At 40.4% G+C, this 131,342-nt stretch overlaps 5 protein-coding genes across 17 annotated transcripts; 1 reads left to right on the top strand and 4 right to left on the bottom strand.

Annotated features, from left to right (window-relative positions):
- Window positions 1-25,154: 25,154 nt before the first annotated feature.
- On the bottom strand, window positions 25,155-64,092 carry opa1 (OPA1 mitochondrial dynamin like GTPase). Of its 4 annotated transcripts, XM_028587428.1 has the most exons (31): window positions 63,875-64,092; window positions 62,205-62,529; window positions 61,782-61,878; window positions 61,465-61,572; window positions 60,378-60,431; window positions 58,019-58,101; window positions 56,121-56,276; window positions 54,408-54,461; window positions 53,757-53,861; window positions 53,360-53,446; window positions 52,918-53,031; window positions 52,587-52,667; window positions 52,407-52,481; window positions 52,230-52,301; window positions 51,916-52,015; window positions 51,551-51,681; window positions 51,229-51,301; window positions 50,853-50,925; window positions 50,639-50,754; window positions 48,923-48,987; window positions 48,641-48,717; window positions 47,113-47,278; window positions 46,360-46,512; window positions 46,032-46,140; window positions 45,394-45,473; window positions 44,987-45,127; window positions 44,624-44,740; window positions 44,422-44,515; window positions 43,945-44,055; window positions 27,488-27,561; window positions 25,155-27,257 (listed from the first exon to the last, which is right to left on the bottom strand). In XM_028587428.1, exons 1-30 carry the CDS (start codon window positions 63,901-63,903, stop codon window positions 27,497-27,499), a joined length of 3,111 nt encoding a protein of 1,036 aa, XP_028443229.1. In that variant the 5' UTR covers window positions 63,904-64,092; the 3' UTR covers window positions 25,155-27,257; window positions 27,488-27,496. The 4 variants fall into 4 exon arrangements, with proteins under 4 accessions (XP_028443229.1, XP_028443233.1, XP_028443230.1 ...); XM_028587432.1 differs by lacking the exon at window positions 56,121-56,276; XM_028587429.1 differs by lacking the exon at window positions 60,378-60,431.
- A 4,757-nt stretch (window positions 64,093-68,849) lies between these two features.
- Window positions 68,850-105,747, bottom strand: atp13a3 (ATPase 13A3). Of its 4 annotated transcripts, XM_028587234.1 has the most exons (35): window positions 105,501-105,747; window positions 95,290-95,370; window positions 91,684-91,757; window positions 89,634-89,720; window positions 89,366-89,539; window positions 86,815-87,039; window positions 86,202-86,272; window positions 85,817-85,900; window positions 85,141-85,210; window positions 84,286-84,420; window positions 83,790-83,862; window positions 82,858-82,989; window positions 82,524-82,706; window positions 81,853-82,010; window positions 81,089-81,277; window positions 80,750-80,811; window positions 80,034-80,184; window positions 79,166-79,285; window positions 78,783-78,800; window positions 78,240-78,393; window positions 77,872-77,992; window positions 77,423-77,547; window positions 77,010-77,170; window positions 76,563-76,691; window positions 76,327-76,406; window positions 76,049-76,091; window positions 74,940-75,049; window positions 74,677-74,773; window positions 74,511-74,583; window positions 74,176-74,353; window positions 73,597-73,775; window positions 73,407-73,495; window positions 73,075-73,155; window positions 72,203-72,295; window positions 68,850-71,186 (listed from the first exon to the last, which is right to left on the bottom strand). In XM_028587234.1, the coding sequence occupies exons 4-35, from the start codon at window positions 89,682-89,684 to the stop codon at window positions 70,989-70,991; spliced, it is 3,807 nt and encodes a 1,268-aa protein (XP_028443035.1). In that variant the 5' UTR covers window positions 89,685-89,720; window positions 91,684-91,757; window positions 95,290-95,370; window positions 105,501-105,747; the 3' UTR covers window positions 68,850-70,988. The 4 variants fall into 4 exon arrangements, with proteins under 4 accessions (XP_028443035.1, XP_028443034.1, XP_028443037.1 ...); XM_028587233.1 differs by lacking the exon at window positions 91,684-91,757 and having other exon boundaries at window positions 105,501-105,746; XM_028587236.1 differs by lacking the exons at window positions 72,203-72,295; window positions 91,684-91,757.
- A 4,333-nt stretch (window positions 105,748-110,080) lies between these two features.
- On the bottom strand, window positions 110,081-118,283 carry tmem44 (transmembrane protein 44). Of its 5 annotated transcripts, none has more exons than XM_028587847.1 (10): window positions 118,076-118,283; window positions 117,414-117,540; window positions 117,242-117,332; window positions 116,835-116,989; window positions 116,441-116,527; window positions 116,155-116,325; window positions 115,774-115,935; window positions 115,409-115,477; window positions 115,173-115,292; window positions 110,081-110,360 (listed from the first exon to the last, which is right to left on the bottom strand). In XM_028587847.1, exons 2-10 carry the CDS (start codon window positions 117,459-117,461, stop codon window positions 110,160-110,162), a joined length of 1,104 nt encoding a protein of 367 aa, XP_028443648.1. In that variant the 5' UTR covers window positions 117,462-117,540; window positions 118,076-118,283; the 3' UTR covers window positions 110,081-110,159. The 5 variants fall into 5 exon arrangements, with proteins under 5 accessions (XP_028443648.1, XP_028443646.1, XP_028443647.1 ...); XM_028587845.1 differs by lacking the exon at window positions 118,076-118,283 and adding an exon at window positions 117,621-117,999; XM_028587846.1 differs by lacking the exon at window positions 118,076-118,283 and adding an exon at window positions 117,621-117,999 and having other exon boundaries at window positions 110,275-110,360; window positions 115,144-115,292.
- Window positions 118,284-118,892: 609 nt separating this feature from the next.
- Window positions 118,893-124,857, bottom strand: lsg1 (large 60S subunit nuclear export GTPase 1). 2 transcript variants are annotated; one of them, XM_028587322.1, is made up of 15 exons: window positions 124,773-124,857; window positions 124,509-124,630; window positions 123,843-123,969; window positions 123,193-123,313; window positions 123,011-123,097; window positions 122,736-122,822; window positions 122,568-122,628; window positions 122,040-122,216; window positions 121,463-121,825; window positions 121,263-121,364; window positions 121,026-121,169; window positions 120,622-120,745; window positions 120,374-120,453; window positions 119,674-119,856; window positions 118,893-119,562 (listed from the first exon to the last, which is right to left on the bottom strand). In XM_028587322.1, exons 2-15 carry the CDS (start codon window positions 124,605-124,607, stop codon window positions 119,383-119,385), a joined length of 1,935 nt encoding a protein of 644 aa, XP_028443123.1. In that variant the 5' UTR covers window positions 124,608-124,630; window positions 124,773-124,857; the 3' UTR covers window positions 118,893-119,382. The 2 variants fall into 2 exon arrangements, with proteins under 2 accessions (XP_028443123.1, XP_028443122.1); XM_028587321.1 differs by lacking the exon at window positions 124,773-124,857 and having other exon boundaries at window positions 124,509-124,762.
- Window positions 124,858-126,104: 1,247 nt separating this feature from the next.
- fam43a (family with sequence similarity 43 member A) lies at window positions 126,105-128,149 on the top strand. Of its 2 annotated transcripts, none has more exons than XM_028587838.1 (2): window positions 126,105-126,192; window positions 126,317-128,149. In XM_028587838.1, exon 2 carries the CDS (start codon window positions 126,353-126,355, stop codon window positions 127,391-127,393), a length of 1,041 nt encoding a protein of 346 aa, XP_028443639.1. In that variant the 5' UTR covers window positions 126,105-126,192; window positions 126,317-126,352; the 3' UTR covers window positions 127,394-128,149. The 2 variants fall into 2 exon arrangements, with proteins under 2 accessions (XP_028443639.1, XP_028443640.1); XM_028587839.1 differs by having other exon boundaries at window positions 126,133-126,192; window positions 126,320-128,149.
- Window positions 128,150-131,342: the final 3,193 nt, after the last annotated feature.

Here is a 131,342-nt window from a genome sequence, read left to right as displayed (position 1 = left end):
CACGCTGTCCCTGCCCTCAGACAAGAACTGAAACAAATGTTACAGGGCTGGCGCAGAAGGGAATCATCCGGCCGGTGTCACTGAATACATTTACCTACCTCAGAGCTCTTTCAGCCGCATGCTTTGTTTTAGCCCTGGAAGAAGGGAGGGCGTGAATGGAGGGGCGGGAGGAGGTGGGGACTCGGGGGATGTCATTCTGTGTGTGTGTGTGTGTGTGTGTGTGTGTGTGTGTGTGTGTGTGTGTGAAAAACGCAAGGAGGGAGAAAGGGAAGTGAACGAACGAAATGAACGAAAGAGACTCCAGGTTTCCACAGTGACCGACTGAGCTCTGAAAACACCACAGCATTTGTGAGGGATGGGAGGAGGTGTGTGTGAGTATGTGTGTGTGTGTGTGTGTGTGTGTGTGTGTGTGTGTGTGTGCATGTGCGTGTGTGTGTGTGTGTGTGTGTGTGTGTGTGTGTGTGTGTGTGTGTGTGTCCTCCCTCCATAAGGATGCCAGGAGGTCTTGTTGATTGTTGGGCTGTGTTTTGTTTTTCTTTTGGCCTCCCGCTCCCTTTTCTCTTCCTTTGTCTCTGCTATCCTTCCTGGGGTCTTTTTAGGCTAATTGGACCTGGAGAGCAGAGCAAACTCCAGACAAGACGTTCTCTAAGCTCCTCGACTCCAGTTTGGTCAAATAATTAACAGCAAGAGAGAAGCATTCGGTCAAAAGGAGTGGAAGTCACAAAGTCACATTGCAGGTCTGAGTGGCTTGCTGTTGTCTCTCTTAAAGTGTTTGACTTAAGTTTGAATTCCTCACAAATACAACAGAAAGGACCGGAGTGTTCCAGAAGATATCAGGAATGAGTATCAGCTGCACATTCAAAGCTTTGACTTGGTTTTACGAGGCTTCTAGATCTTAAATGGTTAAACAAAGATGCGATGTTTCCATTCCAAACCACTGTGCAGAAAGATCACTTGGTGGTTCAAAATGCAACCAGTGCCATTTGTAAAAATGTTTTTGGGTGTTCATAAAAGAGTGTGTGTTCCTTTTCAAGCGGTGGATATTATTAAAAATACACTTAATGCAAGTCTTGACTATGACTTGATACTTAAGTGTGCCTTCTTAATGAGAATAAAACAAATAATCCTAAATGTTTTTAAAATTTTTTAAGCATGTATATGTTCTAGGGCTGCAAAGAAGGATTATTACCATTAATTAATAATTATTTTCTCAATTAAACGATTAATCGTTTGGGTTCTAAATAGAAAATATTGAAGAAAGTTTCCTAAAGCCCAATTTGACATCTTCATGGTAATGTTTGTACCAACGGACAGTCTGAAATCAAACTATATTTTGCAATGATAAAAATGATAAAACTTTCGAAAAGCAGCAAATCCTGACAAATGACGAACTGGATCGAAAAATAATTAACGATTATTAAAAGAGTGGCCGATTAATTTTCTGTCGATTGACAAATCGTTTAAACCTTTCTTATATCTTCCTCATTCTGTAATAGTGTGTTTGGTAGGTTTGCAATTTTAAAAAAAATGTTCTGTATAGTGTGTACTACAGTACATTGAAATTCAAATAAAGAGAAGGAATTGTATCAGAAGTTATACACAAAATGTCCACTGAGTGTACACCTCCCTCAAATAAAAAACGTTAAAACTCAAACTCATCCTCTGCCTCGACAGAAAGTAATTAGTGTGTCATTTCTCCCACAATCCCTTCAGCTAATCTCCTCCAATCCACTGGGTTTGATTCAGTCATCTTTTCTCTCATATTCTAATCCATTTTGCCTTTGAGTTTTTGTGTGGGTCGCAGTGCACCGCCCCGCTCACAAAGAGCAGTTACTGAGCTATGACATTAAAGGTATTGTTGAGCAGGCCTCGGCCCAGCAGCCACCTTATATGGGCTCACTGTTCAAGGAAGTGCGTGTTTTCATCCTTGTTGTCATGGGGATGAACACACACGAGCACACAACCGCCTCCCCCTTCATCAGCCTCCCCTTTTACTGATTGTAGCTGACATAAATTCATTCTTTTGTGCGGGACATGCTGGCTCGTCTCCCACCATGTAGCAGCTTTCACCACCTGAACTTTAAAATACGAACCAGGAAACTCTGTGTTTGTCATATAAGGGTGGTGCGGGGTGAAATATGTTTTATGAAGGTATGGCCTGGGGATTAGAAGAAGGACTTATGTATAACTCAGGCTGTGCCACCGCAAACTGCCAGCACTATTCATCAGGGCTTTCAGGGGAGTCACAGAGAACAGATGAGAAACAGAGCTGACTGCAGCACAGGGTTAAACATGACCTCGGGAAATCACTGGCTGTAACTACACATACACATACTGTATATTATCTGTGAACTGTACATGGGAACATGTGTACATGGTGCAACATGTTCAAGCATTCAGGGAACACCCACACATGCGTGTGTGCAAATGAATGGGACATATAAGGATAGAAACATACAGTATACTTGTGCACATGTGCTATATGTGTATATAGTTACATACTTACATGATTGCACTGATAACCTTTGGATTTAGTAAGATTTACTCTACATATGTGGCTGGTGAGCTCAGTTGGTAGAGCGGGCGCACATATGCAGAGGTTTATTCCTCGACGCAGAAGGTCCAGGGTTCGACCTGTAACGGTTTTCCTGCATGTCTTCCCCCTCTCTCTCCCCTTTCATATCTCAGCTAAAACAAAAGAAGAAAAAAAAGATTTATTCTACATATAAACAGAGATGTATAGTAACAAAGTAGAACTACTTCACTACTCTACTTAAGTACTAAAAAGCTGTATCTGTACTCTAATGGAGTATTATTTTTTTCTCCTACTTCCACTTTTACTTGAGTACATATTTTCGATGAGTTTAATACTTTTACTCCGATAAATCTTTTATGTGCTGCATCGTTACTCATTACTGTTGTGAATTCCTCACGCTACGGAGACTGTGGAGGTTACAGTGTGTGTAGTTACGTCTACATTAGTTACGTACGCTAATTAGAGAATAGCGTATTAGAGTGTTTTTTTTTCATTACGGTCACCTGTTCAGAAGTCAGAGACGATGTAAGTTTTTACTCTTTCTATTTAGCTGTTGTTGCAGCAGATGAAGCTATTCCTGAGTTGTTTCAGTCTGCAATGAGTCCTGAATGTTAACCGTAATCTGTATTTTGCTAGCTTGCTAACTTTCCACTACATCACATATTTTATTTCAGTATTTGTTAATACGTGATTAATAACCCACTGTTATAGCAGATAATAATAGTTATTACAGCTGTGACATTAATGTACCTTTTGGTGTTTATTTAAGAAACTTCCTTCATATATCCAGCAATGTACAGCTTGTAAGCCTAAAATGCACCGTAAAAAGTTCAACTCCAGCAATATGATATTCAAAATTTGACTGCTTTCTTTAATAACTACATAACACAATACTTGTACTTTTACTTTTGGTACTTGAGTAGTAAATTTTAAAATAAACTACTTGTAATACTTAAGTACAAAAAGTGTTGAATACTTTAGTACTTCCACTTAAGTGGGGTGCTTAAAGAGCACTTCTACTTCTACTCAAGTCACTTTTTTGATAGAGCACTTGTACTTTTACTCAAGTATGGGTCTCCAGTACTTTATACACCTCTGCATGTAAACCTAATTTTCCTCTCTCAACATAAAGGTTTAATACAGTATAAATAAAGTATAAGTAAAGTATACTTTATATACAGTTACATAATCTTTCAGTTGGCAATAAAACAATTTATGAGTTTTACATTACACCAAGATGATATTTGAATTTAAACAAAAATCTGTGTTGCCCGCCACTGATGGGCTGAATAATATTTTCTGTCAACTTCAGGACTCCTACTTAGAGAAACCTGTAATGAAGCTGCAAACCAAGTGAGAGTTTTAGTGTCATACAGTCGGGGAAGAAGTACTAGGATCCCTTGAGTGAAATCGACAATACCAGAATGTAAATGCAGGACTTTTACTTGTTACATTTACAAGTAAAAGTCCTACTGTCATCATGCTGACTGGTCCCTTTCAGAGTGTTACATAATATACATGGTTTGAATATTATTACTGATACAATAATTTGTAGTAAAGTAAGTAAAGTTACTTCCAACTATTTGTTATGACATGTCCATCCCACTATAATTAGGAACTGTTTTCTAACTACAAAATACAGTAATTCTACACAAGGTAATACAGACACTTGCTCGCTGGCATTTTAACAGACACCCCTTGGCATCTGGTCTGTGGAAGTTTTTTTTATTGATTTGAGCACCAAATATGAAATTCTATTCACCTCCATTGCGCTTGGGGATTTTAAAGTTCTCAAAGGCAAACATTTTAAAACCTTTTCAAATAAAACCCAAACTATCTATCTGTAAGTGGGAAAACGTGATATTATATTTTGGTTAACAGACCTTTCATTGTTTGATGACATCACATAGAAAACCTTCCCAGTTTATGACTCTTTCCCACTCTGGGTTCTCTCCATCACTGTCTGTCTTTCAGACTGTCTCTAACCTGCCTGCCACTTTCTCAAACCAAGAGATATGTTTGCCATACATTCACCACGGCCAAAATAGGAATCCTATTGTTGCACAAGACACCTCCTTCAAATCTCCATGCTGGCTAATTGAGTTTGTCTATGAAGCGTTCATTCACTGTCAAATGTTTGACAGAGAAGAAAGCCAAGTCCTCCCTCGTCAATCTTTCCCGAAAGTCAACACTGGGCCAGACATGCACGCGCGCACACAGAAACACACACACTACAATACAGCGCCAAGGGGTCTGGGACATCCCGCAGACAGCATCCTGTTCCCACCAAATGGCTCTTGTGTCACAAAGGACAATTTGGCTTCTCTCAGGCCCGGCTACCTGCATGGGATCTGAATGCCTCCCTGACTGACTTGTAGCCTCAGGTTTTGTGTTTTGTTTTGGGAATGTCTCTCCCTTCTTCCCTCTCTCCTCCTCCCTGGCTCCCTCTCTTCTCTTTTTCCTCGTCTCAAGTGGTCTGCAGAGGGTGTCCTGGGAACCTGGCTGGCTGCCCCGCTGTCAACTTGCCCCCCACCACCACCACTACCACACACCCCCATCACAAAAGGACAGACCCCCTGAATTAGCCCTTATTAGCCCACTGTCTGACACCCAGACTGAACACTCACTGACATGCACACAATGACATATGAAGCACACATTAACACACGGGCACCCTGACAGGCAAATACACATGCAGACACAATACACATGCACACACACACACACAAACACACACACATAGTGTGGACATTGACAGAGTTTAACAAGCACTATGCCAGAGAAAGGGCAAGAGGCATGCGAAAGAGCAATTTGCCAATTTTCAACTGCACAAATAGAAAAGAACACACTAACACGTATACACACACACACACACACACACACAGTTGTATTTTTATGTTCAATGAATGCCACATAATTGGTGGCTTGTTAGCTAGCTTAGTCACTTAAAAATTATGATATTTATGTAATATTATTCAACACAAACACGTTACAAATTGTTTGTGTTAAATGTTTAAAATGGTGCTGCACCACACGCAGCAGTCAGAGCTGAAATCATCAACACGTTGTTGTCCATTGTAAATTTACAATGGACAACATTTGTTCTGCTGCTGTACTGTATGTCAGTATATACAGCACAGTGTGACTCAATAGCCTACATCCTCCTGTGTAATATAATAGTGCAATTGGGCTTGCTGATTTAAACTTAATCTGATACTGCAGTTGTTCAGCCGAGTCTCTTCTGTGAGTCTCTGCTGTGAGTCTAGTTTGTGTGTGTGTGTGTGTGTGTGTGTGTGTGTGTGTGTGTGTGTGTGTGTGTGTGTGTGTGTGTGTGTGTGTGTGTGTGTGTGTATGTGCGCGCGCATGCAGGGAACGTGGCGGCAGGCAGCAATTCCCCCTGAGGATCCTCGCTCATTACCCAGAGGTCACAGCCCACGCCTGGCCACTTCCTGCCTGACCTCCCTCCAGAGAGCAGAGCACGCTGGGCTGTGGATCACACGTGCTGGTCAAAAACAATCCTACTTCCTGTCCCAGTTTGGGTTAGAGTGAATAGAAAGAGAGACATAGAGAGGGAGAGAGAGACAGTCCTGGCTTCTATCTGCCACTTGCTGTGCTCACTTCCTTCATTCTCACGCTCTCTCTCTGTCTCTCGCTCTTATTCATTAGCCTCCTGACTATTCACCCCGGCCCAGCCGGACCAGCCTCAGTACTGGGAACAAAATACTCACTGGCCATCTTGTTCCAAACTTCCTCCCACACTCCTCTGTATAAAGACATGAGTCATATGGGCCTGAATCAATTTTGAATGAAGAGGTTTTTGGCACATTCTCAGCGCATTGAGTGTGATCTGAAGATAGTAAGTCGTTGTGCTGTTCTACATGGTTGGACCTAGGTAGCAACTTGTGCCATTAACAGTTTCTTATGATCTCAACCAAACATGAACCGAAAGGCTCAATGTTAACATTGTCGTTGTGAGCATGTTAGCATGCTGATGTTAGCATTTAGCTCAAAGCACTGACTTTTAGTCTTGTTTATTTGTTACTGTAAAAATGTAAATTGATGTTTGGTTTGTAGGTGACGGTTTAGAGGTGTGATTTAGAGGCAGAAAATCACTGTATATGAGGCACAGACACCAATTTCTCGACTGACAGAGGTCTTACCAAATTGGAATGATATAATTCACATTTTGGGTCACTTTCTGAACTGGAAAACCTCTCACTTTGATGCATAAAATACCCGCAGCATGCAATATTGTCCTCAGAAAACTCTATACACACTCACACAAACATTGCGCTGAGAGGTGTGAGCTGTGATCTGAGACAACAAACAGATAAAGAGGCCAACCAGTCTCATCCATCACCCTGAGAGATCACATCTGATCAGAGACCTGACCATACATGCTACCTCTCTAAAGGTCCTCAGGGGGATCTGTGTTAGTGTGTGAATGTTGATCTGTTTTTTCTACATGTAAATGTGTGCACCATCCAGTTTGTGTGTGAGTATGTGTGTGTGAAATGGTTGCATGTGTAATCTTAAAGGGAATAAAGGGAATTTTCTTAGAGTTAGTGCTGCATGGGTTTGCTGCTCCTCACAATCACGCCTTGGTGAATAGCAGAATTGGACTGAACATCAGGAATCTGATCAATATGATAAATTGGGGCGTCACTGCACTGTGCAACCTAATTACAGCTAATTGGGACTTTTCACACATATCTCCAGAGCAGAATGCCTTCCCTAATGAGTGCGGCTGCATCCCTCTCTGATTTGTGGGCAGCAGCAGGAGCCTGGCCTGGCTGACCTGCTCGTCCCCCGGTGGTCAGCGCTGAGCCGGACACAGCTCCCGGCTCAGCTCCAGTGAATAGCTGCTCATCCCCTGTTCTCTGCAGGAGACCTCGGTCTTCTGAGCTCCAGGTCTGACCCCACGGGAGGGGAGCGGGCCAGGGTCAGGTCCCAGAGTCAACAACCCTGGACCAGCCGCCGCATCAGCGCGCTGCCCTCCGACCACCAGCCTCTACTGCCCTGACCCCGCTCAGGCCTTGCTGGGCCCCTGTGGTGAGTCAGGGGGTCAGTCTCCTGGAGGGTCATTGTATGATGATAAAAGGGCTTGTGGTCATGCCAAGGAGCCATGAAAGCAAGGGGATAGCAGCACCCCTGCCACTGCAGTCTAATTTGGCAGGATGCTGGTACGTCAGCGACAGACGCTGGACCAACAATGGCTCGACACTGGTAAACAATAATGTTTGTGCAAGGTCTCTTTCTTAGGACCAATCCACTGCTCACACAGCCCATCTGGCATCAATAACATGTCCTGAGATGCTATTCAGCACATCGGTCTTCATTTTATCCAGCTTTTCAGCAAAGGTCCTCTCTGGATGCTCAATACCCAGTGTTGGCTTACGCTTATGAAGTGACAGATGCTATAGATCTAAAGTTCTGGAGGTAAAGTGAGCATATGTGAAATCTATCTGCTATTAAATTCAAGATTTCATGCATGTGAAAGCGTGAAAAGACACAGTTGATGAGACAAGATTATAGATTTAGAAGCAACATGTAAATGACTTGCCTATAAAGGACAAATCCAGTGCAACATCCACGTGTACTGAGTCGACCGTTCTCTGGGATTTGTTTTCATGCTAATCGAATGTGACCAGTTTTAGTGCAAACTGTCGTCGGGGCACGAGTAAAGTATAAAGAAATCGATATTTCTATGCCATGTATGACGAACGCTGTGTAACCAGTAACCAGTAACATAGCTCAAGCACGGCGTTCGTCGTCGTGACTGTTTTCTCAAGATGGCGACTGCCTGTATACATGAACGGTACTGTCTTTATAAACTATCTTTTTAATAAACTGTCTGTACACTTACAAAGTTCTCAATGTTTCGATTTACACGTAGGGACCCTCATTATGCTACTGTGGAAGTGTGGTGCTATTTTGAGCCTTGTTAGTGGTATAGAAATAGCGATTTCTTTTTACTTTACCCATGCCCCGACGACTAGCGTTATAAGCTAATTAGCAGTTTGCGCTAAAACTGGTCACATTTGATTAGCATGAAAACAAATCCCAGAGAACTGTTGAATCGGTACACGTCTTATTAACCCCTAGGTTCATTTTAGCACCGCATATGTCCTTTAAGGTAAAAGAAACAAGAGAACAAAGAGTAAAACATGATAAGAACAACAACAATTATATTGTTCACTATTCACATAAAATGAAAAAATGAATAGAGTGCGTCTTAGATTAACTTCTCTACTTCTGATTTGGCTGATGATTAGGCCTTTCTTACTCATCATAAGGAGAAGGAGTTTATTTACAAACAGTGTTGCCATCACAGTACATAGTTTTCATAGTAAATAACCATGGTCACAATTCTTACATAAAAATAAATTGAAGGAAAAAATACCATCGGCTGATACATTGTTACTGGATTATTTTAAACTCTCAAATATCAATATTGGTATTGGCCTTTAAAAATCCAGTATTGGTTGGATGCTAATAAGCAGACACAACAGGATCTTTCTTCATGGCTTTTCATGTTTTCTTCTACAGTCCTAGATGAACATGGTAGTTATTCTGTTTCGGTCTGTTTACATGCAGGTAATGTTTACCATTTTTAGCATCTTAGTTTAACTCTGAGCTATATGTTATATTTAATATCTCCAGATCAAAATGCGCGAGGTCCTCCATGCGATTGTAGGCTATCCAGAAGCTTTTTAATCCGGCCTGGAACTTCAGTGACTTTTCGGAGACCTTGCACAATAATTCCAATACAATAAATCCAACAATGAATGGGAATTTTCATCTTTTTTTGTTATTAAAAGCGATTGTTTACTATTAGCCACCGCCATCTCGGCTGCTGACCGGGAGCTTGCTCAGCCAATAGATAACCCTAACTGGATACAAGACTTTTATGCAGTGTGTGTATGTAGGCAGACAGACGCAGGCAGGTCAGATGCAGCTCTGGATGTGTAAATGAGTTTGATTTGGCTTCCTGATGTCTCATAGCAGACAGGAAATGCATTGGAGATGGCACAACTAACTTTTTGGATAAAAGCGTATGGACTTTTCAGGGGAAAAATCTAAATATTTTTATATTTGTGTTAGTTACGGTATTTATTTTTGTTTCCCCTGATTGCTAAGAACAATTTCCAAAAGCCAAAAGTCTACATTATTTTTCTCTGTGTGATTTCAATACATTTCTGTGAGATTAAATTTCCGTTTAGTTTTTTTCTTATATATTTATAGTAGGGCTGCACAATATGACCTAAAATCAAAATCACAATTAATTGCACATTTTACCGCAATAACGATAAATGAACAATAATTAATCAAGTTGTTCTAAATCATCTTTTCTGAATGTTTGTTTCTGAATGAAATGTTTCCAAACGACGGACACTGCGTTTTTGGGGGCACAAATTGCTCAATTAACTTGGACTCGGTGTTTGAGTTATCCTCCATTGTGCTTTCCATGCGGCTGACTGGTCCGGGCGAAATCACGTGACTACCCACGTGGTAGAATGTTTTTAAGGAGAAAGTAGGCCTATCAACAGGAATAAATTATCTAAATTATCATCATGGGAAAAATATGTCGATAATAGCTTCAGAATTTCGATGTTTTGGATTAATCGTCCAGCCCTAATTTATAGTCATATTACAATTTATCCTCGATATCCCTGCAACACACTGTACATATCCTGATAGCCCAGGTTGTCCTGAAAAAAAGGATGTCTATATTTTGTGCATAACAGGGTTGAGGTTAACAAGCATTAATACACAATGAAACCAGGCGAACCAAAGATTGGAAAAAAATGGCTTAGACCTCTAAGGGTATTAAGTGGGTGTTTGAATGCAGACATTTGCTAATCAGCACATAACACAAAGTACAGATGAAGGTGATGGGGATATCATCAGTTTTGCAGGTGTTTGTTGTGAAAACACAGTACTGGACACATTTGACATTTAGACAGAAAGTAAGGGGATCAACAAAGTGATTGAAATTCATCCTAAGGGGGACATTTATCTGTGTATCAAATTTGGCAAACATAGCAATCCATCCAACAGTTGTCAGGACATTTAACTCAAAACCACAAATGATGGTGGCGCTAGATGAAAAGTCAGGGTATCCTCAGAGTCATTAGGATTAATCCTGTGGGAAACATGAATGTCTGGACAAAAAATCATGACAATCCATCCTGCAGTTGTGGAGATATTTCAGTCTGAACCAAAGTGGTTCCCTAGAGTACACAACAAAACACACAACCAGTCCACAAATGGCCCCAGCCTTCCGCATGCACCTCTGGTTTTCAGGCTGAATTGAGAGGGGAAAAAAGTGAAGAGGTCAGGAGGTGAACTGATAACACACAAAGACAGGTTGTGCCTTGTTCCATAAGACACCCTCATGTCTGTCTCCCCCTCATCCATCCATCCATCCACCGAACCATACATCCATCTCTCTCTGTCGAGTGTGTGACTGAGCTCAGGCTTGGAGAGGAAGCCCCTGTCAAGATAGGGTCCTTATCACGACTAGGTCAGCCCCTCCTGTTCCCATCATCCATCAGACAGGCAGCCACCTGGACGACAGCTGACCCTCGCTACAACCTGATTGTACAGCCAGGCAGAGGGGACACACAGGAGTGGAAGAGATAAGATAGACAACAAGCCTGAGCACATTCTTGTAATTCAGCATTTTTTCCTTATGACATAGCAAGGGTTTGGGAGTCTATCATTTTTTTCCCCATCCAACAGGGCCAGGAAGCCAATTCTCTTCTGGAGTTCAAGTCAATCTGGCCAATTTAAGCCGCCCTGGACTGTATTTTCATGACCTGTGGAAGTGTGAGAAGCCATCAGACCCCCTTTAGAGACATATCCCTCTCCCTTACGCTACTCCTCTCATCCTCTTCACCTCCTCCTATTCTGTTTGTTTTGCTGGTATTAGTACCCTGGTGGACCGAATTATGGATCAACGGAGGAACATCCATCTCCATCTCGCTTAGCCTCCCGCTCATGCTAAAATAAGTGGCCAATTAACTTGGCGGCGACCGTTTGTGCTTGTCCCCTTCTGACTGTAGATTAATGACCGGCCGATGCTTTCCCTCCCCAGGCCCATTTATCAGAACCAGCAACTAGGTCACATGATGATTAAACGTCCGGGCCGCCACAGCCTCTAGGGGCCGAGGTCCCAGCACGACTGTAGGCAATTGGATTTAATTGCTTGCCTTTAGCTTGGCTGTGAGAGGAAAAAGAGACAAGTCCATTGGCAGGTCCTATTAGCCTATGAGGCGACAAGAGCTGAGGAGTCTGGGATGTCGCACGTCCTGTGAGTGTAGGTTTGAAGAGGACTTGTCGTCCACTTCATTAAAACATTCCCACTTAGGTGCAGTTGGACTTTCCTTAGACTCACTGCAGTGTCTCCCGTCTTATATCAAAGACTTGACAACATGTGATAAGTTGGTGCAGTAGTAGAGGAGGGTGACTTATTAAAGGGGAATTCAAGTATTGGACAACTTGTAGTTTTGGCCTTATTTTCTATTTATAATAATAATGCATTGTCTTGAGCATGTTTTGTAATGATTCTATACAATGTGCTTTTGTTTCAAATTATTACAGTAAAACACAACATCCATCAAGCTCATCTAAATTCCAATCCACATTCCCATACCTCTTGTATGTAAACTTTCAATCAGTTCAGCTTTGTCCCAAATGGAGCCCAAAACATTCATCACAAAATGTAAACACCCCGAGCTTGTCAACAGAGAATTTAGCACTCCTCAGTAACATGATTATCCTTATTAATAATGTGTCCTAAAGTGAGGCTTGTGTTACTTCAGTGGCCCTTGATGCTCCCACACCACTTCATCTCCCTGCCCACCTCATTGATCAGTATTAGTTTGGCTGAAAATGTGATTAGTGTGTGTAGGTTAGCGAGAGACACTTAATGAAATTATGCTCGCAGACGTAATAGAATTAACGTGTGGGTCAGTCTCTATGGTCTGAAGACATTAGCAGCTTTGAAAGTCGAAGTGAATCAGGAGTCTGACAACATCTTTTATCAGCCACTAATTGAGTCCTGAGTCAACAAATGGAGGCTGTATGGAGTGTGCGTGTGTGTGTGTGTGTGTGTGTGTGTGTGTGTGTGTGTGTGTGTGTGTGTGTGTGTGTGTGTGTGTGTGTGTGTGGTGGGATGAGAGACGGCATCCTGCAATACACCTTAAATCCTTTCATAAAATCTTAAATTACAAATTAAATGACAAGCATTAGTCCAGCAGCCAAACACGTCTCTCTTGAGAATGAGACCCTTTGTCTCAATGAGATTATCTGTATAAATAAAAGTTAAATAAAATTTTAAAAAGACAATCATGGGGTTATTGGCATTATCTGATTTTCTTTAGTTGTACTGTATCTGAATATAAGATAGTACTTGGAACGCTATTAAATAATTTGTTCTTCCCCAGTAAAAGCTATCTAAAGGAATTTGCTTAAAGATACTTAAAGAGACTTATTTTGGGCGCTGTTGGACAGCTAGCAGCATAAAATCGTTTTTTGGATTACAAATGAAAGGAGGAAGAAGGGAATGCCCCTTTGAATACATGAAGACATAAGGCTTATTTTATCTTAACATTGGTAATACGGTAGTTTTCAAAATTCAATTGGTCTTATATAATATAATATTAATATATTTTGACATTTTACATTCTTAATGATTAGCTGATGCTCCTATCTAAAGCCATGTCATCCTCTGGTGATCACATCAGAAGATGTCCATGACTGGATGCTCGCCATGCAGAGATGGCCAGAGTGAAGGAGGGTATCGATGGCGTTTGAAAGGCAACAGAGCACTGCAGCCAGTCTGACCCTGTCCTGCCCCGGCCTTTCAGCGCTGGGCCTTTCAGACATGGCTGGACAATACCGACTACTCTCCTGCCTTCAACTGGCTTCTGAGCCGATTAGGAACTGGACCTGCCACGGAGGGACAGAGCCATGGCCTGACACCACCCACATTCAACAACACCCCCCAGCCCTCCTTACTGGGCCTATGAAGGGGCTGCTAGGGGCCAAGGTCAGCGGACAAGCTGACCTCTGATCTCCCGCCATGTTTGGACACGTCCACACACAATGCAAGGTCCAAGGCAGATGATTATAATATGGAGGGGATGAAAGAGGGCAAGAGGGCTCCGGACTGTTGCAGGCAGTGTGTGTGTGTGTGTGTGTGTGTGTGTGTGTGTGTGTGTGTGTGTGTGTGTGTGTGTGTTTGTTGTTGGCATGGCGACTGGTCAGTGACTGTCGGACCACCGGACCTTCCCTGAACCCCCTCCCCTCCCCCAGATGTGCAGCTCTTGTCCCAGGTCTCTTTGTTAGGGGCCAGGAGGGAGGAATTACACCAGGGATGATCCCGTATTACTGGGCCTGCCTGCCTTTCAGGTTGGGCTTAGTTTTGTTTGCTGGATCTGGTCTTACCCTCCTCCCAGTGTTGCCAGCACTGAGCTGATCCCTTTGATGTCCTCATACACTGACCACCACATTGCAACAATTCACATCTTGTGGAGGAAATGTGTTGGATTTGGTGCAAAGGTAATTTGCAACACAGAGGAAGAAATAACTGAGGAATTCAGTCAGGTGAAAAAAATTGCACTTATGACATAAACATAGTTGGTTGGGGAAAAACTCAAGTTATTTCTATATATCATTTGCTACGTCACTTACAAAAAAACGGACACCTAAAATGACGTAAAGAGCCAAACATTTCATAGTGTGTTCTGTGGATAATTGTAATGTAGTTCTAAAGTAGCTCCAATGAAACTGAAGGCTCTGGCTCCCATTCTACTTTTAGAGACTCTAGGAACCACTAGTATATCTGCATTCTGCGAGCGTAGTGCTCTAGTGGGGCAATACGGTACTAGGAGCTCTTCTAGATATGATGGTGCTAGACCATTTAGAGTTTTGTAGGTCAGGAGGAGGATTTTAAATTCAATCCTGGATTTTACAGGAAGCCAGTGCAGAGAAGCTATAGAGAAGAATACAGGAGAAATATGATCTCTTTTCTTAGTTCTTGTCAGAACACACGCTACAGCGTTCTGGATCAGCTGGAGAGTCTTAAGGGACTTATTTGAGCAACCTCACAGTAGGGAATTGTAATAGTCCAGCCTGGAAGTAACATGAGAGAATATGTTTATGTTTTTTGTGATATCGTGACATATTATAGAGACCGATAAGGACAAGAAGAAAGTCCAAGAGGGATGATATTTTATTTTGAGTCTGACATTCCCCAGAAAACCATAGTAACCTATTTGTGCATTACAGATGTGTGATTTGTGATTGGGGCCAATAAACAGGCTTACATTTCGTTGTATTGATAATGGGACTATAATGTGTATGGGTTATTGTTTTCCTAAACCCAAACGTCTTGTTCTTCTTTTCCTAAACCCAACCCGTCCCGCTGTATACAGCTATGCAATTGTTGGTATTATTAGAAAAACCATCACGATAAAAACGAGATAAACGTGTTTGTGTACACAATTCAAATAGATTAAATTACGTGACCATTTCACAAACTGCCGTGAGACTGTGTTGGTATGTATGATGCCATCAGTCTATGAATCTTTCTTGGTCTACAGCACGTAATGCTGCATGTGTGTTCATTTTCTTTCTTGCTTGCTTTATCCCCTCTGATCTTGTGTCCCATGTTTGATTATTTCTTTAGATAATAAATGATAAAATGTAGCTCAGTATTTAATTTACTACATTTTGTTAGTCTATGCATCATTCCTTCTTACCGCTCTTCTTTCCTCCTTTCACACTTCCCTCCTCTTTTTCTTCAACCTTATCAAGGTATGTTTTAAGAGGTCCAAGACTTTCCAAGGTTTTATTTTTTGTTTCCCTCTATAAAACAATCACACTCAATGTGCGAATCAGATTGCGAAAATGAACATTAGTTCTGAAACACACACAGGAACTAAACAAACAGAGCTGCTCCTCGTCTCTACAGCTCCCCCTGTCTTGCCCATTTGGACTGTATTAACCTGCGACCCACAACTAACCCCTCACCTCCCAGCTGTGTGTGTGTGTGTGTGTGTGTGTGTGTGTGTGTGTGTGTGTGTGTGTTTTAGTGAGACGCCTTGTGCATGACCAGTGGTCCATACATTTTTAACTGTTCGGTGCTGTGCACACCCAGAGGGTATGTGTATGTTGCTATGTGTGTGTGTGCGTGTCATGGTGGAACAGGAATGTCCAGGGGTCTCGCTCTGACGCCCCTGTGTGTACTCATTCAGCACAGAGGTCGTGTGTCAGGGGTCAAAGGGTCTTTGGAGGGGTAGGGGTGGGGGGGAACTCAGGGGGTGAGAAGGGGGGGGGGTGAAGGTGCACATGCCCCCAAGAAAGGTAGACTATCTCAATTGGCCACTGGAGACATCAGGGAACGTGTGTGTGTGTGTGTGTGTGTGTGTGTCGCTGGTATTTATACGTATGTGAGTGTATATGTATGTGAATATAATTGTGTTGTATCTTTATGGATGTGATATGAGAGGATTATGATGATGATGATGATGATGATGATGATGATGGTGATGATGAGGGTAGAGAAGGCCTACAGGTGAACATCTGATGCAGTGCATATATTGTACTACAAAAGAAAGGAGGAGGAGAGGGTGATAAACCCAAAGACATGTGACGCTTGTTTTCTGAGACATGAGTTTTCTTTTTCATATTTTTTGTCTGCTTTGCTGGTTTCCAAATGCATCACTTATGGTCGGCCTTTTTCAATTGATCAGTTGTATTGCATACATTGTTAATTTAGTGGCCAGGTGGGTTACTGAGCCAAACATCAATGTCCTCTTGAAATTTGTGTTAGTGTGGCTACTGTTGTGGCAGTATGTCTTTCTTGTCTTGTTTTTTGTCACTGTGATTGGGCAACCAAACTAGTTTTTACTCTGGGGATTGACGAAGTTATCTAACCTTATCTAATATAAATCTAAAAAACAAAAGCAAACTTGGAGGTGAAACAGATGAACTTAGAAGAAAGATAATAAACATGATTATTTATAATAATAGAAAGAGGAATAAGAAACAGTTGTGAAGTTAATGAAGATAACACACTTTGTAGTGAATTCCTCGTAAAACATTGCTTATTTGGGAATATAAATCCAAATGAAAAAGCAAAAAAACAATATAAAAATACAGTGTAAGGTGATTAATTTAAACTATGCGTGGTTGTTAAAAGAGTGAACACGTGTTTGAGATTCTAAATCCTCAAAGAGAACTGAAAGTGTGTGAGAAATAAGAAAGACTAAACGTATACATTTCTTCTATACGTTCTTTATATCTTCTGTTTAGGAGAGCTGTTGGTCCGTGTGTGTCTCTCTGTCTGTGTGTGTATAGGCTGCCATGGTCCTGTTTGCTCAGGGACAGTCAGTCTTGTGCCCTGCGACCACATTATCCACCTATTAAAGTCCTGCCATTATTTACCTTCCTCCTCTTAAAGGGACACGCCATGTCTGCCTGATAAAAGGCTGCAGAGTGTCTGTTTCAATTGAGGCTGGAGAGACGACGACAACTACAGTCACTGAGTGTTGGCAGAGCAAACATTCCTAAGCACCCAGGATCTCACTCACACGCACACACACACACACACACACACACACACACACACACACACACACACACACACACACACAATGCAGAGGAAGGACACACACACAACTCTGAAAAACAATTTAAAGGAAACAATCTCATTGACACACAAAAACATGCCCAGCGCCTCGATGCACATAATGGAAATAGATTGATTAACTGATAATGGAGACCATAACTGTGTCCAAATTCCACACTACATAGTAATAGTATTTAGAATGTGTTGTTTACTAATTGTCACATATAGCATAGTTTCTTCAGATGGTAAACAAAAAATCAATGTACTCCGTAGTTTTATACTGACAGGAAATTATGTGGTAGATGCGCTGATGAATGCCACTGCCAAATTAACTTGATAAAGCAAATTTTTTTGTTTGTTGTTTGATTGATTTCAGCAATTTTTCTGGAGGTGTTGTTCACCATTCACAAATTGTTTTAAGTTTTTGCTGCTTTGTGTAGCTCTTCTATTTCCTTTGTACATTGCATTGTGGGACAATAAACATCACACATCTACAGCTCACTGACAAATAAAGTGCATTTAGCACACATCCTGACTTTTTAAAATATACTTTTATGCTTTTTTTTTCAGGGTGAAACACCTGAAAACATACTAAAAACCTGTTGAAATTAGAATGTAGTATGGATTTGGGACACAACATACATTTATTGTACAATGTGTGTGTGCACCGTCTACACACTTAAATTGGGTTGTACTAAAAGAGATTCATCTAAAATAAGGGTTAAACATAACTGGTCCTAAAACGATAAATCTAGATTTGACTTTGAACTTAATTTACAAACTTTCAAACTGATTTAACATTAGAAACTTTCAGTTGAAACTGTCACATACTTGGGTGAACCAGTGATGACTGAAAAAATAATATTATTATATAGACTAGTTTTTGGAACAATAGGGCTGTTGTTAATCCTAAAGGACTAAACTGAGGTTTAAAGAAAGGTTTAACATGAGCCTTGTTTACTTCAAAAAAAGTTTGAAATTTTGATGTAATAAAAGAATGGTAAAATAAACCACAACTTAATCTAGGTTTATAGTTCATTCTAGTTGGTGTAGCCAATTGGTGTGTATCACTTAAACACCCAGACACATGCACTTAAACCATGTGCACACACACACACACACACACACACACACACACACACACACACACACACACACACACACACACACACACACACACACACACACACACACACACACACACACACACAGGGGCCTGCCTTGGCCTGCTGTTGCTGTTGTCCAGTGGTGGTAAAGCTGTTCTCCAGCAACAGTCAAACAGCAGAGAAACCCTGACTGACTGGTTCAATATTTGCTGGTCCAGAGAGGAGGCGTGTGGAGGCTGCAGGGGGTCAGGAGGTCAGAGGGGCGAAGCGGTGGCCTTTCAGGCTGGGCACGACTGACCGGCAGGTGAACAAACAGAGATGCTGTAGCAAAGGAGGAACACAATGATGACATGATGATAGGGTGCCACAGAGATGGATTTCACTTTAAACGTTTTAAAGTTTAGTTTTAAAATATGTGAACAAAAAAAAAAAAAAAAAAAAACAGAAAAGCCCAAATGCATGACCAGTGTTAGTAGAACTTTATTAGGAATATTAGGAGACACCGAAAGATAGCGAAAAATTATAGTTTCAATATTCATTCAGCTATTCATTCACTTTCACTCCTCCATGTGTGTTACATCTTTACATCAGTAAATCAGAACAAGATGTTATGGAGGACATGCTACATGTTAATTTCCCCAAACGTCTCAGAGCTGTTCGTAATTCAGTTCAACATCTTCTTAAATCTCTTCTTATCTTATATTCAACTTTTTTTGTGCAAAGGTCATGTGAAAGAAAAACAGTTTTTGTGAAGCAAATGTGTAAGAATTCCTGACAGCACTAAATATGTAACGTGGCAATTCCCTTGTCTTAATCTGATGTGGTGTCAGGCAGAAAACACTGAACTATTCATTTAGATAAGCCTGTTTTACTGTTTAAGTCCAGAAACACATGTAAAACAGGCATGTTAGAAAATGCAAATCTAATTAAAAGTATAAGCTCAGTGAAAATCAGATCAGGACTTCCTGAAAAGAGACAAAAGCTCACAACTTGATCACTTTACCAGGCCTGTTGTTATTTCTGCTCTGCGTCAACACACGATGCTCCTAAAGTGACAGAGCCGCGCCTCAAACATTCACACTCAGGCTCACTGCGTGTTTGCTTTTGGTTTTAGCCCCTGCTAAGATACTATTGATAGCCAGTCAAGTAATGTCACCAGACCATTTTTGGTCCGGCCTCACTGTGGCACTTAGACGATGAAAGCCGGTCCTCAGCGTCTCCCATCCGGCAACAAGCAGCCCCCTGTCAGCGCCACTCTGCAGGAGTAGGCAGATCAGCCTGACTGACGTAAGTAGTGTGGACAGATACAATATCAGCCTGGCAACGCAGCCAGGGTCTGGCAACCCTTCTCTGTGTTTACCTAAAGGCTAAGGCAGCTGAGCCCAGACCTCACCTGCTGGCCTCACTGGTTGCCATGAATGTCCACATAATCCCACTAAATCCATGCAAACCTAGAGACGCTTCTTGTGCTAAAAACTCAGAATCCCCACTTACTAAGACCTCCACTCGATAAAGAAACAGTTTGTGCCACGATCAGTTTTTCCATGGCAACTTTGCATAACTCCATTCTGCAGCGGAAAGTTCCCACCGCTCTTTTGTTACACGCACATACACACAGACACACACACACATCCCTTTGCTTTCTTCACCCACTGTTTCAGCATTTTATCACTCAAGTCACACTTTACCCTTCATCTTGGGGACGCCGGTATGCCTTAAACCAAATTCCTCAAAGTGTTACAGTCTTTATGCCAGCGTGTAAACTGCAGGCTCAATTTGGTTACACTTTTCTTGCTTGTTTTAAGACACATTTCAGTGGAAGTATTTTTGAAAACATTGTTTTTTAACCAAAGTATAATCAAATCAGCTGTTTGGCTTTGGGTTTTTTTGTGCTTAGTTCTGCATGCTACCACTGATTTAACTGAGCTGGTGGGAGCGACAGAAATAATGCCTGTTGCAGGTGAATATTGTCACATTTGAGCATTCAAAATAAAGATTTCCTTCTCTTTGGTATGAGTCTTAAAGGAGAGGTTTCTTGAAGAAGCCACCTGATGGGACAACCAATATAGAAAGGATCCTGCACACTGTCTGTGTCTGAAGCTCAGAACTACAGCATTTTACTGACAAGCAGACATTATTTTAATTTGAGGAATATCCTCATCAGATTGAAACATCTCCTGTTTTGTCAATAAGTAGTTGTAATCTGCAGACATGTGTGTGGGATCCCTAGAGGTCATGTTTTTTGGAGACATACTGTATATTGGGATCCAATTTAGTAGACCAGGTAGGTACTGTATTTGGGGAATGGTTCATTCATGCATTGCATCTTGTGGAATTAGTAGGAAAATCTAGATCCACCATGAGGGATTTATTAATAGAGTTTTCCCCCTCCACAATTAGCTGATTCATGTATGACGTCCTGTGAGACGATGAGGTCATTTTATAGATTCTTTAAGGGTGGATGTCAGACTTGAATGGTGAGAACATTCAGTTGTCCTCTGCCTGGCCACCCCTGTAGAAAGACACACACACACACACGACCACCGCAGGATTCACACGGTCGAACCTCCTTCAATTTCTAAAATTGAAGCACTGAGTGCTACCATAATTTATAGCTCACACAGAATAAGAACAGAGCTCTCTGTATATGTGTGTGTGTGTGTGTTGGGGGTGTAACAAGAAGGGTCACTGACCTCTGTGACTTGGCTAAAATCCCCATGGGCCTAATTCAGCATTGGAATGGACCCCACAGCGCAATGGGAAGATGCCTCTAACATAATGAACACAAAGGCCAATTGTGACGCTATTCTCTGCAGGGCAGAAAGCAGCGGGCCCCGGGGACAGTAGAAGGTTTTGTTGGCTGAAACGGAGAAGGAAGCCTGTTGCTCCTACAAGCTTCTGATAAGATTCATCAGTGGTGATTCAACAGTGGCAGTTTGTCTCCCGGGGCGTAAAGTGTTAGATTTACATCCACTGTATTTCTGCACTTGTTGACTGGAGTGCTGATAAGTGACTCTCATAGGCCAAATTATTGTCTTTTATGTGTTTTGGTGTCTCCTTCAAATACTTCACATTCATGTCAGTATTTGTTATGGTCACAGGACCAAACTGGGCCATTCTGGGATGAAGTGCTCTTTTGCTCGGGTCATCATAGAGCTTCAGTGGTCTTATAAGACTAATAAATAATAAAAACAATAAGAAAATAACAGCATGGGTTTACTGTGCATGCATGCAAAAATAATAAGCTCCCGAAACTTAAATCTAAATTATCTAAAAAAATTAAAAAATTAAATATACGAAATATGCAACAATGCAAATTAAACTGAGGAAAAAATTGTTCTTATTTATGAAAACACTCAAAAACCCAGCTATTGTGCTTCAGCAAGTTAAACTGATTGGTGAATGATTAGCGTACAGAAATACGTGACATCACCTTTGTCCACCTGAGTCCCGCCCACAATAATATAGAAAATCTCTCCAAAACAGTTTGAACTGTCACAGAAAATATTGTGTATATATAGGACGCAAATATTTTAATGGCTTTTAACCAGGAATTTCTATCAAAATCTGAATTTAGAAACACTTGTTTACATTACTTTTAGAGCTTAATAGATTCAGATTTTCTGAAAGGTGGCATGTAACTCCACTTTCTCCAATATGTAGATATACATCTTTACCCTTCTTGCACTTGTACCTTGTGAGTTTTAATGATTTATTACACAATCTTTAAAGTGGACTTTTTAAACCATTATACGTTTGGTAAATGTCCACCTGCTTTAAAGCACATATGCAGTGCCAACTAGCCAACTTGTCAAAGTAAATTGACGGCCACTTAGACCTACGTGAATCTGGTTGCCAGAATCTCTGCCTCTCCCACAACACACGGCTCGATAACAGAGGGGGACAGAAAGACGAGAACAAAGCCAGTGTCGCCAACAAGAAGGCAAACAAATGCTAACACTGCTGCTACTGCCAAAAAACGCCCATCCTAACAATTTATTGCCCTTTTCAAAGACTTATTCAAAGTTTTCATCATATACCGACCCGCCACACCCCCTGCCAAAACTCCGAGAATGTGTCTGTGTGATGAGGTGGGGGATTAAAGAAACGAAGCAACAAGATCGGCCCTTTCTTTTTCTTAAGAAAGACTAGAAATGAAGCTTTGTGCACGTCCGCTGCTGTGGCACATTTGAACAGTCTGGCCCGGCTGCTTTTGTGTCACCAACATAATGGGGATTGAGCGAAAACACAAACTGAACCACTGTGCCGTTGTGGCACTGGCTATTAGTCAACGTGACGGCCTTTGCAGATGCTAATGGTGTATAGTGTGTCCCGGCCGGCCTCCCTCCTCCCAGAACGTGGCTATCTGATAGCACAAAGGCCTTCTGCTGGAGGTTGACTTTTCCCCCTTTCTTTTCTCGGCTGCTACAAAGTCATTAGGCTGTTTTCACTCCTTTTCTCTTGTTTTTGAGAAAACGGGAATATAATGGCCACACAGAAAATAGAAAGTTGACGTGAGGCAGTTATCTCTATGTGTAAAGCCTCAGGTGATTGTAGTGAGGATGAGGCCTGCCCCCTGTACATCCTCCCCTCCCACTCTGCTTCCCTTTGAGCAATGTGGAGATGAAGTAACAACCAGGCTCTTGTGAAAGAAGAGAGGATGCCCAGGAGTGGAGGACCTCTGGACTCAGACTTATTAATCAGTCAGGCAGGCCCTCAGCTGCCTGCCGCCTCTCCCTAGCTGCTGCCTCAGGCTGCAACGTGTCTTCAGCCTGCTCAGGGTTGAGATAACAGCCTGCGGAGTTAAATACTCCGAGGGTTTGGCCAGACCTGGAGCAGAGGCCTCATCACATCAGCAATCAGGTCACTGCATCCAGATGCAACCAACTGTAGGACAACAGCACACTTTGTATTAAAAAAACTGCACAACTCTCCAAGGATGAGAGGAAAACAATGCATCAAAGGTGATTGCCTAGAACTTGCCAGGTCTTTATATAACTAAACATCTATTGGATGGATTACCACAGAATTTTCTACACACACTCATTGAACCTAGAGGACGACTTGTGCAAGCAGCATCATCAGGTGCAGATTTTAAAATGTGTATTTTATAGTATATATAATACTTTAGTTTGATTTATTTAAGTATGTAAAATATTGTCATTCTGAGCATCTTAGCATTTATCTCAAGACACTGTTAAAGTTAGCATGCATGGGGTAGACGCTGGATCATATCCACCAAACGAGTCACCGCTTGAAACTGGAATACTGCGCAAGCGTCAGTGACGGACTGGGAACAAAAAACGGCCCTGGTGGAGAAATCCATGTCTATTTCTTCATCCTCCTCTTGCTCGTTTTGTTCTTCCTCTTCTTCACTGTCCTGTCTTTCTCCCTTGTGTGCTGGCTCAGATATAGCGCTAACATGCTAGCTGTATTAGCGCTAATGCTAGCTGAAGCTGCACTTGAGTTTAAAAAAAAAATCAGTAAGTTTGCAGCATTTTTCAACGTCAGCCAACAGTGCTCTCTTATATTTCTCTCTCTTTTTCTCAGCCCCCCCTTGTGTCGCTTGATGCCTCGATTCATTTTTTTGTCAACAACTTACAACCACCACGCTGACACAGACCATAGACACATAAAGACGCAGACGCTGTCTACTGGCTCTACTTGATTGTGTCTTGAAATTCCCAGAAGGCATTGCTTCATTTTAACTTTTGCAAACAAATATTCAAATAAAAGAAATGCAGGTAGATTTTTAGATTTCAAACCATGCACGTTTACGTTTTTGAACATCTGATCTGAATAAGTAATTTTGCTACAAAACAATACAGACTGATGTAAAAGACTATAGAGGGTAACCATAACTGTGATATTGAGAGACTCATATGTGGTATAAATACAAATCAGATTAGGTAATTAGTACGTGTGAAGGATTTGGATATATCTGGCTATCGTTTAGCAAAATAGCTTTGTTATTGATGCTTGAAAGGGGGCCGAAAAAATATTATATGGGCCGCAGTTTACAATTAAGCGGCCGTATGGCTGTGACAATCATGCGGCTCTCTGATTGGCCGGCCGGCCCAAACGGCCCATGAGGTTCCCCTCTGGCATCTACCCAAATGCCAGATTACCAGATTACCAGTCCGTCATTGGCGAGCGTCAACAATTAAATTAGCAGCTAGTTAGTTAGGTTAAAAGACTGGGTTTGGGTCACATCTTCTTGTATAATAAATTATTAAGTAGATTATTTCTGCGTTTGGCCTTTTTTTTTTTTCATCACGTCACATGGTAGCAGGGTTCAAATAACTGTGGGTTTACACCTGCGCAGAAAACCTGTGTTGTCATTCGCTGGGTATGATCTAGCATTTACCCTATCTTGGCGGTTGACTCTTAGTCTTGTTTTATTATGAGTTTTACTGTTAATTCTTAAACCTTGGAAACAATCTTACCACAACATGCATTTAGTTGTCATTTCATTTTTTATCTTTTCCAAGCATTAATGGTCCACGTTGGCTCAAAAATCGAAAGAAATGATTGATTCGTCAGATGTCAACTTTTTTCAAGGTCAAGAATGATCTTCGAACTTTGACTTTTAAGCAGACATGGAGAAGAAGTCTTTAACAGGCTTGGAAAAATTTTTTAAATTTGAAAACGTTTTCATAACTGGGCAAACTTCATCTGCTGGTAAAGATCATACACTACATGGTCAGAAGCTCCACAAGAGCTACTAAATGGACTTTGAGATGAAATTGTTGTCAACATTTTATTTGAGTTTCTCACTGGCTGGATGACAATGCACTCAACAGCAGGCCACTTCAAATGTGCAAACAGGTCTACCACTGACTGGTCAAACTGACACGGCCTGGAAAAAAAGTCATTTTTATTCACGTCAATTTTATTTTTTCCTTTTAAACACAAATTAAATAAATAAAGCACATCTGATGGGGTACACCATGCAAACATTACTTTCTACAACATTAAACAGTTTTTTGAACCAACTCACAGATTATCAGTTACACAAGTTGCTCACTCTGCATACACGTGCTGTACATGATAGTAGCTCCATGACTTTCCATTAACTTCACCTGTACAAAATGCATGGCCTATTATATATATATATATTTTTACACCCATATACACATGAATGAGTGGATAGGGTTAAAGCAGTGTCTCACCTCTCGTTAGGTCAAGCATCAGACAGTTTTTCAAGCTGTGACGAGTAATGTGGGTGATGGAAAGAGTCAGAATAGTCCAAATGATGGAGGTGGTTGTGAGATAAGGGGTTCTAGATGAGAATAAGGAGGAAGCACAAGATTGGGAGCCGTGTGGAAACATCCGGTGCTGGACGATGACTTGTAGAACAATCAGTGAGTTGACAAAAAGCATATACTTTCAGTTTAAAATGAACCCATCAGTATGTTAAATATTTTCCTTTTTTTCTTAACTTTGAGGACAATTCCTGTTCCCTTGGTTTTCGGGTGTTTGATCTCGTCCCTGAAGCAGCAAGAAGATCTTAATGACCATTCACAGACAGGAGAGGAAAAGTGAATAAGTAGAAGCACACCTGTGCTGTGTACATGTAGGAGACATAACTGTGCTGCCAAATAAACAGGACGTCAAACCTGGTGTAGACTGGAAATACATCATAAGATCCCACCTTCTCTTGTGTAAGTGGAGGCGTGTTAACTGACAGATAGTTTCATAGCTTTTGAATATCAAATGAAATATACCTCTAAAGAGAGTGCATTTTTATACAATTATGACATTTTTAACTGATGATGCAATGTGGCTATTGAGTAATGATGTCTTAAACCTAAGAAATAGGTATAACAATGTGATAATCAGTTAAAAAACTGCAGCACTAATTAATTTTATATGTCTAAACTATCTAGAAGCATTCTGAAGTTATGTTTAATTACAGTTTCAATCTATTGAGGGTGTCCTTATATTATTTTTTGGAAGTTGTATTATCTGTCAGTTGCAACATGGGGAGAGTATAGATTAAATGCTAACGTACAATGATGGAAATGCAAACATCCCAAACACAGAGACAGAAACAAAAGGCTGCACGACCAGGGCATTATGTGCATTTGGCAGACATATAAACATAGTATTGTCAAATAAACCCCATTAGATCAAAATAATAAGAAATATATCTATACATAATATTCTTTCCAGCACCTTCAGAGCTGATCGTATCCTGTTATTGAGTGGTGGTTGTGGTGTTACAATGGGGAGTGTTAATGGGAGGGAAGCTGAATATTGAAACAGGTAGTGGCTTTCTATTCTTCTTAGATTTAAGGGGACGACATCTGCTGGATCTAAACATGGTCTCATTTAGGGGTACGTGGACCTGTAGAGTATAGCTGCAGCTTGGAGGGATAACTTAAGTGCTTTGGATCTGAAGTGCAACTAAAAAGAACGGTTAAATGTTAAATAGAGACTAGTTCTTGTGTACCAGTTGGGTATCACGGTGTATTTTAGGAGCACCAGGTATGAAATTCAAGGTGGTTTCACCCATCGGCCAATAGTGTTTCCTTGTACAGAGATCAGTGAAGACACACTTCTAATCACATGTACACGGACACCATCAGCTGAAAAATAATTTTAAAAATGTACACGATCCTCATTTATTGAAAATGAGAGGTCAGATGTCTGTCAACACTGTGCACACTTCTCCACTCCTCCTGATCTGACTGTGTTTGGGCTTCTGTGCAGAAGTCCCCTCCCCCCTCTTGATGCAGGACAGTCGCAAGAGAAAAAGAAAACAAAAAAAATGGAAAACCAAAGAGAAAGCTTGAAAACGGTTTCCTCTTGTTCAGGTCCATCAGCGTCAAAGGGGGACATGAAGCCAAGCTGTGGGTATTAAAGTCAGGTGAGTGGTGTGGGCAGGGGGTGATGACGGCCATTTACAGATTTAGTGGTCTTTGTTCAGTGCATTTCTCGGTTGTAATCCGTACATTTACTTCCAATAGTTCTGTAAAGAAAAGGGGAAAAGACACAACAGATCACATTTACATACGGTACACGCTTACCCTTTTCCCATTGCCAGTACAGAGTTACTGTAGGATCTTGTTACGACAATTTAAACACTATTATTTAACAACCGTTTAATTCATAATCCAATAATAAGTGCTTTGATTTTGCTGCATTACTGATGATCACTTCGGTAAAGGTAACTGTTACTACATAGTAGTAGACAAATACCTGCTTCTCTTATTTTTCCTTGTGAAGAGCTTCGATGAAGGCTTCAAGTTTCTCCTGGATCTCACGAACTTTCTCTGCAGAAAAGCACACACAGTAGCCTGGTTAGTCAAACCCCTGATAAATACGCACAAAAAAACACTTCCAGAACAGAAGCAATGTTAATTAATTAGTCAACCAACAGAAAATTGGCAACAGCTGTGTTTAAGTCCTTTTTTTAAGAATAAAGATGCCAAGAATTCACTATTTCAGCTTAGTAAACATGATTTGTTGATCTTCTTTTTCTTCTACAATAGTAAACCGTACAGCTGAAACAATTAGTTATTTGATCAACAGAAAGAAGCAATCACTTTGGTAATTGAGTAATCTTTTAGTAATTTTTCAAATAGAAAAGCCAAACATTCTCTGGCTCCGGCTTCTCAGATGTAAGGATTTGCAGCTTTTTCGTTTAAATATCTTTTGGTTTTGGACCGTTGGTCGGACAAAACAAGATATTTGGAGGACATCAGCTTGGACTCTGGGAAATTGCAATGAGCTTTAAAAAAAAACAACAACTACTTTCTGATGTTTAATAGACTGAACAATAATGGATATACTGAGAAAATAATTGTTAGCTAAATCAACAATGAAAAGAATCATTGCTTGCAGCCCGAGTAAGCTGAATGTGTTTTGGACTGTTGGTCTGACAAGGCAAAACAACAAAGTGTCCTCATGGAAACAGTGATTTACATTTATTTTTTTACATTATATAAATCAAATGATTAATTGGTCATCAGTGACAGTGACAGCAAAACCTCAAGGCAGACCTTCACACATCTGATGATGAGGCTTGTGTACCCTTTCCCAGTTAGCATAGACCACATCAAAGCTCTCACCCTCCCCTCCTCATGGTATGTACCTCACGGGCACATTGCTAATGGACAGAGGGAGATACCATAACAACAACATTTCACATGAAAGGGGGGAATCTACTGGAAAAAAAAAACGGTGACTCCTTTTCATGCTTACACTCCTATTGACCGAAGACTGCAAAAGACGAGCAATCCCTCCACCCAACATGTACTGTCACACGAGATGAGCGAGCCATCTAAAGCGCTCTTAATCGCTGATTAAACAGTGGCTGAAGGAAGTCTGTGGGCCCACACGGAGGAAAAAGGAAGCCGTGGCTCCCAATGCCAGCTGCACCTCCAGGCCTGGCTTGCTCTCCAGCTTTCCTGTCACCCTTGCTAATCTGTCTGGATCTCCCCCAAGCACAAACTCAAACACCGGCTCCGAAGAACAAACTAGCACTGCTCCATCTTGATCAATCAGCCACACGAGATCCATAGGCGACCTATTGTTGATTATTTTCCTACGAGAAGGCCCAATGAAAACACAACTTTAAAAAGATTTTTTTTTTTTTTGGGGAGATAAATCATTGTGGTTTGGACCGCAGAGCAACAGTGTCCATTTCAGGTCGGCACAAAGGTGATAACTGTGTGCGTGCTTTGGAGTGAAACTAAATATCGTACTTGGGGGCTTGTGTGCAGCCCCCTTTTGAAGGGAGCACGGCTGCTGAGGTATCCTTTTCCTGATGGATGAAAAGCACACGGCTGTTAGGAGAGATGCAGGCACACCCCCACACACACACACAGTCAGGAATTCGGCAGAACTGAGAAAATGAACTGACAGCCAGAAAAGCTTGGCCCTAAAAGAGACAAAGACAAAACCACCCTAATGTCTTGAAACCAGCTAGAGCTGTACAGTCATGCCACCTCCACCTCTTTTCACCTTCCTACACACTCACCGCTGGCAGGTGGCAAGAAAAAAATCCCCGGCCTTTGATACTCTGTTAACACACTCAGGCAAAATGGCAGGGTGTTAGGGGGAGATTACAACACCTAATGGAGGCATTAAGAGGGCCTGTCAAGGGGCACGCTGACAAGTCACTGCAGCAGGTGTGGGGTTGAATGAAACATTACCCTGCGGTACGCCCTTCCAACACCCAGCACACCGCAGGGCACGGCTCAAAGGCAACTGACAGAGTTCAGCTGTGTGGGCTGCATGCTCTGACCACAGAACAACACAACTCCATCCAAGTCAATCAGAGCTGAATTACCAACATCTGTCCAACCTGAAGAAAAAGAGATGTGAGGTACAGGGGTGGAGTTTTGGTTGGTGTCAGGAAAGGAGGCTACTGACTGTCAGATCATCAAAACATGGAAATCCCCTGGCTCAAGCTTCAAAGCTTCCAAGTTGGTTAAGATGTGGTAGAGGTGCTCCGTGGAGCCTCAGTGCTTTACATGTAGACCGCTTAACATAGGTCAAACATTAAGGATCCTGCCAACTGTTGGGCAGAGACACTGAGAAACACAATATTTTATGCAACCCAAAATCACAAGTCACTCATTTGCCTCAGAAAGCTTTACACTCTGTACAACATTTGACACCCTTCATCCTCAGGCCACATTCAGGCTGACTTTAGTACTGCATGGAAAAAAAATGCAACTCGTACATTTAAATGCATTTTTTTATGTTCTAAGTCTCAACACCCACATCACCTCAATATAAATTTTAAAAAACTCGACAAAAAAACATTTGGAAAAAATAAATAATAGGAAGAATGCACAGGAAGACCAGCGAACAGAAGTTACAGGAGTGTAACAGGACAGTCAAGTGTAAAGTAAATATTACAGTAAGTGCAACTTCTAGGTTCCCTCAAGCACAAAACAAAACCTTCCGTGTCCCCCTGCAGGGTTCCCACACCTTTTTTTACATCAGATTCAAGGACTTTCCAGGCCCAATTCCCTCAAATTCAAGGACCCAACACAACATAGTTTGAGACATGGATTAAGATGAATAACTGTAAAGCTGAGAATGTTTACAATGAGAACCAGCAGGCTTTACAGGAGCTCACAGACAAATAAAAAGAGAGGATTAAATGTGTGAACACTTCTCAGTTATGCTGAGATACAGTGATGGCAGACTACGTGGTCTCTTGCACAGCAATACATTATATAGCCTATTTACTAAAGTTAAGTAAAAAATATATCAAAAGAACATAACATATATAAATTCTAGAGTTTTCAATAACTCATGTCTATTATAAAATCTTTCAAGGATTATTTTCAGTGATTCCAAGGACCCGTGGGAACCATGCCACTATGTTTCACAATGTTAGGAAAACAACCAGCCACCTATCCTAATATACATTTTAGTTTTACCTGTGCCTGGCTACTTGTGCAATTAGAGTAGTTCCACCATGACATTTTGGAGAGAAGAACGAGATCTAGATGAGAACAGCAAAACCCATCAATCATTCCCCTACTGCTGGATGCTTAATGATTTTAAAATGAGCCCTCAGCAGCTTTCAGGAGCCCAGGAGGCCACCGGTAAATGTGAATGGTGTCTTTCAGAAAAGCCAATATTCTGTGGATAAAAACTGTGAGAAACAGATATTTTTTTCCCCCACACCATCTGTTTGCCACCAAAAGACAGCAGCAAAGGGAAGAAAAGGGCACAACAAGGCTTTCTTTTCTCCGTACTGTGGAAATGCAACAAAAACACAGTGGACAGAGTCACCATTGCCTGTTCCTCACTGAGCAGTGGGAGTAGCGATCTAAAACTCCATTTAGGCTCCTGTTTACCTAAGAGATGAGCCCCAAAACACAGTCATTCAACCGCTCACCCCTTTATCTGGTCATGAATATTTCCATAATCCTCTGGCCTCTATCCCAGAGGCCCCTTCTTTAAGATGCTGGGTGTTGTGTGGGTTGGCGAGGATGGAGGGACTCTTGCCCATTGAGAGAAAGAGAGGGGAGCCTTTTCCCCCAAATTCCCTCTTTCAAGGCCTTCTCTCGGCTGATCGCCACATGAAATGATATCTCATTCACTCTCACTCTTTCGAGTCCCCTAAGCCTGCTACGGCCGAAGCGCTGGCAGAAGGAGGGCTGAGCCACAAAGCCTTTAATTGACCTGTAATTAGACTGTGAAACTGCGTGGCCCTGCTGGACAAGTAGCCAACACAGAGGAGAGAAAAAGATGAGAGGGAGAGGACAGGGAGGCCTGCAATTTACTGTGAGATAGAAAAAAACTAATCCTCTCACTATGGGAGATGGCCACTCTCCCACTCTCCTGTAAAGAAAGGGTGGCTGTTATGAAAAAGTGGCAACAGAAAGATATCAGCGTATAAAGTTTGGTGCCAAGGTTGAGGCTACTTTAGCATGCAGCTCTTAATGTTTTCTACTGACAACTGAGCAGCAATTCATAGCACTAGCCACTAGAGAGACTGGGACGGAGGGTTCGGTTCCTGTTCCACCCGGTCATCATTCATGAAGAAACTTTTTATATCTCATGACTGCCAGGGTCACAGTGTAGGTGGGGACACTGAACACGTTAACACTCTGCAGTTTCCTTCTTTGAAAGCTGATCTCTTAATGTAACAAACAGAAAAGCCTTTTTCCTCAGCATGCTGCTTGATTTGTCACTATATCTGGATTGTCATGCTATAAAAACTGGGCCATAGGGGACGTGGACACGGTCAGAGCAAGGATGTCGACGGCCCAAACGCCATGTCAGTGACAGAGCAATGAATCAGCCCTCGCACTCACGGCTCTTATCTAGAAAACAGATGCCTGGGAGTGAGCAGCCCAACCTGGGAGAGACATACGTAGGTCTGAACAGGTCAAAGTTTGAGGTCAGCCACAGGGCAGACTAAACAAAAACTGCAAAAAAAAAACAGGGAAGAATCCTTGGAAAGAGCCAGGTGACAACTGTCGTTGGTCTGTGAGGGGTAGGTTTTATTGCCAAGCATTGCTTGTGGCTTTGAAGGGCCAGACAAGAGTTCAGTACAGCGGGTTATAAAGATGAGCACAGTGGTGACAACATTCGAAAGATGGTGGGTTTAGCTTTAGTTCTGATGGGTTTTACTGAGGGAAGAGCTACAAAATTAAATGATGATGAACATAGACAAACTTAAATTGATCATCCAAATATAACCGTAAACAGTCACCATCACGTCCCAAACCCATTCTTAAAAATGAACATGTCTGAGACAGTAAGTCTACTTATGGACTTGTGGTGTAAATCACAGAAAGTCAGGGCTGAAGTTTTCCAAGGCTCACCTTTTACTGTCAAACGGAGCCCTGTGCTGCTGAGGCTAAGTGGCAATCAATCTTGAGAAACCACATGGGCCTAGGATGTGAGGCTGACAAGTCTGGTTTAAACCGAGATCCTGTCATAATCCCTCAGAGAAACTCCCCTCTGCTGAATCGGACACAGGTGTGTGGACCAAGTTAACTAATGCTGAACTGAGCACACAAAACAAAAACAGGCACGTTTGAAAAGGCATGCATACATCCAGTCCTGTTGATACCTGGGCTTAAATGTAAAGGATCCATTTTTAATCACCTTCTCTAAGTCCCTTCTTGACATAGCACTGACCCCAAACCAGTCTGATCAAACAAGACGACAGAGGGAGATAAGACAGGCCAGGTCTCCTCTTCCCTCTGCTGCCCTCAGGTAAATACATGTTTCCAGCTGCTCTAGACCCCACACACCGTCACATCCATAGAACACTGAACTGAGGCGACAGCAAAGGCACCTGGAATTCCTTTGAGTCTTCAGCAAAGGCCTGTTCAGGCCCATAGGCTGGAGTCACTGGACTGCAGGTGTTTTACTTGCGAAGGCAAACAGAAGTAGTACTTGTGCCTTAAAAAGTGCCATAGTAATTAATAGAGGTAACATTACTACACTAGAGAATTTCAAGAACCAGTTCATCTCTTTCTTGATCCTCAATACTGAAAAATGCCAGTGTAAATGAGTCAGGCTCTGCATTATCTTCATAACAGCATAGAGGAAACACATTGTATAGTGTGTTCCACTTCTTAAAAGTGAGTCTAATTGGAAACAAAGTGTGTCCCATCTGAACAACATATTCTCAGCCCCAGGAACTGTTTGATAAAAAAGATTCAAAATGCCTGTCTGTTAACAAGACAACAGTAAATCAGAAGAGGGTTAGACTGACCTCCTAGGGCAGTATGGTCATGACATGAGAAAATGCCAACCTAAAGTTTCCATCCTCCCCCCAAACCTTTCATAGAGAGGAAGTATATGGTTTTCCTATAACCTCATCTTAATCCATGGCAGATCATGGCATGTGTGCGAGTGACAGGAGGATCACGGGAATGGGTCCCTGGTGGCCACACTGTGCTGGAAACATGTGAACAGAAGCACACACATCCTTCTCTTTCCTACTTTCCCACACTTTCTCTCTCTCTCTCTCTCTCTCGGAAGAGAATGAAAGATAGCTTCACATTCCCCTTCATAGTTTTATTTCTTTAATACCACTGCCATCGCCTGTTGGTTGGTTGTCATCTAACACATACAGACCTTTTTCCTGGTTTCCTTTTGTTCAATGGATTTATTTCCTGAGTTTGTGTACAGGGAGGATATTCAAAAGCAGCCAAATCACCTGCAGATTGTTCATTAGCCAACTAAACCTGACTTTCAATCCAACAACTGGTAATGTTGTCTAAATGTTAACAACTTTAATGTAAGATATTTGGTGGAGTTTGAATGTAGGGACACTGGAGTACAAGTGTGTGTAAAACCCACAGTGTTAGTACTGTACAATTTATTTTCAAATTAAACTGGATTGCTCCGTGCAAAATTTCTTAGAAAGACATTCTTGGTTCCTGACGTGAGAGGAAGGATGGCTGTACAGGAGCGAAGGGGGGAACTAGCCAGAGGGATGGGGAGGGAATACGGGGGGAGACGGATGGTGGGAAAGTGGAAAGAGACGCAGGTCACAACTTTGGTAAATGGGGGCAGATGGCTGGTTGAAGTCTTGATGAAGTGAGGTGAATTAGGAAAAGGAAGCAGAGATGAAAGAGTCTGCTGTCTTATACAGAAATTTAAAAAAATACTGACCGTTTACAGCAGAGTATAACCGACAGTAAGAAACTGGGGAGCTATGATAATGGGAGAGGGAGACGTAAAGAGGAAGTAAATGCAGAAGAGTTTAACAACGAAAACAGAGAGATGCCACATGCTTAACATCAGTCATGCTTCTTGTGATTCGTCTTGTGATGAGAGAAGGAAAAAGTTAGAGACTGTCAGAGTAGAGCAAAGAGCAAGTATGACTGTGTGAAAGAGAAAAGAAGCTGACAACTGGAGCAATACAGTCTATCAAAGTCAAACGCTAGACTGTGAAACTAAATAGTTAATTGGCAAAAATGAAATGTAGTGTTCAAAAGAAAACATGACCTGGGTGATCAAATTCTAAGTGAATTGAAACGATATATGGGCAGTATCAAAACAAGAGCAGCAGGAATCCAGATATGATGACAATGATGTCTTTCATACTGAAACATTGTTCTCTTTAATAATCTCGTGGTGGCCACAGAACAACAAAAAAAAAAGCCAGCAAAGGAAGCGGAAAGAAATTATCAAGACATTTACAGATGTTTTAGGGTGCCTTGTGATAGAAAAGTCAGTTTACTTTGGAAGTCACTTTCACACATTAACAGGACAATGTAAGATAAAATGCAGGAGGCGCAGCTTCAACTATGCCAGTGTTATGACAACTGTGGTTGTACTGTTTGTGTACTTGATGCTCCCAGGAAGAAAATGGATCATTTGGCAGCAACTCTGCAGCCTGAGGTTTCCTCCTCAGTGGGGAAAAAAAACACTTATATTGTATCACTACTACTGTAAGACTCCTTAGTTTACAGAGCGACATTGCTGTCTAACTAGTGTCTATTTAATTCAGAGTCAAAAAAGATCGTAGCAGAAAGATTGGGATTGTTGAGTGTATAAAAAAAAAAAGAAGAAAACAAAAGAACGAAAAAAAGTGGAAAAAAAAGAGGAAGCAAAAGACAAAAAGACAGAAATGAGAGATATAGAAGCAATACAGTGTGGGAGGGAGTGAAATGGAGAGTGGCGACAACAGAAAGAGGTGTAGATGGAGAAACAAAACAACAGAGGAAGTAATTCAAATTCATAAAGGTCATATGTAAGGGCAACTGGTCTGCCAACTCTCTCATTGCACAAAACCACCCCCACATTCCAAAATGCAGATCAGTTGACTTAGACCATGTCTGCAATCATGTAGATACATTTCAAACTGCATGTTTTTATTTTTTTAACTGTTGGTTTTCCATCCTAAAGTGCCATTTTCGACCCCTGAACTTGTTTTTGAAAAACATTGTCCACAGTGGGCAGTGATTACGAAGGATTGTGATGCAGTGTGGATGGTGAAAACTTAACTTATTAAAAAATGCTGATGCGTGTCAACTAGGGCTGGGCGATATGGAGAAAATCAAATATCACGATAATTTTGACCAAATACCTCGATATCGATACCGCAACGATATTGTAGTGTTGACTATTGGTGCTTTCACAAAATATTAACACAATGAGATTTTTGATAAATAATCATCAGTAATGTGGATATAATGACTAAGTGGGTAAAGGCAAATAATAGAACAGTTACAACAGTCTGGTAAGTTCAGAAAATGACATAAGTTTACTGTAATGCAGCCTTTAAAACCAGTAAAAGACAACACTTATGCCATATTACGATATCCTAAATCTAAAACGATATCTAGTCTCATGTCACGATATCGATATAATATTGATATATTGCCCAGCTCTAGTGTCAACCTTCATTCACACAAACATCATCAGATACTACATCTAGCAGCAATGTAAAAAAGCCAAACAGCTGTCTCACACGTACACTGACATAAAATAGTGATCTGATCTGTGGTCTCAATGCAGCAGGCCAGAAATGAGTGTCACTGGCTTTGGAGAAGCATTTGTAAACTGTGATCACGCAGGCACATGTGCACACAACACCTTAGGACGATACGTCATCAGAGGAGCACTTCTCATTGAGCCCTCACTAATCACTCTGAAGGAAGCTGCTCAAAGGAGGAGAGGAGGGGGATGAAAGGAAACAAAGTGAGCGTGAGGCTGAGAGGGCATTCCGGTGAGCAAGCCCAGACAACCAGAGCTTTATTGTATTCTGCTTCCCCACAAGAGAAAGGAAAAAGGAGAAAGTGACGGCAAGTGCAAACATGCAAACACTTCACACATTATCACTGTTCTTGAGAGCACCTTCTGTTGACACCTTTAATTCCTTAACCCTTAAATAGCCTAAAAACTAAAACTTCTTTTTATTATCTGCACATTGTCCCAATTCATCAGTGGCAGTACAGTACACTGAACTAATTTTAAAAGGTTGTGTGTTGGCCACATGTTCATTTGAATGCTATCTTCCAAAAATGTGTCAGCAACCAGCAAAGTGGGACATTAATGGACTTGATTTCAGTGTCTGAAAATGTAAACACTGTAAAATGCTTTACTTCAAGAATAATAGAGATAATGTACTGTCCAGGATGTTTCCAAACCAATAAAAATAAAGCAGGAGGAAACTCACATACTCACCCACCACTTATCCTTAACCCTCACTCTGAATATACCAACTGTGAAACACATCTTTGAGTGGACAATACTATTCATGTTTAGGATTCTGTTCAATTAGCCTAGGAGAAATTATAACTCTGTTTTGATGCACTGCAAGACAAATGTTTTAAGATAGATATAGGAATATATCTGTGTTGTTACAAGATTTACTATTGCAAGGATCGTAGAATATAACTACTTTGGCTTCTGGCTCTATAAAAGAGTTAATGGAATAATCTGAAAAATGTAAAATATTTTGCCAAGGGTTGATCCCAAACACTAATTCAAAACTGCACAAAAAAAAAAGTACAACAAAGGAGAGACACCCATATGTATATACTCCATCAGGGTCTCTCACATAACCCCTTTCCCATGACTAAGTTTTTAAACTCAACTGACCTCAACTTCACACAAAAGAGCTGATGTAATAATGTGTCAATAACAGCCGCAAGGTGTGTGACTGTGTGTGCATGCAGGTGCTCGTGCCAGTGCACTGTACACAAACTCTTGATCAAGCAGACAAGGCGGATAAAAAAAGCCACCACAAGGAAAGTGACAGCCAGGAACTGCTTCTTCCCAGTCATGGGGAGCCAATTCATGTGACAGAGGAAGAGGTGAAGCAGGAGGAATAGAAAAGAACAAGGACTGCAATTTACACAGCAATTTGCCAACACTGTAAGCAAAAGTGAAAGGCTATAGGTCACTGGTAGACAGAAATACGGACAGTCAAGGTAATAAGGGGTAAAACAAAATGGTTAAATAAGCACTGAAGCTATAATAACCATTAAATCCCACCAACAGCTCCTTTGAAAAGGAGGTCTACTGTATATGTTTTACATGACAAATGTCCCATATGACATTTATGGCAGTTATGTTTTATGTTCAAAAGTGGAAAGTGTCTGGAAGCTCACAATATTAAATATGACACCCAACACTTTATAATAGAGTAGTAATTCTGGAAACACTCTGGTATAGTGCACTTTCTCAACTCAGGCACCACAGCACTTTTTTCCTTGCGCACCACACACACACACACACACACACACACACACACACACACACGCACGCACGCACGCACGCACGCACGCACGCACACACACGGCAACGAAGCAGCCAAGCGACATCCCAGTGGACTCCTAAGAGGCCTTTGCTTGAACATTAGGCCTGGGCTTTGCTCCAGAGACGGCACTGTGCCATACAGCTGGTCTGGCACACGCTGACAAACACACACACACCTCTTTGCAGTGCACATTGTACCACTCATTAATAGTGCTTTCACGCTCTCACTCACTGAGGCACACACCTGACCTGTATTTGTAACCTGAGCAATGCTGAGCCTGCCTGCGAGTAGGGGCAAATACAGCTTAACAACTAACTGCCCCTGGGAGCACATTTCTGCCTTTGTTAAGTGTGTTTATCCTTTCTCCCGCCTCCTGTCTGTCCCTCTTTTCCCTCCTGTCTTCCCTCCTCTTTCTATAGTAGAGGTTGTGAGGTGAAGGTGGGCTCTCCACTATTTTTCTTATTCTTTAGAATAGAGAGTGGCAGGATCAGTGGGAAAGAATTTGACAGAGGCATGGAAAAAGTGATAGAAAGATCCAGAGATGGAAAAGAAAGTTAGCTGGATCAAGTAGCCTGTTGTATTAGTTGGCTGACCTGTGGGGTCAGACCATAGTTTGGACCTAAGGCGAACTGACCTGCTGTCTTTTGAAGGGCTGAAGAATGCAACAGCTCTGAAGAATTCTTTTTTAATAAATCAAGAAAGGTTGCTTCATAGACATATAGAAAATCCCTTTTCCTGTAGAACACTACATGGCTGGAAACTGGTGCTCTAAACCCCTCCTTTAAATAATCACACTACAAACAAATGTTTTCACAGGTTGGTGTCCTATAAATTGGGTGTATCTTGACCGATCCAAATTCCTGATAATACAGAATGCACACAGAAATTATGCATATTTTCCCCTCAGATACCAAAAATCAGAGTCATTAAAGCTAGACCTTGCAGTAATTGGACATATTGAGGACAACAAGACTTTTAAAAGACATTTTAAGAGCACCAACAGTGAAAAAACGTTTCTACAGATACTTATTTTGTTTAAAAGGCTTTTGCCCTTTAGATTCCTGCTCACTTTATGCTTTGAGGCCTGTCACAGAGTCGGCCCATCAGCCATGCAGTTCAGTCTAGACTGATGGACCCACATACCCACGCCCACACACATGGGTCTAGGCTGCATTATATAGAAAGGTCTGTGCAAAGTGTCAGACAGCTAATGACCCAGATCCTCCACTCACCCACTAACTCAACCCGACAGACTGACAAAGCTAAAACTCTGAAATGTACATTTTCTTGATAAGAGGAAAAGAAAAATCTGCCATCACCATAAAATTAGGTCTTAGTGATACAGGCATGCTGAGAGGAATATTTGCAGAATATATTACAGGTATGAGTTACAACAAAAGGTGTTGGATTTATTTTAGTTTTTTTTGGGGTATTTTCATGCAGCTTCTGGAGAGTAGACAGTAGAAACAGACAGGAAATAAGGAAGGAGAGACATGGGGAATAACATACAACAACGCAGCATAAGGCGAACCAGGAACGGTGTGGTTAATGGTCAGTGCCATAAACCCCAAGAGCACCAGGGTGCCCAGAGTGGTTAGGTTTAGCATTGCTAAATGTATTTACATCTTTTCTCAAACTTTTTTACATCACACAACCATTGTAGAGTAACAGGAATATTCTTTTTTTTTGTACATCCCATGCACAAGTGTGCTTCTACCTTCTAGATCCCATGACAGATTCCAACCACATTCCCACATCTATCAGTGTGTGGAGTCTTAGGTGGTGGGAAGTGTGGGAATGTCATGCCTGTTTGGGAAAGTTTAGGAGCGACTTGCCTTATAGGATATGCAAGGCCAGGCAGGTGTGGACATTCCTGACAGTGTGTAATGGAGACTGTGTGTGTTTGTGTGTGTGTGTGTGTGTGTGTGTGTGTGTGTGTGTGTGTGTGTGTGTGTGTGTGTGTGTGTGTGTGTGTGTGTGTTCTCCTATCGGCTGGTGTCACACAACACCTGACTCCACTTCAGACTGAATTAAAACAGTCCCCTACAAAAACAACAGTGTGCGTGTGTATCTCTTTTCTAGGTGTCTCTCCATGTAGTCTTACTGTGCCTGTATGCACCGTAAAGGTATGCTTTGTGAAAACTGTCTGCTTGATGCACAATATAGTCTCTATCCAGTATGTATATGATCTACATGTGTGTGTTCAATGGTAGTAAAGGAGAGAAAAGTCAATGAAGGTGTGTGTGTTTTCTCAGGGCGATAATTGAGTCTTGGTCAACCAAACCAAACACACAGAAAGACCAACCACTAAAAGTCTTGCATCACTTATTTGTGGGTCTTTACAACACGAGTCCCCTATCAGTAGTCAGAAAGTCCATATAAAGGCGGGAAACAATAGGGATTGTTTGCGCGTGTAAGAGTTTAAATAAATGTAGATTACAGGGTTAATTTTTAATTGGTGTTGCCGGGGCCTCAAACATTCAATTAGATTCTGTATATAGAAGCCAAGAATATCTGGTAGCAGGAAGTAGACAGTAGCATGAGATTTCTCAGGGCCAGAGGGCAAAGCACTGCAAATGGAATCATGTCACTACACAGCCAGAATCAGAAATATGGCTGATGTACGAGTCATAAGGTCAGGGTATCTGCAAGTTGTAAAAACTCTAATAAAAAGTTCATGAGAAATTGGATTTTAGATCAAAATCAAGTGACTATTAATGATTGAGAATAGCCAATGAAAAGCTGAAAATACAAACTTTAAGTTCAAGAAAACATCGCAAGAAAACAGTCAATCTTGACTGAAGTCATTCAGCCTAGTGTTACTACAAAAATCATGGATTATATTTTTAATTACCTCTAATTAGTGCATCTAAGGCATTTTAATGTATATCATGCGAGCATTTGCAGGGGTTTTGAAGATTGTTGTTGTAAATGAGAGAATAGTGGTGTGTGTGTGCAACTTTGAGGTGGCTGTGTGAAAATTATGCTTGCCAGTGTGTGCCTTTGTGATGACAGGAACTATGATTATGTGTGTGTGTGTGTGTGTGTGTGTGTGTGTGTGTGTGTGTGTGTGTGTGTGTGTGTGTGAGTTTCAAAATGGCAGCAAGCCTTCACGTGCTGCTTTATAAATACAGACTTTGCTTAGCAAGCAGAGTTTTGCTAAATAAGACCAAAGCTGGACTCCAAGACATGATTAATAGTCAACAACTAGAGGGGTTGCTAGCGGTGCCAAAAACAAAGAACTCTTCTCCATCCGTCTCTGGTTACCATTAACACCACGCTCAAACTGAGACCAGAGAACATACTGGTGGTCTGACTCATAGAAGCCTCATCAACCCAAACATACAACAAATGAGCAATATTGTGTGCTTATTTATGTTCTATCTTTTCATTAATAGAATATTTTACATTTTGCATAGAACATAGAACATTTTTTGAATAGAAAATCGATCGCTATAAAATAGAACTATATAAATTACTCCTAGTGTGGGAAATTCACACACACATCTAAAGTGCAATGTTATGGAAGAACCATTTCCTTCTTTTCACATCCAATATCCACTTAAAAAAAAGTGATATATTTAGATAACTAAACTTCTGTATGTATGAAAACAGGGATAACAGGTAATGGCAATAATAATAATATAATAATATATAAATAACAAATAAAAATAAAATAAATATAGCCTTGCAGTTCAAAGATATTTCTCAAAACACACACAGGCCTGTTTGAATCGTTTGCTTTGTGTCATTGTGAATACAGTGGTGTGAAAAAGTGTTCATTTCCTGTTCGTTACCTGAAACAAAAGGGACAACACAAGTAAACACAAAATGTTTGTAAATGTTCCTTTTTTCATGGCCCTGTGTGAATCAAGTTTGCTTTGTGTCATTGTGAATAAAAGCTACACATCATGCCGAGACCCAAAGAACACTTGACCGTTAACAGGCTTATCTGCTAACGTTACCTACCGACGGTTATCTCAGAACTATCCAGCAATTAGACGGTACCCTAGTGTGCCGTTACCTGCTCATTTTACACACAGTTTAGCAACAAAACTAAACAAGGAAGAGGGAAGATTACTACGTTTTTAATGTTGGTTTTGAGCGGTATGCATCCCCACTAACCTGGAAAGCGTTTTCAACAGTAGCGTTAATACAGTGTGTCGGAGGAATACAGCATCTTTTTTTTTTTTTTCTTTCGTTACTCAAGCTGAAACGAACTTGGGTTCTGCAGCAGGACAATGATCCTAAACACACCAGCAAGTCCACCACCGAATGGCGTCAAATGAAGGGAGTGGCAGAGGGGCCACAGCTTTTGCTAACATTAGCTTGTCTCATTTATTCATAAATTCATCAAAGTCAATGTGCCCAATGCTATTTTCCAATAAACTGTAGCTGTCATATTTCACGGACCCACGTGAGTGCGATTTTCATGTTCCAGTTTTTCAGCCTCAGAGGGGAGAGAGAGAGAGTGGCAGACTGTTCGCCAGAGTTCAGTAGAGCAGACTGCTCTGCAGAGCCGTGTATAATTACGACGTTATGACATTTCATAAACAGCTGATTGAGCGGCAGTGCGCCGCTGCTACATGCATATAGCGGAAACCCTGCATGTGCACGTGTGGTGCTGATGTTGCACGCTGTAAATCATGCAGCGCCCAAATGAATTTGATCAGCATAAAATCGGCATATGTCAGACTTACCGGCAGGTCGCCGGTCATGGCCGATGACGTGAAAACCGTCCAATTCCGGTTACCAGCCGGTCAATCGGTTCATCTCTATCATAAAGTAACTTTCTTTGCATTCATTTGATTCCCAATTAAGATACACTGGTAAGAATTGCTTTCCATTGTTAATATGTACTTAAAAACAGTTCTGAAATGCAAAATAATGTCCAAACTTTTGACTGGTACTGTATAAAATAACTTTAGATCTACCCAACAAAGGTTGCCAGCAGTGTGTGTCAATCACTCAAAGTCGTGAATATCCAATTTTGGAACCAGAATTTCCAGAAGTATGCAGGAACACTTAAGGCTTCTAGAGCATTTTAGATGGCGATTTCTAATTTGAAGTGACTGAAAATATTTTACCCAAGTTCAGAGATCAAAAGAGAAAGAGGGTTTGATTATAATGTATGTATGGTCGCTGAATAAGTAATAGTAAACATGCTCTGATGTGTATGTGTATCAGAAAGAGAGTCTGATGGACACAGAGACAGAGAGCAAGTCAGGGCTTGTCTTTTAGGCATTTGGGCAATCTGCAAATTGTGCTGTGTTTAATCAGCAGGATTGAGAGCAGATAGCTGGGCTGGTGGCTAGACCTAACAGGCAGACAGCCAGCCCATTTCTGTTACCAATCAGACAGACACAAACTTACTCTCTCACACACCAATTAAAGACTCCAAATATATAGTAAAAAACATATTTTTGCATTTGAGGGATTTCATCACAAACACCTATCTCAAGTATATGTGTAGTGTTTAGTCTCGTGGTGCAGAATACACATAAATGTGTACACAACCCTGTTTACAACATGGCAGCATTACTGATTATTATACCTTAAAAAGAAGCTTAAAATGCAAATTGCCAGTTAACATCCAAGTTATTTTAACTTTCTTGCACGGTAACAGTTTGATGCTTCAACCGAATGAATACTGCTATATCAGACATCAACACCATTTCCTTTGGTACTACTGCCATCTGTTGAAAACTTCAAGAATTTCTATAAAAGAAACATTTACTAAACAGACCACATGTTGATGTATGGAAGCAAGTGTATGAGTTGCACTGGGGTCTAGTAGTTTTGGTAATTCAAATCACTTGTATGGTCCTTATAACAACCAATGGGACAAGCTGACAAACTGCCTCCTTAATCATGGCCTTCAAGTATACACTTGTGTTTTTATTTAAATTATTAACGGTCATATTCTTCTGCTGGAAGTCATTGTGTGTCTTACTGAGATCCTCGGCCAGCTGGACTCGGCGGCCAGTGATGAGGTGGGTCTTCTTCTCCATGTCTTCCCCAAAGTCATCTAACACCTCCTTCACATTTTTCTCCAATCGACGCACTGAGAAGAGGAACACACACACACACACACACACACACACACACACACACACACACTATTCAATCAAACAACAATGCACCAGATTTTCTTCCCTGTTGTTGAATTATATGATCAACACAATTTACCATCGTAAATGATTGAGAAGGGAATTGTCTCTTCTCACTATACCCAAATACATGACAATTACACAATTTATCCAAATTTGAGAAGCAATGCAAGGCCAACTACGAGGAGCAAATATGTGAAAATAAACAGTGGCTAAGAGTTGGATATACTGTATAATCAAAACAGGATTTCAAAATAATCCATATTAACCCTTTTTTCCTTTAAATGATGGATACCATAATTTGTATCCCCAATTCTTACCCTCAGTGTTGGTGAGCTGCTGTCGAAGAGTGTTGGCTGTGATGACCAGCATCCTCTGAATTCTCCAGAACAGTACCACATCATTGCACTCCAACTGGAAAAAAAACATGTAGGCACTCAGCTTTTCACACATTGACCTTAAATATAGCTGAGAATAAGGTGGAAAATATACAACTCAGGATTACTCATCCTCTCCCCTTACCTCAGAGTCAACAAAGTGTCTCTGGTAGTAGTAGAAACCTCTCCTGCAGAGGTTACAGTGAGACAGCGCCTTCTGCAAGAAGTGTCGGCGATACAGCTGATGCCACGTGTCCTTGATCTGACCAGGTAAGGAGATCCATTATTCAGCAGTTAATGGACAGTGAGCATTATGAAAGGGGGCATTGTACAGTTGAAAAACAGCAAGCTTGTGTTTAAAATTAGCAAAGAACAAGATGATTAAAACTGGCAAAACAATTATTAAATTGAGAAATAATGAGCATTGGATTTTCACTATTGTCAGCATGTATAACATTAACATATTTGTCCTATCTCTTCTTTAGAAACACAAGTGTTTTGAGCTCACCAGCACAGGGTCAACTTCAACCCCTCGGCCCTCCAGATTCTTCCTGACTGTGGTGACCTCGTCATTGGCCAAGTAGGCTGTGTGCTCATCGTGTAGCTTCAGCAAGCGGTCCAGCTCATTTTTTGTTTCATTACGAACATGCTACAAGGTCAAACAAAAGGAAGTGAGCACTGTCCTCATGGTGGCAAATGGGCGTTGAGATGTAGATGGTTACGTCATGTATTGTGTGCTTCTTTCAAGCTCTTGGACGTTAAGTACTGTGCATGAGGATCGACACTAATGGGGCAATTGGTATTATACCAGTTTAATAAGTGTATAATAAGTTACAATCCTTCCACTTTTGTGGTGCCTCTAAAAAACCAGCACAGTTATACCCAGAAATTTGGAGAGACCTCTAGAACTCTGACCTGATCTGGTGTGCGATTAACCCAGTTCATCCACCTCTGCCTCCAGCCTGGACCCACCATATCTCTGATTACTGACTCAGCTACAAAGAAAGAAAGAAAAAAAAAAAGATACACAAAGAGAATGAGATGTATGTTGTGAGTATGTTACTTACTGTAGTAGCCACTTCTATCCACAGTTTTTCAAACAACCATGACATCATATGTCATAAGCATTCATGGCGCACCAGAAACAGAGCTCTAACTGGAACACTAGACAAGATATCACAGAAGCATGCCCTCTTCCTAATATGTGTGTCTGTGACGATTTACCCCAAACTGTGGCAAATGTGCCAGAGCAAATTTAAGAATTTGATCTGTAATTTAAATGGATCTGACTTGACTATGTTCGAACAATAACCTTGTATCCTAATGGGGAGGAAGTATAAAAAAGTGCTAGCCAGGTAGAGAAGGCACTGAACAACCATTCTACTCACTGATGTGCAATCTTTGTTACAACTGTAACTGTGCAACTGTGTTAGTGCCATACTTTGTCAACTGGTCTACACATGGGGCTATGAGACATTTTGACAGCTAAGTTATTTTAGACTAGAAAGGGAATCTAGTACAGGGTAAGTGACACTGTATCATGGCTAACATACTGTCTTTGAGGCGTGACTGCAGGGTTTCCTCCATGAACTGGATGGCTGCGTCCCACTGGGGCTTGTCTGTGATGGAGCGGTCTTCTAGGGCATTGTGCTGGATCACCCTCTGGTACACACGCATATACAAACAGGGCAAGAAGAAAAACTTAGTTGAGCCGCAAAGTAATTGCAATGCATATTAGTATCAATGTAAGCAAGACCAGTTTCTTGATATTCAGTGCACTTGATCATGAAAGTTTGTCTGCTTCAGGAAGTGTTAAATCAACTAGCGTGTTTGCTCTCTGTACCCTTGCACACAGGGTGAGTGGATTTACTGTGTGTTTACCAGGCTGTCCATGGCCCTCTCATTCCACTTATGCCTCTTGATGCTCTCGTCCTTCACAGCCTCCTTCAACTTGTCAAAAATGTCGTCCTGGTCTTTGCCTTTGTATTCAGCCATGAAGCGGGCAAATTCTTCCTGCAGTGTCTCCCAGGCAATCTAATGGGAGGCCAAATATATTGTGGAAAGAGGAGGCTCATATTACCACAAGGTTATTGCCCTATTGAATATTTCTTAAACTTCTGCAGTCTGTGGCACAGTTATTGAACCAAATATAAGTAGTAAAGAACAATTAATTTAGAAATGTCCTCATATCTGCAGAGGGGTAATTTAGGAGTTCTGATCTAACCAAAGAATGATTTGATTTAGGGCTGGGCGATATAAAGAAAATCAGATATCACGATATTCTTGACCAAATACCTCGATATCGATATTGCGGCGATATTCTAGGGTTGACAATTGATTCTTTAACAAAATATCCTCACACTTAGATTTTAGATAAATAATCATCAGTAATGTGGACATAATGTCTAAGTAGGGAAAAGGCAAATAATAGAACAGCTAGATCAGTCTGGTAAGTTCAGAAAAGTACATTACTTTACTGTAATGCAGCCTTTAAAACCAGGAAAAAACAACACTTATGTCATATCACGATAAAACTCTAAGACGATATATTGCCCAGCCCTAATTTGATTTACATCCCCCTTTAAACAATCTGAATTACATAATGACCAGTTGTATAAAGACAGTGTGCATTACCTCCAGTGCTTTGTGTGGAAGCTGCTTGTCGGTCCACTGCTTGAGTTTGATGTCTACGGTGGTGTTAAAGGTGCCCGAGTCCATTGTTTGTGCAGCAGGCAGGTAGATGTTCTCAATCACATGGGTGGAAACACGTTCCCACAGCTTCTTCTGCAAGATGGCCTCCCTGGGAAAGAAAAAGATGAGTCATGCCAACTTTGAGTAACTTGAGGGAAGAAGATATCTTTTGATTGGCCCCTCTAGCTGATTTTGGTTCTCTCTGTTCTGACTTCTAGTAACATGCTGAAGGTGCTTGGAACATACAGTAGATGCATGTAACTTTTTTGTGGGTATTCTTATTATTTTTTTAGATTCAGATTTAGGATCTAAAAAGCAAGTGTGTTTGTAACAAAGTTGCTTCCAGGTGTCCAGCTCAGACAGTTAAGTGACCCAATAGGGTAAGAAAACAATGAGTGAAGAGGGATTGTTCTTGGCTGCGCTGCTTTAACTTGTGTAGTCAGTGCTGCTGCAATTGCATTTGACTGTAGATTCCAATACAGCTCCAGTCTGACCCTGTTAACAGCTAACAGCCTCCACACTCTCACTCTCTCTCTATAGGGCAGTGTGACAATGGAACAAAACCCTAACCAAGTCCACCTGAGACCAGGGCAGTGTTGTGCCTCACTCATTTATCATAAACGCACACACATATTTCATTAGGCTGCCCTTTTGTTCAGGATAGCACTCCTCACTGTCAATAAGCGTTATGTCCAATACTGCTGTCTGGCTGCTGGCTGGCTAACAGGGCCACCTCTGTTCCCGTCTATTGGCCATTCATCAGAGTATTGATCTGATGGCACGCACACTGGGGACAGCCACAACAGCATGCATTAATCTCATTTAGCAAGGTTTTCCTCATTGGGGGTGAGGTATAACTATACATTCATGCACAGATAAATGCACCCAGAGATAGAGACTTGCAGTTTGGTCTAAAAATAGCTTTCCTCTCATGTCTGGTTGAGTGCTGGAGCAGTGCAAATACATGATCTAATTGCCTTTAAGCAAACACCAGGTAGACAATTTTACACAGTTCAATCCTCAGAAGGTGGAATCTTATTAAGAACAATATCCGATATAGTGTGGATAAAACACTAATACTAACAATAGTAAAATGATGATCTATATTTCCAATGCTAGAACCACCATCTGATCCAACTAAAGGAGGAATTAATGTGCATTTTAAGAACTGGATCACATCTTTACTCCCAAAAGAAAAAAGAAAACATCTTGCACTTGGGTCCTTGATAAGTAAAAAAAAAAAAAAAAAAAGTTTAACTACAGTTTAAAATGTTGGTGCTGCTAATGGTATTTAAATGTATATATTTTATATAAAAATAGAAAATCAGTTGAACATAAATTTCTGTATTACTAAAAATGTTTACCCGTATTCAGAATTAACACTGGTAGCAGCATTGAAAAAATGCTTCTTCTTTTTTTTTTAAAGCAACCAAAAGTCATTACCCCGGAAATTAGCTCATCATTAACTTACCAGTGTTGTGGGGTCACTTGACTCAAACTAATGACTTCATCCAAAATTTCATTTTTGGCCTTTTCGAAGAGTTCATTCTGCAAAAAAAACAAAATAAATATCTGTATCGTTACTATAACGTCTTTGGAAAACTTTATTGGTGTGCAGCTGTTGTTTATCTTTACACAAATCCTTTGTTTTCCAAAACATGCTACCACTTTTTTCTCTCCATCCTTCGTTTTTTGTCACGCCTCTATTAAAGAGCAAAGTAATTTAAGTTCCACTGCGGTTTGTATTTCTCACCCTGTCCAGCTCTCTCAGACGAGGGTAGTTGTTCTTCCATTCGGTCTCCAGGTTGAAGCGAGATGCTGGGGTGAGGAGGAACAGTGAAATAAAGATTTGAATTAAAACAAACATTGGAACAACTTTATATTTTACATAAGTTAAATTATAGTTGAATATTAATGGTTTCATTATAAAGCCTTAAACTTAACTAGGCCTCTTAAAATGTCTAACTAAATCTACCTCAATACGTGTCAATTGTCCTGTGCTCATTCTCATGCCTGGATGAAACTTATCTCCTACCATCTCCTATTTTTTTTTTTTTTTTTGCTTTTTCAGCTTTGATGTTACCCTCCATCAAACAGTAATTATCTATAGTCAGCAGGCACTGACCATACAGGGACAGGGCCTGCTTTGTTTAACTTGCTTAGTTTTCAGACTGCAAATGGTGCCTATCCCTTAATAAAAAGTGGGTGTGTACTTTGCACACTAACTCTCTTAACTGGTCCCTTAGGAGATGAGGGGATTGGGCCAATCACAAACTTGTAATCAAAAGTCTGAGTTTTAGTTCTCATACTGTATATGCACACTCAACACACACTTCACACCTCCCTATCCACAGTGGAGATTAGGCTAATTGCTGGTTTGTGGGGCCACGGTGGCGCCAAGCATGGAGAATTGAGGCCGGTAGTGCGTGATTTGATGGGCTATGGATCGATACACTACACAATGGACCTATGGGAACTGCAGTCTCACAGCCATAAATCTCCTGTACTGTTAGCAAAGGGCTTGAGATTGTCGAGACCAATTGCAGTTGGAAGGCAGGACTGAGGGAGTGGAAAAGTGTGGCAGGGTGGGCTAAGTAAGGCCAATACAGGGAGAAGGGAAAGCAGAAGAGGAGTAGTAGCACCACCACCTGTTCCCTGTACAGTAAGGGCGTTTTCACACCAACAGCCGTTAGTTCGGTTGAATCGAACTAGAGTTTGTTTGCCCCGCTGGTGCGGTTCGTTTGGGCAGGTGAGAACGCGGCAATCAAACTCGGGTGCGCACCAAAAGCGGACCAAACAAGCTTACCGAGACCTGCTTGAAGAGGTGGTCTCGGTATGCTTTCAACCGAACTCTGGAGCGGTTCGTTTGTGGTGAGAACGTGAACCGTACTTGAACCGCACCAACTAATATGTACTCCGCAAGTCTGAGCTCTCCTGTAGTCAGGTGTGTTTGGCAATCTCGGATGCAGCAGAGCAGCAAACTGTAGCAGCTTGCAGTGTTTCTCTCACAGAAATAGACTGCAGTCAACCTTGCCGTCCATCACTCGTATCTCTGTGGCCAAACCAGCTGCCGCTAAAATTGGAGACAGACCTTCTTCCTGTATTTACTTTTTTGCTCCCTCCCCCAGACATATCCGACCAATAAGAGGGCTGGACGTTCTTGCCTGATTTGTAAGGACGCATTTTGATACGCTTGGATTTTTCCAGGTGTGAAATCAAACCAAACCGACCAAGGGCAAATCGCTCGTTTACTTCCTCACCAACTGATTCGGACCAAAGCAAACAAACTACAGGTGTGAAAACGCCCTAAATGGATAAAATCCTACCATGTGCATTCACAATATTAAAACATGCCTGGGAAAGTAAAAGGCATTGGATATAAACAGCCACTCAATGGCACAAATAACAAGGTACATAAATCAGTCAACCCTCCCTGGGATAACAGTTAGTCCTGCAAGTGCAGTCATACCTTTAAAGACATCAGCCTGCTGCTCAACAGACTCTCTAACCATCTTCCAAAAGCAGTCAGAGACGGCCAGACTCAAGTTCTTTGTTGTCACCTGGTGAGCCTTCAGCATGCCATCCCTATTTGCACACACACATTCATTGTCAGATTTTGATTAATGATTTGATTTAATTCATTTGATGAAGCATTAATGTTTGCTGAATCATGTGTAACTTGCCTTAGTAATCTGGAGTTCTGGAAGAAGTCTTCCTCATAGTCTTTAATGGAGTCTATGCTTTCACCACTGCTCCCTGCACACAAGAAGACCGCAGAACAAGGTGTAAGTAAAAAAACAACATTACAGAATAATCATATCTAACTGTATGTGATCACAGTAGTAGTGCTACACAGTTCAGGTTATACAGGGCAAAACATTCCTCCAAAAGAATGTATGCAAATAACAATATGTTGGAAAAACACCAAGTAACTTCCATCTAGCTCCATGGTGTCTAAAACTAAGTTAGTGAATTCAGACATGATCATGACCTGAAAGTCCTCATGAAATAATGTGAAATGAAATGCAGCATGATGGACTACTCAGTTGCAGATGTTACCTTTTCCTGTCACCACTGCAAAGTAGCCCAGGGCCTTCATGGGAAACAGCTTCCCTTCCACTATTTGCTGGATCTGAAAAGGAAAATGTAAAATAAAGGACTTAAATTCACGCCAGTCCACTCTGTAGTACAAGCTTCCCCAACATTGGCTCACTGAGGGATAATTTGGTTAGAATAAAAAGTACTGAGCTCCCTCTAGTGGAGCAGCTGCATATAGCGTCACTAACAGGGAATGGCACTTTAGCCACTGGTTTGATAAATTAAATAAGTGCCAAGCTATTAATATTCAGTATAGTCCTTTGGGACAGTTCAGCCATCTTACTCTGTTCGGGCTGGCCAGGTTCTTCTCAGCCAAGTCCACCTTGGTCAGGACAAAGATGGTCCTCTTCCCCTGGGGGTCCATCTGGCTAACCAAGTCTGTTACAATGCTCCTCTCTGCATCCACACTGCCATCTGGAAGGAGGTCAAAGGAGATATGATAATGGTGTACATATCATAACAAGGAGGATAATAAGGAGGATAAAAACAACAATAGACTGAGATTTGGTGTTTTGCTTAAGAACACAACAACTGGACATAAGTGGAAGGGTATTTTAAGTTCTCTGACAGACTATCTCCTGCTTACTACGATAAATGCTCCCTTTATATACGATTATTGCAACTGTTAATAGTATTGTCACGGCTCACCCTGAATACAGAGGATGATTGCATTGGGGTTCTGCATGTAGGCCTTGCTGATGCTGAAGATGGTTTCCTTTGTATCTGAGGCCATGCCTGCAGTCACAGTCTGAGAGACACACATTAAAAAAACTTTAATAGACTATTTGTGAAGACAAGTTTTGTCTATTGGCTTTGATTTGAGAAAAATGAATTATATGGAACACAATCATGCAAACAATAATCTATAAAATGTTTAGCAATAATGTGTATACATTACAGAAAGTATCCAGTATACATTTGTAAACATTCCCACCCTTATTAATATAAGAATGTATACTCACACTGATGACTCCTGGTAAGTCAACAAGCACCATCCTCTGGATGCCGGGGCCTTTGACACTCAAGGATATTGTCTGATATGCAAAAATTAAACATCATTATTCTATGAAACATTAAAAAGATGTAAATCGGCAAGTAGCAGCTTTGTTAGCAATCTGAATGGAAGCACTATGTCCAACCTCACAGCTGACGGTCTGTCCCTGCTTCACACTCTTCCTCATCCTCAGCTCAATCTCATGCCTCAGAGCAGCCAGCTGCAGGATAGAGGCAGAGATGCCAGTTATAATGAGGTTAACGGGTAAAAACGTTTGTGAGAAAATTGATCTTAGGTGGATGGAGTGAGTGACTTTGTGACTTACGTCTTCCTCCTTGGTGAGGTCAAACTCTCGGCCACTGTCCTTAAACATGGCCACGTGGTGGGGGCCTTCGCTTAGTGTTACCTGCAGAAAGAAGATTAGTATTGTCAAGGGCGCAGATAAACTACAGAAATCCATCAGAACTGGGTTCCTACTCTTCCTTTCACACATAACCTTAAGTGTCGATTCTTGCTCACAACTGCTGTCAATGCCGTCATTTTAGGACAACACATTCTGACAACATGTTCAGTACGAATAAAGGGGTAAATCTTTTTTTCTGTCCTTTTAAAAAGGAAAGATTACACAAAACATCAGCCAGTGTGGTCCCACATACCTTGACAGGAGAGCGGGTCATCATCTCTCCTGAGCCCCTGGGGAAGATCCTGGCCTGGGCTATCATCTCCAGCACGCTAGTCTTCCCAGCACTCTGATCCCCAACCACAACCACCTGAAACAGAAGGAAGAGGAAATGGGTAAGTGGTTGGACAAAATACAGACAGACATACAGAAGAGGAGGAGGACATAGTGGAAAAGGGAACAGGAGGTAAGTGATTAGGATCCAAAGTAATATAATATAAAAGTAATATATAAAGTAAAATAACATACACATTTACAAATTTGGTGTAAAGAGGATTTAATTTAATTAAGATATCAGAAACAAAAAACTGGTTAGAAAATAAATCCTTCTAGCATTTTGTGAATGGAGGGCTAAGACCCTCTTTGATAAAATCCATTTCCCATGAACAGTAGAACTACATTTAACTGCTCCTCCTTACCCTGGGTAGGTGGTCCTGGGTGTTGTAGTTGGCATCATAGTCAGACAAGATGTCCAGGACTTCAGAATACAAATCAATAAGGGATTTCTAGGAGACAATAACAATGAATATTAAAGATATGTATATTTACATTATAATTAGCTGACACTCTTATTCAGTGGCAATGACAGCCAGGAATAACTAAAGGAACAGAGGAATAACTAAACTAATATAACAGTCAACAAACAGCAGCATTACAGTCACTATACACAAAGAATTTAAGAAAACATTTCTGTATCTGTATAATGATTATGCTTAATAAAGCAATGCCAAGTATTGAAAAATCCAAGCCTAATGGCAAAAACATTTAAATCATTAGCGTGTTTATTTAGTGTATGTGTTCATATGTGCAACCCACCTTCACTTTCCGCTGGTGAATCCCCTTATCATCTTTTTGCAGCACCACTTTCCTTAACTCTTTATTCTCCTTCTCCAGTCTTTCCAGCATGCGCTGATATTTTAGCTATGGGATTAATGGTAGAATCCAATCAACAATCAGCAGCAACAAACATTTTTGTCCAAAAACTGGTGGTATTTGATCTAATGGTGAAATTGTGGGACTTACCACCTTTTTGAGATGTATGAACAGTGTAGTACAACTAATTCTTTATGTAGGTTTAACATAGACCTTTAAAGGGTTGTACTCAAAATAAAAAATAAAAAGCCAAAGGCTGGGATTGCCTTCACACAGCTCTCACAGACCGTTCCCCAATACGTGAAGTACCTACGTTTTTTCACGGCCACATGCACTAACGTGCATCTGCAGCTAGACCGGCTATCACAATAAAGAACAGAGAAGCTCAGATTACAAGACATACAGAGGAAGAGTGACTTCATTCTCTGTACAGAACATCATTATTCCACTCCATCTTTACATAGCATATTTTAATGTTCTGAATGTCGAGTACAGCCCGTTTAACCTATTTGACTTTTTGGCCATGTTTCAGGACAAGCATTCCTCCGATCTACCAAGACACAGATTATATCAAAAGTAACACATCTAGTGTACCTGCGTACGGAGCAGTTCTTCTTGAAGCTGGTCTATCTTTTCTTTGTCTGATGACTAGAGGTTGGAGTAGAAAAACAGAAAAAGAACAGCAACAAATTGAGTTAATGCTTGCTTTCTGTTTTGAAAAGGGACTTCCGTTACTCTCACTGTGCAACTTCACAAGCACGAAATCCCACCAGCACCACAAAGGTTCATAATGTGCACACTGTATTTCAGAGAGAACCAAGATGAGAGTCAAGTTAATACATTAAGAGAGAGGAAAAAAAAAAAAAACACAAAAAATAAAAATTCAGGCAGACACTACTCATTCTGGTAGAACTCCGCCCAGATCAACAAGCTCTTATTCCCAAACAGGTACAAATTCCACAGCCAAAATTAATAGCAAAATCATTTAGTCATGACAGCTTGAATTTTTTATGATTGGGCAAACCATATTTGATTATATATTTTGTACACTTAGAACATGTTTGTTAGGATGAGAGACAAGACAGAAAGCAGGAGACACAGCATACATGAACAAATGGGATTGGCAGCAGAAGAAAGGGAATTTAACAAGACACACCAAACAACTTCATGAAAAACTATTTCTACACTATACAAAAATAAGTGTGCTATAAGCTACCTTCTAGCAATATGCGCCAACAGTGTACTAAAATGTTTTAAATTTCCATAATTAAGACATCTATTTAGGCAATACAAAACTATTCATAAGCTTAAGGCTTCTCTGTTGCTGTTGACAACATAGTCAACTCTCAAATTATTATATAGCTGGATGCATTCATGGTTGCTTCCAAAGGTGCAGCTCACACCATGCAGCTGGTTTCCACTTCACTCCATGCAGTGTTTCCGTACATTAATGGAGGGCTGCTGATGATTATCCATCCATTTGCATGAGAGTGAGCTACGTCACTGTGCTTCTGGAACCAGGCTATGAAGGTCCATGCATGCCTTCTCAACAACCAAAGCTTAGTGTGGCAGACTACGGGGTACAGACTGTTGGGTATTGTAGGGGACAGACTGAAGTATTGTCAGGCTTTACAAATGCTCTAAAAATATTAAAGTAGAGGGCTAGACACCTGTAAAATAAAATGCAATCCAATGCAATAAATACAGTCAGAGAGGAGGTGTATAATTTATGGTGCTGTTGTACTGTGTAGCATTTTATCTTAAGACGTTGCTGTCTATGTAGTCGGCATAACACACATTGCAATTATTGCAAGGCCACAGCACTGGAATGAGTTATTGTGTTAATAAATCATATTGCAGCTGTTCATGTTGTTGTGTCTACCATACCCTGTATATTAAGGTGTAACAGAAATTCTTTTATAAGAAATATTCAGCCAGCTCTATTCTTACAAATTAAGTTAGTTGAAGAGCAACTTAACATCAGCTGAAAAACTTGTTTTTGTGACCTCCAGTGGTTTAACGTCTCACCCTGCTGAAGTGATGTTGAAGTTCACATCCAACTACACCAATTAGGGATAACAGTTGTGGTCAGAGTTGCAACCGACTTCAAATGTTTTACCACAGAGGACAGTGAAACACTGCCTTTCAGTCTGGTGTTAAATTACTCTATTATTTGACAAGGCGGCTGCTAGAAATGAAATTGTCCTAGAATATATATACACATATACTCTATTTTTTCTCTGCAGCTGTGACCTTTTAGGAGACTTTGGTAGGATAGGGCGGATCTAAGTGGGGTGGGACCTTCACCTTGCGTTTCTGTTGAGGGGGGCTGGGTTTCAGAGGCGGACTGGGAGCAGGCTCTGGCGGTGGGGGACACGCACTATTGGCTGCTGCGGCCCGCCGGACCTCCTCCTCGTGCAGCTGGATCTGCTGCTGAATAAGAATGAGCTCGCCAAGCAGACCCTGCTGGGGTACGTCATAATGAGAGACAGGTAGGAGCAGCAACAAAGACATGAGCCAGCCACTGGGCTCAGCCATACACGCAAATGCTGCATCCAATCAGAGAGCTACAACAGAGGAAACCTGGCCTGTGTCTCAGTCACTGGCATTGGTGCTGTTAAAGTTAGAGACTGAGGATCCGGTCGAAGCTCAAGTTTAACAGAATCAAGGTCTTTGGCTTTGTTGATATTGCCACCATAATCAATGCTACCCAACAAGGTCAGTCTTTCACAAACACAAAGCGGAGATGCCATACTTTGCCAGACTAAAGGCTGAAGAGGTGACTAATAGCACAACCAGCACCTCTCAGCAAGCGCCAAAAACAGTGAATCCATTCTCTTTTCTCGTCATTATTCACCAATGAGGATTGATGACTAATCACCAGACAACCCTATAACTGATTTTCATATTTAAACATAGCAGTATAAAATACCATAAGAGAGTAGAAATTCTGGTTATACTGTCACGGTAAAATAATAACCAAGTTAAGACGATGATGTTTTAATGTGCTGCGACACAATGATGTCAGGCGGTCCTAAACATCATCTGTCTGATGATGCTAAAGATGATGATTAAAATAAGCAAAGCCAGCACTGGGATATTTCTTTATCAGGGGTGAAGCAAAAAGCATACAGTATAGCAGGTGAAATCTGTTTAGGTCAGGGGTCCCCAACATGACATCATCATTAAACTCTGTGCAGTTTGCTTCTTTCTGCTGTGAAATACACATACCGTACAATATTTGTTAAATGTAATTTTAAGTGAAACATCAACTTGTAAGAGTTGTGTTGTGTTATATGTGCTCATGTTGGAGACCATGATTGCAGAGTAAAAGCAGGGTATAGGAGAGGAAAGGCAACATCTATTTTCTTTTTTTTTTTTTAAATGCAGCTTTTCTTAATATTTGATGTCAAACCTTCACATAATGTTTTCATTGTTTAAACTTTAACTCTGTACAGTGATAAAAACACACACAAAAACATAAAAAATAGAACAGAGGGACACTGAAATTGGTAGGTTTGCAGAAAAGAACAAAACACAAAAAGAACAAGAAAAAGAGAGGACAACAGCAACAAAAACAAATGTGAATACAAAGTCTTCGGCCAGAGACAGGTGTTTAATATAAAGCTAGAAAAATGAGTGGTCTCCATAAACTCGATTTCTGGAACAGTTAAGATGCATGACAAGTAGTAAAGGTACTTTTAATGCAATGATAAATATCTTCTGTGCATACACTCTAAGCTTATACTCAACAGAATGCGTGCCATACAGTACGTACATGGTAATGGTGATTTGGAATCACACAGTTACTGCTATTGTTCTTACCATAACATTGCCACATGGACTTAAAAACTTTGCTTGATTATACTCTGGGCTGCCGGAGTGTGAAACTCAGAATTCACATTCAGATGAACTGACTGAATCAAAACTCTACTAAAAAAGATTTCACTTCCTCATATTAAAAAATATATGCCATTTAGGGATCACTTTTATTCAAAAGTGCTCAGGTCCCTCAAATGCTATGGTTTGTGCCTTGATCAATACAAACTCATGTATACGTTTGAGTAGATTTGGATTCAATCCACGACAGTTCCTGCCACTGAAGTGAGAGATAGCCAAGCTGCAGAGAGGAGCGGAGTGAAACCAAGCGGTGGTAAAGTAGAGAGGACAAAGCTGAGAAGTGTCAGCAGGTTTTACAAACTTGCCTTTTTGTATTGTTTGTCGCTGCCATCTTGTGTGGCTGCAGCAGAAGAATCTGTGGCTTTGAGAGGAGGATCGCCTGAGGTTTCTACCAGAGGAGACAAAACAAAACAAAATGAGGTTACTTGTGAAAATGCATCTTTGACTACTGAATATAAACAAGCTTAGGGAGACAATAATGCCCATAGCAAAAATATGCCAGATAGCGTCATTTAAAGCATGCATATGATTAGAGAAATAAAGACCAGAGTGATTCAATTTCAAATGTTTGGAAAATCTTGCACGGATATATATATATATATATATATATATATATATATATATATATATATATATATATATATATATACACACTGACCAAAAATAAAAAATTGCCAAACTCAACTTTAGTCTTAACACTAGGAATAACGCAGTCCAATCAAGATCTTGAATTTATTGTGATTATAGTATTATTGATCCAAGTAATCATTTGCAGTGACTTTACTTATTGTAGTGTTTTATAATGTGAAGTAATGTATTAATAGTGCAGGCCAATTAAAAAAATTAAGTTATTATGTAATTAGTTCCAGTAAGAGGAAAACTTATCTTTAAAAAGGTGCTCTAAGCGTTGTCACGCGTTTTTTAGGCTACAACTTTTTTTTGTCACATACAGCAAACATCTCCTCACTATCCGCGAGCTGCCTGTCCCCTGAACACACTGTAAAAAAAAAAAAAAAAAAAAAAAAAACACGGTCTCTGTAGACAGCCCAGGCTCCAGTCTTCCAGCGTTCCAGCCAATAACCGACAAGATTTGGGGGTGGGGGTTGGGGGGTTAGTGCGCGGAAGCACGGAAGGGAGGGAGAGGGGACGGGATGAGGAGGAGGGAGGGGTGAGCTAGCCTCGTTTTGTTTGAAAATACTTTGAACGTCAACAAGAAGGGCCGTCACCCAACATCGCTTGGAGCACCTTTAACATATTTAGTGCACCTGGAGTTCTTTATATAACTGGCAATAAAAGGTTCACACTGTTTACTGAAATTTTGACTGGTGAAATAAAACACCCTGACAATGACAATGTCCAAAGAAAACTACCACTGAATGCGGAAATAATATCAAGAAATAATTAAGATCTTTAAACAAATGTAAAAACACTGAATATTAAGATCCACTTTGTCTAAAGTGATTAACTATGAACTAACATGCTGATATTGCCTTGCACAAAGCAAAGCCTGCTTAGCCATATAAATGAGGCAGGTGTTTACAAAGGCACCACACTGTAATGTGATGCAGAGGCAAACGTAAAATCTAAGTACATAAAAATATATAAATATAAAAACTTGAAACTGTAAACATATTTGAAACGTATTTTCCTTAAGCCATGAAAGGGTGGTAAGTTGAGAGGAGCTAAGAACACTCCTTTGGTGATTTTATGACTCACAGCAGAGGTGTGGTCCGTTTGGCCTGGCAATGTCTTTAAAATGACTTTGAAATATAAGGAACTTCCATGTAACACTGTACATGACCACTATTTAACACTATTTGACATAATTTAAAAGAGAAATCATTTAAAAGAGAAATATTTAAGGTACATATGCCAATATTTGTGACATATTAAAATTTCAACGGATATGTAAAATGTATTCTGTGTGCATTTTCCAAACATTTGAGAATTAAATAATTGAAATATCTAAAAGCAGACGGAGACCACCCCAAAGATTAGTAAATGTGAGTGTAATTATAGAAAGCAGCCCATACAGGCCAGGGGAGAGAGGGAATGGAAGTCAAAGGAGGCAAAAAACCACACAGAGAGAACAAAGTACAGCCAAGGATAGTCAGGTTAAAGAAAGTCTAAGGGGAGGAGGGGGATATACTAAAGGCAAACACAATGGATCTGCATTTAAGTTAAAATTTAAAATGATGGCGTGTTATTGCCACTATTTAACACTTTGTGTGTGTGTGTGTGTGTGTGTGTGTGTGTGTGTGTGTGTGTGTGTGTGTCTATACAAGAACTATGGAATATTAACCAGGATTTTAAAATAATTGAGAAAGCAGGAGTGGATTTTAAAGAGTGAGGCTTTTAAAATTGGATGCCTGCATTAATATAAGCATACTTTTTAAGAAACTTTTGCACCATCTTAGTGACAGATCATAGATTTCACTGAATACAGAACCTGCGTTAACCATGAACGCTGCCATTTAGGACAACAGCACTGGTCTGCAACCTGGAAGCCAACGTCCTGGGAAGATTCTCTACTATCGCATTTAGAGCCGGACCATGGCGAGCAGGAACCCATAACCATACCAATATTGTGGCAATATTGTGGTGGTGGTCAAGCGCCACAGAGAAAAGAGGGGAGTGGGCAGTGCTACTGCGGGGTTTACACACCTAACAACAGATGCAGACCAGAAGCTCCTTTGACTTCACTACCCAAACTCACACCTGTGAAGAATGTGGAGGAGGACAGGAGGGTTGGGGAGGAGGAGAAAGGAAGAACAACACAAGATAAAAAAATCATAAAAGACAGAAGCAGAGGGATGGTGGTCAAAGCAGGGACACAGCTTGATGAGGTGTATTAAAACCAAGCCACTGCTGTGCTTGAGCTTTGAGTGAAGTAGCCACTTAATGAGAAACTGTTAAAAGAGATAAGTACACACCAAACTGGGCCTTTCCTCTTCCTATTTTAAAAAGGTATTTCTTCCACTGGCTAGTGATTTTATAGGCAAAATAAGATTTATCTGTCAATGTTGCATTATGACAAAACATTATGACTACCTTTCCCTTGTAACTTGATGCAACTCCATTTGCTGAACTCAAAACACCCAGGACTAAAGACTGCACAGGTTATTAGAGAATTTAACAATTTGTTTGTGTTGTTAGATAATGTTTTAAATAAATGAAGTGAATGAACATAAAATTGTTTATTTATTATATACCGGTATATAAACCTTAATATTTGACAACAGACTTTCCAGGACTGCTCACCAATGTGCACCTGGTCCCATCTAAATAAAAACTGTTTGCAACACCATGGTATAATACATGTGTTTTAGCATTGCTTACAAAACACGTTTCTTATAGGTTATTTGGTGTAAAGGAGGGTTCTTTGTAGAAAAATATAGCAACCACAACCGTAGACAAGATGAAATTTAGAGCATGAAGCAAGCTACTTCCCTTATATTGCTGTAATAATATGTATATTACTTTTATCTCGTTCTGTTAAGGTCACTTTGAGGCAGGACAAACACCGCAGATACCATACTTTAAGCATGGCGTAGGGCAACCAACTAAACAGTTAGATACAGTATAACAATAATAGAGATGTGGAAGACAGGTTTGCTTGGGGTACAATTACTGTATTCTTCATTTGAAACATGGACACTGGACTAAACATTCTGATGTTTGCAAATAATGATTTAATTTTGTTATGATGCAGTAACGTAATGAAGACATGGTTAAGGTATTGTTCACTTACCAGAGGAGAGGAGGCTTTTAAGGAAAGTGAAATTCTCGCCTATCTTGTCGAAGTCAGGTAGTAGCTTGGCTATTTCCTCCATCTCTGGTAGAGCTTTGGCCAGTTTATCTGGGAATAGAAGAGATGATAGGTCAAGTGGAGAAGACGGAAAGGTTAGGAGTCTTATCTCCTAATGCATAATTGTGCAGCCATGTTTCAAGTATAACCTAAGAATAATTTTCCCTGTTTGACTTACTGAAATCAGGGATCCTGTACAAATAAGACAAGGGCAGGTATTAGCACATAATCTGAATCATGACATCGAAATGAAAACTTACCAAGATCAATTTGTTCACTCAGTTCCCAGACAAAATCAGGAATGACCCAGTTGTATTCACTAAAATCAGGCAGCATGTCCTTCCACTCGTCATAGGTCTGGAGATAAAATGACAAGCTTATGAATCCTCTACTGTTTTCAATGAGCACCAGTGTGCAATCACGGTTAGAAAAGTCAGGGGACAGCTCTTAGCGCCCAGGAAAGGTTTTGCTGCACGGCACATGACAGCGTGGGCAAAACTAAGATGTTTGGTGACTACTTATGTTGCCCTCTGTATATTTTCTATTTATCGCACAGCTCATATGAAAAGATTACAACTCTAACTCTGCGATGATGCAATAACTGAGAACTCAAAACTAGTTGATAGGCAAGAAAATCTACTGAATCGTTCAGAAACCCTGAGTTGGAAACACTCAATACTGACCTTTTTAGCGGTGTACCCTCCTCCTACTGCCGACCCCAGCAGAATGTATCGGAGCCTTAGGAGCCGGGCAGCAAGGCGGGCCACCCAGAAGTTGCGCTGCTGCTGGTGGCCACGGCCCCCTGACCCTGGGGGAGGCTTGGGAGGCCGCATGGGCAACCGTGACATAGAGGTAAAATAGCGGGCTGCCGTGCGATGAGGGGGTCGTTGGGGGTTGGTGTTTCCCGAGTAGCGATGGTGGATGGCACGAGACAGAGGGTGCAGCTTTTGCAGTGGTACTCGAAATCTCACCCCCATGTTGGTGGAGACCAGGTTCCTGCAAGCCATGCTGAGATGACAGAGAAATGGACAATAAATTACAGAAGCTACATAAACTATAAACACCATAACCCTTTAATGTATGTATAATCTGAGTGAACGCTTTTGGTCATTCCTCCCAATTCTATCCCTGAGGATACTGGTACTGGCCAAAGAGTAACACAAAACCAAATGTTAGTCTCAAGAGAATCAGTCTACCAGATAAAATCTAACGCTTGTATTAGTAGGATCACTGAATGATATGTATTACCAAAGTAAGTTTACACTTGCAAGGTATTTACCTTTGTGTATTTGGTGCATACAATAACATGTTAAAAAGGGAATACACAATAATGCAAAGTACTGCTACAGTCAAGAACATAAATAAAGAATAGATATATTACAATAAAAAGGTATGTAAAAAGACACTATAAACAAAAAGATGTACATTATAACTGTTTAAGAAAGGGAAAGAAGGAAGGCTGTACAGTTTAGTGCAGGGTGTGCAAAATGACAAAGGAGTGAAAAAAAAAGGAGAAAATCAAATATCACTATATTTTTGACCAACTACCTCGATATCGATACCACAACGATATTGTAGTGTTGACTATTGGTGCTTTCACAAAATATTTACACAATGAGATTTTTGATAAATAATCATATAGTAATGTATAATAGAATAGTTACAACAGTCTGGTAAGTTCAGAAAATGACATCACTTTACTGTAATGCAGCCTTTAAAACCAGGAAAAGACAACACTTGTTAGTGTAATAGAATGCATAGCTAAATTACCGATTATGAATCGTCCTGTTAATACAAGAAGGTACGAACATGCAGGCGAAGAAAATATTTGGTACATATTTTAAGGTAACGTTAACTATAACAACCTGTCAGCAATAGACATTTAAATACATTCTGTAAATACATTCATCACGTTTACGCTATATTACTATCACATGCTTAGCTAGCTAGCTAAGCAAACATTATTAAAGAATAAAAGAAAGGGCATGTCAAATCACAATAACGTTAGTCTGTAACGTTAAGTAAATTTGTCTGAGACTGTAGGATAAATAACGCAGCTAACGTTACTGTAGGATAATAACTAACGTTAGTTAACTTACGTTACCTGGCTAACGTTAAGGAACGTCAACAGCGGCACAGGTCGCTTTGCATCTTCTAATAAATGTCAGTGGCAGTTAGCATCTAACGTTAGTTTTATAAAGGACGACGGCTATTTACACGAAGCAGGTAGTTAGCGACGCTAGCGACGCTGTCCTCAGCTGTCAAAATTACCAGCTAGCTAGGTTTACTTCTACCACAGCTAGCTAACACAACTAGCTTGTGCTACAGTTATCTTTATTAAATGTGAACTTACCAGGCAGCGTTACTCCCGACACGCAACATGGTGGTTATCAACAGCGGGTTAGCACAAATCTCTTTCAAAATCACTCTTTAAGCATGATTTAATTCATTTTTACAAATGGTACACATTTGCTTGCCTCTTATGGCAGCCAACTAGCTAGCTCGTTAGCTCTTTAGCTAACAAGGACACAGCCAACTGACAGTCGACTTCCTGTGAATAGTACTTCCTTCAAATCAGCACGGACAGAAAACGCATCACTGTATTAGTTCCTGTGTGTAGGAGGATACAACGTTCTTATAATACATCTATACAATACAATACTCTAAATTCTATATGGGACATCACTTTGTTTAATGACTGATGTCATCAGATAATAATAAAATAATCAGCCTTCATAGGACAAGGAGCCACTAGAATATACATGTGAAGTTAAAATGACTTTCTGTCACCCCTGCTTTAAGTTACATCAGAATGGTAAGAATTCTAAGTAATTCCCTAATGCAAAGTAAGGGACAGTTACATGGGCAATGCTAATAACATGATGGATACGGATGTCATTTGAATAAACAGGTGCAGCTTAAGACTAGTTAAGATTTCTCTAAGTAATATTCTCTAGTCTCACTTTTAAAATATTTTTTAGGAAATCCAATTGTTGCAACGGTGCACCTGCCTCCTGATTTACACAGGATCTTATGTTAAGCTACAGTTGTGTACTTAAGGGTGAGGAACTGCACAAGACTGAAGCTGTACCGTATGTCCCAATTCAGGGGTTAGATCCTCTAAAGACCACATATCTAGTATGAATGCATCAAAATGGGCCAGTCACATTTCAAAAGACTCTGCCAAATGAGATATCGAACGCCTGAATTTGGAGGACACAACCTGTGTAACCTTAGCAGCCCTCAGTGTCCCACAATGTATTATGTGCTGCTCAGTTGCAGTGGTGGAAGAAGTATTCAGAACCTTTACTTAAGTAAAAGAACTAATACCACACTGTAAAAATACTGTGACAAGTAAAAGTCCTGCATTGAAAAGGTTACTTAAGTAAAAGTATGTAAGTATCATCAGGAAAATGTACTTAAAGTATTCAAGTACTCAATGCAGAAAAATCCTCCCATTTTAGAAACTGGAAATGATAACAGTTCTGTCAAATTGTGTTTAATCGGCTAATCATTTCAGCTTGACTTGTAGGCCTATATATTGTTTGGTAGTTACATTTATAATAAAACGTATTTTATAAACTAAAGGTGTTTTGGGTGCAAAATCTTAATATGTAAAGTAACTGAAGATGTCAGATTAATGTAGTGGAGTAAACAGCACAATATTTCCCTCTGAAATGTGGTGGAGTAGAAGTACAAAGTGGCGTGGAAAGAAAAGACTCCAGTAAAGTACCTCAAATGTACAGTACTTGAGTAAATGTACTTAGTTACATTCCACCACTGCTCAGTTGTTTACATTTAGGTCCCAGTCAACTTCTAAAGTCAGTAAATATCTTGTGGTTACATCACAGTAACCTGGTGCTTCACTAACCCCCATTATGCTATCCTATTTATGCAAAATGGACACACATTTCTCTTAGACGTCATAGACCAATTTCAGAACATTTATTGAAAAGAAATCAAGATAAATCTGAAATACAATCCTCAGGGAGAAAGAAGTGAAAATAAATTAAAAAATAAATTATAGAGTACAAAAAGTACATCTCTGCCAATAAAAACACATATACCCTAGATGAGCCTCTTGCTCAGGTGTAGGCTGCAAATAAAAAGCACACCAGATAAACTGTACTGAAAACTGACATACAGACAGACTGTACAGTAATAAAAAGTTTTAACAGTATATTTTCATTCAGTATGGGCATCAACGTTTATTATTTTCTTTTTTCATTACAAATAGACACATTTCCCTGAGGAAACAACATCCGCATGAGGCTTCGTATACACAGTGGCTAACTCAATCTAAATGCCATTCGATGATTTGTTTAAAATACATGTGAAAAAGAGGCCAATGCTGTCAGCAGTGGGTATATGTTGTACCTGTATAAGAGCATAGAGGTTTCAGCATAAAAGCCATTGCTTTGACGTAGCTGTGTCAGAATAAAGGCAAAAATATAGCGTAGAAGACGAGCAATAGTAGTATTTACACTTTGCAAGTCATTCAATTGATGAATTGTCTGTATCAAGGTGCAGTTATGACAGCTGAGTCATGAATCATTTTGCCCCTAGCAGCAACAAAGTCACTTTTACAAACGACTGCTAATATCTAGCAGCAATGCACATTCTTTTTGCCAATTACATTTTCATTTTACATGGATGTAAAAGATCTTTAAAAATATGTACATTAGATGATCTAACAGAAAAGTAACAAGATCAGCAGATGTTGCTCAAATTCTGAATTTGCTGAGAGAAGGGGCAAACTATACTACACCAGTTGAATTCCCTTCTTGTGTCAGGTCCTGGGTATTATACAAAGCATTGAGACAAAAGAGAAGCAAAAGAAAAGCTGAGAATTCAATCTACTTTAAACACCTTTAGAGATTCAACTTTCTGTAAACTCTAAAGTAGACATGTGCTGTTTATCCAAGACAGAACAAATATCGATCCAATCACACTGATTCAAATTGGGAAATAAATGCCCAGGATTCATGCCCAAATAAGAAAGATCCAAGCTAATGCAACTCCATAACAAAAGTTGAAGTACAAATAAATCCATGACAGTACAAATCAAAAGTAGACAGACAACTAATTGTAACACAGTACCAAAATAGTAGAAAAAGACACACCAGCCCTTTGATAATCCAAAACCCATACATTTTTATGACTAAATCTTTTGACTTTTATGCACATACTAGAAATGTAAATCTTATATATACACAGATAGAATCCAACCTCTAATATAATACCTTTTAAAGTCCACTTCTGCTGAGACAAATCAGATTTGACAGAACTTAACAGTCTAAAATTAAACATTTCTTCTTTTTTCAAATACAGATGTGATGAAAAGTCTTTGGGGGAAAAAAAAAAAATCAATAACCATAGTATTGCATTGCATTCTATTCTGCTCTTTACACAACATTCATTTTTACCCTCAGTAGGTATCTAGAGAAAAAAAAAAAAAAACGAAAGCAAATTTAAAAAAGAAAACATACCACTGAGTATTGAGAGGCAGAGAAATCCATGTAACCCATGTTTTTGAGAAGAATGTCCATTTGAGCCAAGTTATGCATTTCTCATCAGTTTCATCTACAGTACGGTTTATCCTTTTTCTCACGCTGGGAATTTACCCACAAAATACTATAACAAAATACTATTACTTTGCTCATCAAATAAAAAATGTATCTGTGAAAACTATAGTCACATATCACATTTGAGCTAGTCATAAAAACAATCTGGATCCAAGTTTCATATGCATTTGTTATATTACAAGCATCTCAATAGACAATGGCTTTTAGGAACTGAGCAACTTCAGACTCGTTATTACAGATATTGACGGATTCTGTTTCGATTTTGTTTCTTTATGAATAAAATCATCAATAATCAATGGACAAGCTTTATGTGATGTCATACACAATTAAGTGTCACATAATACAGCGTGGTTACGATATTTGAGAAATAATTTGTCAGTGAGGAAAGGTATACATTTAACTTGACATTCCTTGACGTGTCTCAAAACCACTGATTAGCACTCTGAAAATACTTTGGGACACTATTAAACCATACATGAAAGGCTGCTAGGCAGAGTATACAGTTATATTGACATTGAGAACCAGCTGCATGCATGTTGGTGTCTTTGCTTTAAAGTGATACTCCACCCTAAATCTGCCTCTTGAGGATCAAACATTATCTCTGGTGGCTGTAAAAAGTATGATTTCCAATAGTACCAATTTCCATGGCTTAAAAAAGTAGCCAAATGCAAATGAAAACTCCTCAATCCACTCTGTTGTATAAACTGCTTCTCTGCTGTCCACCTGTTAGCTCAGTATGCCATTATTGTTATCGATCTTTTTTTTATTTTTTTATAAAGATAATTCTTTTGCCATTTTAGGACAGGAAAGCTGAAGACATGAAAGGGGAGAGAGAAAGGGGGGGGGGTGACATGCAGCAAAGGGCCGCAGGTCGGAGCCGAACCCATGGCCGCTGCATCGAGGAGTAAACCTCTATATATGGGTGCACGCACTACCAGGTGAGCTACCCAGCTGCCCATTATTGTTATCTTAACAAATTAAATTATCTTAAAATTAATTTCCAGTCAGGTTTTTAGTGAGGAAGAAACAACACACTTTTACAGCCACCTTCAAAGCTTACAGGGAGTGAGTATAGATTCTGGGAAGCATCACCTTCAACGTCAAAGAAAGAGTAGTGAATGTAAAATATAGCCCTTAACTCTCTATGCAGGTAGCCTATGTGTTAGACATGGAGTGGATATGCTAATTGACATCCATCATATGCAGCATGTGTTGTTGCATGGATGTTTTGAATATGTGCAGCGAGCTGATGAGATGCACAATGCCTTGCCTTAATTTATACGCTTTCATCACAACTTCCATAGGAAGAAATTTTGTTTTTAAAGAAAAATAAATGTAAGTAGTGGCTTTCAGGAGCCAATCTGACACGAGTTTGTAAATATAGGATGCTTTGATTTGTATGGTCTTATGCATTCAATTAACTGTCCAAGATAACCAGCGTTTTTTTTAATACAGAGATGTTCAGTAAATGTTTCTTAATTCTACAGTGATGCTGTATTTGTAGTAATGTTTCTAGTATTGCAAACCATCAAGTCTTCAGAACATGAAGATAGGGAGCTGGCTTTATGCAAGTGTTGGTATGTTTTCAGTCTCCTGTCTAATGCTGATAGGCCATGGCTCATAGATGCAAAAACAAAAAATGAAATGTGTGAGGCCCATTAGGGTGTAAAGCTCATTACACACCAGAAAACATAATTTGATGGATGAAAAGTACTGTAGAGACACATTTGCTGTTGTTGGATCTTTATCACTAGTGGGGCAAATGTATTGCCTGAGGGGAGCGCCAGAGGAAAAGGCCGTGATGTTCCCTATCAAACTTGTTAGCATGGTATGCTAACACGTATGGTATGCTAACACGTACGTACTAACATTTTGTAGGTTAGCATGCTATGTTAGGATAATCACAGCTGAGGTATCCTGTTATGAAGTGTTGTTGACCGGTTGGTGCACAGACCAATGAATGCAGTAGCTTTCCTAAAAAAGCGGAGATGAAATTAATATTTTTGTCAGGGTTTTTTTTTTCAGTTTTTTCTTCATAATATCTTTATTAAAAACCCTAAAAGGTAAACTCTGACAAGCACAATGACGATCCTGCCACAGGTCCCAGCCTGTGGTTGAGGGAAGATGAGCACATCGGTCTCCCTCGATCTTCTCTTTAAGTCCTTTACTTTTTACAAGCCGCAATGTTTGACTATGTATAAAACTTTTGGCTAAATTATGAGGAAAATGCAACCTTAGATTACTTTCTGCTGTTTATCAATTTGTAGTTTCAATCATCAATCTGATGTATAATGTACTGTATTTTGTAATTAAGGCTTGCGATTTTTATAGCCCACTTTCATTTCAAGTCATTTTCTAAATTTCCGAGGGTTTAACTGAAAAGTGGCCAGGAACAACATTAAGCTACAGATTACGGTGCTGACAGCAGATTTACAAATACTCTTAAGTGTCCCATCAGCTTTGAAAAAACTTGAATATTTTCACACTTATTGTGCAATTTCCAAATCTTACAAAATCTGTAAATGCACAATTTAATTTACAATATTTTTCCAGAGCTGTATCATTGGCTCTTGACAGCCAATGAGCCTATTTGTGCATTTACTTGTGAGCTTCTGCCTGGAGTGTGCAACTGAACAACAAGTTGATTGAAGCCGTTCCAAGATTCCCCAATCTTCTACAACGTGCAGTTTGCTTAAAATACTATTTAATTACTGGTTTCTCAAGTGAGTAATTTCATTCAATGGTAAGCTTTAAAGCTTTTTTTTTTGGTTATGATTCCATGCTCTCAAATAGGACCCCCTTAAAAATGAGATGCTAGATCTCAAGGGGCTATCCTTTCAATAAATTCAATGAGTGCTTGCCAGATGGTAATGCTATCTCATTAAAATGACTATAGATGTTTATTAACTGTATAAGACCACTACATAGTAGCAATCAGAGCCTGTACCACCTGCAACAGGGTAGACCTGTAAAACGTTACTATGTAACATCCTAAAAGTAAGGTGGTGGCTGCTCAGAAACACGAACACACAGTGGACTTGCTGCTGCTTTTGAAAACTAAACGATCAGATCGTTGAAACTTCTTTCTTTCACCCTCTTCCTTAAACTCGTCCACACTCTTTTTCGACCAATTATCTTACTCGCAGTTTAAGTAACAGTGGGTCATACTAGATGGCCAAAGTACAACCCTTCTTCTAGGTTAGCATCTGTTTCTTCCTTTCTCCACATTCTATTTTTATCAGCGATCATTCTGAAAGGCCCAGACATGATATTCCGTTTTTTTTTTTACTCTGTCTAAAATTGACATCTTGTACTGTGGCTGCTAATGAAAGCTGAAGACGCCATTACATGACAATGTATGTCAGAAGATAGCTCTGAAGTAGAGTTGGAATTTGGCTTACTTTTATACCTCTTTCACACAGACAAAGTGGAGTGGGATATTAAAACCGCTTTGGCAGTCAATCTGAAGAGGTCAATGTGCATATTCGAGCTGGCTTATCACCTCTCCCCCAAGCCTGGGTTGAATGCTGCTCAGCTTTGGTGAACAAACATTGCAATTAGGATTTTGGAATTATTGATGTTTATATAATATTTAAGACGAGCAAGAGAGACCTGAGAGCGTGCGAGTGGTTGTGCCAGAGAGAGTGCTGTGAGAACTGAAACTTAACTTTATTTGGTACTTATGTGCAATCCTAAGGATTTTGCAACACCATCTCTGGAACTACAGTATTTGACGCAAATCTCTGTGAACCGTAATGACAAGCAATAATCCTGTGACCGTTCATTTGGATCGGCATTCAATGAACATGTGTCAAATGCTAGCATGTCTCCTATAAGAAAGGGATAGATTTTTTTTTTTACTGTGAGGGGCTGTGGGGGGTGCTAGGAGTTGGTCATTATTTGATAGGAGGAGCCATTTTCTGGGAGGGACTTGGCTTCAGTGGTGGTGGTTGGCTTTGGAGGCCAGTCAGGGTCCACACTGAGCTCCTGGGCCAGATGCATGTAGCGAGCCTTGGGTGCCATCTTGCTTGGGCAGCACAGCCGGGATAGACACTTGTACGCTCGCAGGTCAACGGCACCCTGAAAATACGACAACCCCAAAAATAAACAAAAATAAAATAGACAAAAGGAGGAAATAAAGGGATGAAAGGTTCCATGAATTGGTGTCATATTTTGTTCAGGTTTTCTAAAACACTATTACTGACCAATGCAAATCTGACAGTGACATGCTAATATAACCGTTGCATGCAAAATATAAAACCGGAGGAGCCTTTCGTAAATTGCAACAAGAATTCATGCATGCAAGTCATTCAAAAACAAAATGCAGCATGATAATAGTTTGAAAAAGTTGTCAGTACACAGCTTAACGACTGAGCCCACTCCATAAAAACAAGCTGATGGAGTCAAAGATCAAACAAACAAAGGATTCCACAGCAGATAAATGGACTGGCCAAACATTTCTCCATAAAGTTATATTGGAAAAGACATTTAAGGCTAGCTTGCTTTGATTTTAAATATACTTGATATGAACCACTGACAGAGTTGAAAGACAGTTATCTAGGACCTAATAGGGAAACTAGTGCAGCAAATATAGCTTTGTAGGACCTTTATCACCTTGCTTAAGGTGGTAAAAGTCTTCAGCAAGGTGGTTCTATGGTGGTTTCTAAAGGAGGTGAGAGCATTATGCATTCACTTGATCATCAAGCTTCAAAATAAACAAATTACTTCCCAGTCATAAACCCATCTATCTCAATTTAAACGTGTTTAAAAGTGAACCCCAGTAGCTCCAAATTTCAAAATAGCTTTTAGCTTAAGCAAGAATGTTATTAAATTAATTGCTTGTCTTTAAGAGCAATTATGAAGCTTATCTCAAAACAGAGCTGGAGAACAGAATGGTTTGGAGTAAAACGGCAATTGTTGTCAAGTCCTGAACAGAAGGCCCATCAGAGGGACACCAGAAGGAGAGCACATGCATGCGTTAGTTAGAAGTTACAATAGAAAGGTGCGCTCCATCAGAGAAACATTAGAGAAAGAAGAGGGAACACCACACGAGGAAAATGAAAGGGCTGAAGAAAAAGGTGTCTGATTTTCCCAACCTGTGGTGTCGGAGCGACAGGAGTGACGCCAAAGCTGCCCTGTTTGTCTCGGCTGAACACAAGCTTCCATAAGACGATGTCAAGGATGAAGGTCTATGAAATAGCGTAGTGGGCAGGGATAAGAATTACAGAGATGCTAACTTGATTTCACACAGCTTTTGCATTGTTTTTTGCACAGAGGTCTTCAAATGTTTTTGCAGAGCCACAATGTATTAAAGCTTTAAGTAATATGTGTGGCAATTATTTTCTTCCATCAAGTTGTGCATAAATAATTACATACAACAAATTAGTAGGAAGAGTGTGCATGGAAACTACTGTCTCAAAATACTGCAAAACCGCTAAAGGTTTTTAATTATGGGCAAAATCATTTTGGTATTTTTTTTTAAATTAACTTAAAACGATTAGGAATTTGCACTGGAAGTTTAGGAAGCAGCATCATCTATGGTGTCTGCTAAGCAGTGCATGTATGCAAGGGCAGTCATCTAAAAGAAGGCAGAGGCATAGTGATATACTGTGTGTGGCAAGCCAGCATGAACTATCGATTATCATGCAGTGGTAGAGCAATAAATTATTTTCTAAAGAGCACCCATCTACCCAAAAGTATGCTGCTTTCCAAAAGCTCAACAAATGTTAACATTTCAACAATAAAACATTCACATACTTTTAGTGTTAACAATAACAGATACTGTAGTTTGTCTCGTCACTTTAAGGAAGAGAACATTTTCATTTAACAACATAAATCTTCTCACAACACAAGATCGATTCTGCTGCCCAGCTAAATGAGACAAAGATGAGTACACTGCATGAAAAAAGCAAAAGCTGAACATGAGAAAAACATCTACTGTTACCATGTGTTGAAGGGTGTGTCTTACCTCCACCAAAACAGAAGCAGCAGCATTGACTAAGATGATGAGGAAGAGTTTTACCCTCCATTCAAACGGAACACAAACAATCTGTACAGAGAGAGAAAGAGATACAACGCTGACCTTCAGAGATTATTAGCGAAATAGCCTTGTTTTAAGGCTTCATGTATCTGCAACACTTCAGTTGGACACATCTTAGGGAAATTACAGACTGGGACTTTATATTATATCAAAATATTACAAGAGTATAAAGGTCGACAAAAAAAGCTCAATAAAATAAGCTGCAGTCTACACCAGAGCAGAGTAAAGCGGTATGTTTCTTGTGTTTGAAGTTTTCTTACCTCTAAAAACGTGTCAATACTTTTGACAGGATGGAACAGGAGGAAAAGCAGAAAAACATACAAACTCAGGGCAGACAGCACAAAAGGCCCTGGGGAGAGAAAACACAAGCACACACAAACAATTTTATAACATATAAAAGTAACTTGGCAACTATTTTAGGACCGATTTATTGAGAAGCATGTTTCTTACAATTCTTGTAGCTAGGCTGCCTGAAGGGTTTGCCCTTTGAGAAAACGACAGCAACAACAAGATACTGGAAGGAGGAGACATAAAAGAGGCTGGTGTTTTCGTAGTTTTGGATGTTGTGGTCGTCCACCTCTGTGTTGTTGTGGTCAGACGCATTAACATGTGATGACAGGGTGCAGGCACTGGGTGAGAGGAGAGTTCAATTCAAGGACAATCAAATACTATTTTTAGTCTGTAGTCAAAATACAGTAATATGTGCACATGGCAATTATATGGAGCAGTGTGTAGGATTAAGGGGGTTATATTGGCAGAAACTAAATATGAAATTCATAACTACTTTTTTCATTAGTGTATAATCATCTGAAACTAAGAATAGTTATTTTTGTTTGCTTAGAAGGAGCCCTTCAATGGCACGGAGCTCCGTGGCCTGCTCAGCTAGGCTACTACTCGCGCAAGAATTGTCATATTGCGGCGCTTCCGCCTCCTATCTGAACCCTGAAGGCCACTAAATCGTGATATGTGATTATTCACAAATCATATCTAGTTGGCTGGGGTACATCGACAATGACAGCAGGTACTCACTCTGTAAGTGGTGTCCAAGCTGTGTACCAGGACTGCTGTCGGACCCAAAGGAATGTAATGGTCTGGAAGCCCAAGCAGATGAGGATCTGGGTTAGCACAGAGAACAGCAGCGGCCCTGAGATCAGACCTGATGGGGGACGACGTGACACCAGTTCTTTCCACGCTGGATTCAGACTCACTGAAGAGGAGCAGGGAAAATGAAGATGGGCAGAAAACAGACATTGTGGGTGGGGAGAAGAGGCAGGAAGTAAAGATATAGGTTAAGAAAAATAAAAGCACATAGCACATGGTAAAAAAAACAACATTTTACCTTATCCTACTGTTCTTATACTTACTAGTAAAAACAATAAGGAGTATGATGGCAATATCGATGAAGAGGAACTGGAAATCTCCAAGGTTACTGAGGATCTAAGAAACAAAAACAACAGACAGCGCAGATCAGAGACTGGATTTCTCATTAATTCCTCAGATAATATTTATGGTGGAAGCAGCATTACGTACAGAGTAAAGGAGAGTGACACTGATGTACTGGATGATGCTGTAGAGGGCCATGAACTTGAACACACAGAAGGAGGTGATGAGAGCAGCACGCCCCTCCCTATAAAAGCAAGCAAACATTGTCTCATCTCCCCATCCAACATTTGAAGTAACTTTATGTCATGTAGCCATAAAAAAAAAAAAAACACAAATTGACGTAAAAAAGCCCTTTTTAAGCACCATGAATTAATTGTGGGGCACACAAATATAAAGAAGGAAAGAGAAACCTGATGAGGCTGGGGACACAGGAGATGTTGGGGGTCCTGGAGGTGAAGGGAGAGGCTACTGAGGCCTCGAGCTCTGACAGAGAGATGCCCCCATGAGCCCTCTTCAGAGCCTGTGGATGAGGAAAGTGAGAAATATAAAGTATGTCCAGACTAGGGCTGCACGATTTGGAGAAAAAGTTACATTGTGATTGTGATTTACAATACTGCAATTACGATATAATGGTATCATGAGTTTACTTGATTATCAAAGAAAATGCAGAAAATAAGCTACTAAAATTTTGAAATGTGTATTTTTTTTTAACATGAACATACAAAGTTAAACGAACATAAGAAGAAATATATAAACAAAAACATGTAAAACTTTTTAAAATAACTTAATATTTTTGAAAATTAAATAACAAAAATACAAATTCTTATTAAAATCATACGTTTTATATGCCCTTATAAATTATGACATTCAAGATGGGTGTAATATAATAATTAGTGATTAAGTTACAAAATATATTTTGTACAACCTCTTCTTCTCATCTGCATGCTCTGAACCGCTCTACACGTCTGATACTCACATGAACATACACGACATAAGTGCTACTGCCTTAACAGACTGACGGGTCATATCTTTTGTTGACGTTGTTATGAGGGGCGCGCTTAATACACTCAATTCAATTTCAATTCAATTTTATTTATAGTATCAAATTATAACAAGAGTTATCTCGAGACACTTTACAGATAGAGTAGGTCTAGACCACACTCTATAATTTCCTAAGCCCCAACAATTCCAGTAATTCCCTCAAGAGCAAGCATTAGCAGTGGCTATTGCAACAGTGACACTTCTTAAGACATGGTGGCTTCATCGGTTGTTAAAACTGTCGGTAAAGTGAAGGGTGTTCTACAACGTGGAAAGTGCAGTGCACACAGAGTGTCACAACAAACAGCACACCTTTTTGTTTCCTTAAATCCCACAATTTTTGCTGTTATGTAATCGCACAGAGTCACATTACGATTGCAATTAGATTAATTGGGCACCCCTAGTCCAGACTGCAATCAATAAATGTCCATTGACCTGTTATTGTCACACTGATAATTACTTTTTGAGTGGATGTACATACCCCACAGTCGTTTGCTCCGTCTCCACACATCCCCACAAAGTAGCTGTGAGCAAATAAAGAAGAGCAGTGACTCGGTGCTCAAAACACATATACATATATATATATTTTTTTTTTTTCAGTTCAGACTGATGGCTACCAACAGCGGTAGAGCTGTTGGGTATTTAATACACTCTCAGTGGCAAGTAGCCATATATTGTGGATGTAATACTTCAATAAACTTTGGACGACTAGTAATTTGTAATTGTTCATTGCTACATGTGTTCAGCATTAATACTTACTCTACGCCCTGCAGCGCCTCAATGAGCTGGGTTTTCTGGTCTGGGGCCATTCTGGCAAACACTGTCCCATGCAGCACCAGCTTCAAGGCAGAACACGGGATCATAACAAGACACACATTAGGTAGGCTATCATGGAGAGAATTGTACCCAAGAGCAGTAGGAGCAACTTTAACATTTATACTCCAGTTACAGAAAAGGTTGCAGTGGTTTCCACTCTCATTTAAAACGCCTCATACCTTTTGAAGCATGTCAGGGAAATGCTCGGAGATGACAGCAAACGATTTTCCATTCATAGCAAAGTGGTACAGCTCTTGTGTTTTGGGCTCATCTACGTGGCACACTTCCTCCAGACTGATGTTCACTTCCTGTTGAAGTAATGCAAGTAGGGATTAGAGCCAAAAAATTAAAAGATACCAATATACTGTACGGTTGCCTCAATAACTTTAGAGTTGAACCAACTTCTCAGACTGTTAATAACAATTAAGAATTACATTTTTTGCATGTAAAAAAATGCATTTAGTTGTTTAAACAATTTTTTTTTTTTTTTACACTGACAAATGTATTTGAATCATGCAACATTTAATTGTGTGTGTGACTGACTGTGCAAGCCTTTTCATTGGTTGCTCTTTCTGTGAGTTTTGTTTGTGCGAGTATTTGTGTAAGCAGTCGCCCCATTGCCTCACCTCCAGGTGAGATGTCTTGCTCTGCTTCTCGGCGTATCTCCAGGTAATCTTAGCGGCTTGTCCATCATGGGGAGGGAGGGCATCAGCAATGATAACTGTGTCTTTGGGAGGGATCATTCCACAGTCCCGGGCCACAGAGATGGCGGTCAACATGTTGTCACCTGGAATGTTAATATTACTTCTTTTATGAAAAGTTATTAGATGAGATTAAAAGGTACAGCTGAGTAAATACCAGAGGGATTCAATCTTTTGAGGGCCAATATGCAGATTACCAAACTCATTATGCTGCCTGTGTTGCATCAATACATGATATTTAAGCAACTACACACAGAAAGAGGAATGAATTGAAGATAGTGTGTCATAAAGCCTTAGTTAAAGCCTGTGTAAATGTGTGTATCTGTGCACGGTCTCACCAGTAACCATGACGGTGCGGATGCTGGCTCGGTGGAGGTCCTGCAGCACCGCTGGGGTTTCTGCTTTCAGCTTGTTTTGCATGATGATCAGACCCAGGAACTCCATGTTTGCCTCTATGTGATCCCTGGTTTAAAGAAAAATAAGTACACATTTGTACTTATGTGCCAAGATCAAAATACCTAAAATAGAAGAGGGACTCGCATACATTTGCTCCCAGTAAATTACTTTTTTACATTTTGAGTACACAAAAGATTTTTATTTGACATAAGATCCCCTTCACCTAATGTTATTTATTTATTTATTTATATGTCATAGACTAGAGGAATGCAGGGTAACAGTGTAATGTCGGCAGTGTAATGTAGCACGCAAAAAAAACTTCTGGAGTTCTCTGGATAGGTTTAAAATGAAGTTCAAAAGGCAACAATTTTAACAATATGCACTAGGCTACCTGTTGATATTCTGGACTTTGTGCCAGGTGAGTTTGGATTCAAGTCGACGATGAGCCAGAGCAATGACCCTGAAACCCTGCTTGGTGTAGCCCTCCAAAATCTCTGCAAAGTTTTCTGGCACTGCAAAGACACAGACAGAGACATTGAAATCCACATTCAGGGCTGGGTTTTCAGTGGTTCCCTACTCTGCAACCGGCTATAATTATCGACTTAGATTCCATTATTGGAACAATAACAATCATCTAATTATCGTAGTCATCGGCCAATAATGTGTCATCCACTAATGTATCGTGTATCCTTAAGAATAATAATTTTCAGTGCTGTTCACGACCATTGCCACCATAGTTACAGTTACTAGACACCTCACCTGTCTCTTTCTTGCAGAGACTAGCCACCACCTCTGGCGCCCCCTTCATGTAGGCATCCATACGTTTCTCTCCCAGCAGACGAGCCACCACACACATCCTCTGGAGTGCTGAGGAAAAGGGAAACTGGCGCACAATACCTATCTCATACGCAGACTGCACATGCACACCCACACAGACATACACAAAAACAGATAACAGTCTTCATCATTCAAGTCAAGGAGATGATGAAGACTAAAAACTAAATGTCCATCATGGATAATGCTATTAAATGACTCATTACAAAATTACTAAGAATAGGATATTGGATGACTTTAATGTTGGTTGACAAAATCATGACACCTATTAGAGCCTCAATATTTTTGATACTGAATAAAAAACAAACTAAGACTGTCAAGACTTTTTACATTAACTGGTAAACATTACTAAATATAATGCTCAATATTATGCTCAATTTTACTGCTCTTTAAAATCTGAACTGTTAATTTGGCTAGAAAAAGAGGAATTTCATGATTATATTTTCAAAAAGGAATAAGGCTACTTACCGAGAGCTCATACAGTTCCTAGAATGAGAAAAAGAGCAGGGTGGGTAATGGTAAAACAAATAAACCAATCATTGTCAGTATTACTAATGTTGCTATTGTTATGCTAGGGTGGTAGTGTCCATTTATGTTGCATCAAGGCACAATCATTTTTTGGTTTTAAATATAGCCAATATACTAAAATGGTACTATAAAAAAGTCAAAGAATGACTATACAATGCCCAAAAACTGCACTCCAGCTCTAATATTTTATTAATATCATTAGATTGATAGATCTGTATGGATTTCAATGTCAAGGTTTGTACTGCTAAGACCTGATTTTGGAAATTTTTCAGACTTTGAAGACCTGTGGTTATCTTGCTGAACGACTGGGTTGAAGTTCATACCATGTCCTGCTCTGGTGATACGGCAGGCTCTGGGGGCAACAGCTGTTTTGGGGGTCGAACCACAGTGGGCATAATACGGTTGTGAAGAGATGTTTCCTCCTCAGTGGCCTCCTCCAGGATCTGGGCAGACAACAATTTAGAGAAAATAAGGTTCAGAAACATGTTGATGCAACAACAGTAAGATATATTAATTTACCATATAAATAAGATATAAATATTTATGTGTAAAAAAAAAAAAAATGAATGCAGTAATAATGAATTAACGTAAATTCCTTTAGGCACCACCATGTTGAGCAGAACTGGATAAATAAAAGGGTCTTTTGAATGGCAAGTTTAGTTTCAAAGCCCTTCCAGATAGTTCTCTCGACAAGACTGAAGTATTTACATGTACATCGCGAGTTAACTATGGAAAATCATTCAATCAAATTGATTAATATTAAATATTGTAATAGATTAACAGTCCTAGAAAAATATTTTACATAATAAATATATTTTAGATTCTTTAGAATGCTTTCATTTTTCATTAAAAGGAACACGCCGACTTATTGGGACTTTAGCTTATTCACCGTATCCCCCAGAGTTAGAGAAGTCCATACATACCCTTCTCATCTCCGTGCGTGACAAAGTGACAAAGTAACGGCAACATTTTCCTATTTACAGGTTGTGATTTGTATAGTAATATAGTTACGACACGCACGGAGATGAGAATGAGAATGTATGGACTTATCTAACTCTGGAGGATAAGTCCATAAGTGAATAAGCTAAAGTCCCAATAAGTCAGCGTGTTCCTTTAAGGGTGGTCTGACTAATAACTTTCCCCACTGTGCTTCCCTGACCAATATTATGCTTTAGATACACAACAACTCACCCAGCCTGTAGCCTCAAACATTTTGAGGTCCAGCGGGTCTCCAGACAGCTGGCCCTCTATTTTAGTAAGAGTGTGGCAGGTGGCCATACAAGCCACAAACTGGGACTTGACGAGATTTTCCTTGTATGCATTTTCCTCTGACAGGTGGAAACTAGAGAGGCAAAAGAAACATTTATTTATGTGATATTACATGATGAGAATATAAAATGATTCCATAAGCAATGATTTTCAATGACAAAAAACTAGTATATAGTAGCTTTGCACCACAATGTCTAGATTTATACCATTAATTTGCCTAAGAAATATACACATAATTTTTCTAAACATAATCTCATAATCAATAACTACTAGTCTTAATGTAGGGAAATAAATAACCATCACTCAATATTTCTGCACATTACAATATCTGACAAACAACTGTATTACTGTACACAGATTAACAAATACAAAGTATCTGAATAACTTCAGCTGTGTGAGCCAATCACAAAACAATCATCCCAGTTCATCATCAGTGAGATTTCAGCATTTGGAGGAAATAGAAACAAAACCTTCAGAAAAAGATATACCAGTACTTTCCAAATACTTTCCACCATGTAATCGGCAAAGTAATACAAGCACAGCAACGGCTAACTAAGACGATGACTTGGGATGCAGTGGCAATGCATTGAAACAGTGGAAGTTCCACGTTTGATAAATTAGAGTACAGACCAGCTTACCTGCCATTCTCAACCCTCTGGACTCCCCACAGGTCCAACCCATCTTCTGTCAGAGTTCCAGTCTGTACGCAGAAAGAAAGCAGAACTTTAGAAGTAGAGTTTGATTGAATCAAATCAAATTTCTGAAATCCAATTACTAAAAATGTTCTAATCCTATTACTATTCATATCACTATGTGAATATTTCTTAATATTTTGTTTGTTTCAGGTGTGTACTTTCTTGTTGGCCTCCAGACAATAGTCTTATTAATTAATTAAAACTTCTCTTCTTCAGCGATATGTAAGGTAAGTGCCTACTTGCATTGTAAAAACAGCAGTCATACCAACAACTAGTACTCACTTTGTCAAAGCAGACCAGGTTGATTTGCCCACAGATATTGATCCTCTGTGGACTGATGCAGAAAATGCCAAGGTGCTTGAGGCGTCGCTGGGCGTACACAATGCCAGCTGTCATGGCGGCTGGCAGCGCTGGTGGCACAGTGATGGTGATGATGTCCAGGGACTCTATGATGATGGTCTTAGCTGGGACCTGGGCAGGCAGAAAGAAAAAAGTCAGGAAACCTTTGTATGTTTGATAAGCACTTGTCTTTAAACAGCGATAACTCAGCACTTCTTAAACTGGTAATGATTCTAAGTTTACGCTCACTCATTGGTTGAAGGGGCAGCTAAAATCCTGGTTTGAGAGTCTGTGTGTCACATTTCCCAACATAAGCTGTCAAGAGCCACTTTTAAAACTGAACAGTGAGGTACAGTCTCTCCGCCGCATGTTTCTCCTCTGATTGTTCATGTTAACAACAAATCCAGAGCAAGAACTCAAATGACTAATCCTCTAAATCCGTTGACAATCTCACAACAACCATGCAATCATACAACAAGCGTTACAGAGAAGGAAAAACTGTCTCAAACTAGTTCACGTTCTGTAGCACACTGTGATTCAGAAATGCTGTTTGTTGTTAAAAAAGCTTTTGCACAATGTTGCACAAAGGGAAGGAAAAGCAAAATAACTCATTTTCACCCACCCTTTACTTCTGAAAGTCTGAACCCATGTAACTCAAAATCAGAACATTGGCATTTGTTAAATCTGCTGGTCACCTCCAAGATTACCTTTTTCAGGATGCTGAGGACGATGGAGTAGACAAAGCCAATTCCAGCCACAGCCACCAGACACAACAGGAAGAGGTAGGCATCACGGTACAGCTTGAAGTCGGTAGGTTTTGGGTAAAGTATGGAGCGCACCAGCTGGCCTTTGGCTGTGCTGAAACCTGCGTGAAGAAGTTGTTATGAAAAGTTCTGAGTGGAACGTTGTTAAATATTTGACCTTACACTCATTTCAGACAGGCGCTCAGGTCTCTGAACTGTGAAGAACAAGGATTAAACTGCAAAGCAAGTAATATGATGGCTTCCTGAATGAAAGGGATATTTCAGACCTCTGAAATGCTGCGTTTCTCTTGTAATGAGCAGCAGTAGAACCTGGGATTTCTGTGCCTTTAGATAACAGTCTTTTTATTGTAAGTCTGTTACAAACCCTTGTATTTCAGTCAACTTCGTTAAGTACAGCTCACTCTATGGAAGTAGCATCTCCAGCAAGATACTGAGGTCATTACACGTCGGGTCAGCATGTCAGTAGGATTACATCATAGAAGCAATTCTCATATAGTAAGTTGTGTCTCTCAGTAAAACTGAAAAGACATTTACACCAAGTTACAGATCTTTCAAACACACCACTTCTAAATACATATCCAACCCAACCCACACCCACACCCACACACACCTACCTGTGCGGACCACCACAGCCTTGACCAGTTCGCCTGTGTAGAAGCGGGTCTGGATGACGTGGGTGCCACAGAAGAGTGTGTGTCTCTTATGCTCCTCTGTGTTATAGGCACTGTCAGCCTCCTCGCCACTCTCCCCAGGCAATGGGTTTGGGAGGTTGGTCTTTGTCACAGGAACACTCTCGCCTGATGGGGCAGAGATTGATATTAGGACCAGCTGATGGGAGATTTACAGGAAAAGCATTTTGCGGCTTGGTGTCTTTTGTGGTAGTGTATGTACAAATATTCCAAGAGTCTCTCTCTCGTTCAACTTAAATTTTCAGATGTCGCCTCTAACCTGTGAGCATGCTTTCATTGACGATGCAGGTGCCGCTGACCAGCACGGCGTCACATGGCATGATGGTCCCATTGCTGGGGATGACCATCACATCACCCGGCACCAGATCAGTAGACAAAATCTCTTCAATTTCTGCCAGGAAGGGGGGTGCAATGGAGGAGTGGAGAAGGTATACGTGTGCATTAAATACAGACAGGTGGAGTGCAGTGTGGATAACAAAATAGAAGACAGAAAATGATGAGTATGAAGAAAGGTGAAAAGTGTGTAAATGAGCAGTAGTAACAGTAGCAGATGGTGGATGTGGGGGTGAAAAAAGAGATATACTGTGTGTCAGAGCCCCAGAGTCTTGTTCAGCAACTCTCATTACTAACGCCTCTCTAGGCAGCAAGAAAAAACCTGAGGCATCACAAGCAGGGGTCTGTGCAGCAAATGGATGCAAAAAGAAAAGTATAAACGGTGTACAAACTTCCACGGCAATGTTTTCAACTCATTTTGAGCATGAGTTTAATTTTGTCCTTTGGCCAACTAATGGAATTAACTGTAATTGGCTATAAGACATCTGATGATACTGCCAATGCTCATGCATCACCTCTGCAGACATAATCACCTATTTTAAAAAGGAGTTCAGGCATACCAAAGCATGTGCAGAACTATTAAAGAGTGCTTTTAAATGTATACACGTTATGCCTGCTGTCTAACAAACACACTCTCTCTAAGTCTGCGTTGTTCCACTCTAGCAGCCATCTGGAGGACAGCCAAAGCAGGATGACTGTGTAATTGAGTTTGGCCAAGCACAGAAGGCACACACAGGTTTGGTTTGGAAAGGACTCATCAGAAGCAGGAATAGAATACATCATGCTGTGTACTACTATTAAAATGACTTGACAGAGGCCATCTGCAAAAAATAAATAAAAATAAATAAATTGACAAACCATTGCTGGCTCGGCATACAGACACACGGACAACACTGTGAGTTGCCACCATATCGTGAAGCATGACGTATTGCTGGAAGAAAGAACAAAGAACACAGATGAGAAACATTAATTTGCATACCAAATTGCATGGCAATCTGGCCAGTAGTTGTTGAGGTGTCTAGCTCTGGATCAAAGTGTTGGGACGTATGGATGGATGGGGAAAAACCAATATAGTCAAACAGAAGACAGATTAGGCCCTGTTACTAAAGTAAAAATAATAGCAAAAAGCTGCCATAAATGTGTCTTAACATGTGAATAAAAAATCTTTATTTCAACTACAGTAAACATAATCCAGTTACAAATTGTGAAATGTGAGGGGTTAATGCTGATCTCTAAGCTTGTGTGTGAATGTATGGAACAGCACATGAATCTCATTTCTATTCCAATTCCATTTAACTAGGTCTTGCCATAACTATGAGGTCAGATAAATGTCTCTGGATTGATAAAGACTCACCTTTTTGATGGTGTACAGAGAGGTAGCTATGGATATGACCGACATGAAAAGAATGGCCACAGCATAATAGTAATACTCATCGGCACACCACAGGATCACGCTGAAGAGCTGGAAGATGTAGAAAGGGTTGAGTACCTGCAGGAGGAGACAGAGAGAGAGAGAGAATGTAGTGTGACAAAAGCAGAGGTGAGAAAATTAAGACACAACTACAATGAATTTACAAACAGAGATGTTTACTTCAGGACATGACCAAGATGCTACCAGGACACTGAGGGGAAAAATCTGCTGAATACAAATGATCAAGTTCCCATATGTCCACATAATTCCCATTTACAAGATATAGTTATTTATGTAGCTTGAGATATTGGTGATACATGTGCAGGTATTTTAGCAGTGTCCCAGGTGTAGGGATAAGATACCACAAACTAAGTGTTAAATAATAGTGCCAAAGAGGCCCAAATTGTTTGAATGTGAGCTGTGACTCACATCACTGTGTTGGTCTGCAGGGGGTATTAGTGTAGTATTTACCAACAGACCTCAAACATATTGTAGATACATTCCTCTTGTAGAAATACAGTAAGTAGATGTCCCAAATAGTTTCCTTAATAAGTATGCACATAACTGGAAAGGTCTCTATGTCTACTAGCTGCGAACGAGTAAAAGTTAGATACTGTAGATTAGTTAGTGTTGGCTGGACATGTTTGCTTTTGCAGGAACTGAACTGAAACTGAACTTTACAAGTATGCAACCTGTAATGGACGAGCACACAAGTTGACAAGGTGTCTTTCATTCAGGGACAATTCAAACTCTGAGTTAAAGAAAATGCTGCCTGTGTTAATGCAAACTGGGCCCTACCTCTTTGATAAGCAGCTTGAAAACAGAAGGCACTTTCACTGCAATTTCATTCACTCCGAAGAACAGTCTCCTGGCAAGAGGTAAAAGAAATATTCATGAGCCAAGTGTGTACCAGATCTTCATATACACACACGCACGCACACACGATATAAAATATTATTAAAACAAAAATAAAAAAAGTTATTAAAACATTGTGCATTGTAAAAGACAAATAGGCTATAAAATCAATTTCTTAACTGCTAGTTACTTAGCTGCTCTTTTTTTCTGCTTGTGGCTCTTTGCTGGATGGCACTCACAACAAAGAGCTACTTGACACATGCCACTATACCGATGTGGTCTAGCGGGTTAAATCGGCAGACAGCTGACAACCTTGTGGATGTGGTGAAGACAGGCTCACGCCGCCGACCGCTGTGGACTTCTGTCAGCTGTGCAAGTTGTTCCAGGAAAGTGGCTGCTAGTGCCCACGACAATGCACGGAACAACGTGGCAGAGCAACCGCTACGAGTCATCAGCTGTCCACGGAATGCGGAAAGTATGTCCGAGCCACCCGGACGGGTGAACTGGGACTCCATTGACGGCTTTTTGGTTAACGGTTAATGATCAGTTAACGAGGGTCGGCTATTGGTCAGAAAAAAAAAAGCAGTGTGACCTATCCTTCAAACAGGTACGATGTTACCTGTACTCCTGCTGGTTCCTGGTCAGGGCTGCACTGTGCTCTGAGTGGAGGGTGGAGCAACTGACCTGCAGATCATCCAGGCCACTGTAGGAGAAATATCGGTCAAAGCAGAAGACAAGTCAACACTTTTGATTACACATAACTGTGCTAGCAACGTTAGTGTAACATTGAATACAGTTGTAAATGCAAAGGCTTATTTGTTTTACTTTACAGTTCTTATGAGTTAGTTATCATTACTGTTGTGTATTACTGTACACATACTGCCAGATAAAACCCTTAACCAATTTAGCTTACTGAAAGGGAGGGGTTTTCTGTAGCAAAAGTGCCTGCAAACTAAACTAAAAATAGCCCATAGAATTTCTGGAGATAATCAAAGAATGCTTACGTAAAAACGTCAAAGTTCTGCAACCCGTCGTTCCAATAATACTTTGTGCTATGGAAGGTAAAATAGCGAATCTGAGGGAAATACAATAGGGGAGGGGCAGAGAAAGTCACGTCAGCATTGCTGTATTGTTGTCCACATGCTTAAAAGGCAAGAAACAAAGTACATTTAAAAGGAAACTGATGAGCAGATTCACAAAGTGCAACATATATAATTCCAAAAAAGTCCATTTGAATAACTGGAGGAAATTAATTTGTATTGTTAGCACAAGGCCTTATGTAACAAACGTGGTTAATAGACAGTGCCCACAGGGACAGCAAGGCTAATGAGTGCATGTGTCTCTGTGCCTTAACAAAAGAGAGGGGCAAAGGAAGAATTCAGTTTTATGTAACATATATTTAACAATCTGTAATATCACTATCATAACATAAGTATGGAGTGTAACTACACATTAAAACATGGCAACCCTGCTATCAACTTTGGAAACAAAACACTGATAGGTGGTTGCCAGTTGGTGCATTGTGTGTGTGTGTGTGTGTGTGTGTGTGTGTGTGTGTGTGTGTGTGTGTGTGTGTGTGTGAGAAATACAGAATATATTGTGGAGATGGGTGCCTACCTGTGTGGGCTGGTAGTCGGCATATCTTCTGATGATCTCCTGAGCATGGCTGCCATCAGAGGGGTGGGGGGTATGTCCGTTTGCCAGAGAAGGGGAGGAGAAGGGACAGGATGGAGAGGAAGGGGAGGTAGGGGAGGTGGTCTGGGTCTCCAGGCTGTGGAAGGGATTACTCCCCGGGGCCAGCATCACTCGCACCCTGGCCAGGAACCAGCGCCGGAACTCGTCCTAGTCAAACAAATACACACAAAGCTCTAGTACTGGACTTTGAGGGACCTTCACTCATTAACCCCATAACCCCCCTTCATTATTAACTAATCTTAACACTTATTCTGCTGTCTTTAGTACATTTCTGTCAAGGATGCCTGTGTAAAAACATTAGGAGGCCAGATATATATATATATATATATATATATATAGCATATGGCCCTTATGTAGCCACCTTAAAATATTGAACTGCATTTGGTGCTTCGCAGGTGTTATTTTCAGACCCTGCTTTACCCTTCCTAACCCTACTCTAACCATAAACCAAATTCCTCTTTAAGAAGTGAGCAGTAGCAAAATGTTTACACTTGAAGGGTGCTCTTAATGCTTTAACCCTAATGAGGTTATTTAAAATTCAACAGCCACATAAATGGAATCATGCACAGATGGTCATGGAGGAATGCAAACACATGCACAACACACACGCACGCGCGCGCTGGTGTGACTGTCTGTAGGCATCAGTCAGGCTAAATGTATTTACAGTAATACTAGAACATATCGGTTGTATTCACAGTTTTAAAAGCTCATGAGCTTGAGGTTTCTATTTTTACCTATAGTATATCTCAAGCTGTGCCTTACAGGATTTGGACTGGACTCTCCTGCAGTTAACTAGCTTGAAGATTTAAAAAGAAGAAAAAAAAAAGAACCCTGGGAGTGTTTCTATTAAACCACAGAGTATAAAAGTAACATAAAATATTTTTTTTTAATTATGCTTGCTAGATGCACGATACTGAAACAGGCTTGCAAATTAAGATATAGGATGCTGCTACACTGGGCTACAGTTTAACCTTTTTATACGAGCCACAGTGGTAAATCTCTTACTGCACTACTTTACCATTCAACTACCCTTCTGGGCTTTGAATGGCTCAACATTTGTAAACATCTACTTTTTAACAAACTATTGAAATAGTATAAATGTAAATAAAAAACCTCACATCTTAGCTTGCAATAAGCTGCTTTAACACTTATTTTTATTATCGATTAATCTGCTGATTATTTTCTTGATTAATTGTTAAGTATGATTGGGTACCGAGACCCGGTGCTAATACGGCATCGGTACCTTAACGACCGGTATCTACCGGACCGAATAGCAGCGCGGATCTAGGTGCCTCATTTCGGTGCCAGTTAAATGCCTGCGCTGTTTTCTGATGCTCCTAAACGGACATTACAAGCAACAGAAACATCACTGTATGTGACACAAGTTAACATTAAACTTGGCAGCAGGTAACGTTAGCCTACCGTTAGCTAGCAGCTGGATTAAACACAGTTAAAATGCTGGCAGCTAAACGGTGTAAAGTGTGACTGTATTTCACTGTAGAGGATTCTAACACCGGGACGTAACAATCTGCAGCTGCCGTTGTCAGAAAAAACACACAGACTGTATGTTTACTTGAAACTGGTAGCCTTGTGGTGCATTTAAAGTTATTGTAAACTACCCTATTCCCATCTGGTGGTTGTTTTTGTCGTTTAACAGTTTAAAGTTATTGTTATTAGATTATTAATAAATCATTTTATTTTGACCATATGGCCTTAGCACTAAACAAGCTGTTCTTAAATGTCACGACTGTAGTTTTTGTGCTCTTTTTTTTCTTCTTTATGCTGGTATTGGTTCAGGAACCGGCACCATTTTAGGCACCGGTATCTGAAAAAAACCCAAACAACACCCAACCCTATTATTGAGTCTATAAAATCTTTAAAGGCAGAGGTGGCCTAAAGGTTAGAGATGCGAGCTTGTGACCGGGAGGTCATCGGTTCAATCCCAGACCGACAGAATAAAATCTGGGTGGGGAAAGTGAAAGAACAGTGCTTGTCCCTCCCTCATCACCACCACTGAGGTGCCCTTGAGCAAGGCCCTTAACCCCAACCGCTCCAGTGGAGCTGCTCAGTGGCCAGCAGATCAGACTGTGGTTGTACTGGGCAGCTTCCAGCTATGAATGTGGAACTGCGTGAATGTGATCAGGGCGTTCCTGCAAAAGAGAGGCTGCCTCTCAGTGAACCTTCCCATAATAAATAAAGGTTAAAAAAGATTGTGAAATGAATGCCATTTACAAATTCTTCAAGCCAACGGTGATGTCTTCAATTAGCTTGTTTTGTGCGATAAACAGCCCAAAACCTAAAGACATTTAAATATACGATCATCCATGACAAAGAAAAGCAGCAAATTATCACATCTAAGAAACTAAAACCAGAGAATATTTGCTTTAAAAATGACTAAAACGATTAATCAATGATCCAAGTAGAGTAACTGATTAATTATTGCATTATGCATTATATTCTCCGTTCTACCTACTGTGGAGCGCAGCAATACCACTTCGGCATCACGGGCTGTGGTACGGTTGCAGGTGGATTTGACGCACCACTCTGGCATCCAGTAGAGCAGCAGGAGGAGGAAGCCCCCTGTACACAGCACCCCGATGCCCACAAGGGCCAGCCGCCAACGACAAAAACGGTAGCCCTGCAGCTCCTAAAGAGTGTAAAGAGAAAAGGGTCTGCAGTCTAATAGGTTCGGAAAGCATGAATTCCCACATTGGCACTGATGTAAAATAAAAGAGGCATACCATCTCCTCCTCTTCCCCTTTGTTGAGGACCTTAAGATCTTCCTTCGCCATGCTGCAGAACAGTATGCCAAGCCCCTCCCTTAGTCACTGGAAACACAACAGACAAAATGTCAGAGAGAACAGTGTGGAAAAACATTTCAGCTCTGAAACAGCAAATCAAAAACAGTGGTTCGACACCAGAGGGTCAGACCCCCCAGGGATGGTCACAAGATGCTTTCCAACAATATGATGCAAAAGAGTATTGTGTGGAAAATACTGTGTATTTGTCATCAACACATTTATCCCATTTTGCTATATATAATGATGCAAAACAGGCTGAAAAGCTTTATTTTACGCAGTTAACTCTGGATTTCTGTGTCCCGTACATACAACGGTGCTGAGCAAATGAGGATGAGGAACAACTGATATTGTCTCATCTAATTCATCTAAAATGCATGTCTGATGCTTTCATATTTCAACACTTTCACTAACATTAGGTTAGAGACCTAATTTACCTGTTGGGCCACAGGCTAAAGGAAGTGACACCACCGAAACTAGCAATTAGTCTGACTGGCAGAGAGATGTTGCTGTTTGTAACGCTAGATTTGGTTTATCAAAGACGCTAGCAAAGCAACACAATACAGAGCATAAGCACAGCAGAAACATCAGATAGGTCGGATCACAGTGTTTTAATTATATATATATATATATATATATATATATATATATATATATATATATATATATATATATATATATATATATATATATATATATATATATATATATATATATATATATATATATATATCTCTTTAAACAGTTATGGCTCAAAATGATAACAGAAATAAACAACTTTTCCAGTTTTACATCTACACATTTTGATTTGGTCTATATTAGAGTGTGGTCTAGACCTACTCTATCTGTAAAGTGTCTCGAGATAACTCTTATGATAACGTTATGATTTGATACTATAAATAAAACTGAACTGAATTATAAGGATAGGGAGTCTATAAGGATAGTGAGTGGTGCAATGGAGAGGCAGCAGATGAGAACACTGACAAAGACTTACAAATGTGTAAGATTGTAATAATGATTTCCAAGCATCATGGACTTATTTGATAGGTTACATTCAACATATTTTGAATACAGCCGTGGTGACACCTGCTGTTGCCTGTTCAGCAGCAGTGTTCTTGTAATTCACCTCATTGTTTGAATGACAGGTTAGTCATCTGTGCCTTCTGGTAACCTAGGCCCAGTTTTATTACACAAAGTCTCTCTTTTTTCCTGCAGGCACCCATCTGGTTATGTGGCAGTTCACTTTTATTATATGCATTTTACAACGTTCACACACCTTTCCCAATGCACACCCTATACTACTGGCAATGGTGATGTACACATCCCATGCCTTTAGAGGTTTTGTCATGTATAGAATTCAGTTACTTTTGTTAAATAAGTTACTTTAATCTCTGAAACAGTGTGTCTCCCACTTTGTCTTAGCCTTAAGAGCCAGGTTGTGACAGCAGCAAAGATAAAGACTAAGCAGGTGCCTTACAATTCCATAATCAAAGTATTTTAGAGTAGATTTTTTTGGAATAATCCATTTAGAGTGATTTCTCAGCAGCATACAGTACTAAACACAAAATCAGAAATGTGTCAGTGAATATTAGTCAGTAGGTAAAACAATTATCAGAAACTGGAGGGGGATGACACTGCAATGCATCTAAACAATCACTCTCAAGGCATTAGGCATGAGATATAACTTTTTCAGTTTTGCCTATATTTAAAATATAAATCACAAGCAGCAGTTTCTACTATAGACAGATTTTTTTTAGTTTTTGAGACAAGTACATGCATTATGGAAATGTTCAATCGTACACAGACTTTAAGGAACAGGGTGAGCTGGGATGCAAAGGTTCTCCCCAACTGTCAAGAACGGCCAGCACTTCCAAGACAGCTGCTCCACCTCGGAACACCTGAGATTATCGCTTAAGAGTGTCAACACACACAGACCAACTGACATCATGAGATATGTGTGTTACCCAAGATCAAGCTTGACCCTATTACCCACCTCTCAGTTGTCCCTGAGGACCAGCCAGCTGCCAAAGAGGGCACTGTCACTTTGTGGGAGTGTGTATGTGAATTCTGCATTAACAGAGAGGGGCATCTACGTCAAAATATGAGCAGGGCCCTGGAAATACCAGTTAGGCTGCAATCTGTTTTATGTTACAGAGAGAAAGAGTAAAACATGAATGTGTATGGATTAAAACAAGTAGTATGAAGGAGAGGTTAAAGGTTACTCGCACGGCTCAGAGCACAACAAAGACAGGACGCCCTGTGAACTAGAGGTTGAGATTGAAAATCAGAGTTGGAAATCAGTAAGTCAATCAGGTCCACTGTGGATTTCACTAGGGCTTCTGGGGGAACTGGTGACCCAGTCAGGGCTCTACAGCGCAAGCATTTCGCTCACATATTGTTCTTTTATCGGTAAGAAACCTGGGAGTGAAATTAGTAGAGCTGAAAATATGACTCTGGACACAAAATCAATTCAGTGCACAACACTTTCCCTAATGCAACGGTTTAGGAAAGCATAGTAACATTCTCCATTGAAAAACAATGGTCTTCATCTGTGCAGTGATGGTTTCTTTGTATGTTTGTATGAAAGAGTACACACACACACAAACCTATTTTTTTTTTTTTTTTTTAAACGCATTAAGTGACACAAACACAGTTATCACTGAGGTACGCTGCCACAGTGTGTCAGGGCATGGTGCCCATAAGGCCACCCTGCTACTGTCCCCACCACCCTGTAACACCCCCTGATCCTGCATCACTGCCCACCACACTCTGATTTTATCTGCCAGCTGCAGCCGGGTGGACTTTTTCTCTGGCATACAGCGGGATATTTTGCTTAGGACCAAGCCCTTCCTAGTATTTTACAATAGCAGCCCCCTGGCCGGCGCTAGGCAGTGCAACAAGAACAATCCCTCCCACCTCTCTGCTATGACTGGAAATGTCGACACCAGTGCATCATGCACACACTCTTTTACAAGATTGCTATCCTGGCATGGTGACTCACAGATAACACAACTGTAACCAAAGATTGTTACATAGTCTGTTATGTTGGAATCATCTGTTCTGCTAAAAGAGGTTTGTGACCTCAGAAAACATACAAGGTCCCATAATTATAGGCTCCAAACAGAAAAGAGGCCAGGGTTCAAACTTGGTGGCTAAGAAGCCAGACATGTTAACCCCGTTTATGGTTCGAGTACCAATATGTTACATGTTAACTCAGGCTGGAAACAAGTTAAGTTATATTTTCATTCAGGTTAACTTGTGCAAGAGCAGGGATGGGGAACTGTTGCAAAACCAATGTGTATTATTTGGTCACAAAATTATTTTTTTTTAAAACAATGTTAACATAGTGTACATCAGAGTGAAAATAAAAGAAAGAACTGACAACAAAATAATCCAGAGTAAGCCCCCATAAATAACCAAACCGTGTTACATGTAAAAGGTTACTTCACAGCTAGTCAGTATAATTGCAGTGCACTCATCTCTGCCTGGGTATCTGGTGTCTGTTTGAAGGTGGTGATCTGAAGATGGTGAAGACATGAAATTATGAAAAGTAGCCCATCAATACGATGTCCGTGCAGGGCCGGTTCTAGCCCTTTGGTTGCCCTAGGCGAGATTGAGTTTTGCCCAATTACCCAATTTATACTGGAAATATCTTTATCTAAAAAGGAAACATAGATTACAATCCAAATATAAAAACATAATGGAATATATTGCAGTAAGGCTCTCAGGCATTCTATATTGCTTTTAACTATTTATTCTCCTGTAGATCAACATTTTTTAAATATATCTGAGTCACAACACATGTATCCTAGGCATCATTTACTCTTTCCACTTTTGCTTCTTTTGTTGAGGAAGTAACCTCCTTAAATGTGCATATTAAAATTATTCACCTGAATGATACATGAATTCATTTTAATGAATATATAAACCCCTGGACTGTAATATTTCAGATGTGTTTGAGCAAGATTTCTGCTCATGTTCAAAACTTTGTGCACATTCAAAATACAGTATATCTCATCTGTGTTCTCTGAGGTTTGGAGGAGTCATAAAATAAAGTGATAATACAATAAGCTATTACAAGAATAAAGTCACTATATTTCAGAAAATAATCCACCTGCACCATAGTCTGCTGTGCCGTACGTGATATCTCTGCTGAGACGGTAGATGTCAGACCTCCTGACAGACTCAGAGCCCTGTTTGGGACACTGGTCTCTGAATGAGACACTAGGGAAGTGGCTGTAGGCTACGCTGCTCTACATCGGAGGTGGAAACACAAAACTACGCAGAAATAGGGACACATCTGCTGCAGCATGTCCACAGCAGAGCGCGTCCATAGTCCTGGATCCTCTGGCAAAAACTGGTCTGCACTGCTCTGCCTACTTTCCAGTTCCTCATCTCTCATTTCCACTGTACTCAGAGCTCCCTGCTGTCTTCACTCCCATCATCCTCAATCACATCTTTTCCATCATCTTTCTCTATGAGGGATACATCTGATATTAACCTCTTATCCTAATTATAACCTAATATAATAAAACACACTAACATGTTAGTGTTACTTAACACCTTTCAGTCAAAATGGCTAAACATGGTTTGCTTTAATTTTGATATAAGCTCACCTTGTCTCAAATCCAAAGAGGAGGATGAGGGGTCTGTTGCTACTCCACTCCCTGCTGTGACAGTTTCTGAAACTGAGGGCCATGTGTTCCACAATGTTAACATCTGCTTCTACTGAATCTGACATAACTATAATGTTGACATGATATGTATCTACCGATGAGCTACCAAGCTACCTATGACACTGATTAGCCTATTACTGCTAATTATAGACATTATAGCCTATTCATGGGGGGGGGTGAGACCTTTTTGTATACAAAATGTAGTGGGTCAATCAACCAAGTTATTCAGCCAATACACTAAATTTACATTTCATCTGATATGCATTATGAAATGTTATTAGGAAATAAAAATATCCAGGTAAAATCAAATATATTCCAGACTTTTCAAGGGCCCTCTCTCCCCTTGGGCCCTGGTAATCAGTATTGGTTTTACCCCCGGTCTGATGCCCCTGGTGTCTGTGCCGCTGCTCGTCTCTATTTCTCCAGAGAGAGTGGACACTAAGCGACGCACAGGTCTGCTTCTGAGCTCCGTGTGTTTGAGTCTGACCTGAGACGGGAAACGTCGCGTAATGAAAGGTTGACCAGTAAACGTGTGGCTGAGGGGGCGCCTTAGGATGATCATGTTTAATAAACACGTTTTATTTTGCTTGTCGTTCTAATTCTATTATTAATGGGAAGTAGACCTAAGGGCGACACGGCGCCCCCAACACATTTGACGCCCTAGGCAGTCGCCTAGGTCGCCTATAGCAATCACCGGCCCGATGTCCGTGAAAAAAACAAGAACCCAAAGCAGAGACTCAAGAGTTTGGAGAAGATTTGGGTTAGCTCATGGATGTCCGTGGGTAGCATTAAGCAGCTGCGCATGTACATTTCAGAAATGTGTGCAATTTATTCAGTAAGGAACATTCACTCTTCTAGGCTGCAACTCCTTAGCAAGCAGAAAAAAGATAAAGGTTTCTAGTTGGTTAGTGGTGTGCGCCTACCTTGAGAGCCAGGGACACGAAGCCCCAGGCGGTCCTGTTCCCCGCAATTAGCTTGCTCTCTCACCAAACCAACCTGGAACCCTGGGGGAGCAAAAAATAAAATACAAAAAATACAATGCACATTAGGGCTGCACGATATGAGGAAAATATGCAATATGCGAGAATGTTTTTGAATATTGCAATACCAATATTACTTGGGATAAATAAACAGATATTAAAGTGTACTCAGTTCTGCTGCTTTCAGTATTCTGCTAAAATTCAACAAATTGCTTGTTGAATTTAAAACCAATGAAAGAGATAATTTTCAACATTTATTTCTTGAAGAAAATTGAACATTGAATATAAAAGGCACCACTAAAAAAAGTGAGTTAATTTTAAGGTGCAGTTTTCTACTAATAGTTTCTTTCAACTAACAAAAAAATCGGAGTGTCTTTCCCGATATGTCGCAGCCTTTCGCAATGTGTTTATTGCGCCGGTTGATATAGCGATGACGATAAAAAAAAACTATATATTGTGCAAAACTTTAGGTCTTTCCAGTAAACTGACTATGATAAACTGGGGAGAGAGACTTTCCCAAAACAGGAACATATCATCCCAAGGGAAAACAATAATGGTTAATCGGTATTGAACTGGTAATGTAAAAGCACATGCCAAGGTGTTCACTGGTGTACAATTGTAGAGAGGATAATCTACTCATTGTGTATGCACTTAGCAGGTACATAGATAGGACCCTCTTTTAAGTATGGACTTGACAACTGACAATCATTTCATTTCGTTGTCTCTACTGGCAACTTTTTGAATTCTTTTATAAAAAAAAAAAAAAAAAAAAAAAAAAAAAGAGAAATTAAATGGAAATGGGTTAACTGTTACGTGAAGTAAATAAGTCCAATAATAAGTTGTCAGCATTATGAAATACCCCAGAGGGGAGTACCAACACCGAGACCACATCAACACTGATGCAGATTTTTGGACAGATTATCATGGACTAGACAACATTGGAGGGTAGGTGCTAGGTTTTCCCATCATTTCAAATTCAGACGTACTTCTTCCTGCTCCCACTAGCCCCTGTGGACTTCTGTTGTCGCTAATCCTGTCCCGTTCAGACCCTGTTCATTTAATGCTTCATCCCCAGTTATTTCCCAAAAGTAAAACCTGGGAACTGTAGTTGGCAACATGATAAGCAATGTCTTGAGCAAATAATCATGACCTCATGTTGAAATGGCTAGAGTGTATATGAAAGAACTTTCAAGTGATTCCTCCTGACTCCCATCCACTCACGAGGCTTGGTATTCCTTTCCTGTCCCAATGTCATAATATGATAAATATAAGGATGACAGGAGAAAGCCCTGTTTTACTGGAATATAAAGGCCCCTTATAGGGCCTCTAACAGTCAGCATGAGGGCATAAGAGATATTTATAGATTCCTCCAGCCCTGCCTAAAGCCACATTGTTGTCGCTCATTTGATTAGTCTGCTATTGTATTAACAAGCAATGCTGGCATGGGAAAAAAAACACATGAGGCAGCTGTTGATTTTTTTCTAAAAACAAGATTAAACATGACAATCATCAGTGTTCCTGGAAAGAAATTGTTAGAAATCAGCAGCTCAGTCAGAAAAAAAAAAAAGTACATGTGTATCAAAACACAACAGAGGTAGAAACATGAATGACAGTTGTTGAGAGTCTAAAAGCAGATCTGGTTATATGATTAAGCACAACTTTTACAGAGGTCAATATGTATTATGAAGTGATTATCTATGGACCCAATTCATTATTAATTTATTTGACAGTACTATGAGCTGTCTGATTCCAATTTGCTTTCAACCTACTATCAGAAATGTGTTCATTATCATTATAATTTGTGTGGGATTATGGCTTACTAACAAACATTTTCTTAAATCCTCAATCTGCTGATTATTTTTTCAATAAATACATATTTTGGTCTATTAAAAGGTTAAACATTCAAAAAAAAAAAAAAATGTAAATCACAATATCTCAAAAACCCTCTCAAAAATTGTGTTGTTTTTAAATTGCTTGTTTTGTCCAACCAACGGTCCCTAATACAAATTATCACATTTAGGCCTAGTCACCGACAAATGTCTTTGTTTTTAGTATAGTCGGTTTGTCATTGTAATGCATTACCTCATGTCCACAGTAGAATAAGCTTAGTCATGCTTCAAGTCCCGTGTTTGCATGATGAGGATAAACAAGGGTTTTATATTATCATTTGCTAAATATCATTTGTACAAAGTTGAGATCACTTTTGAGTGAGGTCGAGCTTTTTGTAGCAGCTCAGACAATTTACATATATTTCACAACAACCTGAATATGGTATACAAATACAAGTATACAAATAAACTCCAGGATAGCTAAGACATAACTTTCCCTTTCTGTCCTGTTCTTCAACACACAAACAGAAAGGGAAAAAGTGAACAATGAGCCATGACCTAATGACAGAGGTCTATAATTCATGGAAGCATTTGGAGGAAAAGTGTTTTGTTACCATCATGCTCAGCACTCAATGTGCTTTCTTTATCACTTCCCCTCCTACTCATGGGGCATTATAGCCAAGCCTTGTTCCCCGCCATGGGCCAATCAAGCTGTTTATCACTGTGACCACTGACCTTACTAAAAATCTATGTCTATCTGCCCTTCCTCTGCTGTCTGAACAGATAACTCTTCCTCAGCCAATTTAAGAGCCCACTACTGACATAATCAAACAATTCCCTCTTATCAACTTTCCAAAGAAGAAAACATGCATTTAAATAAAATTTTATTTTAAATTCATGCATACAGAGCAGATGTAGCAAGTCAACAAGCACACAAATGCTTCCAGTTAAATAATTAGTTGGGAGAAAAAGCTAACAGGACAGATATGCAATTAACTGTAAAGTTCCTTGCCTCTCTTCAAACTCCGTTCAAGGCAAGCTTAACAAAATATGAATCACCTAGACACCTCACCCATAGATGTAGCAAACATCCACACCTCTCACAAAAATGCATAATAAATACAGGCTCTGTATGTTTTTAGATGATATACACACACACTTTAAATCACACAATGATCGATGCAGAAGGAAATGGGAGTTGGAAGCAACAACATGACATCATGACTTCTCGTAAACATACACGCCCACTTTCTTAAGCTAAGTGGCGGGTTATCTGTACGCATTTTGAGCTATCCGCATCTATGTCTACGCTGTATACAGCGGACGTAAACATACACGCCACTTGCCGTGTTAACGCGAGAAGAAAGCTACTGTAACGTGAAACGTGGGTTTAGGAAAAGAAGAACCGGTTGGGTTTAATAAATAAGAAATTAGTAAAAGAAGAAAGCAACTGTTGAGTTTAGGAAACGTGACACACGGGACACGATCACCCGTAGTCCTGGGTGAAAGTCCTGTGTTTGACCAATCCACCACCCCGACCAACCTCCCTATGCGGATTTTCGCCCTCTCATACTACTCGCTACGACGTAAATTCACATGCAATCGCAAGGTAATGTAAGTCAATGGAGGCCAAACAGCGTTGATAAACACACTAAAAAGCAAGTATGCGTTTTGATAACACGGCAATAATGGCATATGAATTGGCATGTCACACATACGCCATTTCATGAGATCAGTCTGGAAGCAACATGGATGAGATCGGGGAGTGGAGGACAAAAAGAGATCTACAAAGAGCCGGTATGTGAACTCTACTCCTGTGGAAAAAAAAATGGAGGGAAAGGGCTGGGAAAAAAACAATAATCCTACAGATCAAGTGGGTTGAGTTTTAAGTCAGACCACATGCTCTTGGATTAACAGTGGCATTGCCTGACAGTCTGTGAGAAACTGCTGATACCACTGTGCAAGAAATTAAAAAACGTTTTTACTTGATTGAGCGACTTATTGGTATGTGTAATAAATGTAATATTTCTATATGGATGTAATAGATTATTGAATTACTCAAAGTTTCCTTATTTCATGAGCAAAATAAAGTTGTAAATGTCAGTTCTTTATTAGGGCAAACCAAGATGAAAGACGTAAATCATCTGAGGTTTATTACAGTCCTACATATGAGAAAAAAAAAATAAAAAAATTCAAACATGTCCCTGTAGGGCTGGGTTTTGGCACTTGACAACTTCTCCAGTCGAACAATACCTGCATTCCATTCTTTTTGTACCCAGATCTAGTAAAAAAAAAACTATTTGTATGGTTATGCTCACAGCCAATTATGGCTGGGCAATATATCGATATTATATCGTCATCGATATATGAGGCTAGATATCGTCTTGCATTTTGGATATCGTAATATCGTGATATGACATACGTGTTGTCTTTTCCTGGTTTTAAAGGCTGCATTACATTTCTTCGATTTAATGCGATGGGTGACAGCAACAACAACCCATATAGTCGGTTGTGTGGTTAAGTTGAGCGCAGTGCATTTAACTGTACTCTATTGGTATCGGTAACACTTATACTGGAATTTGGTACTGGTAGTGTAATTTTTTAAAACGATACCCAGCCAGACAGAGAATATGTTTGGGCTGCTACTGCGTAGCGAATGGTGGAGTACTGTGATATCATGCTGCAGGCTAATTGTCTTCCAAGGTATTTTCAAAGCTAAAGTGTGCCTAGGAGTAATTTCTTTATGTATCAGAGTTCCATATGTCCACAGAGCATAAGAGTTAGATTTTCAGCAGTTGCTTTTTCTACACAGCATCTCATACAGTTTTGAGACTGTAAAATTAACCACTGTAGGACTCAGGACCCATTCACAATAGAAAATGCGATCCGGCGATTCACCACAGGGTTGTGCGGCGGTGGGAGTATCACTTAAATGGCTCATTTGTGTGACGTCCTGTTGTGTTGTTTAACCCCAATGCAGCACAAGTAGACTATGTTTCACAATTATTGTTTTCCGTCAGATAGTTTTCTGTCACAAATTGTTCTAACAGCTGCTGATAAGTGTGAGCTAGAGTGAACTGTGGGGGACACACCACAAAAACTATGAATGATGGTCCTCTATACATGTCAGCCAATAGCATCTGAAAACCGACAGCCAGTGTCCTTAGGAATGCAGTCGAGACATTCTCATTTTAGGACTGCAAGCAGATTTGTAAGGGATTAAAAGCTAAAATTTGTAGGTGCCAGGCTAAGCAAAGCCTTAAAAGCCCTCTGTAAAGTCCTTAAATTGATTCTAAAATAAATACACTACCTTACCGGCTGGATAGCCCTGATTTACAATATGATTTAAATCAGCAGGGAAATTTAGATCAACGATGAAATCAATCCATCTGCAAAGCATGATCTATCTAACTGCACAACTCTATTTTCAGCTTTGCGTCATGGTGTTACATTTCAAAGTTGTTTCTATTTTCATTTAAAGTGTTTAATCACTTCCACTGATGCGGGCCGCTGGTTTGTCCTGGTCTTGTTGGAGGCAAACCGCTGGCCCGGCACTAGAAAGATCTGTTTCTCTATCGTGCTGCTGCGGTGCTCCCACACCAAACAGCGCTGGGTTGGTGACAGGACGTTTACATGTCAGGAAATTTCTCATCTCCACTCTGAATCAACACTGGCAGGCTTTCCATCAAAAGGTGTTGTCTTAAAGCTCACCTGTGAAAAGTCTTGAGGCATTGGCTCAAAGGCCAGTGGAATATTGGCGCCTCATTTCTTAAACTGAGACGAAACCGCTTTCAAATCTTCAGTTTGGACAAGACCTCAAGCTCTCTCACAGAGAGGAAGAAAGTTTAAAGGTGAAAAGGGCAAGTTTGATTCCTTGATTCCAGGAATCCAGATGTTTGATGTGCAACATGAACTAAGCTAGTTAGGCTTCCCCCCTCTCTATGTCTATGCTACCTGGTTCAGTTTGGCTAATCTCCTAGTAGTAGACTTAATTCTAACAGAAGACAGAGCCACTTAAACTAAATATTAGATTAAATAATAGAGCTGCAATGATTAGTTGACTGTCTAAAAGACAAAAGTGAAATTCAGTGGATGGTCTGCTTATACACAAATCTGAAATGTGAACTTGTTGACTCACCAGTTGGGAATCTCTCTCACTGCTGTGCATGCATGGATCAAGTTAGGAGTCATAAATGTAGCTATATCATTTTATTGTTATTGTCATTATTGTCAGCACCCCCGTCCCCTCGGACCCTAACCCCCGGCAATATAGTTGTATAGAATTGTATGGGTAAACCCTGACGAACCTCCGGCAAATTTGAGATTTGCTCTGCAAGTCAGTCTGGCGAAGAGCCCATTCAAACCCATTTCCAATTCCTTTTTGTTTACATTCAACATGACGGCTACCGAAGCGCAGCATCACCCGGATCGTTGGTCTGATTGGTTGGACTATCCGACGCGCCCAGTAGGCATTTGAGCGGCGTCCGTTGGTGACGCCCCTTTGGAAATGAACTGTCAATGAACCTTTCCCAGACCCACTCTCAGTTACAACTGAGAAGGATCTGGTGTCAACCAGGCTACCTAGTCCTAGGTCAGGGGTCATCAATTACATTTTGCCGGGGGCCAGAATACAACCAGCATCATCATCAAGAATGAAGACGTGAACAAAAAGATTGCGTCATTCACATGCATATTAAGTAGCCACGTTGGTTTGTTTTGGTCTTATAATACATCCATAAATGCTCCAGCAGAGGATGGTTAGCTTAGCCAGTAGTTAAGTTTACAAGAATTTGTCCAAATTTCAAGATTTGTGGTAAACTAAGATAAACAGTTAGACTGCAAACCGACAGCTTTTGTTTTAGCTTGTTTGTTAAAATTTGCAATTTAGAGTAGAGTAGAGCTGTGTTTGTGTAAACAGCACGGTGGATGAGAGTGGACTGACCGATCAGATCAGATTGAAATATATCGCTTCCTACATTTGTATGCCTGTAGACAGGTGAGTGGGTATTGATACGTATTTACTTTTAGGTGTTATTGTAGCCTACTTACAGTAACGAGTGTAGCGGTATCTTTCCCGGTCAGGTGCATGTGCTGCGTGTTGTAACACACCTCTGCTGTGTGTGTGTGTGTGTGTGTGTGTGTGTATAGCTGTTCAGAATTCCGTCTATCTTCCAAAATGTAAAGCTTGTATCCAAACGAATTGTGCTTGGAGCTGCAGGCCATCTAATTATAACGACCTCATCCACATTGTCGAAATCATTTAGATATTGAGCCATTACATTGAAAATCTTTTAGATAACAGGAGCCTTTGAATTACTGTAGCCATCCTAACAACACACTACCTGAACGGGAACGCCTTTTTCTAGTCTCCCGTTTCACTTTCCACAATGCTGTCTTTGTCACAACGTGAGATCGATTACAGTTAGCTAGCTAGCCTGTTTAGGTTTCTTGTAATGTTAGCCTTAGTTATTTATTTCTTACCTTGATTTTGGTGCCTGTGTTTCAAAGCCATCTCCCGCGGTGACGTTTTTGGTGGAGCTGTTCGTTTAATAGCCGATTCGGAAGAAAGCAAACGTTTTGACTAGGGCTGCAACTAACGATTATTTTAATAATCGATTAATCTGTCGATTATTTTTTCGATTAATCGATGAATCGGATAAAAAAAAACAAAAAAGCATTCATTTACATCAACTCAATACATACATACTTGTTGTTATAGTTAATAGTTGTGTAAAGGTAAGTAACCCAAATAGCAGATACAGATACACACAGACTGACACGCAGAGACACACACACACATTCATTAAATTATTACCATCATTGTAGTAAGTGCAAGTTAAGTTCATTTATACACCACACACTAATATATTTGTCAACAATAACTGATATGGGACAAAGCACATAATATATACATGACAACAGATTGAAAAATTAATGGGCCAAAAAAGGCGAGTGAATAAAACAGTGTCTTTAGTCTTGCAAAGTATACCACCCCTGCTTTATTACTGTTATTACCGAGCTAACGCTAGCTTGTCATGCTAGTCAGCTGGATAACGAGTAAACAGCAGCACCAGAAGAGCTACTGGAGGGACATTACGTTCCTCACTTCAGATCGGAACAGAAGTAGGGTAGTGTAGTGACTTTACCCTGCTGTTGAACTCCCTTCCTCCTCATCAAGGACTCCAACATGTTTACGTTTTAGGAGCTGACTCATCACCGTGGTGCGCCCCTGCCATGCCGTGTCACTTTTGCTTATCTTGCAATTAACACGTTTCTGATTTATTTAGTGTGAAATGCTCCCACTCTCTCCGTATTTCCTCTATCCCCGCTCTGCACTTTTTTTCTTTTCTTTCGCTCCGCGCTGTTCCGCTCCATGCTCAACTCAAATTTTTTTTTAATCTCCGCTACTGAGTGGCGTAATAGTTGCGTGACACAACGAATCGATAATGAAATTCGTTGCCAACTTTTTTAGTAATCGAATTTTATCGATTCGTTGTTGCAGCCCTAGTTTTGACAATAAACTACATCAACACAACAGTATGTGGAGTTAAACTGGACGGGCCCAATAACCTCTGAATAGTTCTACTTGTTGTTAAATTGCAATGTGAGCGGCAGGATCATTTAAAAGGCAACCGCGACTACATTGTGCGTCTGCCCTATTTCTGATACTGTGGCGGAAGAAATTTTGCCATGGCGGGCCGCCACAATAAAATCAACATAGAGGAAACACTGTTACTAGGAAAACTCAGCCCAGAGTAATTTTATTCTCCCCAAAACAAGTTTCCTTTTTATTTTTCAAGAAGTATACCAAAAAAAAGAATAATCACAACTTTTTTTTTTGCGCAATTTCCACCATCTCTCACAACTTCATTGCAACAAAAAACAAAACACATTGCAACTTGTATTGCAATTTTTTACAAAAGCTCCCGCAAAATCTGACATTTTGGGCCGCAGCTATCTAAAAAAAAAGGCTGCGAAATCCTGGTGGGACTGAATAGAGCATATCACCTATGAATCATAAATTGTGTGGTCAAAGGCTGCACAGGTTAATGTGCGTTAGTGTGAAGCTTTTCTTTATATGGAACAACAAAACTCTCAACTCAAAGGTCACCTCCTCAATAAAGCCACACAAACAAATTATCTACTCAGCCTCACTGTTGCAGCATAGACCTGTCTGTTAATGTATTAAGTGAATAGACAATGAATAAATGTGTCCTGAGCTGCACTGTACGATTGTTATTTGAGCTACACAAATAAACTTAAACTCAATCGGGACATCTTTAAATTAAAATCGGTGTTGGCTATATAAAGCCCAATCCCTTTCTTATCTTCCGTTTACTGAAATATGTTGAGATCCGGCTATGCCAGCCATGACATGGCACTAATAAATTTGGTATAATTAATGATATCGACACTGACAGTGTGCAGCCACTTCAAGACTTGCTACCATTTGGCCAAGTGAAAATGTATCCCCACAAATGGACAACAAACATAACAAAAGTATTCACAAAAGCATTAATTCCCTTTGCTATGACAGACTTAAATAATCCTAACTGTTTGATGGAGGTTGCATAAAGTTGTATGGACATCATTAATTATAACTAAGGTGTGACAACTGAGTTTAGATTGAATATGCCTGCATTCGGAAAGCTAATTGCTGGTAAATCAATTATCTGGTCAAATCTACATCATGTTAAAGCAATACTCAAATTTTTTTTTGCATTTTGGGCTTGCAGTTCCTCTTTTCAAAGAGTTAAGAAGTCTTTTTGGTTATAAGCTTTTCCATTTAGGTATGGCAATAGGCGGAAAAGGTGCATATTATCAAGATATAAAGGACCAAAGGAACACTTACAATCACAGCTGTGTTATGTGTAACTTAACTGTCACAGGTCTACATTATAAAAATATATGTTTATCTTTCACAAGATAATGTTACCGACATCCCTGATGACATCCACCAGCAATAAATGCCTTAATTGCTGACATCGAAGCATTGCCTCAAGCTCAGTGTGCTTCATCGTGAAGACGAGAAGGCATCGCTGGATGTTGGCTAGCTGGCTAACGTTAGCCGAGCTCCATTGTTAGCCCGCTGATTAGTCACTAGCTTAATATTAACGTCAATGTGTCTTCTACGGTTGATCCTGCTTTCGGTTTCAGACCCTGTTGGAGCGAAACGGCGTTTCAAAGCCAACACTGACCGGTGTTCCCCGGAAACTCATCAGCTACCGTTAGCTTTATTCCAGCTAGCAAGGCACCGACTGACACATGGGTGATGATGACAGCGATGTAACGTCAGGCAAACATTCTCCAGAGTAACACACTCACCCAGAACCACCTCTGAAGATCACCTCCGAGTCATAGTGAGACGAGAGGAGCTGTTATCTGAAGGAAAACGTCGTTGAAGAGAAAAATGAACTAAGTGCAATAGAAAAATGTCGCAACAGGCAGAGTGGAGGCTGTGTGTTGACAGCTCAGACAGACTGAGTACTACAGCAGTAGTGTGAACTGGCCCGAACTGGCTGTCTGACGGCAGGAAGTGACACGTCGTGACATCACAGGAGGAGTCTACGCATAGACTGTAAATAAATAACACTCTATGAGTCTACGCCATGGATGTCTTTAAAAAAAAAATCTTTAAAAATAAAAAAAATGAATAAATAAAAAATAATGCACTTTTTGTGGAGCACGGGAATCTTTAATTGTGGGATTGTAGAATAAGAATCCATGACCTGCTGAATGTCTGTCTGTTCACCCTAAATATTATTACAGCAATAAAAGAGAGCTCATACTCTATGTGTCACAGCTTGGAATGACCACAGAAATGGCACGTGATGGTAAGGTAATAATGAAGTAATGATCCATTATTAGTATGATCAGCTCAGTACAATGCAGGGACAAAAATATGACATAAGGAAGCACAGAATTTTTGTATTGATTTCTTTAAAGGTCCCATGACATGGTGCTCTTTGGATGCTTTTATATAGACCTTAGTGGTCCCTAATACTGTATCTGAAGTCTCTTTCCCGAAATTCAGCCTTGGTGCAGAATTACAGCCACTAGAGCCAGTCCCACAATGAGCTTTCCTTAGTATGTGCCATTTGTGAGTCTGTACCTATTGAGGAGGAGATAGGGGGGTGCAAGGTGGAGAGTGGGGTTGTGGCCTTGACCAACTGCCACTTTGCTCATTTGAAAGCCATGATGTCTCTCTCTAATGGGTGGGCCAAATTCTCTGACTCTCTCCAGTTAATTGGGATACAGTATGGGACAACATTTTCCATTGTTCCAAGAACCCAAATCACCAGCAGATCCACTTCAACATATGTCATAGGACATACTGGACTCCTCAGAAGAGATACGTCTCTAAAGTCATTCCCACTTCCTATTGCACATTCTGTCAACCTGAACAAACTGGAACTTTCCTGCATATGGTCTGGGAGTGTGAACAGGTGCATGAGTTCTGGAATAAAACAACATCAATATTATCTGACGTGATAGGATGTCGACTTCCTACTGACCCGATTGTCTTGTTACTTAATGACGACTCTAAATTACACCTGCTTGGGAGACAGAAGAAAGTTTGGCTAGCCGGCTCAACCGCAACCAAGAAAATGATAGCTCTCCCCCCCACTCGCTTTGTATGAAAAACTGGTTGGCGACGTATTTTCTGGACATAGTTATGCTTGAGCTCTCTACAGCAAGGATTAACAAAGCCAAATCATCAACTATAGATCTATGGAAAAATGCAACAGCACAAGTATCAGTCCTAATGACCTCAGCATCACAAGGATTAGAGGAAAGCAACTAGGCAAGGTGTGATGTCTGTTTTTGCTTATTTGTCTGTTTTTGTTTTCCTCGAGACCACAGAGGGTAGGGGGTGGGAGAGGGTTTTTGTTCTTGTTCAATTGTGTTGGTCTGTTAAAAAAATATAAAAATCATAAAAAATTGATCTAAAAAACTCTCCAGTGACTTGGTATTGAACCTCCATAAAGTTGTGACTTGCAAGAAAAGTGTTCAAAATTGAAGCTGCACAGGCCAAGATATTCTAGATCCTAGACTAGATCATCGTTTCCCATAATGCAACCAAAAGCTCCTGATTAATAAGGGTTTTAAATTCCATGTTCCCAGTTTGTAATGCAGACTTTCTGTAAGAAATTCAAAGTCTTGCGTAGAGACATCAATCAGGGTCTTTACACTTTACATTATACTAACAATTAAACAAATCAAATCAGTTCAGTCCCATTTTTACACAGTTCTCATCTTCTCACTGGTATATTATCCTTTACTCAGAGCTATTCAGTAAGAACTATCCATTTCAGCTTTCAATTCCTGATATATTCTTCACTCATTTACTGCAACTATTTAGGAACAAGGTGAACAAAATGTCCTGCAGGCTCAAATCATCCAGCGCTTACATGTCCTCTGCAGTGGAGCGATCACTGACGCACGGGCCAAGAAAAACAGAAAGGCCCGTTCCCCACTGCTGCTTCAGATGTGCTAATCCGTGCTCTTCATCACTTCTGCAAACAGAATTCCACCATTTTATATGGGACACACAGCTTGTTTTCCTTTGGCCCAGTCTCAGAAGGGACAGAGATGAGGCCCAGAGATGGAGCAATGTTAGCTCAGCACTCCTCATGACATCAGATGACTTTAACAGAGTACAAACACATAATTTTTTTTCTTCAGTTTATTTGATCTGTTTGGAAATACAGATGAAAAACAGCAAATTGTGTTTTGGTCTTGTCCAAGATGGTCAACAGTTCGGTTCTCAGTTGTACAACAACCAAACAGATAAATCTACAAAAATAATGCACCTAGTAAAGTTCAGGAGACATATTTTACAATATGAGCTCCAGTTAAACAGCCAATGTGAGTAATAACTGATCATATTCAGCACCTCAGATTTCAGGCCTCTTTACTAAGCGATGTTAAAAAGAAAAGGAATTTTTACTTGCTTTTTTAAATGGATCTTCAGTGGAATCAATTACCTACACCACAAAGGAGACAAGGCGCGTGTTGCTTTCTACTCTTTCTACTAAGCTATACACAAGGGATACATTCCTCTCCATCAGTAACATTAGATTGGCCTAAGCAGCAGGAAGCACTGCATGGCGTTTCATTGTGGGTTGATTAATCACATACCACAACAGAAATAAATATTTATGAAGCACTGACTGAATTAAAGATATCAAAAGTATTTCCACTATCAGTAGGGCTGAACAATATAGTTGAAAACATTATCAGAATATTAATAAAGATTTTATGACATGAGGAATGCATATAAAACACATAAAATAATCAGAGATATTTAAAGCACTTCATTCTTTTCCAGTGTTAAGCAATAAATAAGACCTAATTCTTCATATGCAACAAACTAAAATTGCCTGCTCAAAATCATTCATTTTATAAATAATCATTAACAGTACCTGATAGAACAATGACATGATAAGATCATTTAATTTCGATATGTTGATGATATTCAATAAACAATATTATTGAATTATTTCCCAGCCCAACCTATGGTGTCATGTTTACATGCCAAACAAGGTGTTACGTTAAATTTATTTCTACTGCTGATATCAGCAATTGCTTTGTTATACTTCATTAGTTGTTTCCCAGTCATTTGTCTCAGACGGACATGTCATTTGAGGAAATGTAACAGGGAGGAGTAAAATGTGCTCCATGACTTTGCTCTAATCTGTTTATTGTTTTGTTATCAGCTTTTAGGAAGTTCTTTCAGTTAAAAATGCCCTGGTCTGTTGCTCCAGCATTATCGTCTAAAGCCTCAGAGCAGGCAGATGGAGGGATGATGGAGAGGACAGAGGAGCCCTGGCCATCAAGTCTGGTGCTTATCTGCTCTGCCGGGCCTTTTCCCAGTCCAACCCTGATAACCCGGGTTGACTAGCAAAATACAGGATATGACCCAATAACCCTGCAAGGCAGGAGGGGTCGCAATATTGTCTTATTGGGGGAGGTATTTTTTTTTTAAACCTTCCTTTACATTGTGGGAGCGTGCACACTAGCTGGCAGATGTGCTCATGGACGTCTTCAACATCTCCCTGAGCCAGGCTTTCACTCCTTCATGTCACCACCACTAGCATCCCAGTGCTGAAAAAGTAATCAATGTCCTGCCTCAATGACTACCGCCCTGTTGCACTCACACCAATCACAATGAAGTGCTTCGAGAAGCTAGTCTTGGACCACAAGAAATTCTGTCTCCCCACCTAACTTGACCCCCTCCAGTTTGCAAATCGCCCCAACACGTGCACAGGCAATGTCATCTCCTCGGCCCTCCACCTAGCCGTAACACCTGGTAATAAGAACACTCAAGTGAGAATGCTGTTCATTGATTTCATTTCAGCATTCAACACAATTATCCCCCAGAAGCTGCTATGGAAGTTGGGCCCCTGGGGCCTGAACACCTCCCATTGTAACTGGATCTTGGACATTCTCTCCCAGACAGTGTGCATTGGGATCAGCACCGGCGCCCCCCAGGGATGTGTGCTCAGCCCACTGCTGTTCACACAATGACCCACGACTGCTCTGCCAAATAGGACTCCAATCGTATTATTAAGCTCAGACACACAACACTGGTGGGCCTCATCAGCAACGAGACAGCATACAGGGCACACACACAGTTTATCACTTTACATTCGTTTACATTTATTTACACCAACTGTATTTATACTTACCCTACTCATATTTATAGTTTATTATTGCACTACATTTTTTTCATTGGTGCATGTCTGTATCCGTCTTGTATCTTGTTCTGTACCTGTTTTTTAAAGCGTGCTTGCACTTTATGTTCATTCATTCTTTTTTCATCGCTGTTGAGGTGAGGAGAAAGATGCAGTTTATTGCACACACTTTGATTAAACTTTAAGTAAAATAAGACAGATAACAGGTCAGTCTTTACACTTTTTATTTCCCTTCAAATTAATGCACCAGATGTGTAACACATCACTAACAAGAATGACATGTCTGTTATTTTGCCAAGCTTGCTGAGGAGATGCTTTCACCCTCTTCTGTACCAGACAAAGTTTTCTGTGGGAGTCTAAACATGGCACAGGTGCAGATGTTAAAGGGTTTGGGATTTGTATGCCACTCCTGATGTGGAAACTCATCCCCCTCCTGTTGTTTTGCTGTTGGGTCACGCCACCGGGCATTTGCCTCCTCAAAATCCCACTGGAAAATACAGACAGGTCAAGAAATTACTATGCAGAATTACAGCCAGAGGATAATGATGTCATATTTTACTACGCTTATGAGAGACATCATGCCTTACCTTCTTAACCATCCCTGTAATTATTCATTTATTTATTTTAGCTTATTCTGTCTTGGGAGAATTAAAAAATGTTATGCTGTAAACAAAACATTAAGGCCTCAAGAGGGGTATTTTTAGGGGTGTTTTGCTTAATTGACAGATGTCTCATAGTGGCTGCAGTTTGCTTACACAATCTCAACTGTATCCTGACTGAAAATACCCTTCATCTAGCACATCTTTGTCTTGCCTGATAAATTCCAGAGCACAGGAATATTTTCATTACTTTGTCTGAGGCCCTGATCCTTATCCTATTTTACATTGGTTAAGAGATCCTGAAATGAAATACCTTTTTATGACTCATGTTATGTAAGAGACTCAGCTACATGTCAAGAATGCAAAAGGCTTAGACTTCCTCATACACAGAGTTAAGTCCTGGACAGCAGGCATCACACAAGAGACCATAAACGTCTCCCAAAATAGCAGAGGGTAACACTGGCCCCCTATAGACAAGGCAACCATTTCACATTACTTCCTAGGCAGACAGACCCAACCCTGGTCTTTAATCAAGGCTCCTTTACAGGAGAACAATTGGGCCATAAGGCAAATCTCAAACAATCCCCACCCTCACTGTAACCCTCAGTCCCCCCCAATCCAACCTCCACCTCAACTAAGAACCGGCACTCAGCAGAAATGTGCAAGAAACACACAGCACAATGGACAACTCAAGCTGCTGGCTGCAGTGAATGCTGCAGACTGCTGTTCAGACTGTTTGCAGGCAGCACACTCCAAAACATTGTGTGGTTTTATCATGATCAGCAATTATGGTGATATTGTAAAAAGCAGACATTTAAAGTTACGTTATATGTAAATCCATCTAAAAATTGTTCACTAGCACTATGATCTTTTTCCTTTCTGTCCTCAGCTTGCTTTGAAGCATTTTACAGTAGGTTACCTCTGTGTTTAATGTAGTGGGAAAGTTTTGCAACCAAACAAAAAGGACTCAAATGGAGTTATGTGTATTAGAGCAGTGGTTCCCAACCTTTTTTCCTTGGCGCCCCCCCTACTCATGTCTAAGAAAAGCTGAGCCCCCGAAACCAAAGTTGAGGTAACTCTCGAGATAGAGCCTTACTTTCTTTTTTGATACAGAGCAGTTATCAGCACTGTTATGTTTCTCCTCCATGTTTCATTCATAAAATAGTGATGCCGTGGCGGCAGGAAAAATGAGGATACAACAAAATATATAGTTTTCATACAGACTTTTGTATACATTATATATTCTAGTGTATTATCATTTGTTTAACATGTGCAAAACAATTTTTTTTACCTCAACCTCAAACCACATAAAGACTCGCGCCCCCCCTGGGGGTGCCCGGACCCCAGGTTGGGAACCACTGTATTAGAGATTAAACATTTGACAGCGTCTGTGTAAACCATCAATCCATACAATCACAATCAAAGTAAACAGCTTCTGTTAATTCTTACTCGCCAGTGGGTAAAGTCCCAGAGAGGGGGGAGGGACCAATTCATGAAAATACCTGCTGTCGTCCCATGTTTAGAAAGACTTTAGACTAGTGATTTGTTCAGTACTGATCAGAAAAGATTAGCAGTTATTATCAGGAGTTTAATAGATTTGGTTATATAGACTAATCTGTGCTGCCCCCAAAACACTGAATATTTGGAAGCTTGTGAAGCATTCTGGCAAAAAAGCCTCCACCTACCAACGAGAGTTGAAATTTGATTAAGTAGAAGAGGAAGAGTTTTCACATAGCCAGAGAGAGTTTTATGCTTTACCACATACGACATTGTACACATAGTACAAAATGTTGTAAAAGTCCTTCTCTAACTCCAACTATACTAAGGACATTCACGTAATTTGCTCATTCCTGTTTGGTGAATGGTATCAAGCTGCAATTGTTTATGCTCACACCATTTGCCTTTGTTTCTGATTAAATGACATCCTCCATAGGTTGGCTTTCTACAGCACAACAGTTAGGGAGTTTCTCTTGTGGCTGTGTGTGCCTGAACAGGAAAAAGCTTGTAATTTCACTCTCCCTGCAACTCAAACTATTCCTTTTCAAAGAGAGGAGTTCATTTAAACATGAGCCGTTCTCTAAAACAAGACTGTTTTTTGCTGTGTAGCCGATATTTAATTCTGGGCACAACTGTACACTGCAGAATGAAGCCACGTTTCACTTAAGTTCAAATCACCAGTTAAAATATAAACCCTGCTTCTCACAAATATTCTCTCCATATACTTTTACCCACAAACACACACGGGTCTCTATAGAGTTTGACTCATCAATCCTACAAGAGTATGCTGACTGTTGTCTTCTTACAAGAACCTCTGACAACTGTCTGATTTACTTCCCTCAGAGTCACATGTGAAAAGCACAAAGCTTGGTGTGAGGCAGCACAAACTCCTGACCTGTCTGAGCAATGGACTTTCATTTGCTCATTATAAATTCTAAAATTAATTTGTGAGGCATTTAATCTAATCCCACACAGAGAGCCCATTATACAGGAGGTATACAGATCTAGAGATGCCTGAGGTAGGTAGACAGAAGAACAGATAGTGTTGTTTCAACCCTTTAAGTAGTTCAATTACAATGGCTCTTCATAAGCTGCCGTGCGGTGTTGTGCAGGGAAAGGCAAGAAATTAAGCAATCACAGCAGGTCGCACAAGGTAATATAGCACAAGTTAACAGCAGTCAAAAACCCTGTTATATTCATTCATACTTTCACAGTAATCACACAACACACAATTATGTCAACATGCTGTCGCCACCTAGTGGCACACTATAAGAAGTACACCTCATAGCCATAATTATTGACTGACTTGAGTTTCAGATATTCAAAACATTTTCAACAAGTGTAATCAGGCAACACAAAACTGAAGTGGATATTTGAGGTATTAAGAGGAGTCAATGTATTGATTGAAATGAAATAAATGTAAAATATTACTTCCAGGTTATTCCTAGATAAACAGAGGGGTTAATATGATCGTTGATAAAAAGCAACAATGAGTTGTGCAGTTGCTGACTACAGTGTCAGTATTTTTGTTTTAAATGTATTAATTAAGCATTTCCATTAGATACAGTGAGGAAAATAAGTATTTGAACACCCTACTATTTTGCAAGTTCTCCCACTTGGAAATCATGGAGGGGTCTGAAATTGTCATCATAGGTGCATGTCCACTGTGACAGACATAATCTAAAAAAAGAAATCCAGAAATCACAATATATGATTTTTTAACTATTTATTTGTATGATACAGCCGCAAATATGTATTTGAACACCTGTCTATCAGCTAGAATTCTGACCCTCAAAGACCGGTTAGTCTGCTTTTAAAATGTCCACCTCCACTCCATTTATTATCCTAAATTAGATGTACCTGTTTGAGGTCGTTAGCTGCATAAAGACACCTGTCCACCCCATACAATCAGTAAGAATCCAACTACTAACATGGCCAAGACCAAAGAGCTGTCCAAAGACACTAGAGACAAAATTGTACACCTCCACAAGGCTGGAAAGGGCTACGGGGAAATTGCCAAGCAGCTTGGTGAATAAAGGTCCACTGTTGGAGCAATCATTAGAAAATGGAAGAAGCTAAACATGACTGTCAATCTCCCTCGGACTGGGGCTCCATGCAAGATCTCACCTCGCGGGGTCTCAATGATCCTAAGAAAGGTGAGAAATCAGCCCAGAACTACATGGGAGGAGCTGGTCAATGACCTGAAAAGAGCTGGGACCACCGTTTCCAAGGTTACTGTTGGTAATACACTAAGACGTCATGGTTTGAAATCATGCATGGCATGGAAGGTCCCCTGCTTAAACCAGCACATGTCAAGGCCCGTCTTAAGTTTGCCAATGACCATTTGGATGATCCAGAGGAGTCATGGGACAAAGTCATGTGGTCAGATGAGACCAAAATAGAACTTTTTAGTCATAATTCCACTAACCATGTTTGGAGGAAGAATAATGATGAGTACCATCCCAAGAACACCATCCCTACTGTGAAGCATGGGGGTGGTAGTATCATGCTATGGGGGTGTTTTTCTGCACATGGGACAGGGCCATGTATTGCGAGATTTTGGGGAACAACCTCCTTCCCTCAGTTAGAGCACTGAAGATGGGTCGAGGCTGGGTCTTCCAACATGACAATGACCCGAAGCACACAGCCAGGATAACCAAGGAGTGGCTCTGTAAGAAGCGTGGCCTAGCCAGTCTCCAGACCTAAACCCAATAGTGAATCTTTGGAGGGAGCTCAAACTCCGTGTTTCTCAGCGACAGCCCAGAAACCTGACTGATCTAGAGAAGATCTGTGTGGAGGAGTGGGCCAAAATCCCTCCTGCAGTGTGTGCAAACCTGGTGAAAAACTACAGGAAACATTTGACCTCTGTACTTGCAAACAAAGGCTACTGTACCAAATATTAACATTGATTTTCTCAGGTGTTCAAATACTTATTTGCAGCTGTATCATATAAATAAATAGTTAAAAAATCATATATTGTAATTTCTGGATTTTTTTTTTGATTATGTCTCTCACAGTGGACATGCACCTACGATGACAATTTCAGACCCCTCCATGATTTCTAAGTGGGAGAACTTGCAAAATAGCAGGGTGTTCAAATACTTATTTTCCTCACTGTATCTGCTCTGATCGGTAAGCGCACTCAAGTTTGTAAGAAAATGTCATGCTGCTCACCAACAGGGCTAAACAGGGCTCCAACCCACCTCCAGATCTGAGCTGACTTGTGAAGAGTCACAGGAGTCATCTGAAGAGCAGAAACGGTCAACTTGCACAGTCCTGTTGAGAGGCCACTCCTCCACATCCTCCTTGGACAACTTTACCTCCTTCAGGAAAAAAAAAAATAATACATACATATTCCACTACAAGAATGACCACTGATTAATGTAAAGAAAATATGCAGCGAGTATGCAGTCTGTGCCACCACAGATTATTTGCTTACTTTTTTTGCGGGTTGAACACTGACATCCATATAACGGCCCATCTCAGTCATCTTCTGGACATTTTCTGTCTTTGAAGAAAAGGTTTAATAGAAGTTCAAAACAAGACATTTCATGAAAATGACTCAGATGCAAAGGAATGCCTGCATCCTGTCTTCTTTTTACTTTATGCACATTTAAGCTGATACATCCAGATAAATCAATAAGTGAAGTGACCGAGTAAGTAAAATTCCTATATTGTCAATGTTAAATATAAAACAATTACTTAGTTTGTACTTAAATTCACTCCGAAAGATCAGGATTCATGTATGATTCCAAGGGTTTAAGAACACAAATAGGACCTAAAATAGAAAGTATGAAAACATACTTTTGTTCGTGCTGATGAATGAACTTGCCGTTTTCTCTGTCTCTTCATGACAGCGTTATCCTCGTGGGGGAAGCTCGAGCTACCTAAAAGGCTCTCTGCGTCTAAAGAAAAAGTGGTAAGCTGTTGTCTGGTCCCTCTCTTGCACCAATAGAGGACAAGAATCTGAAGATGTTGGATTTAAGGTAAACAGATCACACCTGGTTGAAAATCAGTACAATTCACATACATTCAAGCAATTGAAGACATCATTGAAATCAACAGTGTACAGATCACCTCCAGTTCTGTGGTCAAAGCCCTGGTTAAAGGCTTTGGTAGCTGGTGTGAGGCCCTGAGCCTGATAGAGTAAGTAACATGCAATCACTCTTTGCTATATAAGAATACAAGAAGGTCCAGGATGACACAGCATATTGCTGACAGCAGCCATGGCATGACTCTTAAGAGAAACGCAAAGTGAGTGCCGTAGAGGAGTATGGCAGCAGCATAGAGTGCACCAGCCAGTGAGCACAGCAGTCCAGAGAACATGTAGGCCCCGGTCAGCATCCGTCCTCTGTACTAAAGGGAGAAAACAAATGTGATTTCTTTATAAGCAATTTAACACTGGGAACTATTTTGGGAAAGCAATACGTGGCTCTGACAACAATACACTCATGGACTGTTTGTCACTTACTACTCTGCAGAGTGCAGGGAACCTGGAGGTACAGGCGATCACACAGGACAGCAGACCAAGCATGTAACCCAGGATCTCAGTGTTGTCCTGTTAGAACAGTTTTAAGTTGTTATATCGGACACATTACTACGAGGTCGGGGTATTAAGTCTAAATAAGCCGTGTTGAAGAACATGAACACCCATCCACACTGCAGAAATTTAAGATGTTGTGAAATATATATATAAACCACGGAGTATTTAAAACTACGGAACGACACAGAAGTGTGAGTGAAGTGTAAATGCACAGAATACGTTCCACCCTTCACTCACAACACATTATATGGAAATGCATTTGTCCATGGAACTGTACAATTAAAGGACTACAACTGGCCACGGTGGTGGTGTGTGTGCTTACTTGCAGGGTGGCATGCAGCAGTCTCCTCACGCTGAGAGGCGTGTCTGCTGGCTGGGTCACCGTGGACTTCAGAAAACCTCCTGCAACCACCATCAATACACACACAGCAAGGAGTAGCTGCCTCCTCCGCCCCCTCTTCATCCTCAACCTCCTTTCTGAGGGAGAACACACACACAAGGAGGTTTTTGCAGTTGGGCACAGTTGTAACACATCCTCTATTCATTGGTTTGGTTATCTGTAGAGCGTCTCTGATAAGTCTCCTTGCTGTTTTGCCTAAAGTTAGGTGCTAATACTAAAACACCTGTGCTGCCTTCCTCCACTTTGTTTGAACACTGTACAGTTGATCGATTTCTGGGAATGATAAGGTTTGCATTAATATTGAGAATTGGCATTACTCTAAAACGTACCTGCCTTTGAGTTCCAGCACAGGAGCACAGGGAAACAGCCTGCCATAAAACTGACAGTATCCATAGCAGCAGCAAAAGCACCCATCAAAACCTGCAGAGAGGAAGCAGAAATTAGTTAGTTATTCTAACTATTATTAAACTAAAAAACGTGCCACGATTAAAAGTATGCTACCTGAATATGCAGCTGTCTCGACAGAATGGCTCCAAGTGTGCTGCACATGTTACCGAGGAGGCTGTAGAGGAAAGTGATGGTTTCTCCTGGATTCCCTCCCCGAAATGTGCACCTCTGATAAACGAGCCTTTAAGAGTTGACACGGGTTCAATGTAAGATCATTTTCAATAAATTACTGGAACAAGTACTGTATGAAAAACTACTTACAGAAAGCACGACAGCAGTAAAAGCAGCGCAGACAGGAAGCTGAGGCCGATGGGGACGCAAAGTTTGTCTGCGCCATGTGAGAAACAGGTAGCGACTGAATCGACGCAAAATTCAACCAAACTGTAGAGAAAAATGTTGAGATTTCCTCTCGTCTGGCCCTCTAGGGTCAATGAACGTGCCCCCATGTTAATTGCGAATATATTGTTTGCATTTCGTGGTACTAGAAAGAAAAATAACCGAATCCGTGCAACACCTGTTCTGCAATTCATCCGCCAGAAGCGCGAGAGCGTAATGGAAGCGCCTTCTTATTTTAGGGAGGAGCTCACCTGTGATACACTACGGAATACTGGATGCTGTGGGACATCAGCTGTAGGCTAGAAGTCTCACGTTTTAAAGCTAATTTGAAATCAATGCATCCCTTCTTAAAAAAAAAAAAAAAAAAAAATAAGTCAAACCTGTATCAAAGTCGATCGTTGGCATCCAGTAATCAGGATCACGGTCCTGCCCACCCCGAGGATCAGGATCCTATGTCAGGTGCTGCATCCTCCCGAGGTTCAGGCTCACACAGGACCTGGTGGTACTGATGATGGAGGGAAGTTCTGCTCAACTGTTTTACACCCATGGCGCGGGAGAGAACCCTTTTATTCCCAGATTTTTTTTTAAAGGTGAGTTGGTGGCTAGAACGCTTTGATAAGACTCAGTCCTGGGAGTGGGCTCTAAAGACCTCTCCTCATTCATTGTTTAGAAGGGTCGTGGCCTCGGTTGTTGGCTTGAAGGCCTCTTGGCTGTAAGCACTGGGCAATCAATGAACACAATTCCTTGATTGGCTCGACAACCTTGAGATCTGATAATAAATCAATTCAATATGCTAGTCTGGGTATTAGATTCCCCCATAACACAAAGCTCGAGATCAAATCTAGAGGTTTTGAGGGCTGCCCCCAGCTCTTATTTTTAAACAATTGTCTGCAGTTTTGGTGAATTCAGCTTTGTTATAAACACTATGGGTGATTCTTTTCACAGGAGTAATTTCATTAAATGATATTAAATTGATTAATGTACACTTTTTTTTACTTCTAAACCGCAGCAAATAAAGCCTTTAAAGAGATGAACCTTTACAGGAATGCATATGCCCTCGTAGATGAATAATTATTTAAATTTGCGATTTGAATTTTCCAAACGTTTGCTAGTACACAGATTCTTTTTCTTTCAGTTTGCACTGTGCAGCAATAACCAATGATAACCTTGTGGAAATGGAGTAAAGGAGGGATGCACTAACATAAAAACATTCAATTTATTGTATAATCTTAGTAACATTAATCACAACTGTATATGGATAAAAGCAGTATCAAACATACAGTAATGTATATGGTTAATGTAGACTTTGTAATGTGTCTTTTGAAACACCTTCAAAATACAAATTGAAAATGTCCTGTTCAATGTGTAATCAAATTCCCATCCTCTGAATGTTGAGTCCATTTCTGAACACTGTGGGGAGATCGGGTGTACAACTGGTGATCCAGTTTATGGAATGCATTGCACCAATATGATTTTCTACCCAGAGCTGTACATGATTATCATTTGTTAATATAATAATAGAGACAGTCTGACCTTTCCGTACTCGCAGGATTAAAGGGCCTACATCTACCTACAGATACTGATCAGCATAAATTCCTTTGGAATCACATGTTAACTGCAGTAGAGTGGTTTTTCCATTCCTGCTGAAATGACCTGTAATTAAAAATGCTTTGATTTCAGATCATCGTCAGGCCTCCAGATGCTTGGTAAGACGGCGTACTTTCTCCTTCTTGTTGTGGTTGCCGTGTTTTTTCCAGGGTTTTCCCACCACCGCCTCTGATCCAGGTTTTCCGGGGCCGACGGGTCCGCTGCCTGGCTTGTAGCCCATGACCGACTGAACTCCCTTAGAGAGCGCCCGCACATTCTCCTGAAAACAGAGATCCCATCAAACAACGTTTCCATTTTTTATTTTATGACAACTGATAACTGCTACTAAGGCATTTTTCTTACTAATAACAGGACAGAAGATCTACCGTACCTGATGGAAGAAGTTCTTGTCAACTACATTTTCAATTCTGCGGATTTTCTGTTTGTTTGTTGTTGTGGAGGAGGAGGAGGAGAGGTCCCAGCCGTCCGAGTCTCTATTCAGGAACTTGTTGTGCTGCGGCTGGAAATCTTCAGCATTGATATGAGAAGGAGCATGGCAGTACAGAAGCTTTCCCTGTAAGGAGTCAACATTGTTATGAAGAGTTTGTCGGGGAGAGGATGTTTTTTTCAGTATGCACATATTTTATATCCTATATCTTTAGTCAATGATACAGGTGTTACAGGAAACTTTCTACACATTTGGTACTCAATGGATGTTTCCCTTATGCCCCTGCTCAACCTTACATAATGTCAATGATGATGTTGCACCTTACTATTGATAGCCCACTGGTGCTAATGATACTGCACTTTACTATTTTATAATGTAGAGATATTTGGTGTTGTGTATTGTTGTTGTGCGGGGGGAGGGAGAGTTTAGTGGTCCTGTTGTTGTCTATGGTCTGTCTGTCTGTCTGTCTGCCTGCCTGCCTGTCTATCTGATGAGCTGTATGGTGCAAGATTAATTTTTCAAAGGATCAATAAATGTCTAATATATCTATCTATAATATACAAAAGAAAGCAAAACCAACAACAAAAATACTAGTGACTAGTTTATATTAGTTTTTCAGTTCTGACTCGGGTCTGGCACTTACGCAGACATAATCCTTCAGGATGTACCGGGCTGATCTGGACTGATCCGGCTGGCCATGCGTCGTCATGAAGCCTCTCATGTCTGAAATAGATGGAAAGGCAATAATAAACTTTTGCGGCGCTTACCTAAAAGCAGAGTTTACACAATGCTTTCAAAAACAGAGCAGACAAAAAGAACACATTCAAGAGAAACTAAGAAAACAAGCCAACATGAAGTGGGCAAACTACAATAAATATCTGGTATTCTCACATCCATAAGCCATCAGCAGCTCCTCAGACGTGGGGGGCCTGTCGGGGTCTTCATCTTCTCGTGGTCGGATGATGTTGATGCCGTAGGTGCCTTCTAACACATGCCTAGGGATCAGCTGACATATGTGACAAATCTGTTAAGGACCAGGTCCAAGAAATTCTTAAAGTTGGAGGGGCTTTGAGCTTCATGATGTTCAAATTCAAGATTCTAGGTAAACCATTTTAAACATCAACACAACAATGTAAAATTAATTTAGGTTATTTGAAGTCATTGCAGTAAATAAATCAACAACTGATGCTGGGGTTTAGCGACAGAAGGGTGTAGTCGATCACACGGCCATGATTGGATGATTCAGTTTCAGACCGTTGTGTCACAGACTGAAAAAGCTGCTGCAGAAAGGATATATGGGAGACTGCAGGTACGTGATCTCTCATCTGGTCAATGGGCAGGATCCCAGAGCAGATCATCTCAGCTTTGGTAGAAACAAAGGAGGGCATGACCAGCCCTGGGCAGTCACAGAGGCACAGGCCTGGCTCCACATACAGAGTCTGTGATACATCAAGAAAAGGCAACCAAATCAATGCTTTCGGTTAATGAATGACTTGAAATCACGTTGAGAGGTTTGAAGAGTAGTCCTGTACCTGAAAGTGCTTAGTGTGTCCAGGAGTGGCTGAAACGGACACCTTCTTGTTCCTTAAAATAGTGTTGATGGTGGAACTTTTTCCCACATTAGGATACCCGACCTGTTGAATTCATACACATAGTCAATCAGAAAACTCATAGGGTGACTTGATCAAAGCATGATTTTGCAGTCGAATGTATAGTGTTAAGTTTTCCCCACCAGTCCCACTGTCAGTTGTCCTTCCTTACACCTGGGCCCGTTATGAACAGCCTTAAACATGTCAAGCAGCTCATCCTTATGCAGCAGACGGCTGGAGTTGTAGAAGGAGGGTTTATTGGAGGAACCAACAGCCCCTTCCTCTTCGCCATCTTCTGAGCAGGTGTACCAGTCCTCCTCCTCTACGGTTATCTTTTCCTGCTGCTCTTCGTCTGTACCACTCTCTTCTCCCTCTTCATCTTCCTTCTCCTCCACCACCTTTACTTCCTCCTCTCCAGCTGCTCCTTTTTGGGTCAAGTCATTGTCTGGCTGTCCTTCCTCTTCCGGGTCACTCTCTCCACACTCTGGATCCTCCACTTCCATGCCCTGTGAGAGGAGACGTTTGGCACTTTGATACTGGGTTTAAAAGGCAGCAGGAAGTCTTTACTCACATTCACAAGCATTCCCTCCAAAACAGTCTGAAATTACAAACTGATAGCATTCAGCTCCCCATGGTAAAGAAATGTATTTGCTCCCAAGAAATGTAAATAAATGTATTAACACATACATTATGATTCAGAGGTTATGTACACCTTCTCACCTTTTCCTCTGCCTCCAGTCTGTCTCTCTCAGCCAGCGCAGACCAGAAAACCGCCCTAAGGCCCTCTTTTTGGAAGTATCTGGCCCAGGACCGCCGCTGCTCCCTGGTCAGCAGGTCTGCCTTATTTAACAACAGCATGTTCACCTTATGCTCCGACGCTTCCTTTACGTACAACTCCTGGCAGCACACAACAGAAATGTGTCAAATTATCAGTTCACCTTTGTACAGTATTCCTGCGGTTTTATTCCTTTTATTTAATTTGATTATTTTACTTATTTATAAATAACTACATTAAGAACAAATCTTTGAGGATAAAATCTCAGATGAAAGATAAAAGCTTGAAGGAAATCAAAACTCTACAAGAGAACAAACAGTGACAGAAACCCAGCACTGAGAATGTGTATCTTAATGCAGGGATAAAGGTCACTACAAACATTGAAAGGTGTAGTCACAGTTCAGTTACAGCCACCTTCAGCAGTGCACGCAACTTCCCTTTCCCATTTAAGCAACCCTGCTAAATGCACTCACTAGGTCAGGACATCTGAACAGCAAAGGATTTCTGGCATCAACAATTTGCACGACAACATCACTACAGGAAAACACAAAAACAGGTTTGTCTTAAGTATTACATAAGGAAAACACATTCCTTATTAAAGATGTATGAGCTGACAGCTGTATACAGTTTTCGTTTCTCACCTCCTCTCGATCACTCTCCACAGTTGTCTCCAGAACTCCAGGTTTCTCTCAAATGGGGTGAGAATTAACTTCTGTTCTTCTTCTAGCCTTTAGAGGTAACACTTGCAGTTAGACGGCTGATACTGATAATCCTGCACTGATGTAACCAATATTGCAAATGCTCTTAATTTTGTACACAATTTCTCAACAGTGAACATGCAAGAATGACACTACTGCTTATAAGGAAACAATCTTTGTAAGAGCAAAGGTGATTGAGTTTACAGAATATTACACACTGTGCAAGCACTCGTCTCCACTCCAAGAAGCTGTCTTTCTCTGCTTGCTGAAGGGCATCTGGACTGGTGCCTTCGTCCCAGTGGGGGCTTAAAATTGGGGGAGAGAGATATAAACAAAATTTAAAAATGCAAAACATACAGTACATGAATTTCCTAAAATGATGTAGATCTGTTCTAATTACCGCCGAGGAATTCTGAGGAAATGCTTGTTGTCTTCATGCAGCTTCTTCAGCCTGGTTCGCTCCTCAGCTGTTAATAAACCTGCTCTGGCTTCCGCTGGCACAAACTTGATATTGAGTTTCTCTAAGAAAACAAAAGCAAAAAATACTCAGAGTGAAATTAAAGGAGCAGTGCATAACACAATAATATTTAAAACAACATATATTCGAACACCCTCGAAGCTGCTGCCTAAATTTCAACTTCCTCCAGAACACAGGAACAATTTATCTATGAACCTCTAAGCAGCAAGGGTGAGGCACACTGTAACCTAGCAGTTCATGTGCTCAATGACAAGGCTATTAGGGACATGAGCAAGTCCATTTTATACCCAGGAAACAGAGTGTATAGACACATTGCAGCTCCATACAACCCAACATTTGCTGTGCAGCAAGCAGTGTGAATTTGGTTTTAGAGTCAAAAATTAACTACTAAATCTGCATTCAGCTTGATATGATGTATACATACAACAACTGTGTCCGAGAATGGCACGCATGGGGGCTATGGGTACACCTATTCATGCTTGATATGTAAAGATTATTGACAATCTTTGGACGCAATATACATGACAACAACCCAAGAACTATACATGACCTAATTGAAGTATTACTTATACCTGCAACAAACTCTGTTCCCGCCAGTTCGGCAGTGGCCAGAAAGTCATCCATGGAACTCTGTTCTGTCACCGACTGCAGGTTTAGCCGGCCCCAGTCATAGCCATCGTTCAGCTCACTGGTGTGAATCTGCAAATGTGGAAAAAGGGTCAAATAAGGCCTTCATTAATAACAACATATTAGTCTAGCGTGAGTACTACAGAAAAAGCATCCACAATAAACCATGACTGTCATGAGGACATACTTTATCTCTGTTGTGTTTCGCAGAAACAGTTCTAACTGTAGCGTGTTAGCTCACACTTGTCTTGCATGAAGACATACCGTTGGTTAGTAGATAGCCTAAACCAGTTCCAATAATCTTTTGATAGGCAAAAACAACGCTCCTGTATAATTTATCTCCATGCCGAATTTACCACGGGAGCTTATTTATTACGAACAGGTATTAAAGTGCTTGATGTTGCCGATGTGCAAAGGAGCGATGGAGTTAGGCTACACTTTCTTAAGGGAGTTTGGCTCAAACAACAACTCGTTTCAAAACTATTGACAGCTGTTCTGAAATCCACGTGTTTTGTGGCAGTTAAAACAATGTCCGACAGTGAACTTGAACTTCATAATATATAATGAACAGTGGTATAATTAGCTATGCTCTAGTTGTTGCTATGACATACCCACGAGTCGCCTCTCTTGTTTCCTCGGCCTGCCTGGAGTCTCTCCTTGATCAGAGCTCGGCCCAGCCCGCTTCCTCCGCCTGCTTTCTTCTTACCCATACTAACTTCTGATGTTGTCACTTCTGTAATAAAATACGATATTTCACACACCAAAAAAAATAATATATTATATCCGAAGGGTGCAATAACGCTATATGTCACTAGCAAGTGTGCCCCATGTGCACTACAGTTGTTAGGGTTGTAAAAACAGGAAGTGGGACAAACCATTCGAGCGTCATATCCGGACGAATCGACCTCAACTACTTGGAGATATTGATTGATATATTTTATTTAAGTAGTACGAATTGTCATACAACATCTGCATAATTAACCACTAAAAACCTGGGGTAATATCTGCTTTATTGTAAGCATATCCAGTGACATAGCTATGGTTCTTTTTTTTTAATATCCATATGGTACAGTCCACTTGTTTGCAACTATCAAAGGTGCCCTGAAGAAAATAGGAAAGTACCAATATTCGTTCCCCGTGCCTACTCGCCATCAGGTTTACAATTAAATACATGTAAATACAATCCTCGTGAATATGTTACTAAAGTAGATTACAATTCACAAGTCAATATTGGGCAAAGTAATAAGAAAATCATCTTCCATCATCACAAGATGAAAAAAGACAATTAAAAAAAAGATGAAAAAAGACACTTCTGATGTCAACCAAAAGATGGCAGCAAAAAACAGCATTATCAGAATGACTACATTACTTTCACAAAATAAACCAAAATGATGAACTCACTGATAGAGTAATTATTTGGCTACTTTATATTATATTTCTATATTTCTTAAGTTACCGTTGGATCAATGTGTTATTCTGATCGCTCTATGTTTTTATTGTTAAAATTGCGTGAAAAGTGCGATACAAAAGATTGTTGATGGTGAATGGGGTGGTTCCATCTCAGGAGAGAACACTCAAAGTCCCAGTGTTTTAATAGATAGGCCTATAGTAAATGACTCATTATTAATGTAACTTTAAAAAAATGTGAGAGACGATGTCAATACATTTTTTTTCAAACAAACCTTATTTGGTGGGGTGGAAACGGTTGCCTAATTATGCGTAAGGCATTACAATTACAGTTATTGATCTAAAATATATGGGGACTCAGTTCCTTTGCACTCAGTGGTGATTTTACTTGTTTTAAACTATATTCCTTATGTTTTAACCTCTTAAACTATCACTATGATAGTCCTATAGAAATGTAGAGATATGTTGTTATACATAGGCTATATATGTTATAGCCTATGTCTCCCATTTGTCTGTATAGTACTAACCTATATATACATTTTCAGTTACACCTTGTATAAAGGAATGTTAATAATATTATGCTGCTAAATGTTGAAAATATTATGTTTTAGTTATTATTATTAGCCTGTATAACTGTATAAAAATATGCTGCAGCTATTTGGAAACAGCAGGCAGCCGTGAGAGTTTTTGTATCAATGAACACAATCGATACTAACCAATGCAGGTCTATTCTCATTTGGTTGAGCCACCCCCATACAGTGTCTCAAATGGTTTCTCCCTGTATATAATCTGCGAAGCTCGTCCTACAGCAGCAGACTCCATTCAGAACTTCGGCGAGACGGGCGACACCGCAATGGACAAGAGCACTTCAGAGGATGAACAGATGAAGTACGGCGTCTTTGCGATCATTTCTCACAGAGTAGCTTATAAATGACCTGACAGGGAAATAAACGCTTTACGGATATAGTAGTAGTAGGTTAATACAAAGTTTATGTGTTTCTTTCTTTCTCAGTAGACTTTGTTGCTGTTGACTGGACACAGCAATAAAATGCTGCCTTGGAAAAAGAATAAGTTCGACCTGATTGAGGAAGACAAGCAGTCCAAGCAGAAGGGCTATGCGGTGAGCCTCAACTACTCTGTGCTCACCTCTTTCGCCAAGTCCTGCCCCGAGAGCGCACTCAACAGGGTGGGCAGCATGTTCAAGTCAAAGAGGAAAAAGGTGAAGATCACCAGTGATGACCCCACATACACGGTGCTCTACCTGGGGAATGCCACCACCATCCAGTCCAAAGGGGACGGCTGCACAGACGTGGCAGTGAGCAAAATATGGGGCAAAAGCGAAATGGGCAAGAACGGTACCAAGATGAGGCTGACCATCAGTTCGCAGGGCATCCGGATGGTGCATATGGACGACAAGGCGAGGAGGCCGGGACACTTGTACTTGCTGCACCGGATAACCTACTGCGTCGCGGACCCGAGGCTACCCAAGATTTTCGCCTGGGTTTACAGGCACGAAATGAAGCACAAGGCCGTAATGCTGCGCTGCCACGCAGTGCTGGTGTCCAAGCCGGAAAAGGCAAAGGCCATGGCGCTGCTGCTGTACCAGACATCGGCCACGGCCCTGGCTGAGTTCAAAAGGCTAAAACGGAGGGACGATGCAAGGCACCAGCAGCTGCAGCTCATAGGGGAACAAACCATCCCATTGGTCCCCATCAGGAAGCTGCTGAACGGACAGTGTTACTACAAACCCCCGGTGGAGCGCAGCCGGAGCGCGCCCAAACTGGGCTCCATCACAGAGGACTTGGTCGGGGAGGAGGAGGAGGAGAAAGCGATGCACTTTGAGTGCGAAGACATTCTGGACACGGACGATGATTGTGTTGCCAACGGTAAACAGGAGTTGACTCAGATTATTAACGATTTGGGAGAGATGAGCATAGGAAACGATGTGCGGACACTAAAAGCTGACCTCAGAGTCACCAGACTTCTGTCTGGAGAGAGCACGGGAAGTGAGTCCTCCATAGAGAGCAACCAGGAGCCCCCACCGCTCACTAACGGGTTTGAGGAGGTAAAGGTGCAGGAAATTGCCTGAATAAGTTTAGGCATTTCTAGGAGCCTCTGTTTTGTTGTCTCCACAAGAAACATTTCCTCTGTCGTCAACCTTATTGGAGAGTGTTTGTCTAATCTGGTGCCTCCACAACTAGCTGAAAGGATCCAGAAAAAAAGAGGATTCTGGACAATTACCGCACAATTAGGCTACTGAATGATATTTTTTTTGTGATTGTGTAAACACAGAAAAAAATGGAAAAAACCAAGTACATGCCCATTTGAGAGATGACTGGTTGAACCGACAAAAATCCCAGTGCGCCCTAGAACGCACGGCACTAATTCCATCTCTTTTATTATTTAAGAGGATTTGTTGTATCCTCAAGCTTGTTTACTTAACTTTTTTCTCTCTCTTTTGAAAATTACATTTTTTCTATTGAAAGATGCTCATCATGATCCAAAAACATTCTGTTGTTAAAGCACGTTGTGTTCTTTTCCCAAGTGGTTCAGTGGGTCTAAACAGGCATCCTTAATTTTCCTGTCAGGGCGCTTCTGTAACAGCCTGTTTATTTACATTTATTTTGCACTGTTGTGGAATTCAGTTAAGTATTATGTTGACTACATGTACAAAATGTTTGTTGGTATGTTGTCTGAAACATAAATGTCATATCTTTGCTGTGCAAAAGAAAAAACCTTTATGTATTAAGATGTAAAGTGAAGATGTTTAAATATGTTATTTTTTTAAAGAAAATGTGGTTTGTTATGTGAACCTCATAGAATTATCAATAAAAAAAGAAAATTATATAATGTCGTTGTGTAGATTTGTATTGGAAAACAAGCAGGCCATGTTTTCCTCTGGTGCTTTTTGATATAAATGGGGTTTACCTTCAGAGGCTCAAATTGAGGTCAGATGCGCTGTGCTGCTAAATAAAGTGTAATAAAATAAATTGACTATATATATGTATTATAGTCTTGGCTGGAGCTTTGTCCTTTTTTCGCCAAATTGCTTTCAGGGAACATGCTGTAGAAGTTATTCTATTAAGGTACTGAAGGCCCATTCATTCTGTCTGGCCTCAGGGAAGCCAAGCCACACAGGAGGATGTCACTATGAGCACAAGCTGTTAGAACGTCACATGGGTCCTTTTAATGACAAGGCAGCTGAAGCACCAGAGGACTTTTAACAACATACGGATTGTCTTTTTATTTGCTCTTATGTCTGTCCTCCTTTGGTGATGCGCTACAGAAAATCTTAGGGCCAAAACAAGTGCTTGTAAATCTACATACTGTAATGTTGTATGTATAGAATCATACATTCAGAACCAGACAATACTTTTTATTTACATTTACCCTACATACTGAAATCAGAACAACTGCATTAATAGTGTCACATGCAGTTGTGGAAGAAGTACTCGGACATTTTACTTAAGTAAAAGTAGCAATACCACAGTGTAAAAAGTAAAAGTCCTGTATTCAAATGTTTACTTAAGTAAAAGTATAACAAGTATTAGCATTAAATATATACTTAAAGTACTAATTATGCAGAATGGCCCATTTCAGGATTATATATAATATATTAGTGGATTATAGTTAATGATGCATTCATGTGTTCATCACTTTAATGTTACAACTGGTAAAGGTGGAGCTCATTTCAATAACTTTATATATTGCTGGGTTGCTTATAATACTATATCATAATCTATTAGTTGATTTAAAAATTGTATTGATAATCTAAACCTGCAAAGTAACTAGTAACTAAAGCCGTCAGACAAATTTAGTGCAGTAGAAAGTACAATATTTACCTCTGAGATGTAATGGAATAGAAGTATACAAAATGGAAATGCAAGTACTGCAAAATTGTACGTATAGTACTTGAGTAAATGTACCTAGTTATATTCCACCAGTGGTCACGTGTTAGTTCGACTTCACTAAAATAACAGTTAGTACATGGAAGTGACACTGATAAAAGATAAGGTTACTTCTTTCTATTAAATGCCAGTACAGGCTTAATATGTGACACCTCGCATGCCAGCTCCTATGACCTGTGGTCAGAGAGGCAGGTGACTAAGCAGCAGTGACACAACTTGTCTTGGTTCTCTAAATGTGGAAGACCTGTCACTGTCACTTCCTTTCACACACAGCAACAGGCCTACGCACAAGCACACAGTTCTTGCCAGTTAGGCAGATAGAACAGTATCAACTGGAACACACAGATATTGATGCATTGATGTACGTAAGCCATTAGTGTCAATGCGCCTGTCTGCTGGGGCCGCATCCCAAAGCCCACAGCATACAGGGATGCTCCCCCAGAGCCAGGCATATTCTTACTAACACCACCAGTGCACACTAACAGGGCTGAATAAGACATGGGGAGGGAGAAAAGAGGCTCCCTGCTGCTCATTGGAGGTGGATATGGGGATTGTTATCTGCACAGACAGTGTTTTACCAGCTGACACAATCCCATTGGCCATGCTGAGGTATTCACTGAAAACAAAAACACTCCCACTATGGATTTAGAAAGAGATCCAGAGACAGAAGGTTAATGTATTTTCAGCCAGCGGTTGGTGAGTCCTATAAAAAGCTTCTCAGCAGCTCATTATGAATTGATGTGCTTTCAGGACACACACACACACACACACACACACACACACACACACACACACACACACACACACACACACACACACACACACACACACACACACACACACACACACACACACACACACACACACACACACACACACACACACACACACGGAGAAAGAGAGAGAGAGAGAGAGAGACGTACTAAATCATTGTGGCTTGTCAAATGGTTACCGTGCATGTGATTTGAAACAGCAGCAGCGCAGAAATCCACACAGTTAGTTTCTCTTCCTTCCGTGGTGTGATGCCCTGTCTACACCAGCTGCAGCCCAGCAGAAGTTGCCCTTATACTGCGAAGATAGCATTACATCATAAGCATGTGCCCAGCTCAATGTAATTAGTGGACAGCCAGTGCTCTTACCACATAAACGCATAGACATATGAGCAGCAGGCCATCCGTCATCTATTCCTGCTTTTTACAGCTGCTCGAAGCATTTGTAGTTTAATATTTCTGTCTGAGCAACATTTTCGTACAGCCTGTCCTTGTGTCCCACCTCTGCAAAAGCAATCTTGGTCTCTGTAGGGTTACCTGGGTATGAGTCACATGTGCAGCCAGCCCACTAACACAATTAAAGGATTGAAAGTGTTTGTGGCAACAAGTGGTTGTAGAACACGTTTCAAGCTGTCAAGGGAGAGAGTTCCTGGCTTATATGAGAGAACTTGCATGTCACATTCACTTTTCCCTCAAACAAATACTGAGGTGTTTGTTTAACCTACTCTCAGGCATGTGTGAATCACAGGGAAAGAGGCTATGCAACAATACAATTGTCTGGCACTCAAAGAAGTCAAGTGTATTGCTGTTGGATTTTAATGCTTGCCCATCTTTCATGCTGATATTAAACATGCTATCTGGCAATGGACAAAAGCATTTTTATTTTTTCAGTGACGGATGATTATGAAATACTCAAGTACCTTAAAACTGCATCTACTCGAGTAAATGTACTTTCTACCACTGTATAAAAGTGTAGCACAGGGTTTAATGAGCATAAAGTATTCTCTGGGTACTTGCCACTTTTCTCCTCTTTGCAGCGATACCCTGTTAACATGAAAACCCTTCATCAAGATAAAGCACATAAGATATTTAATTAGAGAATTGCTCTGATTATAATTTTAAGTTCACTTAACCATTATCAAAACAAAGAATAAATGACGGTCACTGCCTGGTCTGACACAAAAGCAGAAGAGCAGAGTTTACCTACTAGTTCCCTGCTAGCGGAATGAAGCTGCAGGCCATTGCTGTACCAGACCATCACCAGTGCCAGGCAGACACACAGCTTCATTTTGAACCACGCATGAAAATCTGTTCGTCAATAATGCAGGAGGGAGGGCCAGGAAAGCACCAGAGCCGTTAG

Source organism: Perca flavescens, chromosome 9 (assembly GCF_004354835.1).
Source record: "Perca flavescens isolate YP-PL-M2 chromosome 9, PFLA_1.0, whole genome shotgun sequence".
Classification (NCBI taxonomy): domain Eukaryota; kingdom Metazoa; phylum Chordata; class Actinopteri; order Perciformes; family Percidae; genus Perca; species Perca flavescens.
This window is presented reverse-complemented; position numbering and strand designations above follow the sequence as displayed.

What these genes read in the sequence shown, in the direction of transcription:
- tmem44 (XM_028587845.1), bottom strand. Translation starts at nt 117,889, where the DNA reads ATGAATTGCAGAACAGGTGTTGCACGGATTCGGTTATTTTTCTTTCTA. An exon ending in TTACTGCTGTCGTGCTTTCT is followed by an intron (nt 117,541 to 117,620) that starts GTAAGTAGTTTT and finishes CAACTCTTAAAG; the next exon opens with GCTCGTTTATCAGAGGTGCA. An exon ending in GTGTCATCCTGGACCTTCTT is followed by an intron (nt 115,936 to 116,154) that starts GTATTCTTATAT and finishes CAACATCTTCAG; the next exon opens with ATTCTTGTCCTCTATTGGTG.
- lsg1 (XM_028587322.1), bottom strand. Translation starts at nt 124,607, where the DNA reads ATGGGTAAGAAGAAAGCAGGCGGAGGAAGCGGGCTGGGCCGAGCTCTG. An exon ending in GGGAACAGAGTTTGTTGCAG is followed by an intron (nt 123,314 to 123,842) that starts GTATAAGTAATA and finishes TTGTTTTCTTAG; the next exon opens with AGAAACTCAATATCAAGTTT. An exon ending in TGTTCAGATGTCCTGACCTA is followed by an intron (nt 122,217 to 122,567) that starts GTGAGTGCATTT and finishes GTGTGCTGCCAG; the next exon opens with GAGTTGTACGTAAAGGAAGC.
- fam43a (XM_028587838.1), top strand. Translation starts at nt 126,353, where the DNA reads ATGCTGCCTTGGAAAAAGAATAAGTTCGACCTGATTGAGGAAGACAAG.
- atp13a3 (XM_028587234.1), bottom strand. Translation starts at nt 89,684, where the DNA reads ATGGCGAAGGAAGATCTTAAGGTCCTCAACAAAGGGGAAGAGGAGGAG. An exon ending in CTCTGTACACCATCAAAAAG is followed by an intron (nt 83,863 to 84,285) that starts GTGAGTCTTTAT and finishes TCTTTCTTCCAG; the next exon opens with CAATACGTCATGCTTCACGA. An exon ending in AAAGTCCAGAATATCAACAG is followed by an intron (nt 77,548 to 77,871) that starts GTAGCCTAGTGC and finishes TCTTTAAACCAG; the next exon opens with GGATCACATAGAGGCAAACA.
- opa1 (XM_028587428.1), bottom strand. Translation starts at nt 63,903, where the DNA reads ATGTTGCGTGTCGGGAGTAACGCTGCCTG. An exon ending in GCAGGCTGATGTCTTTAAAG is followed by an intron (nt 48,988 to 50,638) that starts GTATGACTGCAC and finishes TCCTCACCCCAG; the next exon opens with CATCTCGCTTCAACCTGGAG. An exon ending in GCAGCTCACCAACACTGAGG is followed by an intron (nt 44,056 to 44,421) that starts GTAAGAATTGGG and finishes TCCTCTTCTCAG; the next exon opens with TGCGTCGATTGGAGAAAAAT.